At 42.5% G+C, this 144,179-nt stretch overlaps 2 protein-coding genes across 3 annotated transcripts; both read left to right on the top strand.

The window, feature by feature from the left end:
* Positions 1 to 3,427: 3,427 nt before the first annotated feature.
* LOC128741570 (Golgi resident protein GCP60) lies at positions 3,428 to 6,088 on the top strand. 2 transcript variants are annotated; one of them, XM_053837492.1, is made up of 7 exons: positions 3,428 to 3,505; positions 3,640 to 3,897; positions 3,983 to 4,029; positions 4,093 to 4,744; positions 4,802 to 4,923; positions 4,982 to 5,153; positions 5,213 to 6,088. In XM_053837492.1, exons 2-7 carry the CDS (start codon positions 3,732 to 3,734, stop codon positions 5,473 to 5,475), a joined length of 1,422 nt encoding a protein of 473 aa, XP_053693467.1. In that variant the 5' UTR covers positions 3,428 to 3,505; positions 3,640 to 3,731; the 3' UTR covers positions 5,476 to 6,088. The 2 variants fall into 2 exon arrangements, with proteins under 2 accessions (XP_053693467.1, XP_053693466.1); XM_053837491.1 differs by having other exon boundaries at positions 3,430 to 3,505; positions 3,589 to 3,897.
* A 41,601-nt stretch (positions 6,089 to 47,689) lies between these two features.
* Positions 47,690 to 109,052, top strand: LOC128744004 (uncharacterized). The gene is made up of 3 exons (XM_053840740.1): positions 47,690 to 47,825; positions 53,177 to 53,409; positions 108,669 to 109,052. Exons 1-3 carry the CDS (start codon positions 47,690 to 47,692, stop codon positions 109,050 to 109,052), a joined length of 753 nt encoding a protein of 250 aa, XP_053696715.1.
* Positions 109,053 to 144,179: the final 35,127 nt, after the last annotated feature.

The raw sequence follows: 144,179 nt of genomic DNA, 5'->3' as shown, positions 1-144,179 counted from the left end.
TTTCTGAGTCGCTTAAGGTCTCAGCTACTAGACCCAATTCACCGAATCTTGATATCGGTAGGCAGTCACGAGTAATCCACCATAGAGTGACTCAAGTACTTAGTATATGGAAAATGTTCCTCTTTTGCTTCAGTGCTCACAGATGGCGTTTAGGCCAAGCAACTAAGTATTTTCTGAGTCGCTTGAGGTCTCAGCTACTAGACCCAATTCACCGAATCTTGATATCGGTAGGCAGTCACGAGTAATCCGCCATAGTGTGACTCAAGTACTTAGTGCATGGAAAATGTTCCTCTTTAGCTTCAGTGCTCACAGATGGCGTTTAGGCCAAGCAACTAAGTATTTTCTGAGTCGCTTAAGGTCTCAGCTACTAGACCCAATTCACCGAATCTTGATATCGGTAGGCAGTCACGAGTAATCCACCATAGAGTGACTCAAGTACTTAGTATATGGAAAATGTTCCTCTTTTGCTTCAGTGCTCACAGATGGCGTTTAGGCCAAGCAACTAAGTATTTTCTGAGTCGCTTAAGGTCTCAGCTACTAGACCCAATTCACCGAATCTTGATATCGGTAGGCAGTCACGAGTAATCCACCATAGTGTGACTCAAGTACTTAGTGCATGGAAAATGTTCCTCTTTTGCTTCAGTGCTCACAGATGGCGTTTAGGCCAAGCAACTAAGTATTTTCTGAGTCGCTTAAGGTCTCAGCTACTAGACCCAATTCACCGAATCTTGATATCGGTAGGCAGTCACGAGTAATCCACCATAGAGTGACTCAAGTACTTAGTATATGGAAAATGTTCCTCTTTTGCTTCAGTGCTCACAGATGGCGTTTAGGCCAAGCAACTAAGTATTTTCTGAGTCGCTTAAGGTCTCAGCTACTAGACCCAATTCACCGAATCTTGATATCGGTAGGCAGTCACGAGTAATCCACCATAGTGTGACTCAAGTACTTAGTGCATGGAAAATGTTCCTCTTTTGCTTCAGTGCTCACAGATGGCGTTTAGGCCGAGCAACTAAGTATTTTCTGAGTCGCTTGAGGTCTCAGCTACTAGACCCAATTTACCGAATCTTGATATCGGTAGGCAGTCACGAGTAATCCACCAAAGAGTGACTCAAGTACTTAGTATATGGAAAATGTTCCTCTTTTGCTTCAGTGCTCACAGATGGCGTTTAGGCCAAGCAACTAAGTATTTTCTGAGTCGCTTGAGGTCTCAGCTACTAGACCCAATTCACCGAATTTTGATATCGGTGGGCAGTCACGAGTAATCCACCATAGAGTGACTCAAGTACTTAGTAGATTGAAAATGTTCCTCTTTAGCTTCAGTGCTTATAGATGGCGTTTAGGCCGAGCAACTAAGTATTTTCTGAGTCGCTTGAGATCTCAGCTACTAGGCCCAATTCACCGAATTTTGATATCGGTAGGCAGACACGAGTAATCCACCATAGAGTGACTCAAGTACTTAGTATATGGAAAATGTTCCTCTTTAGCTTCAGTGCTCATAGATGGCGTTTAGGCCGAGCAACTAAGTATTTTCTGAGTCGCTTGAGATCTCAGCTACTAGGCCCAATTCACCGAATTTTGATATCGGTAGGCAGACACGAGTAATCCACCATAGAGTGACTCAAGTACTTAGTAGATTGAAAATGTTCCTCTTTAGCTTCAGTGCTTATAGATGGCGTTTAGGCCAAGCAACTAAGTATTTTCTGAGTCGCTTGAGGTCTCAGCTACTAGACCCAATTCACCGAATCTTGATATCGGTAGGCAGTCACGAGTAATCCACCATAGTGTGACTCAAGTACTTAGTGCATGGAAAATGTTCCTCTTTTGCTTTAGTGCTCACAGATGGCGTTTAGGCCGAGCAACTAAGTATTTTCTGAGTTGCTTGAGGACTCAGCTACTAGGCCCAATTCACCGAATTTTGATATCGGTAGGCAGTCACGAGTAATCCACCATAGAGTGACTCAAGTACTTAGTGCATGGAAAATGTTCCTCTTTTGCTTCAGTGCTCACAGATGGCGTTTAGGCCAAGCAACTAAGTATTTTCTGAGTCGCTTGAGGTCTCAGCTACTATACCCAATTCGCCGAATCTTGATATCGGTACTCTGAAACAAAAACCATCGGGTATCGGGGTAACGCCGAAAGTAACGCATAGTAATTTTGACCAGAACACTGCTTAAGCTAAACAGAAATCTCTTCTGCAAAAATTCACTGGTGTGTCCTCTTAATTTTACCCTCTAATATGGTAACAATTACCATGATCCTTGTTTTAGTGTAGGCAGTCACGAATAATCCATCTTGTGCGACTTAAGTATCAAGAATATGGTGTCTTCAATATTTCCTCGAGTGCTTTTTTAGTTATTTAGAGCGTGTTGAGCCGAGAATCATAAAATTTTCTCATTTGTCTAGACTTTTAGGTGCTCCTAGCTAGCTATTTCAGTTTAACTTTTCTCATGGCTAGGTTTTCCGAAATATATTTGCTTTCATATTAAGCGCACGTTGGTTGAATATCCCTAAAATGATTAAAATAAGCTATTTGTACCTTACCTCATTTTAATTAGTTTTTATTTTATTGTTTATTTGATTTAGTTTATTGTCCTTTATTTTATAGTCCTTTAACATAATGCTTTGGGTCGACCAACTTAAATACTCTCTGATTTGCCTGGCTGGAGTCAAATATAGGTATCCCTAAAATTGTACTCATAATATTATACATATATAGGATAATGCTTTTGCAGCAATTTGTTTCTTACCTTATTTTTTTATTTAGTTAGTTTTTGATTTGATTTTTTTTTTTTGGTTTAGTAATCCACTGTCTGTACTGCAGTAAACATTAATATTTATTTTATTTTTAATTTTGGTGGGTGCCTTCACAACTTTAGTTCTAGTGCTAGCCATTTCAGGCGCTATCTTATATGTGTGCCGCTGTGCAAAAATTGTCAGTTTTGGTGGTTAATTCATGGTGGGTGAATTCACACTGCTATTATAAACGCGGATCTCGCCCACCATGTTTTACTGCCCAACAAAATGAAAGATTTCAAGTTTGAAATTGAAATCTTTCATTTCTTTCGGGTGAGAATCTTGGTGGGCGAGTTCACAGAAGTATACTGGCATTCTATATATATTGATTCTACTTGTGAATCACATGTATGGTTAAGTGATTTGTAAAGATAATCCTATCAAAAGATTTTGAAAATATGAATAAAAAAGTGCATTTTCGGCTCATTTATGTTCAACTGATTAAAATAGGTGACACTGCTTAACTCGTTCCTTACCCTATTTACACTGATTTGTCTGTGGTATTTATTTATAAAAGGGATTTTCATATTGAGTGATGGTGGTCACCCTATCTCCGGATTCTCAAAAAAAAAAAACATTACACGCACACATGCTTGTCAGTCGTATCAGTCCGAAGAAAACATAAGTTTGACAGCTCATCTTCTTTTTGCAAAAACCTGCTGTCTTTATTTTTCCAGAACATCATCATCAGCGCAGCCAAATTCTACGTGTAAGTTTTTTGCTTAAATTTTTTTTTCTGTAAATCCGTGCAAAAATCCGACATTAAAGGTTTCATTTTCTGCTTACATCTAGAAAGTTAGATTAGCCGAACAAGTGAGCTTAATCTGGTTCGCTTTCTTACAGTGTGAGTGCACAAATCGGTCGAAAAATACCGTAATAATCACCCAAACTGTACAAAGAGTGGGTGGGCCAACGTCAGCGCAGCAAATCGGAACATGATAAGCCCCGATAATGTGGAACTCTCGCTGCGTCAAATGTCGCTCGGAGCGGACACCGGAAGCAACGGTAGCGGCAGCGGCTCGGACAGCGAGGACAGCAAAATCCTCAAGTGGAACCTGCCGCTGAAGGAACTGTATCGCATGGCTTGCAGCTTCTACAAAGGTAAGCTCGTGGAAGAATTTTTGTTTTGATTCGGGGAATCGTTGAAAATGGTGTTTGTTTTCCGCTTTTTAATAATGCATTGCAGAAAAGTCGGGCAAAGCGGTTCACTTAAGCTATGAGGATAATCTAAAGGTAGTTTAGTCGTGCGCTGATTGGATTCTCGAGTAAATTGTGGAATTAACCTTTATGTTTTAGTTGATTGCGTTCACGCAGCAGGCGGCTCATGGCCCACTAGATCCTGCGAAGGCACCGCCGGTGGGTATGTTCGATGTGATTGGAAAAGATCGGAGGATTGCTTGGCAACATTTGGGCACAATCACGAAGCTGCAAGCGATGGAAGGGTTTATCGATTTGCTGGATCGACTGTGTCCGTTGTTTCGGCCGACCGTCGAAGCTATCAAGAAAGATCGGGAGGAAAAATTGCGCCAAGCTCAAGCGGAGGAAGCACACCGCCGGGAGCAGCTCGAACAGGAGAAAGAAAAGCTGGTCGAGCTGAAGCGAATTGAAGACGAACGGAATCGTGAGGAAATGCAACGGCGTCAGCTGCAGGACGCGCTGAACCAGCAAACGTATCATCAGTTTAAGGATTACGCGGAAAAGCAATTCCCGGGCAATCCGGAGCAGCAGGCAGTTCTGATTAGGCAGTTGCAGAACGAGCATTATCACCAGTATATGCAACAGTTGCAGGCTCAAGTGGCAAGCAACTATTCCCAGCTGAAAGCCAACGGGGATGTTGAGACGGGCTTGGATGGCAACGGGATTGGTCAGCTGGATCAGACAGTCAGTGCTAAGGAGGGAAGCCAGCTGGAATACAAGGAGCAGTGCGATAGTGATGAAGAATCCGGAGGTATTACGGTTTAACATGATACATTTATTGCGCTGTTATTGAATTGTTGTTTTGTAGAATATGCCGTCATAAATCCGGCTAACATGTGGACAAAACCGGATATAAAACTTTTCAAGCAGGAAGTAACCTCCGGCAAAGGTGACGGGGTGATTCGTGTTGGCCACGGAGACACTGTAACGGTTAGTAGGAGGTTTTAATTCATTGCCTCAAATGGTTTCTAAACTAGATCGTGTTTAGGTTCGAGTACCAACGCATGAGGGTGGTTCCTGTTTATTTTGGGAATTTGCCACCGACAACTACGACATCGGTTTCGGTGTTTACTTTGAGTGGGGCAAGCCAGCGACTACCGAAGTGTCGGTGCACATCAGCGAAAGTGACGAGGACGACGACACACTGGAAGACGACGACGGTAAGTGTTTGCATTTGCGTCCCTTGCTTCGACGCTAAAATCATTATCGAACTTCACAGTGGTCTGCGCGGACGATTTAGAATGCGGTGGCCAGGGACAGCACAAACAGTACAGCAACGGTAGTGGTGGTGCCAGTGGCACTCTAGCCAACACCAATCCCATTTCCATTATCGTGCCCATCTATCGGCGCGAATGCCAAACAGAGGTGTACGCCGGTTCGCACAGTTACCCCGGGGAGGGAACCTATCTGCTCAAATTTGACAACAGCTACAGCTTGTGGCGCTCCAAAACGTTGTACTATAAGGTTTTCTATACCCGATAATCGAATCGTTTCATTGCGCCGGATGCGGCTCGGCCGCAAAAGCACGATCCTTTGGCTCAGCCAAAGCCAAACTGATTGGTTCCCGTCGCTGAAGGAGGGAATACTTTTTCAAATTCCTCACTCCATTTCATACGTTAGGTTCAACACAAGACACTTTATTTTTGTATATCGCGGAAAGTACCTTGAAAAGTTTTGCACACTTATGACATAGCTAAAAATCAAATACTAAAACACAGAAGCGTAGGCAAATTATATTGTATCTAAGCTGTTGTTCGTTAGTTCAATGGATTTTAATTACGATTCATGTCTCTATACTGAAGTAGATATAGAATACAATTTGATTGCAACAAGTGAGATAAACATGGATGTGGAAAATGAAACAATAGTTTTCAAAGTGAAATATGATATAACTGAATGGGACAAAATAACTAAACCTATAGTGCAATAGACGGAATAATATGATATTTCATCGTCATTGGAAGCTGATTGCCGGTGACCGTTTTCTAAACCATTTGGAATGAATGTTCTATATCTACGTAAATTTGCTGTGAATGAACAAACGACACATAAACATGCATGGTGGTTAATAAATGAAAATCAACAAAAACGTTTTTTGGTGTCCGAAAGAGTTGGTTTTATTCTATCTGAACGGGACTATTTTTTTTAATGCAACTTGAGCGATTTGTGACGAAGGACTGTGTTCCGATAATTGGCCGTGTTACAAGGGAGTTTTTAACTTGATCGTCTGGTTTTTTTTGTGAAGACTGAAGAGACAATTTAGAGAGAATTGCAGCACCTTGTACATACTACGGTGAGAAATACGCTTTATTTCTTATTCTTATTCTTATTAATACCAACACAGCCACAATAAAGGATTCCTGGAAATAATTTTAATTATTTCTAATTATAGAAATATTTCAAATTATTTTCTTGTCTGTCTGTATTAACATTTGCAAAATATCAGGGATATATTACAAATGTTTAATCGGTCAGGCCAACTGTGAAGTATTGCCGCAGAGACGATTATAAGAAATAAATCTTGTGTGAATAAGTTATTCATACATAGATGCATTTCAAAGTCAACAGGGGAAGAAGAAACGAGGACGTCTCGTACCAACCGTTTCTGGTTAACTGTAAATTTGTTTCGTTGGGAGTATCTTTGCTAATAAAGGTTAAGTGATGCTCTGGACCCTCGGGGATGAACTTATGACATTTATGTTGCGACGTTTGGGAATGTGACGCTAGGTATATAACGGGTGGCAACTAAAATTTTGGAATTTTTTTTTTCAAGCTGTCAAAAAAAGACAAAGGCACATGAAGAAGATCTGATTTACCGAAATTAAAGAAACGTTATCCATTGTTGAAAAAAAATTAGTGTACATTTGAAAACGGTCCGTAATCGGCTGTTCGGCGAAGCTTTCGTTTGACGTCAAAACAGGAGCGTTGTACGGCCCTTATGTCAACTTTGCGAATGCATCTCTTGATTCTACCAATCAACTGTTTGCAATTCGTGGCTCTCCTGTTATTTTTTTACACCAAGAAACTCAAAATCCTGAAGAAATATTCGATTGGGCGCACTGAAACAGATTTTTCGGGTCGTGGATTTTGGGTAAACATGGGATCGAATGGGCATTCAGAAACGATTGTTTTTTGGCGTAATACGATGATGCTCTGTCCGGCCAAAACACGTATTGTCCATCTGCATGATGTTTTTGTAGAAACGGGATCAAAATTTTCTTCAAACATTCGTCGGGTGCATCTTAAGCGTCGATGACACTGGGTGAGTTTTTAGGTTGCTAGTAAGCGAGTTGGCGAGTAGATCGTGAACTCGCCCTGTGTCATCATACACACTAGCTGACTAGCAGATTGTTTGCTAGTAGCGAGTAAAGTTGAATGCTGCTCAACTTTACTCGCTACTCGATGGTGTGTGCGCTTGTTGGCTAGCACACTAGCTGTGTGGCATCATAGTTGCGAGTAACTTGCGACGCAGCGAGGTGGTTTTTAAATTATTGATTTTATAGCACCAGAAATGCCAAATATTTTTACTAATTTTGAAATTGTAAATGCAATGTGAATTAATTGAAGTAATCCCTCGTGATACTTCATATTTACCAATTAAACATCTATGAAGAAGTTAGAATTAAATAACATAAGATAGCTCTTATGTAAATTGTACATTGTGTACGTTAAACTTGATCGTTTATCTAGCAACGATTTGTTTGTATGTACGGCATCGCTGCGTAATACGTTTTAGATTTATCAAAACCCCTCGCATACTAGCTTACTTGCCGATTTGTGTGTCATCATGACTCGCGCATTCGCTAACTCGCCCACTCGTGAGATCGTTGACTAGCAGCTTACAAACTCGTCCAGTGTCATCGACGCTTTAATAGATAGCCAAACCAGAGGGCTTGTTGTTGAAGAAACGAGAAAGAGAACGATGTCCTTCTGCGTCCATAATTTTGGCTGATCTACTACCTTGCTTGCGAATAGTATCTTAGGGCATCTTAGGATATGGTAAACAGTCGAAGCCGCGACATATTTGCTTTTTAAATGTTGTATCGTATGCTTTTTGCCGAGATTTATGTTTCAGTTCGTAGAAGTGTACAGCGCGCTCCCGAAATGCTTCTTGTTTCGACGCCATTTTTAGCAAAACTTGGCAAGCATAAACAAAACAAAAAATATTAACAAGAAGAGGAGAGAGAGAACTAACACATACATACTCTCATTTCTCTCTGAGCTCGTTTGTTGTTGAGCATGAGGCCCGCGAAAAAATTCCAAAATTTTAGTTGCCACCCGTTACGCGAATCCACCCCTGCAGAGAAAAAGCTTTCATATACACAAGTGACATGTGACGTGTACTGATCGAACAAAGGTATTAAAAAAACCACGTTATAAGAATATTCGGTCGTGTTCATTTTTGCTCCGATAATTCCGGTAATTTATCCTGGTCTGGTTCCTCTAGTCCCTGTCCGCCCACAGGTTATGGGCCCAGGCTAGTCTAGGAAAGTGAAATTTCACGTAAAAGGCACGGAACGGTTCGTTTTTTTTCGGATTATTTGCGTCGTAGTTCTTTGGTTTGACGGTTTTCTGCAAGTGGCAAAATGGCGGATCCACAGCGTTACGCAATGCAGAAGTTAAATAACCACCAGTCGTGGAAATTTAAGATGGAGATGCTGCTGATTCGGGAAGAAATCTGGCACGTCATCTCGGATGAGGCACCGAACCCAGTAACAACTGCGTGGAATAAGGCGGATTTAAAAGCTCGTGCGACAATCGGCCTATGTACTGAAGATGAACAGACCAGCTTGGTGAGAAGCTTTGCATCAGCAAAGGCAGTCTGGGACAGTCTAAAGGCATATCACGACAAAGGATCCGAAGTGTATCTGCTGAGAAGGTTGACGCGCCTGAAATTGAAGGAAGGTGACGATATGGAACAACACCTGCAAACATTTTCCGATTTGCTGCAACAAGTTGCCATGTTGCTTTGCTCTTTGCCGGAATCGTACGATTATTTAACAACGGCGCTGGAGCAGCGGTCGCGGGAAGAGCAGCTGGTGAAATCGAACTTGTTGGCGGAATCGGAAAAGCGTTGGGTGCGCAGCGAAACGGCTGGAAACGAGCGCTACGAGTGGAACATCGTCCAAAGCGTGGAACTGGCGGTGGAAGCAAATCAGCCAGTAGTGTTAGTAAACAAATCACGGAAATACGTACCTGTTTTCTGTGTAAGCAAACCGGACATCGAAAGAAAGATTGTCCACACCTCGCAGCTGATTTGGGAGCATCGAAATCAGTAAAGAAGCAGCCGGACCAACCGAAGGCTAAGCAAGTACAGGCGGTGTCGGAGGGACCACTTGCCTGGATGGTGGCACAGGGTGATCCAGCCAGTTGGTTTGTGGATAGCGGAGTTTCGCGGCACATGACGGGCAACCGAAAGTTTTTCACGGTGCTCGAGCAGACGAGCGGAACTAGTGTGATGCTAGCGGACGGTAAACAGGCTGAAGTGGCCGGAACATGCCGCGGGAGTATTGTCGGTGTAACCGATACTGGGAATCCGGTCGACATCGAGTTAAGCGACGTGTTGTATGTCCCGAAACTGACAAGTGGGCTTATGTTTGTAAGTATCCTTGTCAAGAAAAAATTTGATGTTGTATTCAGCGGAAATAGGTGTGAAATTCGGAACCGGAATGGAGTATCGTTTATGCATACCGAAACAGGCAATAGTTAGCGTCCAATCATCGCATACGTCGAATTGCTTACATACGTGGCACAGACGTCAGGGTCATCGGGATCCGGGTGTGGTACGAGCAATCCACTCAAACACCAGGCAGAAGGAATGACGTTGGTGGATTGTGGTGTGCGTACAGTTTGCCAATGTTGCATCGAGGGAAAGATGGCACGAACACCGTTTCCGAACATCGTCGATAGAGGTTCGAAGGAGAAGCTAGGCATCGTTCATGCGGATATCAGTGGTCCGATGAAATGTACACCGAGCGCAAACCAATATTTCCTCTGTTTAGTCGACGATTACACACGAATGGCTTTCGCGTACCTTCTGAAAAAGAAAGCAGATGCAGCAGCGAAAATTAAGGATTTTGTTAGTTTCTGCAGAACGCCCAAAGTGCTGCAATCGGATGGAGGTGGAGAGTTTACCTGTAAGGATCTTCAGAATTTCCTACGAGCAGAAGGCATCGTCAGTCAGTTCAGTGCACCCTATTCACCACAGCAGAATGGTGTCATGGAAAGACGCAATCGGTACTTGAAGGGGATGGCACTCTGCATGCTGTTGGAAGCAAAGCTGGATCAGAGATACTGGGGTGAGGCTATTTTAACTGCTACCTACATCCAGAGCCGATTTCCTTCTAGGACGATTGGAATGAGTCCTTACGAGAAGTGGTACGGTAGATTACCGTCGTATGACCATTTTGGCGGCATCCATAAAGTACGTCACGCTTATAGGGGGGAGGGGGGGTTGACCTAATCGTGACGATTTGTGACGTAGGGGGGAGGGGGGGTATGAAGTTATGTGACGTCACATGAAAAGAAATCGAATGGAAAATTTATTCATGAAATTATAATTTAGCCTTCATTTTAGGATACAACTATTGAAGGCTTCTATAAAATTAACGTACTGATGGATTTTAAAACCAATAGTTAAATTCTTTGAATGAAAGCGTTTTTTTAACATATATGTGTGAACAGGACTCATTTATTTTATGTAGTATGAACTCTCCATTAAGGCTTTACAGAATATACAGTACACCGCTGAAGAGCTGCTTGAGTACCGTCCTGCCTAAAAGATTTTTGCAACCGCAAACAGCAGTCGCACAAACTCCTGAAGGGTTACGGGATGCTACCAGAGATCCATGGCAATGTTTTCCCTTGATATTCGTGCTGAACTCAATCGATGAACAAAAACTCATACCGAAGTTGCATGGCTGCTTTTAAGGTTTTTCGGTATAATTTATATTGCACCTCACTCAAAAGCTCTCTGAAGGATAGAGTTTATGCCACTTGCGGATTAAATTTCGCATCTAAGGTAGTGTTGAATGATTGCACGATTGAATGAATACACAAAATGACAAAATCCGTCAGAAAAGTTCTTCCAAGACGTGTTGCTGCAAGACGTCAGCAGTAAGTCCTGATTCTTTCAACTAGATCAGACGAATTTGAGTGGATGGATGTGAAGAGCGTGGATATGCGCGAAACATTAATCGACGACACATCAGCGTTTTCTGAAGCGGATCCGATCGCCGCAATAGGAGATTGCTTCAAAATTCGTGAATCGATGACTTATAAGCTCAAAAATTTTCCTTTTTTTATTTGCAGAAATTGATTTGATAGCTCTAAATAGAAAAAGGTTGGAATGAATATTTAATTTTTTTTTGTAGTGAAGTTATGGGGGGGGGGGGGTGCCGTGACGTGACGTACTTTCTCAGGAGGGGGTCACGAATGTGTGACGAAATGTGACAAGGGGGGGAGGGGGGTTTGATTTTGGTCAAAATTTGCGTGACGTACTAAATGGATGTCGCCTTTCGCATTTTCGGTTGCGATGCGTGGGTACAGATTCCAGCTGAAAGACGCAAGAAAATGGAGCCAAAAGCACAAAAGCTAGTGCTTGTAGGATACTCGAACGAACATAAGGCGTATAGACTTCTGAACAAGGACACCGGACGTATCACAATAAGTCGAGATGTAAAGTTTCTCGAAGATTGGAGGATGGACCGAGAATCCGATACCGATGAGAACCGAGAAGTAACGGAATCGTTTTTGAGCTGGAACCGTTATCTCCTCCAGCTGCACTACCAAATGCTTCGATCGAGACCGAGACGGACGAAAAGGATTTGGTCGGATATGAATCTGCTGAGGAGATCTATCACGGTGAAAAACAGCTGATGGAAATCGTCGTCGTATACCTCATCGATCAACTAGGGGAGTGCTATCTGAACGTCTTGGAGATTATTTTGTTGGCATGGCAATGGTCGAGCAGGATCAGCCCACATCGTACAACGAAGCGATTAACAGTGCTGACAAAGATGAATGGATTGATGCAATGGATGCTGAGTATGATTCGTTGATGTCCAATGATACGTGGGAGTTAATTGATCCACCACATGGTTGTAACATTGTCGGTAGCAAGTGGGTTTATAAAAGGAAGTTGGATGCTGATGGCGTGGCGAGGTTGAGCGAATGAAGGCTAGACTCGTGGCTCAGGGCTGTAGCCAACGATTTGAATCTTATCAGGGTATCGGCAAATGCTTGTGAAGCATTTGGATATCAAGTCAGCGTACCTCTATGGTAAGCTGGACGAGGTAGTTTACATGCGCCAGCCACCGAGGTACGTGGTGCCAGGAAGCGAGTTTGTAAATTAAATCGAAGCATTTACGGCTTGAAACAGGCCGCTAGGGTGTGGCACAAGACGCTGACCGATATACTTAAGCAGCTAGGATTCGAACAGTGTAGCTCTGACTCGTGTCTATACAGGAAGCGTTGCGGAAAGAATGAGTGGGTGTATCTATTGATAACTTCGCCTGCAAATGACGGATCTTGGTAGCAACATGTTCAATGAACCTGGAAATACTAAGAACCTGAGCAGAGGGTCCAAAGCCCCTAAGAAGGATGGTTTTAATAGCTGTTATCCATGACTATCACGTAAAAATCTAAATGGATAAACCCCTAATCCAAGGTGTCATGCGACCCGTGCCGAGGGATGAATGGTGGAGGGGGTTCTAGAAATACTCAGCCGCTAACGGAGCCTGTGGAGTACCAGGGCACCCTCCACAGTATTCTTGCCCTTACTGCATTAAGCCGGTCACTGATGCAGCGGACCATCTTTTACCGAGCTACTCGTGGGATTCATATGGAGAGTCTAAATATAAATAAAACACAGGGCTCCGGCAGCCTATCTCTGCCGGAATCGAAGGAGGAGGAGATGAGCATAGGGGAGGATCAGGAATTGAACGATGCGTTAGCAGAGGTTCCGTCTTGTTCCTCGTCTATTCTCAACACGCCGACTCGTTGTGAGTCGACGGATGATGAAAGCGACGGAATAACCGTCACAATCAGATCTGGACCTATAGCGGAAGGTTCAGCTGAGAATGAAATTCCGTGGAAACGGAACCTGACAAAAGCTCAGAAAAAGAAATTAAAGAGTTTGCTTGCCTCTGGGCTTCCTGCAAAGGAGGCACGGGAGCAAGTGTTAGCACAATCTGCTTCGGTGTCAGGTAAAAGGCAACGCGGATCGGAGCTGCCTAGCAGCGGAGAAAAGCCGATCCCCAAAAAACAGAAGCGAATTCTAAACCCTAGAGAGCGAGTGGGACAGGTCATGCGAAAGCAAACCACCCATCCCGCTCGAAGGGGAGGAACAAGAGTGAGGTCTACGAGAGAAGCCCCCAAGCTTCCCTCGGACTCCACTACTGGTGTCTCCTACAGGGAGGCCGCAAGTCAGATCAGAGTTGGGATCCTCTCTGAGGACTATCCCAGCACTGAACTGAGTACGGCACAACTGGATTCGATACAAGATGCTCTACACACAAGATGCTGACAGCCATAGAGCAACAACGTAACGAGCAGGTTAAACCTAAGTTCTTTAACTGCTCGTACAAGTCCGGGTACCTGGTTCTTTCTTGTAAAGACCAGGAGACTTCGGAGTGGTTGAAGGAAGTGGTTCCTGGCTTATCACTATGGGAAGGATCAAGACTCGTTGCTCTGGATGCAAAGAACATTCCGCGTCCAGAAATCTATCATGCTTTCTTCCCACAAAGCGCGTCATTCGATAACGAGAGAATCAGAAGACTCATAGAGGGTCAGAATGAGAATCTAGTTACTGACAAATGGCGAATTCTGCAGCGAACTAATCCCAATGGGAAACATGCGGATTGGTCGCTAACAATTGATGAAGCTTCTATGCGTCAACTCGTGAATAGGGACTTCATCATAAATTTTCGGTTCGGCGAAACCCGGCTGAGGAAAACAACTCCGAGGCAACGTCAAATCACAAGTCAGCCTATGGAGGCACAAATCTCTGAGGCCAGTACTAGCGAGGTCAAAGTGAATCAAGGGTCCGCTGGCGCTGAGTCTCAAAACTCCAAGAATCCTAACAACCAGGGGATCTATGAAGCTACTGGAACCAAACAGGAGGTTCCACAGAATGCTCAAATGGCTCCCAACAGTGATTCTGGTAAAGAGAAGACTCATCGAGGTGAGTCTCCCATGCCCATGGATCTTGACAGTATGGCGGTGCCAGGGCCGAGTGGAACCAAAACAGTGGTCTCCACAAGTGGCCCAGGAAACTCCTGTAAGATCCGTGGAAAAAGCGAAACCACTCGAAGCCAGCCCCCCCTCGATTCAAACCGAGTTCGGGTACTGGCAGTAAGAAAACTGACACCATGAGGTCTAAACCTCCAGGGAATCCGTCTCTCCCAAATGCTAGTGAGCGGAAAATTCACAAAAATGCAGAACACTAAGGTTCTGCAGATAAACCTCCATCATGCGAAAGCTGCATCGGGCGTACTTTCCAGGAGGTTTATCAAAGATGCTGTGGACCTGGCCTTGATTCAAGAGCCCTGGGTCTACAAAGGAAGAATACAAGGTATTCAAACAAGAACATGTAAGTTATACTATGATGACAAGCATGACTCTCCGAGAGCTGCTGTCCTGGTTAATGCAAATATTAATTGTTTTCCCATTACAGAGTTCATTAAACGAGACATCGTCGCGATCAGGTACCAACCGCCAGGGGAAAATCCGATATTATCATAGCATCGGCCTATTTACCTGGTGATTGTCCTGAGGCTCCCACTCAAGAGGTTGCGGCGTTTGTAAAATACTGCAGAGAAGTCAACAAAGACTTTATCATCGGCTGTGATGCCAACGCTCATCACACTCTGTGGGGAAGTACTGACATCAACAATCGAGGTGAGTGCCTTTTAGAATTTCTCTCGTCAAACAATATCAAACGACAGTCTCTGCTTATAACAGTAATTGTCCACTTAAAAGGATTACTTCAGCTAGAAATGTTCCCTGGTGGAACAGAAGGCTCGAACGGCTTCGCAAAATGGCGCGAAAACTGTTCAATAGAGCAAAGATTACTTCGGACTGGACTCAATATAGGAGAGCTCTAACCGAATATAGCAAAGAACTAAGACGATCAAAAAGGAAATCTTGGGTACACAATTGTGAAAGCATTGAAAGTACTCCAATTGTGGCAAGACTTAACAAGACTCTTGCTAAGGATCATTTGAACGGACTCGGTATTCTCAAGAAAGATGACGGTTCGTTCACAAAATCTCCGACTGAAGTACTAGACTTGATGATGGGGACTCACTTTCCGGGATCTTCCTCAGTTCATGCTGCTGCCAGCTCGGACTCTGATTGTGACATAGGATGTTCTCAAAGAAACTCTTCGGGATCTGAGAGAACGAAAGAGATTGCAACCAGAGTCGCAGAGACCAGAAAACGCAGTGAAATCCTTTCGGCAGGTGCAGATGGGATTTTCCCAGCGCAGATTCAAAATGGAGAATCAGCGCTAATTCCGTCCCTAAACGAGATTTTTAAGGCAAGTCTGATACTAAATCATATTCCGTCTACATGGAGATTGGTAAAAGTTGTATTTATACCAAAACCAGGAAAACGTGACAAATCACATCCAAAAGCCTTCAGACCAATTAGTTTATCATCAGTATTGTTGAAAATTATGGAGAAGGTATTATATGAATACATTAAGTCTGAATACATGATCAGATATCCATTATCGAAACACCAGTTTGCTTACCAAGCTGGGAAATCTACAATCACAGCACTACTCTCTCACTATGCTCGTGACAAAAATTGAAAAGTCTTTCAACGAAAGAAACAGCATTAGGCGCGTTTCTCGACATCGAAGGGACGTTTGATAATGCTTCTCATTTATCAATGGTAAATGCGATGAAGAAAAGACAGTTGGATAACTGTATAGTCCACAGTATGCTCACACATAGGCAAATCACCTCGGAGCTAGGAGGGCTCTCAACAACGGTGACTGCAACCAAAGGTTGCCCCACAAGGATGGGTTCTTTCACCCCTTCCTTGGTCATTAGTAGTTGATGATCTTCTGAGAAGCTTAGAGGCAAAAGGTTTCGAAGTTGTGGGTTTTGCTGATGATTTAGTCATCATGGTTCGTGGAAAATTCGACGACGTGATATCGGATAGAATGCAAAGGGCCTTAAACCTTACACTATCTTGGTGTAGTAAAGAAGGCCTGGGCATTAATCCTTCAAAAACAACCATTGTTCCTTTCACTTGGAAGAGAAAACTGGAGCTACAGTCTCTGCACCTTGGGAAAGAAGAAATTAAATGTAGCGTCTCAGTGAAATATCTGGGAGTAATCCTAGACGCTAAATTATCTTGAAACGCACACTTAGATTCAATAATCAACAAGGCAAACACTGCCCTAAGGGTATGTTCAAAAATGGTGGGAAAAACATGGGGCCTCAAACCAAAAATGGTGTTGTGGGTCTACACCGTCATTGTGAGACCTAGGATAGCTTATGCTTCGTTGGTATGGTGGCCAAAAACTTCAGAAGCCACTGCTATTAAAAAGTTAAACAAACTTCAACGATTAGCATGCATGGCCATAACCGGAGCAATGAAAAGCACACCTTCGAAGGCTCTAGAAGCTATTCTCTACCTGCTACCTCTGAATCAACACGTTCAGTTAGAGGCTAAGAAAAGCGCCCTTACACTTAAACGATGGAAAACAATACTCGACGGGGATAAAATCGGACACTTGAGTATCCTGAAACTTCTACCTGTTGGTCCAGTTGCGGAAATGAACAGTGATTGGATGGAAGCTAGAACCAACTACGACATCACATACACGGTGAACGAACCATCACGTTCGGTCTGGGACGAGGGGGGACCTAGCGTCCGCAGTGGTTCAATCAAGTTCTATACCGACGGATCAAAGGTGGGAGTCAAAACGGGTGCTGGAGTGTACGGACCCAGAATTAGAATATCTATAGCAATGGGAGATTGGCCAACAGTTTTCGAGGCTGAGATAGCTGCTATAATAGAATGTGCAAACGTCTGTCTCAAAAGGAAATACAGACATGCCAATATCTGCATTTTCTCTGACAGTCAAGCGGCACTAAAAGCGCTTAAAGCTTTTAAGTGTTTCTCAAAACTTGTCTGGGATTGCATGTGTCTCTTACGGCAACTGAGCCAGGTAAACTCGGTAAACCTGTACTGGGTCCCTGGTCATTGCGGAATAGATGGAAATGAAGTCGCAGACGAACTAGCCAGATGTGGTTCTAACTCTCCATTCACAGGTCCGGATCCATTCTGCGGTATCTCGGACTGTGTGATGAAGAGTGGGTTGAAACTATGGGAGAGCCGAATGATTATGGCCAATTGGATGGCTGTACAGTCGCTCAAACAATCAAAGAAATTTATAATGCCTAGTATTAAGGTTACTCAGAAGCTGCTGAGTCTCAATAAGAGAGACCTCAGCACGTTTACCGGTCTAGTGACAGGACATTGCCCGAGTAAATATCATCTTCGGAATCTCGGTTTCGTGCAAGATGATATTTGTCGCCTGTGCAATACCGAGAGCGAAACCTCGGAACACTTACTCTGCAATTGTGGAGCACTAATAGGATGCAGACTGCAGTATCTCAAAAAGGCCCTACTAGAGCCTAGGGAGATCTGGTTTGCGTCGCCGATCAGGACTATAAGGTTTATAAACCAAATGATCCCTGATTGGCACCTGTCTCGCTCCAGCTACCAGCCAACCACTTCTTCAATAAGTGATAGGTAAGCCTGAAGCGTACAGCAAAAGAAACAATGGGGCATACCACAATAGTTCAAAATAATGAACGCAGTGGTGAGAGTACCCAACAGAAGAAGAACGAAGAACGGCGGACAATGGTACCAGCCGTAAGATTCGGAGGCGTATTATCAGTGGAAGTCGTGTTTACTATGGGCTTCACAAGCAATTGCGGTCGAGCAGAATAAGCCCCCATACAAAGTGTACCCTGTGCAAGAAGCTAATTAGACCGGTTGTTCTCTACGGGCATGAAACATGGACAATGCTCGAGGAGGACCTGCGAGCGCTCTGCGAGTTTTCGAAAGACAAGTACAAAGAACGATTTTCGGGGTCGTACAGGAGAACGGGTATGGAGGCGGAGGATGAACCATGAACCTGCTCACCTCTATGGCTAAAGCTGGAGGGAGACGAGGGGCAGAGCATGTTGCAAGAATGCCAAACAACTACCCTGCAAAGATGGTGTTTGCCTCAAATCCGGTAGGAACAAGACGACCTGAAGCGCAGCGATAGTTAGATCAGGTGGAGCAAGATCTGGCGGAGAGTACTCAATGGAAGTAATTAGAGAGCGTTAGTCCACAACCGAATTAACTGGAGAAACCTCGTTCAACTGGCTTTGTCTTAGGCCGGCAAGCCACTTAAGTAAGTCGGCAGCAAAATGTCATGGTCGATAGTGTCGAATGCTTTCTTCAAATCTAGCTAGAGTACTCCTACCAGTTTCTTAGAATCAAGTTACGTATAAATCTCGTCACCTAGTTCACTGCTCTGAATCCATATTAGTCACAGGGTACAGGATCTTGTGGTCGTTTAGAAAATTCAGCAACCTAGTCGCAAGCAGTTTCTCTAATATTTTCCTCAAGACCGATTGATATAGATATTGGTCTGCGGTTGTTGATTGGTTGAAAACATCCCTCATCAATGATGAGAAAGTCTGATGATTTTGTTTGCGTCTAAATTTTCTACACCAGGGCATTTTCTTTCCAGCTTCCATAGGTTGAAATTCATCCACCGGCAGTGGCCCTTAATCCATGCCTGTACAGGCACTTACTTCGAGAAACTTTCTTTAAAGAAACAAACACTTTACATAAACGGCTCTCGGCAATAAACTGTTTTGACAATCAAAAGGGACTTTTTCCGTAACCATCGCATACTACGATGACAAACAATAGTGTTCCACGCGAATTGCAGCTAAATCTGTACCGTTTGTTGACAATTCGGAAGGTTGCAATGATGGATGGAAAATGGAAACGAAAATAGAAGCACGACCCATTTGTTGTATCCGTGTGTTGTAGTACACAATTGAACGAAAATTATGTTCTTTTTTTTTGCGAAAATTACGTAGGTATAGCCATCGCAGCTGTGACATTTCTATCGTGCGACGTGCGACACTATGTGAACGGAATCAATTCATCAATCAATCAAAGCAGGAGGGTCGTCATCTTTCAGGGTAAACCGAACGGTTCGCTTTCCGCCGATCCGCCAGCCTTCGGGTCTATTATTGGATGCTGTACCGCGCGTATCGAGATAATCTTAATTAATGCAAAAACCATGGTTGATCATAAATTCGAACTAGGTACGAATCGATTAGGATCCTTACGCTGGATATAAAATTTGTCGAGCTTCTGAGTTGACTGCCATTGAAATCACTTGCTGGCGGAATTAAGATGGTGGAGCTGTGAATCTATGTTAACAGCCAGTGGCATGTTTGCCTTATGTATTCACGAACATGCGCACTTCAAAATTTTGCGTTATCGCTCTCTGTGGACGAATGGCCTTTTCAACATCAGCCATATTAGCATCGTATAATTGCTGCTGATTAATTACAACCGTTTTGTTAGATACATGCCCGCTGGATGGTCACTAAAGCTCCGTGTTATATCAATTTATGGTTAAATACGTAATAGTCGCGTGCAGAATTTATCGTCACATCACGTCATTTTCATGATAAGTCCGGCAGTAATGCAATCATATCATTCGTAGCAAAATAAAACCTCAATTAGCACATTATAGCGAAATGGTTACGTCACATTTTGAAAAATTGATACCTTCGGATCCCTCAATTTTGACCTTCTACTCGAATGCATAGCAACTATGTAGCAACGGGATGGCAGGCCATGCTATTTTTCCTCTCGCTAAACTGTCAATCATCGCGTCGCGCAGTCATCGCTTATCAACTGAATTTAATCGGTCAACCAATAGACCCTAACCTATTTGAATTTGAAATCGCACCTTGGAGAGTTGAAACCTCGCCGTCATCCATCGCCTAGCGTCATCATGATCATCACCAAGCACCCAAGCGTCGTCATGATTATCATCATTGTAACAAGAATTTGCATCTCTTTGCTTGATTTGATTAGGCAAAATGTCATCATGTTTGTTCTACGCTTTCGTAATTGAATCACACCGGTGAATCTCCACGTACGTACACATGGAAGGCATATAGGACCCTATATATCAACGCGACCGTAGATAGATGGTGACTTCGAATGAAACGTGTGATAATTTATATTGTAAACATTTGATAAGAAAAGAAGAGCATCAGTAAACCCCGCTGTGCGGGTCTCGGTGCGTAGAGCAGCAATTTTGGACTAGAAAATCAAAATCTAGATCAACATCTAGATTGGCAAAGCAATGCTTGAAGTGACAATGTTGATGTGTGGCTCATTGCTTGAAAAACTTTATCTTCTTTCACTGAAAAATACAAAACACACAAAAAAATGAGTCAACTAATCCCTAATTGAGCCCACCGAGGGTAGTTACTAAGTGGCAATACGTTACGCGAGCTACCCCGAAGCCTATATAATAATTTAAATCTACAATCTGTCAACCGCGGAGGCTAAAACGCCGAGATGAGCAAGATGAGACGACATAATTTACCTTACGTGTGGAAAAGTAGAGCAAAGCACGAGCACCGAGCGGATTAGGAGGATTTAGTGGTATGTATTCGGTTGTAATTATACACGGGCTCTGGTACGGCTGCTGCTGCAAAACAATCTGGGAATCCGTTTGGACGTCTTCGCAAACGCACGAGCGCCCGCGCGAGAACGCCTTGCATAACACTGCGAGCGAGAAGATTTACGGCCCCGTCCGGTGTCGGCCGGATTTCACTCATTCCGGCGGGCGCTGGCTGGGAAGTACACTATACAGCAGGTATAGTACTCTCGACGGTCGACGAGCTTTCGTGGCAGGCAGCTCCCCTTACAAATGCCCTGCGAAATGGCCTGAAACGGGTGCTGTGTATTTTGCTCCGTTCGTTATCGTACTTATTGTGATTATTTGTGTATTCCATTGTAAATGTGGCAGCAAAAATATTTTTCACCCCAGAGCTGCTAATATGTTTGAATTTATGAGGCATGATTCACTGACAAATTTATTAATTTTTGTTTCAGTTTTTGCCTTTTTAAAAAGTATGATTCAGAAGTTAAAATTAACGCACCTCGCAAATAGAACCTCTTGCTACACCAAGCTTACAGAATCATAATTTAATCAGCAGTACTGTAAGATAAATGCCGTGTATGTTGGGATATTTATGGCATTAACCATGCTGATTTAAAAATACTGTGGAAAGTGTAAGGTGTATGACATGCGACACTTTTGTAATCACTGTTAGCACCATTATAACCATAGCAACACCATTTGTTTATCAGGAACACTATCGCAAAACATCGTCTTTCCTCAAGAGTTGACAACCATCAAAGTGTGCATTTGTAGGTATAAACACAAACATAAGTATATAGTGTTTTCGTTTTTGACATTTCTTGGGCCATAAGAAGTGTTTATAATTAATTAGTTTCAAGCCTAGTTTGACCAGCCCATACCTAGGGATAGGCTGATGACGATAAGGACGCTTTTTTCGCGCAGCTTGAGCATGAATACGACAACTGCATGCCAATACATGAAGCACTCGGTTCCGGCGTAGCCTCCTATCGTGGCGCAAACGTTGATTTAGACCACTACCTTTTGGTGGTTGAAGTGCCCCACAGACTTCCCGTTGTTTGTTACCAACATTCGGTACCGCTGCGACGCGTCACCCCCCGATATAAGCTGAAACAATGTTGGAGCAACGTGAAACGACAGGAAGTCATAGAATGCAATGAAATGGAACAGCTGTATCGTTCTGAGGAAAATCGCAAAGGCTTTCGAAACTGTCGGAATAAAGATGGAGGAATCTTGTCGGATGAATCTACGGTGATTGAAAGGAAGCAGCACTACCGTGAACACCCTAGTGGTGCTGAGGTGGAATCAGGGGGAATGACTCACCAGTACGGCGGATGATGAAGATGACTCCCATAATAGGTGAGGTGATCGAAGCCATCAAGCAATTTAATAGCAGCAGGGCAGCTGACAAGATTCAAGGTCAACTCACATAAATTGGCACTGGCTGAAAATTAAGATTTAGGAAACAAAACAGCAACCGGAGGATAGTAACAGGAAGGCCAACAAGTTGGAAAGTAGGAACTACCGAGCGACGACTATTCTGAGCGTCATTTTAAAAGCGCTTTCTCAGATCATCTAACTCAGATCATCTGGTTGGTTGTTGGTCATGGAGCTGAATCTCCTGATCGGTCTTGAAATTTGCCCATTGAGCGATGTTCGACACTAATGGAAGCACATCTTTGTAAATATGTTCTACTGGCTGAAATTAAACAGAAATATCAATAGTCACCGGAGCGCCTAGACGGAAATGTCGCCCACATCTAAAAGTATATATAAAAGTTCCGCCATAACTCTAGAACGCGTTAACCGTTCTTTACCAAATCTGGCGCCAGGGTTGCCACATGCACAGATTATTCTGTGTTTAACAGATATTTGAAAGAAATCGCCTGTACAGAATCTGTATGCATATAGACTACAGATTTTCGCCAAATTACACAGATTAAACAGATTTTTGAGCTTTTACATGAGAGTGAAAGAGACGTAAATAGTTAGCAAAATGACTCTCTATCACTTTCACTCTCATTGTTTTGCATTGGACAGATTTTTGCACAGATATTTTTCCTCGCCGTACAGATTGTCAGATTTTTCCAACAAAAAACATAGAATTACATGTGGCATCCCTTTCTGGTGCACATATTCCTAGAAATAAGAGTATCAGCACTGGGAGGTTGATAGAAGGGATAGTGATCCCTAACAATGGAGGGGAGGCCGAAATAAGTAAAAGGGGTTGCGTTTCTCTGGCATTAAGATCGATTGCAGTTGCAAAAGAGACTTGCTGGCAAGAAGGGTGGAAAGGCTGTGGAGGGGAGGGGGGATTTATATAGGGGGGGTGTATGATCGTGGTATAGAGATTTTAAGAGAGAAAACAAATGCAAAATTGGTTGTGTGACAGAAGGGGGAGCTAACTGGGTGGGTATCAGATATAATAGGTAAAGGGGTGCGTTTCTTTTGCATTTGGTATGATAGCAGTACAAGTGGCTGGACGACAAGAGAGGATTTATAAAAGGGGTAATAGGAAGGTCCCCATTAACAAGGGGGAGGTTCAAAAACGTAAAAGGGAGTAGACACAATTAAATGAAGAAAAAGGGATTTGTATCTTGCATTCTGAATTTTCTTTACAATAACAGATGTACAAGTAGCTGAGAGACAAAGGGACCCCGAGTTAGATCGGGCAATCTATAAAACCTAATGGAACACAAAATAATTTCTGAGCCAATTTAATTTGCAATCCAATTTCAAGTAAAATATCAAGTCCAAATCCAAAGTAAAACTTTAAGCCGAAATTATTCCAAATTCAAATCCAATTTCACATCCAATATCAAGTCCTATTTTCAGCTCAATTCGAAGTAAGGCTTCAAGTCCAAATTGGTTTAGTTTCATGTCTAATTTCAAACCATTTTAAAGTAAAACTTTAAGTGATATTTCCAAGTGCTGTCCGAAACTCAGCTGTCAAATCTCAGCGATTCTTTCACTAACCTGACTATTGATGATTCTATGATCAAGCAGGCCGCTTTGAAGTTAAAAAGCTCAACTACCAGTAGACCGGATGGCGTACCATCAATATTTTTAAAGAACTGCATTGATGCCTTGGCTGCTCCAATCCGACGTATATTTAACTCCTCGATTAGCTCAGGCATATTTCCTTCTGCTTGGAAATCCGCTTACATGTTTCCAGTCCATAAGAAGGGGAACAAAAGAAACATAGACAAATACAGAAGGATTTCTGCCTTATGTGCATTATCGAAACTCTTCGAGCTCGTTGTGATCGTGCCAATTTCCTCGTTCGTCCAGAAATACATCGCTGGCGAGCAACACGAATTCATGCCCAAGCGCTCAACGTCTACCAATCCACTAACACTCACTACGCACGTAACGGATTGCTTTGACGACCGATCCCAGACAGACGCTATCTACACTGACCTCTCCGCCGCCTTCGACAAGCTAAATCATCAAATCGCCGTGGTTTAAATCGTATCTGTCGAGCCGTCCCATTAACGTGTCTATCAATGGCTTCACTTCACCGACTTTCACCGCTTACTCTGAAGTCGCACAAGGTAGCCATCTCGGATCGTTGGCCTTTCTTATTTATTTCAATGACGTCAACTTAATGCTTAAAGGTCCTCGGCCTATGTTCGCCGACGACCTGAACCTGTTTTCGAAAGTTAACGATTCATCGGACACTATCGCACTCCAGGAGCAACTGTTGATATTCGCTGGATGGTGCAAATACAATCGCTTGGTACTAAACCCTGACAAGTGTGAAGTGATAACGTTCTCGAGAAAGCTGAACCCTATAATATTCGATTACCGATTATCAAGCGTACCATTACACCGTGTAGATTGCGTCAAGGAGCTTGGGGTACTGCTGGACTCTAAATTGACTTTCAAACAGCATGTTTCATTCGTTGTCGACAAGGCCTGCAGAAACCTTGGATTCATTATGCGTATCGCCAAAAACTTCAATGATATTTATTGTTTGAAATCATTCTTCTGTGCGTTGGTTCGGTCCAACCTCGAGTATTGCGCATCCGTATGGAGCTCGTATCACCAAAACGGTGTCAGTCGAATAGAGTCGGTGCAACGGAGGTTCATCCGCTTTGCCCTCCGTAGGTTACCATGAAATGATCCGTTCCGGCTACCAAGCTACGAACAGCGCTGCAGATTAATTAACTTGGACACCCTGCAAACACGTCGGGACGTAACTAGAGCCGTCTTCGTATCAGATTTTCTGACATCCCGGATTGACTGCCCCTGGATTCTAGAAAGATTCGACATCTTAACTCGGCCTCGCTTAACGCGGAACAATTCCTTCTTGCATATACTGCACCGGCGAACTAATTACAGTACTATCGGTACTATAACCGACTTACAACGGAACTTCAACCGTTTTGTGTCCTACTTTGACGTCAGCCGCAACGTGGTGTAAAATAGTTTTAGAACTCTTGCTTTTAGTTTTTAAGTAGTCAGTAGGATAGAAAAATCTGTTAATAAACAAAATAAATAAACAAGTCCAATTCCAATTCGAATTTAAATTTCGAGTCTAGTTTCAAACGCAATTTTAAGTCTGATCTAAACTTTGATTTTTAGTCCAATTTCAAGTCGAATTTTAAGTCCGATACAATTTCAATATATGTAACCTTTGAGAAATTAGCTCTGCCAATTTAGTATGCTTATTTCAATCATTTCAATCTTAGTCGATCAAGGTTCAGTTTTCCTTCCAACAAGGAGCGTATCTGGCGGTACCAGCAAACAAACCCTAAGCGAAAATTTACAAAGTGGAGGCTCACAACGTGTGTAACTTAAAAGCGACACCAAGCTTCGGTTTGTCTGACCAGCCTCGAACGAGGACTGACGACTGCCTTTACGAGTCCGACTAACGACCAAACGAAGCTAGGGAAATACTATGGAATGTGGGTTGTGATTGTGTGAGGAAACTTTTAAGTACGTTTCATCTTGAAGGGTTTATTCTGCCCCCAAATACAAAGTAACTTTTTAACCTAAATTTTCTGTCTTTCGTGCGGTTTTCTTTGAAGTGGGGTGTCACGGGGTACCGGGATAACATTCCCTTCGTCGCGATGACAATTTCAATTTGCCCTGGTCCCAGCGGGCAATCCTCGTTGACGATCATCTCCGCAACCACCGGCCGTACGAGATGATGACGATTCTCCGCCAGCACCGATTCCTACCGGCAATAGCGGCTCGTACAAATCTTCAGCTCACACCGGTTCCCACCGGCAATGGCGACTGTTGACGATTATCCGTATGCCGGCTTCTACCGACAATAGCGGCTGATGACGACTTCTGCAGTCGTCGGATCCTACCGACAATGGCGCTTGAAGCAGATCCACGAAATATCAGCGGTGACCGTTGATGACGATTTTCGGCCCACAGGTGGATGATTCCAGCTCGTACCGGTCAATACCGGCAATGAGTGATGCTGACGATTTCAGAGAGTACCGGATGGTAACGGTTCGACACTCGGAGATAGTGCTCGTCCTGACCAACCTCCACCAAGGAATAGTCTTTCTCAACGACGACGGTAAAAGAAAAAGAAACAATTTCTGTGAACGGGAAATTCCCGGAATTTATTCCGGAGGAAGAAAAAAAGGTCCACTGGACCTTTCCTTCCTTTATCGATTTACAACACGTACTAACTATTCTATACAAACTTGACGCGAATTTTAGCTGTCATATTTTAGTGAAACAGACAATTTTAATGCTCTTCTTTAGAGTTACTTGGACGTCTCCACTAGTCTTTAGTTTTTGTCCATTCGCTTTTAACCTGGCACCATACTTTTTAATCGGTCCCTTTTAGCTTTAGTTTTTAACTTGTACTTAGTCTTTTTACTTTTAAACTGACACCATACTTTTTAATGTCCTTTTAGCTTTAGATTGTCTTATATTCCCGACTTTTCTGACACAACACAATGCCACTATTATAGTCTTCCACTGTTTATAACAATTATCAAGTTACTTAACCGTCGCGCACTACTTATTTTGAAACTGGACGAGACTAAAGTTAGCTTGATGTAGGCGCTGAGCCCTATTTATAGATTATGGTTGTGAACAAGGTACAATATAAATTGTAAAATAACAAAGGTGTCATTCTTTTGCCCACACCTCTTTGTTGTTTATTTTTGCTGTGTGTTCCTTGTTGCTAACCATTTGGTGATACTGCTCACACTCATTATTGGGTCAACTTTATGCTTAATCGACTGTGGGTTCTCAGATTGGAGGAAGCTTTCACTGTAACTTTATGGGATCACGGCGCGTTTAGCAACTGTTTTTGTTTAAAATCGCCCTTGGCGGAGCCAAGGCTTAAATAAAAGGTACCAACGGTAACAGATGGGCGGACGGGTCACTCACCCGGGAAAGCTCTCTCTGGTAATCTGGCATAGCTAAACAGGTTTGAGCCAGCTGTCCTTCCAAGTCTGTCGTATTGCGACTGGGACGGACCGCTCACGACGGAAAGCTTTCTCAATAATCTGCAGAAAAAACGGTGGTGCGATCGACTGGGTGAGTTATCTCTCCACGTCTGGGACGGAGGGGGCCTTTTCTAATACAATCAGAAGATTCCTCTGCAAGTGTGATAACCCTCCACGTCCATTAGACGGAGGGGTCCCCCCCTAAAGGGTTGCTCACAGATACCATTAGGAATACAACCAAGGTATTCAAAGCCATATGGTATTATTTAGTAAATAATTTTTACCAGAACAAAAGATTGTTAAAAATTGGAATTCTTTAAAAGATTACTATAAAAGAGCTCAGGCGCGATTAACTACATATCTTTTGTTGTTTGGAAAACTCAACGATCAGTGCGCGAGGATCGAACTATTTGTTAAAATTTATAAACCATTTATATTGTGATTTATAATTTATGTCGTGTGTTGTGTGTAGTTGAAAGAATAATATTAGTCTATTGAAAAACTTACATTCTAGTGCCAAAATTAGACAACAAAAATTGTTAAAATTGTTCACGAACACGTAACAAAGAAACAGAGGTGAATAAAAAGATTTTAAAATTTACAGTGCTGATGTACAAGAAAACAAAAGTCGGAATTAGCATGGACACCCGTTCCCAACCTGGCACACCTTCATGTGAACGTGCTTCATGAAGTTCAGCAGAAGCCAGGGGCGGACTGGGAGCCAAAGGGCCCACCGGGCCTTTGAGATTAGGGGCCCCGTGCAACTTGGCTCGACTCAGTCACTGTCGAGTGTCGAGTATCGGGAGAACGGGCAGCATAGCGGCTCGATGCTCGAAATAAAACAAACTCAGTCGTTATTAGGACCGAGTTACCAGCTTTTAGCATGTGCGGCATATTAGCGGTTCACGGTACTTTAGTTCGGACGCATTATTCTTCAACCCAATATTCGCTACTTTGAGTTTTAGTTTTTTCAGCCACCACCATAGATGTTGTTCTATCGACAATATCCATTTCATTGGCAAAGCAGACGAACTAACTAGATTTGCTGAAGATTGTGCCTGTGTGTTGCTCCTTTAATAACATCCTGTAACGGCATGTTGAACAGCCCATATGAGGGACCATCACGTTGATAAAGTCCACTGCGAGGTTAGAATGGCCATGATTTTACGGTCGATGGAATCATGCGCAACTTTGAAATCAATGAAATAATGGTGCGTAGAATTCTGCATTCATGAACTTTTTGGAGGATCTGCCGCAGCGTGAATATTTGATTCTTTATTGACCGTGCTTCAGCGAACCCGGAAGAGAACTTTTCACATTCTGATAAGTGCCACTGTGCATCTTTGCCAGCAATGCAACGTTTTCCTCATCTATCACCCATTTATATTTCTGCAGATTTTAAGTTATAGGGTTAATGACATGCAAAATTGCAAGTATCAAATAAGCTGAATTGCTGAAGTATCAAAAAAGCTGAAGAACAAAACAGTCCATAGTGCAGGCGATTCCCGTGCCGAGTTATAGCTATCCCTGGGATTGAAATCTTGGATTTTCCTATAAGAATTCTGCTTCTATAAGCAAGGTATTCTGTGCGAATCCTCTTCAGAATTTCTTCACACGATTCCGATGTGAGGAAGGCCCGAAACTCTGCGCGAATCTTTTTGGTTCGTCCTGGTAGAGCTGCGGAAGAAAGAACCCACCGTCTAAAAATGTCAGTACGAAGAGCACGTGCTCGCCAGTCCAGAGGAGAGGTTCGCCAGCAACGACACACGGAGTTTCTACAAAACGGTCAGGTGCAAGAATTTTGCCATGCCTGTGATGTGCAATGATAGTGCTGGCAACTGTTAACTTCAAAATTGGTAACTTGTCCAGAGCTGCTCAGTGGTGGGGAGGTGAGGAGGGAAAGACAGTGAAGGTGCGGGTGGCAACCCCGGCTAAACTGCAACTCACCACGGACTCACGGTACGCTAATAGAGAACAACTGAAAGCGAAATTTCATGCGATGCAACAACCTAGGACAGAATTATTACGGGCCAGTCCACGCAGTTTGCTCAAAATCTCTATGCAGAGGTGAATTTTATAACACAGTTATCAAACTAACAGACTAAGAACTCCTTTCGAGTTAATTGAACGAGATCGCGAAATGGTGCAAAAGGGGCTGTCGCTGCTTTGAGGAACAAGATCTGAACTACAATTCTTAGCTTTTATTCCCCCCTTTTACAATGTGTGGCTCTTGGCTGTTTCGTCTTACTTGCTACTATTCATCTTAATCTAAGGTTTACTTATCGTGCTGGTGTTGGGCTATCTTTGAACAGGACGTTTCACGGCCGCGAAGCGAGGTGTCTCAGCAGATGCCGATCCCTGGTCGGCCTACGCTCGCCGGCGTAGCAATGATTATAGATTGGTTTTCAGCAAATGCTGGCTTCTAGTTCTAACCAGCTTACCACCGCCTACGCTGGCCTTGCGTAGCAATGGCTTCGACGACCTTTGTCCCCACCGGTATCGATGGCTGACGAATTGTTGGCCGCAACAACAATGGGCGTATTGTTGGCCAAGATAAGAGCTGTCCTCAAACGAGGTAATGGCTGACGTGTTGGTCGGAATAAAGGCTGACCAGGACAAAAGCGGCCCGATGGCAAAGGCTGTTGATCTATGAGTTTGCACCAAAAGCTGCCCTCAAACGTCGCCTTCGGCTGGATAACTAGAACCAAGATAAAAAAGGTCCCTCTGGGACCTGCCGAGGGATATTAGCCACTTTCTAATTTAATTTTACGCCCACTTTACACCAGCACCCCAGCACTACAAAGTTTATACATATTTATACATTGTACATATAATTTACCTTTTTGTTTTATCTTTTTATCACTATTAATTGTAGTTTCTATTGTGCCGTTTTTTTTACAATTCTTGACACTATAATATAAACGTTTAGCCATTAGTTGTATACACAGTAGTCCATAGCATAACAATAAGTTTCAACTAACTATATAATTTTTACACAACTGACTATTCAATTTTTACACAAATGACACAATAATTTTATTCTATTTTTAACTATACCTTTTAGAACACTACTTCTTTTAGACACAAGACTTTTCTTCTTTATGAACCGACAATACAATTTGCACCACTTTTGATATGTACAATATCTTAATCTTCGCCACGATCTGCTGTTGTTTGATGTTTCAACAGAATAAAATTCCCTAAACATAAGAGTTGAGCTTTTTAAAGGATCTGTCAGATGAGATTCGGAGACGAAGTTTCTCCGAACCTCAACAATGCCCTATTGTAATGGCAACCCTTCTTATGGTTTTTGAACCGTGGCTTTGAATGCCGGAATCGTCTTTTCCCTTTGTATCTGTGAGCATACAAATATTGGTGACCACTCCGCCAAGACGCAAACCGCGCCCGGCTTGGCGTGATATCACCCCTATTGCTGTGAGTGTCCGTGGTGAATTCAGTGAACGCTTCTTTGTTAGAATGACCACTCCGCCCGGATGCTTTTGCAATAGATCTACTTTTGAGAAAACTTTGCTCCGTGAGTGGCCTCTCCGCCTAGAAGCGGCTTGGAGAGCTATCCCTCATTCTGTCAAAGTTTGCTCAGAGGTGGACTTAGGATGTGGGAATAAACTGCGCAACTCTGAACAACATTATAATTTTGGTGAAGCTGAAATCTCAACTGTAACCAACGGTTACACAACCTGCTTACTGACAAAACGACGGTAGCAGCCAGGTGGAAGAGTATTTCCAGACGCTGTTGAATAGAGAAGTAAACACGAAGATCAGCAGGTACAGGATAAGAATTTTGAGCGACGGCAAAACTGTGGAGCCATCAACACAGGAGGAGGTCAAAAGAGCAATCAGTGAGCTGAAAAACGGTAAAGATGCTGTGAAGGATGCTATCCTGGCTGAACTTCTAAAAGCGAGGAGCGAGCAACTGTACGAAACAATTCGCCACCTCATTGTCAGGAACAGAATATGGGAGAAAACAAATCTCGGAGGAGTGGTTGATTGGCCTCATTTCCCATAATTTAAAAAACAGACAACGACTTGAGAGTAAAAACTATCGAGACATTACGTTGCTCAATTTTGCCTATAAGGTGCTCTCCCTATCGTGTGTGGATGATTCCGTTAGCTGAGTTCTTCGTCGGCGAGTATCAAGCTGGTTTTCATGAGGGTCGCTTCACGATGGATCAGATATTTACCCTGCGTCTAGTAACTGACGAGTTCCGGGAGTACAACTTGCAGATTCATCATGTTTTTTTGGATTTCAAGGCGGCATACGATTCAGTAAAACGAAATTAGCTGTGTCAGTTAACGCTAGGACATGGTTTTCCCACAAAACTAGTTACGTTGATTCGTGTGACGCTGGATGAGTAAAAATTATGAGTCAGAATAGCAAATGAGACCTCACGTGCTTTTTGATTTTGCGGATGACGTCGATATCACCGAAATCAAAAGAAGAGCAGCGAAAGAAGCCTTTAGGTCATTTATTGAGAAATTGGGACTTACCATTAACACCGCCAAAACGAAGTACATGGCGCGGAAATCCAAATGGTGTTGGTGTCGAAGAGGAACTGAATATATTTTGGTATGCTCGTGATATGTGACAACGATGTAAGTCGCAAAATAAAACGACTAATTGCAGCTGCGAATTGGCCTTTACGCAGGCATTACATTTTGTAGCTGAAGTCCCGTAGCTTGCAAATTCGCATAAACTGACGCTCTAGAGAACACTAATCCTCTCGGTGGCCCTTTACGGACATGAATCATGGACGCTAAAAGAAGCTGATCGACGAATGCTTCGGGTTTTAGCGTAAAATTTTGCAAAATCTAAAATGGCGTGTAGCGCAGACGCATGAACCACGAGCTGTATTAAGAATGTAAATATGCTGTTATAGTGAAGATAGTACAGTGTGACAGTCTGCGCTGGGCTGGTCACGTGTCTAGAATGCCCGACGAAAGAGTAACCAAAATTATTTTAAGCATAGAATCAAGAAGAGGCCGTAGACTTCGGAGTAGACATCGCACTGATAGATGTGCGCTATCGAGGATGATGCACGTTCAGCTGGTGTTCGAGGGGTTTGAAGAAAGGTAGCCCAGGATTGAGTACTGAAGGACCATAATTCATTCGGCGCAGGATCGATAACGGACCGTCACCACTGAAGTAAACTAAGTATGGAGCTTAAGCCGACAGTTCGATATTTATAAGTAGTCAAATAACTGCGGATGAAATACTAATTCTACTTTTAATTACTCAGCATCGAAGCTGGTAATATTTTCTGAGCTTGCACCCCAACAGCTCAACTTAAATGGTTTCATGAATCATGGGACCTCAGCAATCGAATATTCGTGAGTCATAGAAAAAGTTTAATTGAAAGAGAAATGTTGGTTTAAAGTTCGGAGCCCCAATAATTCCATTTGAAGCTGAATTTCAAATCATCAAATCGGTTCATTTCATGAATCATGGGACCCCAGCACTCGAGCATTCGTGAGTCATAGAAAAAGTTTAACTGAAAGAAAAATTTTGGAAAATCTCATTTTGTGTAACGACGAAATTTTTACTGGGGCCCACCAGGCATTTGCCCGGTTGCCCGGTGGGCCAGTCCGCCCCTGGCAGAAGCTTCTTCGCGAAAAGCTTTGGCACTATTTTTCAGTTCTTGTTTCCTAAAATGTGCTTTCGTCAATGTCCAGCATTCGTCAATTGAACTTCAATTGGCGGGAAATTAGAGGAATTCTTGTCCTTTAGATATCCGCTACCTACGGGGTGCGGATATCGACTCGGACCGTTACGACGGTTTATACCTCGCGACAAAGCCACCCTCCTCGGTTAAACATTCGACAGCTAAACAATCCGCCAGTTGCCGAATACTACGCGCGCGTACTGGGTGAAGCTCTGCCTTCCTCTGTGGACCTAGATGCTTGGCTGGAAAAAGCGCCAGAAGGAGGACAGAGATCGTGAGGAGCTGAAACAACTATTCCGGGCCAATGACACGCGCAAGTTTTACGAGAAAGTGAACCAAACTCGTAAGGGCTTCACACCTGACACAACGCGAGGTGGTCGATAGGTGGAAGCGGTATGTCGATGAGCAACTCAACGGCAATATAGCAGCAGGAGACGCAATGGAAGTTAACCTCGGAGTGCCTTCAAATGACAACAGCGTGCCGGCTCCCGGTCTCGAAGCGATCCGGCGAGAAGTTCGTCAGCTGAAGAATAATAGAGCCGCCGGAAAGAACCGACTCCCGGCAGAACTCTACAAAAATGGCCAAGAACCGCTAGCAACGGCACTTCAGCAGAAGAAACTACCGAAGGAGTGGATGGAAGGTGTAATCTGTCCCATCTACGAAAAGGGCGACCGGCTAGATTGCAGTAATTACCGCGGCATCACGTTGGTTAACGCAGCCTATAAGGTGCTCTCACAGATTTTGTTGCGTCGTCTATCCCCAATAGCAAGAGAATTTGTAGGGCAGTTTCAGGCGGACTTTTAGGGGGCCTGTGCTACCACGAAACAAATTTTTACTCTCCGACATATCCTCCAGAAATGTCGAGAGAACAACGTGCCCGCGCATCATATTTTCGTGGATTTCAGGGCAGCGTACAATACAGTTGAACGAGAACTGCTGGCATATAATGCACGAGTACGGTTTTCCGGACAAACTGACGCGGCTGATCAACGCTACTCTGGAACGAGTGATGTGCTATGTGCGCGTTTCGGGGACACTCTCAAGTCCTTTCGAATCGCGCAGGGGGTTACGGCAAGGGGATGGACTGTCCTGTATGTTATTCAATATCGCTATTGAAGGTGTGATGCGGCGAGCGGGCATCGAAACGAGAGGAACGATCTTCAGCAAGAGTAACCAAGGATAGGGTTACAAATCAATGCGTCGAAAACCAAATAAATGGTAGGAAGAGGCTCCAGAGAAAGCACCGTTTGCTTTCCACGGACAGTGACTATCGACGGCGATGAACTGAAAGTGGTTGATGAGTTCGTATATTTAGGATCTCTGATCACCGCCGACAATAATACGAGTAAGGAGATCCAACGACGCATTTAAGCTGGAAATGAAGCCTACCTTGCCCTCTGCAAGACGCTTCGATCTAGGAGCATATGCCGCCGCACAAAGCTGACGATGTACAAAACGCTAATCAGATGAATCACGAGCTACAGGCACTACTTGAAGAGATTCCCATCGTACACCTGGCGAAAGTAGCCCAGGACCGAGTACAATGGAGAGGAATTCTTGATACGGTAAGAGCCACGCTGGCTCTCGGCTGCTAAATGAAAGATGTCCTTCAGAATCCCACAAGGCTATCAGCTGGGATCCCTCATATTTTTGATCGAAATCGAGTTTGAAATAGAAATGGATGAAATAGATCCAAAGTAAAGTGGGACAACAATACGTACATACCTGTATATCTAACACATTTTTCCACATTAAATAGAATTTATCATAGCAGTTAAACCAGATAAAAGTATGTCACTTTATCATGAATTTGTAGAACAAACAGTTTTATAAAGATCAAATAAACAAAGCGAAAACATTGCATTGCGTTACGTAATATATCAATACGCTCTTGTTAAAGCACCTTTTAACACAGCGACCATTTATGTGCATTACAGGATATGTAATTTTGAAATATTGAACCACCTTTTGAATGATCAAAGTATAATCGAGAACACCAAACTCAGAGCCCTTTTTGCGTGGTTTCTCTCTCGGCCAATAATAAGCACAGCAGCCAGAGAAGTAAACAACCATGGTGAAAACAGGAATAACCACTTGGCAAAAGGGTTGCCCCCAATCGGCGAAGGACTTCCGAATCGAACCGCGAGCGATCGTTGCGCGATGGTGATAATTTATTTTTTTACGACCGATAAGATCAATCGGTACCTATAGGAAGGTGATCTCATTTCGTTGGCCCTACGCAGGCAACACCGAGACCATAGCCTGCTGAGAGGTTACATTAAAAACATACTACACTTAAAAGGTCAACATCGTAAAAGGGAAACCCAAGTCCGTCAGAGTTGGAGTCGCACGGGCCGATGTATGGTAGCAACAATCAAGGAGGCACATCTTGTCTCTTTTGTAACCAGGTTACCGTTGGGGCAGGTTTCATTTTTATTGAGTCGCACAACGGCAGCGAACCTGATATTACATCAGCCACACGGATCCGAGAGGACAAAAGGAACAACAACAAAATAAACGCGATCAACAATGTCGAAGCCTGATGAAGGCAAAACATACCGAGGGGCTGAATAAATGGAACTTGATTGTGCGTTATGTTGGTTGGAACTCGAAATATAGGTCAGCAAAACATTAATGAATGGAAGGATTGATGGCTGGACGGGACGAATGAGGACAGGAGAACAACGCCGTCAGTGCTTGCTTTGATCCTTCTCCGGACGCACCGGTCAGTCGGTTCAAAGGGCTGCTGATCGGCCACCCGTCGTTGTTGTTTACACACTTGCGCTGTTTTGACGTTCGTTGGTTGGTTGGTCGATTAGTTAGCGGCTCGGCGGGAAGGTCTTAACCTATTGGGCCAGCGCGTACCTACATGCAAGCGTCAATGAGGATACCATACGAGTTCCGGTTCGAACCGGTTAGTTATCTTGCACGATTGGTAGCTTGTTAATAATTTACCTCGCGGTGACTTTCATACTGACACCGCAGCGGTCATGAACGAGAGTGCGCCCAGCTGGGATATAGAATTTCTGGAATTCAGTTATGAGGTTTGAGTTTCGCAGTTTGCGATTCTTTGTTCGATAGTCGTGAGTTGAGATGAAAGGTGGGTTCTAGAATTTGATCAATATCTGATTTCGAGTAAGGCGCTGCAACCTTCCTGCATGGGACAAGCAGCCACCAGCATATACAAATCATTATTCTATCAAAGCTGGGAAATTAACTTTTGAGAAAGAAGTGCTTGTTCACTCACCGCGCACGCCGTCCGTAGCATGTAAAGTGGTAGGTATTTGCAGGTTGTGACACACTCGCTAAAATTGATTTATGATAGGTATTTCACAAAAAATAATCAAGTTGCTGGTGGCGACTTAATTGGAAATGAGCAACCTGCTAAAATCGAAGCCTACTACATAGGTACGCACCGAGCTATTCGAGTCCTGATGAGAGTAGTCAATGTGTCAAACCTTGCTGTCAGGCATCAAAACAGATCGGACACACGATCTAAGTAAACAAGAAGCACGGTCGAAATTTTATGGTAGTTTAGGACCTTCCATTTCTCAGAAACAGGTAATTTACAGGTCCTTTTTTAGTCTCATTCAATACAATTTATTAGAACCTAAGTGCAAAACGGAAATAAACCGTGTGACAGTTTGCTCTTTGCTGAACTACAATATGATGAAGAAAACAAATTTTTAGCTGGTTTGTTCGCACTTCGCACTTGAGCTCTATTGATAAGATACTTTGGAATTGTTTATTTGTATTCATACAATGTCTAATCATACTACGCTACAATGTCACACACTGATTGTCGGATACAGATTTGCACTATTCCATTCATTTCTACGCCTACTATTCAGCACTCAGCCGAGAACTAAAAGTTGCAAAAGTGACATATGTGACCCTTTACTATGCGATCTATGGAAGAAGCTATGCTAATGATTGGATGTCGTGCTAGACAGTTTATATTGCCGGTCCGGTACGGGGCATACTACTGCGTAGATATTCCCATTGCGATAACGGTTGACAACTTCCTTGGGATGCGCTATTCTATTATTCCCCCCCCCCTCGCCTCCATAGAGGGGTGGGAAAGTGAGAAACCGGATGGTAACTTACAAAGTCTAGTTTTTTTACTTTCCTTAGCTGTGACTGTGATAGAAACCGAGAGAGATTGTGGATGATTCAACGGCCGGTTGTATGCGATTTACTGCATCCGAACGACGGACGCCTATCAGTTTACACACCTTGGTAACGAAATTACATAACCTCACAATAGATTTAGAGCTGCGTCAGATGAGAGTATAGCTACTTAGTAAGCTTCTTGAAGACACGTTTTATTCTATTCCGGAACAGATGTACTGTCTAAGTTAAGAAATTTTGCTATCGTGGAGACACCGTTTGGGTAAAAGATCGGGGGTCCACTCCATTAAAAACATAAATTGAAATATTAAAGTCAAAAAGTACATTGATTCTATTAAAAACGTTTTACATTGCCCGGACGAGTTTGTTCTGATCGTATTCAGTGCACTGTAATTCAAGCCTCACAAAATCCCATGACCTCAAGTTTCTAGTGGGGGCATTAATATTGAAATGTTCAAGAAGATGAGGATTTCCATTTAAAACGGTTTTAGAAATATCACGCCTTTGCGCAAGTGCTTCCATATTAAGTTGCCGACAACGCTGCACGTGTGGAGGTAATTGTATCGCATCACATCTAAGAGCACTTCGCAAAAATCTGGACTGTACAGCCTCAATTATGCTTATCTAAACATCTGCATAGGGGTTCCAAACTACTGCTGAAGTTTTCAAAACAGAGCGAACAAGGGAGTAATACAGTGCCCTCAAACATCATGGGTCAGTGAACTCCCCAAGCAGCCCACTTTTCGCACTTATGGTTGCAGAAACTTATTTGGGACTGAAACAAGTCATAAATCGGTTGCCACGACTGGTTTGTAATAACTGTGCTAGTAGGGTCTTTGCCAATTCTGGTGATGAAACCAAGGTTCCTATTTGCCTGTGCAATGATAGATGAGTAGTGATCTCTGAAGGACATGCAAGAGTCTAAGAGATCTCCGAGATCCTTAAAAGTTGACACTCTTGCAAGCACTCTTGACCTGAAATAGTAAATAGAAATAGTCCCATTGAACGAATGTTTTTCTGCGTATGAAAGAGATACCAGCACCATGCAAACTATGGATCGTATCGCAAGAAACAACTTGAGGTCGTCGGCATATAGTAGCCTGCGTACTGCTAGGATAACAAAACAGACATCGTTGAAAAATATAGTGAATAGCAGTGGTTCTAGATTGCTTTCTTGAGGTACACCTGATGAACTGACGAAGCTATACGATTGATTATTTCCGATCTGCACAGTGAGTGAACGGTTAATCAGGTATGATTTAAGCCATTCAGCGAAGCTAAACGAAGCGCCCGGTCTAGCAATTTTCGCCACCAGAATGGAAGGATCGACTCGGTCAAATGCAGCCTTAATATTTGTATAGATGGTATCTACTTGAGCCCGTCTTCCATATGTTTGATGCAGTGTGAGGTAAACTACGCCAAATTAGTAGTTGTCGATCTACCAGACAAGAAGCCATGTTGATCAATGAATATATAGGATTTAGCTTCATGTAACATTATTTTTTCCAATTAATATTTCGAAAGGCTTGGAGGTAAATCGTGTAACTCGGCCCGAATAACTAAGGGGATAATATTTGGTCGACGACGAGCCACGTTACAGTTAAAACTATTACATCAAACTCTGAATCGGAGACAGCAACAAATTGTTCGTCTATCTTCGTACGTAATTCCTTCACGTTTTGGTAGTAGATCCTGAGCTAATGATCGGCTGCCGCTGCGTCGATTTTCGGAGCAGTGCTGTCATCAACGATGATGTAGTCAGGCATGTTGCGATTATCAGCAAGCTGTAAGTGGGGGCCGACATGAGGGTGCGCAGTATCTTGTGTAGCTTCGGAAGGACGTACACTTTTCTTGGCAACTTTCGAAAACTTGTTGTTTTAACAAAAGAAAAATATTCAGTTAGCTAGGGTAGATGTACCAAATATGGTGGAGATATGTCATCTATTACGACAAATTTGCGTATAAATATCCAATTATGACACAAAATGTATAATACCTATAAGTTTTATATTAATCTGAGCTCAGTAGAAAAGCAATCAGGCTTCAGTTTTAAAGATTTTTCACCTAAAAGTCTCTAAAATCTGATTTGAAAATATCATTGCAATGTACCAATCATAGTAGTAGTGTTTCTGGCATTTCGTTATATGTGTACCAATTATAGATGTATACTGGAACACCAAAGACTAATTTGTAAAAATCAAATCATAATTTAAAATATTTTCAAAATGAGCAACGAAAGATACATCACGACGTATATTTATTTGCATTTTATTGTTGAAAATAATTAGAAACGGTTAGTATATTGCATATTGCGTCTAAGAAGGAAGTAAAGGTAACCTATTAACATTGCGGCATGAGAAAATCTCCCGGGGGTAGCATTTCCAAGGACAGGAAGAAGTCAGAGATATTAAAATTGTATTTTTTTATTTATTTAATTATGGTCAACAAATAAGACTTAATCCTAATGACAACTGAACTAAAACAAATATCTTTTAAAAGAACGCTTATTATTTTCACGAGACACATTAAAATCAAACACGTTATGGTAGCTATTAAAAACCAGGCACATATGGGATTCCAATATGGCCTCTGGTGTGATAGAAAATCCGGGATTGCGAAGCATAAAACCATGAAACGTCCTGAAAATGAATAACATACTTAATATGCCCGGAATTGTTTGGGATCAGAAGAATGATCATGAAAGAATATTGATTAATCAGAAGTACGACCGCAACTTTGCAACGTGTTCTTTCGTGATCCCTGCTAGTCCCAAATAAAATGTGTTACTTACAAGTGTATTTACCTGACTGACTATTCCAGAACGGAATCATTTGATGTCAGGTACTGACTAACTTTAAGTAGAAATGCATATCGGGAAACAGGAAAACCCAGATACTGCATACCTTTCAACCAGTCGACAATTTGCTGCTCCTCTTTTTAGATAGCCCGATTGTAGTCCGGATTACATTTTATCTCCAACTTTTCCTGTAGACAATAGTGAATATAGAAATCCGGTACTGTTTACAGCTTGCCCAAAACCGTTGCCCCGGTATTGATGGCCTCGGTACAACGTGAAATATCTCCTTTGTAGCAATATTTACGGGAAATTTGCTTTCGCTGTGTAGCCATTCTGTAGAACATAAATAAAATATTGTAATTATGTGTAAGTAATATGCGACTAATTTTTGTACATACCTGATAGTTTAGTAACAGCAAAAGCTAATAAAATTAAATTAATTTTCGATCATACCCGGAAAACAACGCGCTATGACCAAAACTGACAGCGATGAGAAATGGCACTTTCGTGTGCTACGATGATAGGGCATCGGCTACTACGATGTTTGGCGCACCGTTGTGAAATTTTACCAATTTTGATTATACAGAATAGCAATCATTCTTGATACAAGTCGTGTTTTTTATTAATTTACAATGTTAAGAAGGTTGTGCCTAATTTCCCCATGTGGTTTTCTTTTCGGAAAATGTAGTTTATACATCAAAAATTTCTTAATTACGATGACGTATACCTTAGCAAATTGCTAAGAAACAAGTCTCACAGTGACACGAAATTTTCAAATTATATTTTTTCACAAAAAGAGCAAGTTAATTCTATAATTAATTCAACAAGTCGGCATAGGAGACTTAGTTCTTCTTTAAATATATACTTTTGAATTAGAAATAGCATGTCATACATGCTAAAAGATTAAAAAACCCTCTAGTATTACCATGATTGGTGCTATAACGATGTTTGGCACTTCTACCCTATTCCCAATTTCTAGCAAAATCGCTTTAGTTGCTTCCTCTGACGGGAACACCGATTGATAATAACTTTCTTTCTGCAAAACACTTTGCTTTGATGAATTTTTGTATGCGAGCTAAAACAAAATACTGGAATATGGCAATATGGCTTCGCATAAAAAATGGTTTTGGTGTTGAACTTTAGTATTCTTCATTAATAGCAGCAAAAAACTGTTTGGTCAGGATGTTACCGTTTTAATAGCTCTAAAAAAACTAACAGATTTATTGCGGTTTGACAAGCAACCGTGATCAGATCAATTTTAATTGGTGCGCCATTTTGTATTGCTACGCCACACTTATGGTAAGTTTATAGAGCTTTCCAGTTATGTATGTGTTGGTGCTTGAAAATGAGGCAAACAACAACAGTTAACAAAAGAGATGCATTCTTTTGTCATCAAGGTACAGAATGGTTTTCGTCTTCCGCTGGCTTAAATGCCAGCAAATTTTCAAAATGTGTGCTTGAATTGGAAACAGGATGATAAATTTGGCCAAAATATGTACTCTGCAGTGTAGCAAATGGAGCAACACAACTAATAATCGCTATTTTTCGGGCTGTTCCTCCAGCATCAGCTGTTCCCCAACATGAGGCAAACAACATGTATACACGCGTATTTCGGTGTTCACTAGTGTACCCACACTAGCTGTCGGAAAGCTCTATAGGAGACACAGCCACCAAGTTTTAACGTGGTAATATAAGCAACCACAATAAGTTTGGTTCAATAACAGTTTTGTTATGGTTTTCTAGCTAGCTATCCAGCTTTTTACGAGCCATAATGGCGGAGGTGTTCGTAATATTTGAACAGGACTTTTGACACTTCCCTAATACATCGCACGTTTACTTTCCGCGCGTTCACGGTAAAACTAAAGGAATGTGCGGAAAGAAAACGTGCGATGTATTGGGGAAATATCAAAACTGCCGTTCAAATATTACGAACACGTCCGCCATTATGGCTCGTAAAAAGCTGGATAACATGGAATTTTCTTCTTCTTCGCTGCTGCCGCTGCGCTCGTCTCGCACGAAACACGCAGAATGGAAGGCGGTGAAAAAAAGGTGTGGCTCATTTAGCAGCGGTGACTCGATGTCTTGCTGCGGTTATTGCTGTTGGTAATTCACACTCGAGCGTGGACAGGGGGAAGACTCCGAAATGTTTGGACGGTTCTTCCTTAAGTGACGGTGGGACAAAAGAGGGAGCTGATGACAAGAGGTTGCTGACAGGAAGGGGGGAGTAACGCCCACATGACTGTAACAATTTATCCGTACAACAGAAAAAATCAAAATACGAAACACTAAACGGCAATGCTCGCAGCTGTAGATTTGTCAAATGTAATTATGCGCCGAATCAAAGTGACCCGAATAAAAAGGGTTCGACCCTTAGTTCTAAGTGTTGCTGGCCGACTCTATTTGAGTCACAGACGTAATTATTCAAAGAGTGTGGAGTTGATCTGAGAACACCATGTTTTTCCCATGGTCAACTTTATGTGGCATGTTCCAGAGTGGGCTCGGCCAATAATTTGTGCATACTTGCTCCTGGTGGTAAACCTGAATACATTGTTTACAAACAAGTTTTGTCTTGAAGTGAGATGAAAGGAATGACAGGGTTTTGTATCCATGGAAGAAACACTGTTGCACCTTCTGCTTTTTTGAAAAGTACAATAACAACACTATTCATTACCTATGGGTAGGACTATTTGTTTCTCTTTCTTTATAGGGTTTTATAGGGATTTCCGTAAAGAAAACAGATGTGTAAGTGGCCAGGTAGACAAATGAGGGGAGCTGACAAATGGGGAGGAACTTCCAAAAGAGGAACAAGCATTATATTTTTGCATTATAAGCATTTCGGTTACAATAACTGATGTACAAGTGGCTGGGAGACAAAGGCGCCCCGAGTAAGATCGGGCACTCAGCTAGCACCACAATAAAACCAGAGGTAATGATTAATAACGCAATAAAACCTTAAATAAAATTCAAGTAAAATTAAGTGGCTTTAGAATTGTTACTTGGGTAGTCATCGGAATGACAAAGCATCGGTTTCTATGACAACTGCTGAAGTATTACCGGTTCGATTGGTTTATTTTTGGACACGGATAAGCTTTTGTTCGATATTTGCGGGCAGATTGTTTTGCGTTTTTGTGATGTCAATTACGTCAGTTTCCGAGAAATCGTCACCGATAACAATTTTAATTCTTGGCTTTAACGGGTTTTAGAAAACAGACTTTTAGCATCACGAACCATTTTTAATGCTATAGGTTAACTGAGCCATATACCGTGGACCCCCGTTTGTTTGACCATTTTTAATCTAAACACTTTTAAATTTGAACCCCGTTGGTTTGCACGACGTGCAAATTAAAAATGGTTCAAATGTCATTCTCGACATGACATCATTTGTTTATGCAGACAATGCACATAAACACGATTCATTTGTACTGACCTAGCGTGTTTAATCGGTTTCACATTTCGTTTTCCTAACGATTAAGAGAGAAATCCGATCGGAAAATGCAATATTCGCGCTTGCAACTGCCAACTAAAACAAACCACCAAAACAATAACAAAGAGCAGGGCGGCCAATTCACACAGGTTTCAGCATAATTCGGGTTACCAGTTGTTCAAATTAAAAAGTAACCCCGTTAGTTTGCATGAGGAATCGTTCAAACGAACGGGGGTCCACTGTATTACAAAAACTTCTCCGTTCTCGCGATAATGCAGTTTATCTCGAATATCCTTCTTGGTGGTTACGGAAGATTGAACATGGTATGGAAATTATGTGATTTACATGTAGGCGACCTAGTCATGGGCGAAGCGAGCTGCGAGTCACTCATCTCAAACAAATTACCGTTAGTCTTAGGCGGGTTGATGGAATTACCCATTTTCCGCCGCTTAGCAGACCGTAGGACGTCACAGCGATGATCATCTTCATCGATTTGAATGCAACAAGGCGCGAAGGGGTTACTTTGCGCTTGGCCTTAGTACCACGAGAAACACTTGCATAGGTGGTAGCGTGTGCGATATTACCACCATATTTAATGCCGTTATCACCGAGTCCACCCGTATTCTCATTAGAAGCATCACGGCCTACCGTATTGAGCAGAGTCAATTCAGCAGATACAACATCTTTCACTGCATATTTTATTCGCGGCATAAACTGTTCCTCAAACAATTCACTCTGCCCAGAAACAATTTTCTACACTTTCGATTCACATTTACTAATTACATCGGTCAGTTCATCAATCTTTTGCAAAAGAACATTGCACATTTTGTGAACGTCATTAAGGAAGCGTCATGGCTGTCGTCTTGTATATCGACTTGTTTCGCTAGATTATGTTGGTAACTCGATCGAGTTGTTGGATGATGCACCTTCCCTTGCGGAACTCCAACTGTTCCTCCAGGAAGACACCACTCTCATCAGCGAACGCAAGAATCCGGCTATGGATTGACTTCTCAAACAGGCATTGAGCAAAGAGCAAGCTAATGTGTCGATAGCTCTTGAAAACAGCAGGATCTTTCTCCGGTCCCACATCGAATTAAAGTAGCCAAACTCCGAGCAGCTGTTGAACTGGTTTGCTACAAGAGTCAATGAACCATAGCTCAAGTGCTTGAGCTCGGCGTTTAATGTGCTATCGAATTCGAAGGTCTTCAGGTTTTTAGATCCCTTTGCAAGGGCCATCAGCTCGTCAGCGGTAATTTGCTCTTCCTCAGGTATCAACCTATCTGATCTATTAACCTCGGTGACTCCCTCGGCAGCAGAGTACTCGTACTGGCTGACAATATTCTGTCCCAGATTGTGAGTCATTGAAAACCGCATTTTCATTTGGAGTGATCAATAAAATTCCATCGCCTGAGCCGCTAGACGAAACAAGAGCCTCTTTTTTAAGGACCTTAGTCATGGACCAGGATGGTTTTAATTACGGTGGAATTTTTTGGAGCTTCTGTTGGAGTTTCGCCGGTCACCAGTACACTGATATTGGCGCTATTATACATTGCGTAACCTCATCAGATGTCTGGTGGTGGAATCTATTTGAAGAGAGGTGCTCACCTGGAGTTGTTGAACTGGAACCGCACTTGCCCGGGTAACGGAAATCGCTCGTTGGAGGGATTCCAGTGCCTTATTGATCAGCTCCGGTGTATGCAGAGGTTATTCGGAATCGATGTTGTCGTCGACGATACGTATCGGTAGAGGCAGCTAGCTTCAGCTAGCTCAGGTTGGTAAACGGCCGGATAATGCGGAATATAAACCCCATAGTGGTCGTTAGCCTCTTATCCAGCAACTTCGATCCCGACCTCCTCGTGGTACCAGCCGGAATACGAGCAACCTTAGCGGAGATCGGGTAACCAACCCCGGTGGAAACTAAGGTCGTATACTAACCGGGAAGGAGATAGTGAGTCTCGGCACTATAAGATGGCAGCCCCATCACGAGACTCGGTAGTGTTGCCCCAGTACGGCTACACACCTAAACAACACAAACTAACAACATTCAAGCATATTCGGAGCGGAATATTCGGCATCGACCTAGGCGACGGAATAAGGACGACGAATGGAGACTCGGGACTTGGAACTGCAGATCGCTAAATTTCGCAGGTTGCGAGCGGGTGCTGATTGAACAGCTGGAATCCCGCAAACTCGGCATCGTAGCTCTGCAGGAAATCTGTCGCAAAGGAGAGAAGGTATGGAAGATACGTGGCGGAAAGGCCCAGTTTTACCAGAGCGGTGGCGCTACCAACGAACTGGGATCGGGCTTTGTAGTGCTGGGCGGAATGCAGGATCGCGTGATAGATTGGAAGGCGATCAACGAGAGAATGTGCGTATTGAGGACAGGGCTTCGACCGATCCTTTTTTTCTACCGCAGTCACACCAACGCGCATTCAAGTTCACACCGTCCGTTTAGAGGTGGAATACGAACGCTATGCATAACACAACTGGTAGTTTGCTCAGTCAAACGCCGATGGCACGCAGCAGAACGACTTTGTTCTAGAGCTTTTTGACATTTTCGTTTCGATCAAGTTGCCTTTACCGTTTGGAGCAGCGAATGACTGCAAAACAGTCAAATGACTGGCAATCACCACGCTAACGAAAAGCAACCGCACAATCGTATGATTCAATACTACAAAAAAAACAACCACTACATGTGTATGGAAGAAGTCGGTCGGATTCCGTCCAACACAAACGAATATTTTGCTTGCGTCGGACCGACGTCCGGGTGACAAACTATTACTGTGAGCAGCCGATTTGGAGGCAAAAGAGAAACGAAAAAATACGTCACCGTATGCTTCCAGTCAGTTTGCAGTTTATATTCTCAAAGCGCAAAGCAAAACGGGAGATCGACTGTTTGCTTTTGCTGAGATGCCGCATGAATTGTAAGACGGCAGCAGCGCAAGCGGCAGATTGACTGGACTGGAAAAAACAGTCAAATGATCGTTCAAAAAGCGGAGTTTGAATGCGGAAAGTTCGCATTCACGGCAGTCACATTCAACTTGCGATCCCTTTTCAAGCCCTGATTGAGGATAAAGGGTCGTTTCTTCAATTATAGCATCATTAACGTGCACTGCCCGCACGAAGGTAGACCCGACGATGAGAAAGAAGCGTTCTACGCGAGGCTGGAGGCAACGTACGACAGCTGCTCGTCACGGGACATCAAGATCGTCATCGGGGATATGAACGCCCAGGTCGGTAGGGAAGAAATGTATAGACCGGTGGTAGGACCCCATAGCCTGCACACCGACACAAACGATAACGGCCAACGATGTATAAACTTCGCAGCTTCCCGAGGCCTGGTGATCCGAATCACCTTTTTCCCGCGCAAGGATATCCACAAAGCCACCTGGAGATCACCTGACCAACGTACAATGAACCAAATTGACCACGTTCTCATAGAGGGCCGGTTCTTCTCTAACATCACGAACGTACGCTCCCGTCGGGGTGCGGATATCGATTCTGACCATTACCTAGTAGCAGTACATGTGCGCTCAAAGCGGTCCACCGTATACCGGACACGTCAAAGGCGCCCTCCTCGGCTGAACATCAGGCAGCTAGATAACCCACAAGCTGCCGAGAACTACGCGCGAGTACTGAATGAGGCACTGCCTTCTTCCGAGGAGTTAGGTGCTTCAAACCTCGAAGACGGTTGGGGCAGAATACGCTCGGCCATCGGAGAGGCCGCTACCGCGGCACTAGGTATTAAGCCTCGGAGTACACAAAATGATTGGTTTGACGGGGAATGCCAACAAGCGGTGGAGGAGAAAAAAAAATGCTTGGAAAAATTATCTAAGTTGTTACTTTTTAAATTTGTAACTTGTCCAGAGCTGCTCAGCTGTGGGGAGATGAGGGAGGATAGACAGTGAAGGTGCGGGTGGCAATCCCGGCTAAACTGCAAATCACCACGGATTCACGGTACGCAAATAAGGAACAAAGGAAAGCGAATCTTCATGCAGTGCAACAAACTAAGACAGAATTATTACGGACCAGTCCACGCAGTTAGCTCAAAATTCCTATGCAGAGGTGAATTTTATACCACAGTAGGCAAACTAACAGACTAAGAACTCCTTTCGAGTTAATCAAACGAAATCACGAAATGGTGCAAAAAGGAACTGTCTCTGATTTGAGGAATAAGATGTGAATTACAATTTTAGCTTTTATTCCCTCCCTTTTACAAAACCGTTGATTTTTCTTCGTACTGGCTAGTGTTCTCTTAAATCTATGGGTACTTATCGTGCTGGTGTTGTGGCTAATTTTGTATCAGGCCGTATCACGGCCGCGATGCGATGTATCTCCGCAAATGCCGATCCCTGATCGGCCTACGTTCGCCGGCGTAGTACTGGTTCCAAATTCGTTGGGTTCCGCAAAGGCCGGTTCCTAACCGGCTTACCAGTACCACCGCCTACGCTGACCTCACGTATGGCTTGCTGACGAATTGTGGGCAGCAATTGGTAAGAGCTGTCCACAATGAAATAATGGCCGGAACAAAGGCTGGTCGGGACAAAAGCTGTCCGATGGCAATGGCTGATACTTGTCGGGCCAAAGACTTCCCTCACCAGAACGCCGTTACAAAGCCGCCGATACAACCTTCCGGTTTAAACGTTGCCTTCGGTTGGATAACTAGAACCAAGATAAAAAGGCCCCACTAGGACCTGCCGAGGGATATTAGCCACTTTCCATTTTAAATCTAAGCCTATTTAACACCAGCACCCCAGCACTACAAAGTTTATACGTATACATATATTGTACATAAAATTTACCTTTTTGTTTTATCTTTTAATCACTTCTAACTGTAGTTTCTATTGTATCGTCTTTTTTAACAATTTTTGACACTATAATATAAACGTTTTTTTTAGCCATTAGTTGTATACACATTAGTCCATAGTATAACAATAAGTTTCAACTGACTATACAATTTTTACACAACAGACTATTCAATTTTTACACAACTGACAATCATTTTATTATACTTTTAACTATACCTTTTAGAACACTACTTTATTCACATACAATACTTTTCTTCTCTCTTCAGAGTTAATACAATTTGCACCACTTTTAACCAATGTACAAACTTTTATTTTCGGACACGACCTGCTGTCGTTTGCTGTTTTCACAGAATAAAATTCCCTAAACATAGGAGCTGAGCTTTTTAAAGGACTGACAGTTGAGCTTCGGGGACGAAGTATCCCGAACATCAACAATGCCCTATTGTAATGGCAACCCTTCTCATGTTTTTTTGAACCGTGGCTTTGAATGCCTGTATCGTCTTTTCCCTTTGTATCTATGTGCATACAAATAGTGGTGACCACTCCGCCAGGACGCAAACCGCCCCAGGCTTGGCGTGATATCACCCATATTGCTGTGAGTGGCCGTGGTGAATTCAGTGAAAGCTTCCTTGCTAGAATGACCACTCCACCTAAGACGCAAACCGCGCCAGGTTTGGCGTGCTATCACCCCTACAGCCATCTGCATACTACCTCTCGGTAAAGCTGTCCAAGGTAAATCATCCATCCGCCCGCAGGCTTGGACGGTTATCACCCACCTCGTTGACAGCTCTCCCGGAGAGGGATGCTTTTGCTATAGACATCTACTTTTGAGAAAACTTTCCGCCATGAGTGACCTGTCCGCCTACAAGCGACTTGGAGAGCTATCACTCCTTCTGTCAAAGTTTGCTCAGAGGTGGACTTAGGATGTAGGAATAAACTGCGCAACTCGGGACAACATTCTAATTTTGGCGAAGCTGAAATCTCAACTGTAACCAACGGTTACAAAGTATTGCCACTAGAGAGAACCTGGCCAAGTACCGACGAGCTAGGAACAAGTTGACCACGATCCTGAGGAGAAAAAAGCGCCAAAACGAGGACAGGGATCGTGAAGAATTGGAGCAACTATTCCGAGCTAATGACACGCGCAAGTTTTATGAGAAGGTAAACCAAACTCGGAAGGGCTACACACCGAAACCTGACATGTGTAGGGACGAGGGAGGGAATCTAATTACAAACGAGCGCGAGGTGGTCGACAGGTGGAAGCAGTTCTTCGATGAACACCTCAATGGCGAAGTCGCAGAAGGAGGCGGAACGGAAATTAACCTAGGAGCGCCCATGGAAGATAGTGATGTCCTAGCACCTGATCTCCAAGAAGTCAAACGAGAAATCAGGTTGCTGAAGACCAATAAAGCCGCGGGGAAGGACCGCCTACCGGCAGAGCTTTATGGCGGAGAAACGCTAGCAAAGGCTCTACACTGGGTTATTTCGAGGATTTGGGAGAAGGAAAAGCTACCGGAGGAATGGATGGAAGGAGTGGTTTGTCCCATCTACAAAAAGGGTGATCGGCTAGACTGCTGCAACTATCGCGGTATTACGCTGATAAATGCCGCCTACAAGGTAATCTCCCAGATCCTGTTACGCCGGCTGTCACCGATAGCACAAAGTTTCGTAGGGAATTATCAGGCGGGTTTCATGGGGGCTCGCGCAACTACGGACCAAATTTTTACTATCCGACAGATCTTGCAGAAATGTCGGGAGTACAACGTGCCCACGCATCACATCTTTATTGATTTCAAAGCAGTATACGATACAGTCGATCGAGACAAGCTATGGCAGATAATGCACGAATATGGTTTTCCGGACAAACTGACGCGACTGATCAGAGCTACATTGGATCGAGTGATGTGTTTCGTACGCATCTCTGGGACACTCTCGAGTCCCTTCGAGACGCGACGAGGGTTGTGACAAGGTGACGGTCTATCCTGCATGCTGTTCAACATCGCTCTTGAGGGGGTGATCCGACAAGCGGGCATCGAAACGAGAGGCACGATTTTTACCAAGAGTAGCCAACTTCTAGGCTTTGCAGATGACTTCGATATCATTGCCAGGAACTTTGCGACGGCGGAGGCAATCTACGCCAGACTGAAAGCGGAGTCTAGGAGAATTGGGCTAAAAATAAATGCGTCGAAGACCAAATACATGAAAGGAAGAGGCTCAAAGGAAACAAATGTGCGCCTCCCACGGACGGTAACCGTTGACGGCGACGAACTAGAAGTGGTAGAAGAGTTCGTGTATTTGGGATCGCTGGTGACCGCGGACAACAACACTAGTAAGGAGATCCAGCGGCGCATCCAAGCGGGAAATCGGGCCTACTTTGCCCTTCGTAAAACGCTACGATTAGGAAGCATACGCCGCCGCACGAAGCTAACAATGTACAAAACCATTATTAGACCGGTAGTTCTTTATGGACTTGAAGCCGTGACGCTGCTTACGGAGGACATACGCGCCCTTGCCGTGTTTGAGCGGAAAGTGCTGCGGACGATATTTGGCGGAGTACAAACTGAAAGCGGAGAGTGGCGGAGGCGTATGAATCGCGAGCTACAGGCACTGCTTGGGGAGACTCTCATCGTACATCTAGCGAAAGTTAGCAGGCTACGGTGGGCCGGACACGTCGTAAGGATGCCGGACGACTGTGCGACGAAAATAGTCCTCTTCAACAACCCCACCGGCACCAGGAACAGGGGGGCCCAACGTGCACGATGGCTCGACCAGGTCGAGAGCGATTTGCGACTTCTGAGACGACTAGGAAATTGGCGACGAGTGGCCCAAGACCGAGTAGAATGGAGACGAGTGCTTGAAACAGCACGAGCCACCCCGGCTCTATGCTGCTGAAGAAGAAGAAGAAGCTAGCTTCAGCATCACAGGGTAGTGATCGCAGGATAGTTCTTCGAAGACCTCTGGTACTGCGGAGATGACCACGTTCGCTATAAAGATATCCAAAATGAAGTGCACCCCCGATCTAAAGACTCTAGTCGGACAGTCCGTTGCCAAGTTTATGGTGATTGCTTGCGAGCTCTTCTGTCGTGAGAAAGGCACCGGCGGGCGCACCGGAGGCGACAAACGGCATACGACAAACCAGGCGCGGTAGTAGAACCTAGATCTGGTAGGGTCGCTGCAGAAGCGAGGAGGTGTTGGGCAATACGGGAGGCCGTTTGATGAGCTGTTTCGGTGATTCGTTGGTTATTGAGAGGGAGCGGAGACAGGTTTGGGACCTGACGACAATCCTGAAGAGCAGGATACTAAGTATCCGTGATGAACGGAGGTCAGTGATCGGTGCGCTTGCCCCCAGGTCTCGAACTATTTTAGGCTGGAGCACTTGATTTTTATACGCACAGGTCGCAAGCATGCTTTTTGGTGACACCGAAAATTGATTGCAGCCGGTCTGTTGCTGCGTCTGTGGTGGCAGTGGACTGCGTACGGAGCTTCTTCGAGGGCCGCCCTGAAAGTGGCGGATTGGATCGATCACGACCCATGGCTTGCTACTTGGAGAGCGCCAAAAGAGGCTCCAATGCTTCTAATTTCGTTAAACACACTCCTAATTGACTCAACTATTTTGACTCTCACTATCATCGAGCTCGATTGACTGATCCTGATCACTTAATTCATTTGTGGCTCACGACACATTGCTCTAATTTATAGTAGTTCAGCGGAATTTAGGTCATTTTAGAATACATAGTCTAAAGACATTGCTAAGAACATTTTCCCATCAACGAAAGTGGCTTTCTAAGGATGACCTTAACGAAATTATAATCACCGAGTGTCGTCGTTGTCGTACCTGCTGCTAATGATACCGACCAGAGGGAAAAGCTATAAATTCTACGAAACACTGATGGATGACAGACGACAAGGGTATATCGCTGCCAACGCGTACAGGTGAGATAAGCGTCGGTTTGGTTGGTCTTCTCATCAGCAGTTTCGCTCTGACGTACATTTTCACATGCTTTCTTACGCCGGTACGAGCGTATCGCGTGCTAACTGCGTGCATCAATTGTATCGCTGCTGCCATAAGCGTCTTATTGTGTGATACAGATGTATGTACCATATTATGATGGCATTTAAGCCGAACGATGGACGTTTAGTGGCCCGCAGCCATCGCTGACAAGATAACAGCGCACTGATAACAGCAGCACAGCGAACTGCTGCAAACAATACGTCAATAATCACGTTCCAAAAGGAAATGCACACTTTGATTGGGTTTTTCGATTGAACGACATACATAACTACTTGTTTTTGCTGCCCACTCGATCAACACACACAATTGGTTGCTAGGTTTTGCGTTAAGGTTATTTTTTTTCTCTTTAGATAAATAAACAAAGTTTAGTCTCATTTTTTCTACGTCGCTGTCGCGTGACATTGGCCGGTAATACTTTCCCGCGGGCTTTGCCGTCGGCTATTTTTGCGTATTACTTGTATACTGAACTGCCATCACAGCCATCTATGATCGAAACTTTTGCTACAGCAAAAAAAAGTATCAAACACTGTACACTCAAGCCACACTATTTTGTATTCTCTGCAGCCGTACAGTAATTATAGCAATAAATTGACAATGTCCGGTCCTGATGAGTGCTCAATTTTGACGACGTATATTGTTAGATCAAATAGTTTAAATCTACCCAGTAGAATGACTCAGCCTTTTTGTCAGTGATTTTGTGACCTTTGACAAACCGAACGGTTCCTTTTAGAACTGAGTGCCATTGTTGGTTTCAAAGAAAATAAAGCTGTGATTACCACAGTTAATATTTTGATTACTCTAATTGTAAAGTTCTACTTAACTTAGTTTAGAACAATAAAATAAACTCATGAGTAAAAGTTTCGCAACTGTGAATCGATCGCCAACAAAGAGCTTAATTTATAAGCAACGAACCCGATCGTGTGCGGACACAAACCACACGCGGCCCCTCGGTCTAATCATGAAAGCAACGCTTACTTGGACCTGACGCTATTGTTTCCATGCCACCAGCATACAGCAGTCCCTCTAGTTAGATTACCAAAAGAAATGTTAACCACAACCGTCTGCGTACCTGCATTATATTGTAATTCAATGACAGTCAGCTGTGAAATGACAGACTACGCGGTCCGATCACTAACAATCGGATAATTATCAATTTGGTACTATACACATATGAACCGGAGCAGACTCACCGGCAACGGTGACGGCTCGGCTGTCGCACACTTTGTCAAACTTGAACTTGAAAAGGTCACCTCCGATCGGCAACGGGTTGTCTAGGTGTTTGCAAAAGGAAAGGGCAAGCGGGGGCAAACGTTCACAAAGCCATTCTACTCGTGATCGTGGAGTCTTTAGAAACTTTAGATCTAGCGATCAACCGAACGATCAACCGAACGATCAAGCCAACGAGCCAAGTGCAGTGGTGTGCTGCCTGGAATCAGGTTCCGTCCGGAGGCTGTGTTGATCGTATAGAGGTGCGAATCGAAACAGAAATTCACCATCTCACGATTGACTGGCCATTTACTGCGGGTCCTCCGTCCATTCGTCCGTCCGTCCGTCCCCGGGTTCGGCTCCGTGCGCTGTCGGATTTCTATTTGCAGTATAGATTGTTCAGGTTTCGCTTCTTTACCGGTTATTCGGGTGCGTTTTGACACAGTGACACACATTTGCGTTCTTTCGCGGATCTATCGGAAGGTCTGCACGTGTCGGGTCGATTAACGATCAGATTTTCTTAATTGATTTTCTGTTATAAGGTTTATTATTTGACATATTTTATGAACCTAAAGTGTAGGGTAATCAAGCATAATTGAAACTTACATTAAATAACCTCAATCACGCTATACAGCTCCCGTGTCAAACTGTCGATCACCCTTTCGGTCCAGGCAGGCAGGTCCCCTGCGGGGAATCAAGGGAATCCCATACGACGGAGGGGTCCGGCCGGTGTCTGGCGAGGCGAATATGCGTCACTACTTATCATCTCGCTCTCTGCGACTTGCGGGGTCCACTCTGGTCCTACTCTCGCTTTTCGCCCCGATGCCTACTGCGATCGATTGAATGGATAACAGTCGGTCGCGTGTATGCGCGCGTTACCAAGGGTAATTCCCAAGAACGACCGATCAAACTTGTTTTCGTAGTGACCGCGTCTGCGGGAGTCTGTGAAAGGGGCGAAGGGGTATTACCAATGGCGAGGGCCATTATATAGCCCCAACTGCCGGTCGGTAGATCTGGCTGGATGCAAGGTGCAAGCGGTCGGTGCGTTTATTTTTCTTGGCGAACGATCGTCCAAGCCGAGGAACGGGATTTGAAGAATTGCGTGCGCTGCATGCTAAATTGATAACATGAGCATCTCGGACTAAAAAACGTGCCGAGTAGGTACAACAGGTTATGACTTTTTTCGATTCTGTGCAGTTTTCGGGCGGCCTGAAGCATACTAATGCGGGTAGCGTTTCTGCCATTAACAAGGTTATAAAATTTACGTCAACATGCGAAAATTTAGGCCAATGGCCAATGGAAAATTACACTGAATCGAACAATTATTTGTATTTTTTTTTCAAAGCTTATACTCATTAGCATCGTAATTATGGAACTCTGTTGGTGTTAATTCTAGGGAAGCAGTTGACTCACGTTTCTAATTGAAACATTTCGTATAATAACAGGTTTGAAGAATAAAACACTGTTTATGAGGAGATTTTTTCTCACTTGTGATTCACTGCAAAAAAATTACTAGTAAGCATTTATTTTACTTATGGTGACATGACGGGGAGCAACGCTAGTTTTTTCTTTAAATACTGTAAGTACCATATAAATTTGAAGATCGATTTAAGTTATTATACTATAAAATCAATTTCTCTTAGAAGACAATTAAGTTTTAAAATAGATTTATGTATCTAATATAATGAATCCTAATATGACGAGACGGAGCTAAGTGTGTAATGAAATGTAGCGTATAATGTTCTATCTTCTATTGCCCCTTTTATGACTATTTATACTACTGTGATAATCATTTAATGCAACGTACCGCATTTTGCACTGTTAATCTGACACTAGAGTGGCTTTTAGTTTGATCTACTAATGAGTTTGACTTCTTTTTCCTTCTTCCCCTTTCTTTTTCACTTCATTTTTTTTGAGTGAAATCGTGTGCGAGATTCGACTGTGTAATGTGATAATCGTGTAAATCGGGGTAGTCTAAATAGGGGCAAATGTCGCAATATCTATCTTCTGTTCTTCTATTCTTCTTTATATATAAGAGGCTTATCTGTGGCCAAAACCAGGTCTCTGACAGGACGTCATGCTTTCATAGCAATAAGTTCTATTCTCAGTTACCTCATTGGTCGACTGTTGGACTGCTCGATTACTCAACTGGTCGACTAGACTGCTCGATTTGATTGCTCAACTGGACTGCTCAACTGAGCTGCTCGACTGAATAGTCCGGCTTTACTCAATTATTCGATTGGACAGATTGACTTGACTCATTGACTGAACCGTTCGATTTTAGTGCTCGACGTGACTACTAGACTGGACTACTTTACTGAACAGCTGGATTCAGCTGCTCGACTTAACCACTCGACCCGACTGCTCGACTAGACTGCTTGACCAAACTGTTTAATTCGACTGCTCGGCTGGACTGCTCGATTTATTTGCTCGACTAGACTACTCGTTTCAATTGCTCGACTGGACTACTCGTGACACGACTCAACTGCTCGATTCGACTATTCGAATCGGCTGCCTTTTTGCCCACCTACAGAATCAGCACAGTGGAGATGTTTTTATTCAGTTAAATGAAAACCAATGCGAGCATAAAAACTACTTGTTTCAGTTTCAGGCTATGACTTTTTAATGTACAATATCTTAGAGCTATATTATTGTAATCGTATGATCTTCGCACTAATACACTAATTATGCCATAACGAAATGGCTACTGGAAAATAGCTAGACTTGTCTTGTCACTGAAGTGAAAATTTAGTTGACAGCTCGACTAATACATAAAAAGACTACTCTTTCTCTACCCAATTTACAGTCAGTCCACAATCATGGGTCACACACAATTGTGGGTCATTTTAGCTCTAGTAGCTACTTTCCGTTAAAATATTATCTAATGATTGATGAAACTATTATCTACGCATGAGTAACAATTTTATCAATATATCTATTTATATAAGAGGCTTGTCTGCAGGCTTGTTATTTCCTCACTCATTGTGTAAAAAGTGCAACTTTTTTTGTTCAACACAGTGAGCAGAACTGCTTTCAGAAATGAGAAATAAATCTACACAATGAGAAACAGACTAAACATAATGAGAAAAACTTCTTAATGCGCTCTTTAAATGAGCAACTTTCGGTTTTGCTCCCGGTCCTCTCGGTTGCTACAGCAGTAAACGTGAAAACAAAACAACCGGTGCGCGTACAGCAACTAGAGACTCAGAGGCGTCAAGACAATCAAAAGTCGTTAAATTTTGAATCTTAGCGGAGAATTACCTTTGTTTATAATGGGACTTTCCTGTTGGTGCGCGTCAAGAAGCAAATGCATGGGAATTCCAATGTTGTCATATCTAAATAACATTTTTCGCACTGTTGCCGTTGTGACATGCCTAACCATATGATGCAGTTGCGTTCACGGGCAGCCAAACTCAACTGAATATACTAAATGTAAGAATCATGATTCAACTGCTTTAATGGATTAATATTTTTCTGATGGCAATGACCGCTACTGACAATCGTCGTTGGTTTTTTCAACGCACTACCCATGTTAAAACTACCCGTAGTTGTCATACGTCAGCGCATCGCATCAACGCATTCCAAGTGTATTAACATTCTCCTCAATGAGTAGCACAGTGTGTGGTTGCTCATACAACTGCGTTCAGCAAGAAAGAGGAAAAGTTAAAATGAAACGGAGCAGAATAAATCGCGTTGAAGACTGAGCACAGTTTGAATTTTTCTCTTCTCTTTTTTTCTTCTGAGGAGGAACCATCCCTGTTTGTCTGTACCGAAAACCAGGTCTCTGACATAATGTCATAAGAGGCTTATCGGTAACTAGCAATGGATTGTATTCTCAGTCACCTCACTGGTCGACTGCTGGACTGCTCGACTGTTCAACTAGTTGACTAGACTACTCAACTGGACTGTTCGATTCGACTGCTCAACTGGACTGCTTTACTGAACTGCTCGTTTGAACTGTTCGACTAGACTGCTCGACACTTGATTTAACTGTTCGATTCAACGCTCGACTCAACTGCTCGATTCAACCGTTTGATTCCACTGCTCGACTAGACTACTCGATTGTTCAATTAAACTGTTCGACTGGACTGCTCGACTTAATTGCACGATTGAACTGCTCGACTGGATCATTCGATTCGACTGCTTGACTGAACAGCTTGATTCTTTTGCTCTACTAGACTGCTCGACTCTTGACTTAACTGTTCGATTCGACGCTCGACTCAACTGCTCGATTCAACCGTTTGATTCCACTGCTCGTCTGGGCTACTCGATTTAACTGCTCGACTGGACTACTCGATTGCTCAATTGAACTGTTCGACTGAACTGCTCGACTTAATTGCACGATTGAACTGCTCGACTGGATCATTCGATTCGACTGCTTGACTGAACAGCTTGATTCTTTTGCTCTACTAGGCTGCTCGACTTAACTGTTCGATTCGACCCTCGACTCAACTGATCGATTCAACTGCTTGATTCCACTGCTTGACTGGACTGCTTGACTCAACTGCTTGACTGGATTACTCGACTCAGCTGTTCGACTGGACTACTCGACTGAACTGCTCTATTGAACTGTTCGACTGGACTGTACGATTCGACTGCTCGACTGGACTGCTTGACTAAAGAGCTTGATTCATCTGCTCGACTCAACTGTTCGACTAGACTAGACTCTACTCAAATGCTGTACTCAACTGCTCGACTGGACTACTAGACTCAACTGATCGATTAAACTGTTCTACTACACTGCTCGACTCAACTGTTCGACTGAACCACTTGGCCCGACTGCAGGACTAGACTGCTTGACTAAACTGTTCGATTCGAGTGTTCGACTCAACTGCTCGACTAGACTACTCGATTCAACTGCTCGACTGGATTGCTCGATTCAACTGCCTGACTTGACTGCTCGACTCGACTGCTTTATTCAGCTGCTCGACTAAACTGCTTGACCTAACTGCACGACCCAACTGCTTGGCCCGATTACTTGATTCGACTGCTCGACTCACCTGCTCAACTCGTTTGCTTGTCGCGATATCATATGGTCGGTGTTAAATCAGACCGAACCAAGTCGCAAAATTTTACAAAATGAGTTCATGACACTCTATTTCACTTACTCATGACACACATTTTACTCTAATCAGACTACATGAATGTTGCGAACAGCCTGAGTTAGAAGATGATTTCGAAGTCAGAATTTTGTCACTCGGTTCTGTCTGACTTAACAATGACCATATGTTCGCAGCAGTCAATGGACACAAAAGTGCCATTTTGCCCACCTATAGAATCAGCATAGTAGAGATAATGGTTTTATTCAGTTAATTAAAATCCAATGCGAGTATAAAAACTATTTGTTTCAGTTTCCGGCTATGACTCTTATGTACGACATCTTTGAGCTATATTATGCAATCTAGAAACTCAAAGAACTGATACGAAGATTATACATCTTCGCAAACACTGGCCAATGAAATGTATCCGCAGTTTTCTGAATTCTGAACAGACATTTATATTTGCCGGATCGTAAGATTCGGGCTCAACTCACGCATTAATCGGTAGATAAAGCTAAAATGACCCATAATTGTGTGTGACCCATGATTGTGGACTGACTGTATCCAGCTTTCCACGAGCGATAATGGCGAATATTGAGCACAAGTGGGCACAATCTTTTGACATTCATTGGAGAAGAGTCGAGTTCGCCCTGACGGAGTTACTATGGATACATTCATGATTGTTTGTTGTTCGAGTGTAAAAATATAAACATTGTTTAATTTTGCAGATCAGCTGAAGTGGAACATAACTAAGCGGATTCAAACTTTTATAGTGGTTTGCGGCCATAATTTGCTGAAGGCACTGGCTCAGAATACTTTTTCACAATCGTGCGAATTAAACATTCGAAACATTACACATTAACGCAAACATCAACTTCATGTTGGTCGAGCCGTTGTCAAGTTTGCTCTCGAACAGCGTCTCGACTTGATAAGAAACTTTCCGTTGCGTATTTGGACATTCTGCCTGAAATTTGCGAAAACTGCAAAGCCACAATCCATTAAACTTGTTGTCCGTTCACTCCTATTAAACGCTCCTCCAATGAATGTGAAAATATTGTGCCCACTTGTGCTCAATATCCGCCATTATCGCTCGAGGAAAGCTGGATATGTTTGACAATAGAAAAAATTCAGCGTGTTAGATAATATGAGAGCTAGGGTTGCCAAGTGGCCGGTTTTTGGCCAGCCCGACCGGTTTTTCGCTTGCAAAGCCGGCGGCCGGTCAATCCTGCAAAAAGGCCGGTTTTTCGACATATGAAGCCGGATCTGTATTTTTTACCTGATTTGTTAAATTTTCGGATAAATTTATTAGCAATCCAGTGCAGTAGATCATTGAAGACAGCCAGTTTTGCAGTGACATTACTTTGCTTCTTGCGGTAATATACATTAAATTGTCCACTAATGCCAGAAGCAAGTAGTTGTAACTCTATCTAGCTATTTTCAATAATCCACTCAATGTTCGTTATGGTTGCGACTGCCACAACTGACTTCTCATCCCATTTACATGGGAAACTGTCAAGCGACTTTCGACAAATACGAATACTCAAATAATATGTCATTAACGCACATTACACATTCCAGGCAAAACGACTAATATGCTACCACCCCCCCCCCCCCCCCCTTGCATTTTGAAGGCAGGACCGACCGGCCGGTTTTTGTAATTTTCAGACTTGGCAACCCTAATGAGAGCGGGTGCATAAATATTTTATTTTGTCCTGTACTGGAGCATGAAAGACAGATAACACGAGAGAGAGAGAGAGAGAGAGAGAGAGAGAGGTCCGAGAGAAAGAAAAAGATCCGAGAGACAGAAAGAACCGAGAGAGAAAGATAGAGAGGAAAATATAGAGAGAAAGAGATAGATTTATGTAACGTGAAATCTAAATATTAACTGTTTTGACCAGACTAAAAGTTAATGTTTATTTCGTGGTAACAAAGTACACACTACTAATGAAGTAATTAGCGGTTTCGTCACTAATGAGAATGACATTTGCTGAGGCTCGCTTATGTAGGCGTGGGAGGGGAGCAAAGAGTGGAGGAGAGGATCTGGGAGTTTGGAATTTGATGTTGTTGATATTATTCCTACTGCAAACAGCTTCAGCGAGGGCCCCAGCTACTGTCAAAAAATCTTTATACGTGTGCGTGGTGGAATACTTCATTGCCGCCTACTGCATATGAATAGTTTTTTCGACATCAAACTGCAGTAAAGCGTCAAAACAAGACAATAATTGTCTTAAACAATTATTGTTTATTGTTGATTTGACATTAGTAGTGGGCGTTTTTTTCAGATAAAGATGAGAAAATAGCAAATTTATGAAGATATTCTAAAACTTATCATTGAGAACCGTGAGGAAGGTTTCTCGAATACAGAAATTGTTCGAAGATATGAATTTAGTGAGGCGGGACACGCTATGTCTAAAGGCACTTATTATTTAACTTACATGCACCTCAGATTTCTCTTCACAGGATGTTAGTATTAATCAAAACAATTAATTTAGAGCAGGTCTTGAAATATTCTATCTTGGGTTTTTTGAAAAATTCAATTTTCAAGGTTATTTAGGGGTAATTCCCTCTCAAGTGATCATATCCGTTGTAGTTGACCACATCCGATTTCAACCAAATTTGGTATAATTGCTCATTCCGACCCCACCTTCATTTTCCCAAAGTTTTGTACGGGTTGATCAATCCCCCTTGCAGTGACGCTTCTCCATTTTTCCCAGATTTTCGAAAATGCTCATTTTTCACTGCATGTCACTGCAAGGGGGATTGTTCAATCCATACAAAACTTAGAGAAATTAAATGTGGGGTCGGAATAGGCAATTATACCGAATTTGGTTGAAATCGGTGGTGGTCGATTACAACGAATATGATCTCTTGAGAGGGGATGACCCCTAAATAACCTTGAAAATTGAATTTTTCTAAAAAACCCAAGATAGAATATTTTAAGACCTTCTCTAAATTAATTGTTTTGATTAATACTAACATCCTGTGAAGAAAAATCTGAGGTGCATTTGAGTTAACTAATAAGTACCTTCGGACATAGCGTGCGGGAGTATGAAAAATATGCAAAGAGAATAAAGGACCTGGAAGCGTGAAAGACCGGACTGACAAAGAAAGAAAGTAGAAAAGTACAACCAGTAATGCACGCGAAATTAGTCAAGAAGTGACTAAAATCCGTCCTCCACTAGCAGCTCTGGAAAATAAACATTTCTGAACGAACTGTCCATAGAGGGCTGCAAGATATGAATTTTAAAAATGGATTTGCCCAACGAAGACCATTTATTCGAAATTTTAATAGGTTTGTGTACTTCACGTCTCATATACGTATATATGATCATCGTGACGCAAACAGAGAAAGAGTTTGGCGTAATTCTCAAGAGATGTAAAGCCCATGTTGGGAGATGTTCATCATTTTTTTGGCATAGAGATAGAAAGATGTGCGTCCGGAAACAGGATCAACTGGGCCACGTACACCCGAAAATTGGCACAATGCGTCGGACAAAGCGAAACCGTCGAAAATTCCCCTCGACATCAGCGATTTTGGCGCAAAAGTCTCCCTACTTTATGGCACTACAACAACAACCGTAGGATTAGAAATGTTCATAGATGCCGATTAGGCCGAAGATTCCTGTATCAGGAACTCTCATCTCATGCTCGGAGGTGGACCATTTGCGTGGGACTTGCACGAGCAGAGCAGACAAAACCTGAAAATCTCGTACTATCCGGTAAATCTATCACTGCCTTTTCAAAGACTGTACAGTACAGTCGATACGATTAAAACGATCATCGACAACCAACTCAACATGAAACGTCGCTAGTTCAATAGGAGAAATTTCTATCGGTTCTTCGTCAGGCATTAGGTATGCTGTTATGATGAAGGAATTCTGAACCTCTGAGCCAATTTTGCATACAACCGAAATTTGAAGGTTTCGTAGTGAAAACTTTCATTTCGCCTACTTAGATCAAATAAATTCCTTTGCCTAGCAAACCCGTTATACTAGTGCCAGCACGGGTACGTTTACATTTTACGAACATAAAATGAGGTCCTCGCATAAACAAGCTTTAAAAAATGGACTTGTAATTAGTCAGCACAACATTCAAAAACTTATTTACTGGTTCAATTTATTAAAATCTCAAGTTTTTGATGGATAAAATGACAAACTGTGCCTTATGAAATTACCACCGACTTTTATTTTGGGAAGTGTCAGGAAACGGATTCAACTTCTCCGAAAAATTATATCAATACTGTCTGCTCGGATGGTTGTAAAGGATGGACATAATACAGAGCAAATCCATTGTTTTAGATAATTGCTGATTGTGTGTTTTGTTAACAAACGAATGTTATATCTAGAGTATAACCCTCGACTCAACCCTTTTTTACGACCACACCAAGTTCACATACGATTACTCCATTGGAGCAGGCTTCGGATACGGGTAGCAGCGTTCTATTTCTAATGATTGTGAATTAACTACCAGCCGTATTCCATCGCATGACAAATTGGTACGACGATAAAAGGTTTTCATTATACATACTATTGAATTCTGTTCTTCACATTACCCATCAGCTGCTAATTGATTGGTAAATTACACCCTGCATAAAAGCCAGACGGCCGGGGCACGTATAACCATGCACGACAATGACAGAAATGGAGGCGCAGGGTTTAATGCGAATTGGCAGACTACTGCGCCGCGATTATGCATGCCTGCTTTGCCACGTCACGTCATCCCACGAACGAGGAAGGTATAGGCTCAAAACGAAACACTTGCACACGAAAATGGTCATCAAAAGGGAAATTTGCTCTCTAAACCGGTCGTTACCGGTCATCATACCGGCCCAAAAGCGGCGCTCGTTGGTTATATCCAATTCATGTGTCGAATACCTCACTTACTGAGCCCGTAGTTTCACTATTGTTACGCCGGGTTTCCACGTCGCAAAGTTTAGCCTTGATGGCGCCGCAGTCGGTCGCTTTTAAAACTGTCATAAATGTTGAAAAAAAACCTGCACACATACGCGTTCACATTTGCTCTCTAATATCTAACCGCAATTTAATCTATTCATTCAATTTTTCGTTCGAAAAAAAAAGAAAAACACAATCGTGAGTTGAGCACTGACCTTTCCTTTCATCAACTTTACACTTCCAAACAACTTCCAACCCAACTTCACGTGCAGTCAAATCGACGAACGTCGATCAGCTCGACTCGTACGCGCGAACTTGGATCGAATTGATTTGTTTATATTACTAGCTGACCCGACAAACTTCGTATTGCCACAAATTAACCTGTGTTGTACATAAATCATGAATCTCGGATGATCTTTGTCACAATCTCGAATTTGGCAAGCCCCCCAGTGGGCGGCGCTTCCGACGGCGGGTCACCGGCAACACTCGCGACCGGCTCGTCCTGAATGATCTAGTGTTACTATAGATAGTTTTTGTGGTCTTGTTATTGATTAATGTTTTATGGAAGAGTCTCGAATTTCTCGAGTTGGATTAGTTTTTGAAATTTCTGTTTTATTTGTATGAGAGTCCATATCCCCCTACCACAGGGGTGAGAGGTCTCTAACTATCATAAAATAAATTCAAGACTCAAAAATCTCCTACATGCTAAATTTGGTTCCATTTGCTTGATTAGTACTCAAATTATAAGGAAATTTGTATTTCATTTGTATGGGAGCCCCCCCCCCTCCTAAAAAGGTAAGAAGTCCTAATTCATAATGGGAAAAATGGTTGCCTCCAAAAACACCCACATGCCAAATATGGTTCCATTTGCTTGATTAGTTCTCGAATTATGAGGAAATTTGTATTTCATTTGTGTAGAAGCCCCCCTCTTGAAGTGTGGAAGGATCCTAATTCACCGTAGAAAATATTTTTGCCTCCAAAAACCTCCACATGCCGAATTTGGTTCTATTTGCTTGATTAGTTCTCGAGTTATGGGGAAATTTGTATTTCATTTGTATTGGAGCCCCCCCTCCTAATGTAGGAAGAGGTCCTAATTCATCACAGAAAAAATTCTTGCCTCCAAAAACACCTACACGCCAAATTTGGTTCCATTTGCTGGATTAGTTCTCGAGTTATGAGGAAATTTGTATTTCGTTTGTATAGGACCCCCCCTCCTAAAGTGGGGAGGGGTCCCAATTCATCATTGAAAAAAAAAATTGTCTCCAAAAACACACATATGCCAAATTTGGTTCAATTCGCTTGATTAGTTCTCGAGTTATGAGGAAATTTGTATGGAAGCCCCCCCTCTTAAAGGGGAGAGGAGTTATAATTCCTCTTATAAAGAGGGGAGGGGTCTCAATTCACCATAGAATAAATTCTTGTCACCAAAAAAAACACCCACATGCCAAATGTTGTTCTATTTGCTTGATTAGTTCTCGAGTTAGGAGGAAATTTGTATTTCATTTGTACAGGAGCCCCCCCTCTTAGAGTGGGGAGAGGTCCTAATTTACCGTAGAAAATTTTCCTGCCCTCGAAAACCTTCACATGCCAAATTTGGTTCCATTTGCTTGATTAGTTCTCGAGTTATGAGGAAATTTGTATGGAAGCCCCCCCTCTTAAAGGGGAGAGGAGTTACAATTCCCCTTATAAAGAGGGAGGGGTCTAAATTTACCATAGAATAAATTCTTGTCACCGAAAACACCCACATGCCAAATTTGGTTCTATTTGCTTGATTAGTTCTCGAGTTATGAGGAAATTTGTATTTCATTTGTATAGGAGCCCCCCCTCCTAAAGTGGGGAGAGGTTCTTATTCATCATAGAAAAAATTCTTGCCTCCAAAAACACCTACATGCCAAATTTGGTTCCATTTGCTGGATTAGCTCTCGAGTTATAAGGAAATTTGTATTTCGTTTGTATAGGAGCCCCCCCCCACTTAAAGTGGGGAGGGGTCCCAATTCATCATAGAAAAAATTTTGTCTCCAAAAACACACACATGCCAAATTTGGTTCCATTTGCTTGATTAGTTCTCGAGTTATGAGGAAATTTGTATGGAAACCCCCCCTCTTAAAGGGGAGAGGAGTTATAATTCCCCTTATAAAGAGGGGAGAGGTCTCAAATTACCCTAGAATAAATTCTTGTCACCGAAAACACCCACATGCCAAATTTGGTTCTATTTGCTTGATTAGTTCTCGAGTTATGCAGAAATTTGTGTTTCATTTGTATGGGAGCCCCCCCTCTTAGTGGGGGGAGGGGTCTCTAACCATCACTAAAACCTTTCCTGGCCCCAAAAACCTCTACATGCAAATTTTCACGCCGATTGGTTCAGTAGTTTTTGATTCTATAAGGAACACAGGACAGACAGACAGACAGACAGACAGACAGACAGACAGACAGACAGACAGACAGACAGACAGACAGACAGACAGACAGACAGACAGACAGACAGACAGACAGACAGACAGACAGACAGACAGACAGACAGACAGACAGACAGACAGACAGACAGACAGACAGACAGACAGACAGACAGACAGACAGACAGACAGACAGACAGACAGACAGACAGACAGACAGACAGACAGACAGACAGACAGACAGACAGACAGACAGACAGACAGACAGACAGACAGACAGACAGACAGACAGACAGACAGACAGACAGACAGACAGACAGACAGACAGACAGACAGACAGACAGACAGACAGACAGACAGACAGACAGACAGACAGACAGACAGACAGACAGACAGACAGACAGACAGACAGACAGACAGACAGACAGACAGACAGACAGACAGACAGACAGACAGACAGACAGACAGACAGACAGACAGACAGACAGACAGACAGACAGACAGACAGACAGACAGACAGACAGACAGACAGACAGACAGACAGACAGACAGACAGACAGACAGACAGACAGACAGACAGACAGACAGACAGACAGACAGACAGACAGACAGACAGACAGACAGACAGACAGACAGACAGACAGACAGACAGACAGACAGACAGACAGACAGACAGACAGACAGACAGACAGACAGACAGACAGACAGACAGACAGACAGACAGACAGACAGACAGACAGACAGACAGACAGACAGACAGACAGACAGACAGACAGACAGACAGACAGACAGACAGACAGACAGACAGACAGACAGACAGACAGACAGACAGACAGACAGACAGACAGACAGACAGACAGACAGACAGACAGACAGACAGACAGACAGACAGACAGACAGACAGACAGACAGACAGACAGACAGACAGACAGACAGACAGACAGACAGACAGACAGACAGACAGACAGACAGACAGACAGACAGACAGACAGACAGACAGACAGACAGACAGACAGACAGACAGACAGACAGACAGACAGACAGACAGACAGACAGACAGACAGACAGACAGACAGACAGACAGACAGACAGACAGACAGACAGACAGACAGACAGACAGACAGACAGACAGACAGACAGACAGACAGACAGACAGACAGACAGACAGACAGACAGACAGACAGACAGACAGACAGACAGACAGACAGACAGACAGACAGACAGACAGACAGACAGACAGACAGACAGACAGACAGACAGACAGACAGACAGACAGACAGACAGACAGACAGACAGACAGACAGACAGACAGACAGACAGACAGACAGACAGACAGACAGACAGACAGACAGACAGACAGACAGACAGACAGACAGACAGACAGACAGACAGACAGACAGACAGACAGACAGACAGACAGACAGACAGACAGACAGACAGACAGACAGACAGACAGACAGACAGACAGACAGACAGACAGACAGACAGACAGACAGACAGACAGACAGACAGACAGACAGACAGACAGACAGACAGACAGACAGACAGACAGACAGACAGACAGACAGACAGACAGACAGACAGACAGACAGACAGACAGACAGACAGACAGACAGACAGACAGACAGACAGACAGACAGACAGACAGACAGACAGACAGACAGACAGACAGACAGACAGACAGACAGACAGACAGACAGACAGACAGACAGACAGACAGACAGACAGACAGACAGACAGACAGACAGACAGACAGACAGAAATCCTTCTTTATAGGTATAGATTATTGTTCAATGTCTATGTTCTACAGCATAGCCTACTATTTCACTGCTGTGCAGTCGCAGAATCGACTACCCCAGCCAGCGGTGATTTAGTATTCAAGAAGCGAAACCCCTCGACACGCGACTTTGGATATGTCAGGGCGAATCACACAAAAAAATAAACCGGCGGTGGTAGGTATAATCGAGCCATTCGTTCGATGCCGGTTCCATCGTCTATCGATCGACGGGCCGAAGGGAACTACCATGCGTCATCACTGGATGGATGAAACTACGGTACGAACGACTGTACGACCGCCATCCTCGTGAGCTGCGTGAGATTCCCCGTGGCTTCGATCAAAGTTCGCTTGCTGAGCGAGGGCCAAAGTCTGGAGACGTAGAGTAGCAATATCCTGTATGAGAATTTGACGAACTTTGTACGATGAAATTCTTCACACGTTAACGTCATTTTTCGGCAATCAAAGTCCAATTGCTAATGCACCGCTCGTGAATGATGTTTGGAGTCAAAACAAAAAATTACGACTGGTTTCTCCCGTTGGACTTTGGCCACTAATTATGTCTCATTGAAATAGGGATCCTTCAATCATTAAAGTTTCTAATTTTGTTATGCATTGTCGTTGATACTACAAAAGTTCAACATAATTATCTTGTCCCGCGTTTATATTTCCTTGTACCTATTTAGCATAAACTAATGTCTTCCTCAAAGCGACCTCCTGGGCGATTTTATCTCACATCACAGTGGTTGTGTCTCGCAAGAGTGACAATCCACTGTCACTGGCGCGCCGATTAATGTGAAAATTATTACCGCCAAGTGCCAACCGAAAAATAATAATTGATCCATCCACATAAACGGTTCCGGTGCGGTGTCGCAACGCACTTCGCGTGTGTGGTTTCGGCTTGTTAGCGGTTTGTGCTTAGAGTGTGTGTATGTGTGCACGTTGGTATGTGCGATGCGTACCCACCGGCGACAATGAACCGATAATAACTGGATTTTACGACCGGACAAATAATTTAAAGTGCGAGGACACCCGAGTTCCGATCGCTCCGAACGAGAATGTTACTACTAGGGTAAGTGGTTTGGAGGTCTTATTGGTCTGAGGGATAATTTTTTCGGTTTTATTTCTTCGAATTTTGATGGCTCAAGCATCAAGGATAGTCGTGAATTATGATTATGAGCGAAAAATATTTCACGTTCGAAATTAAATCGAAACTTTTGAGCAACCCTAAGCCCGTTTCGTTTGTGACTTTTAATCGAAGTAGCGCGTAGCGTACCTTCGTTATTGTTGCTGTTTTTGCCGTCGCCAAGGGAAACGAACGTGACTAATGATTTTGATTGCCGAATGGTTAACGTTGCTAATAAATATTGCCAGCATAACAATTCGCCTACTGTGAGTGAGTACCCCAGTAGGTAACTGGTGCCGACAAAATCCGCAGATTTGCAAACGGAGTTAGTGTTTTGTTTACGAGCTAATCTCCGACAACATTTGATTGCTTTTTGTGGTCAAACGTAGACTGCCGTTTTGCCTGAATGGCCTCAGAATATTTCGTTGTATATTTTGATTCATGAATACCTACAACTGTTATTATGTAGAATGGCGGGAAGTGCTCGTTACGTTGTATTTCTTATTTTTAACAAATTAATTTATTTATCGACATGTAATCTTATCTATTTATCTATTTCTATTTATTTATTTATGTTTCTATCAAGAAGTTTGTAATATTGATTTAATTTTCTCTCGTTATTCTTCCTTTCTCGTTTATTTTCTCTTATTTCCTGTTCCGTTTTTCCTTTTTGTCGCGTTTTTTCACTGTTCCTTTCTTGTTTTTTCTTTTTATTCTCGTTTTCCCTCCTTTTCTCTCTTTCTCTTGTTTTCCCTTTTCTGCCCGTTTTCTCCTTTTGACGTAGGACTACGTCTTACGGCAAGTTTTGAGAAAGGGTGTCATTCCAAAAAATTGAAAAATGCGAGCGTCACGAAAATTGAAAGGTTTTGAGCGCTAATAGCTCAGCGGTTTTCCGATCGATTTTCAATATTCTTATACCAATCGATCGGAAAACCTTTTAAGAATTGACCCAAATGAAGAAAAGTATGGATTCTTGATGTTGTACTATTGAAAAATTGAAAATAATGAACCTATGTTTTACCAGAATTCTCGCTTCGTGATTGGTTGGAAGATTCTTTACGATGATCTAAACCTATACCAATTTGATATCTGTGCTTGGGAAGTAAGCCAAAACAAGTGACCAAGTTTCCTCATTTCAACAAGATCACCGCGGTTAAACCATTTTGATGTCCTTGCTTGGGAAGTATGCCAGAAAGAGTGACAGAAAGAGTGACATTTAAAATAGTCCAATTTGATGTCTGTGTTAGAGAAGTATGCCAGAAAAAATGACACAAGCTCGTTGGCCCAACAGATTGCAAATTCTTTACTGCGAGACGATTAAACCTAGGCGAATTTGATATCTGTATTGGAAAAATGTTCTACAGCTGTAGTGTTCGGTTATAATACGACTCTGTATGAATACGCATGCTTGCCGTTTCATTAGCAGTGTAGTGAAAAGATGTGCTGTTGATAAAATAGGATTGAATTGGTAAAATCCCTTCAACGTGGGGAACCATGGGTAATAAAAACAATCTTTAATTTCAGTAACGTAGCAGGAAAGCAATAGTTTGTGTTCTTGATTTTGTCAAGTGGTTTTCAAATGCACAATCTTTTGAGAATTGAACGTATGCAATGTTACTACTTTGATAAATGTTACATACAACGCATGTAGCATGTTTATATGTTGCATATAGCATGTATACATGAAGAATCGAATAATTACAAGCATGAATACATGCTACACACATAAAACGTTCAGTAAAATTTTGCCGAACTTTGAACAGCCGAATGTTTGGTAAAAATTTCGATGGTGCCAATTGACGTTTACGGGCCGTTAGTAATGTTTGGCATCATAAAAAAATTTTACCCAACGTTCGGCTGTTCTAAGCAGGGCTTCGACCGATCCTTTTTTTCTACCGCAGTCACACCAACGCGCATTCAAGTTCACACCGTCCGTTTAGAGGTGGAATACGAACGCTATGCATAACACAACTGGCAGTTTGCTCAGTCAAACGCCGATCGCACGCAGCAGAATGAACGCGCTCTAAAATTTGTTGACATTTTTGTTTCGATCAAGTTGCCTTTACCGTTTGGAGCAGCGAATGACTGCAAAACAGTCAAATGATTGGCAATCACCACGCTAACGAAAAACAACCGCACAATCGTATGATTCAATACTACAAAAAAACAACCACTACATGTGCATGGAAGAAGTCGGTCGGACTCCGTCCAATACAAACGAATATTTTGCTTGCGTCGGACCGACGTCCGGGTGTCAAACTATTACTGTGAGCAGCCGATTTGGAGACAAAAAGAGAAACGAAAAAATACGTCACCGTATGCTTCCAGTCAGTTTGCAGTTTATATTCTCAAAGCGCAAAGCAAAACGGGAGATCGACTGGTTGCTTTTGCTGAGATGCCGCATAAATTGTAAGACGGCAGCAGCGCAAGCGGGAGATTGACTGGATTCAAAAAACAATCAAATGATCGTTCAAAAAGCGGAGTTTGAATGCGGAAAGTTCGCATTCACGGCAGTCACATTCAACTTCCGTTTTCAAGCCCTGGTTCTAAGTTCGGCAAATTTTACCGAACTCGGTACTGTTTTTTAAGTGTGTACTATCACTACAAAGAGACTTACGTAGTCCTGCGTCACCTATACATGCGGTCGTGTCTTGTACACAACCCCTCTGATTTTTTTTCTGTTTCGTTTTTCGCCCTTATCTGTCCTAATTTTCCTCTTGTTTTTCTCTTTTCTGTCCCGGTTTCCCTCTATCCCAGTCATGTTTTCTTTGTGTTCTGCCCCGTTCACTCATTTTCTTTCATTTTTCTTCTTCTATTAATCTTATTCCTGCTGTTCTTCCTTTTCTGTCACGTTCGGTTTTTGGTACGATCCCATTTATCTCTCATTTCAGGCTAAATTGAGAGGCATTTTGTTTATTTGAGAAGAATTAGATTTTGCTCCTTTTCTGTTCTTGTTTCTCAATACTCCAGCTCTCATATTTTCTCCTTTTGTTTCGTATTTTTTTCCTTTTTTGTAGTTATTTTCTTCGTCCAGTTGGTCCTGATTTTCTTTTTATTCGTTTCTTTATCATTTTTCCTTCTTTTCTCGCTTCGTTATTCCTCTTTTTCTGGCCAGTATTATCATTTTTTGCCTCGTTTTTCCGTTTTCTTTTTTTTCTCTTTTTACATCCCATTGTTTCACGATTTTTCTTTCGTTTTTATATTTTCCCGGCCAGTTTTTCTTTATTTTCTATCTCGTTTATCCAGTTTTTGTCATGTTTTCCCACTTGCTCTTTTCCGTTTTTTACGTGCAGCAGTAGCAAGAGACGGACTGCCTTTAGATCCATCGTTAATTTATCTATGAATATGCTAAGAAAAAATCGCTAACCTTTTCGTAAGAAACTGCTTGCTCGTACGTACGGTTTGGTTAATGAAATATGAATTCTTGAATTAATCAAATCCGGAGTGATTCGCGATAAGGGCGCAACTAACAAAGTATAAACAATGAGGAATATCACTGTGATAGTTTGCCAGTACATTTTCAAGTCTTAATTTAAATAAAAGTTACAAAAATCAAGTTAATAGACATAAATTGGTGTAGAATAAATCAATCTTATAATTTCAAGACAATACTGCATAAAATTGCATAAAAGTGCATTCAAGCTCAAAATCTAAGTTTGATAGTTGAACCCCTTGGAATGAGCCTCAAAGCATTTTGACAATGAGATTCGCCCAGCCCTGTTTCGCCTCGTTTTTTTATTTAGTTTCGCCTGTTTACAATGCGCCTGTGTTTTGAAAACAACGCAGTTTCGCTCTTTACTATCGCCTGTTTACAAAACGATTTGCAAATAAGCCTGTCACTTCATAACAATGCAAGGGGCTAAACTGCAAATTGTCTTTTGTTTTGATTAAACACTTCTATCGCCTATCACAAAAAACTTGTTTTAAATAATTCTAACGCTTAAAACAGAAGAACGGATTCTTGCCAAGAATATTATCAATCTTTTTAAGGCTGATGGTGTAATAAAACGATTTGTTTACAATTTGCTAGTTGATCCCCAATCGCGAATCACTCCGGAAATATTCAAATCACAATTTTCTCACTTTTCTACCATTTGGAAATACTCGGGAACCCCTTTGTCTCTCAGTCACTTGTACATCTGTTATTGTACCGAAAATGTTCATAATGCAAGAACTAAAATCCTTTTTCTTCATTTGAATGTGCCTACCTTGGTCAGCGGACAGGACACTACTCCGGATATCCTCATGCCCCATTAGGGTGGGTCGGGATACATAAACCCCATTCCCTGAGTTGTCTTCTCGAAAATGGTGTTGGCGTATGAATCATGACCTGCAGGCATTACTTGGAGAGTTTCTCATGTCGACATCTGGCGAAAGTCAAGAGACTATAATGGATCGGTCATGCCGTAAGAATGCCGGACGACTGTGCATCGAAATCCATTCAAGAGCACCACCGGCACTAGGAATAGAGGGACCTGACGCGGTAGATGGATTGACCAGGTTAACGCTGACTTGCGTATGCCGAGACGGTCAACGAATTGGCGGTGAGTAGCCCAGGAATGAGTACAGTGGAGAGTAACTCTAGATCCAGCTCGAGCCATCCCGGCACTATGCTGCTAAAGGAAGAAATTTTGATATTAATCACTTATTTATTTAATACTCCAAAGCAAAGCTGGACGGATACGGCGGGCAGGGCATGTTGCAAGAATGCCGAACTACTTCCCTGCAAAGATGATGTTCGTCTCAAATCCGGTAGGGACAAGACAACCAGGAGCGCAGCGATCAAGTTGGTTAGATCAGGTGGAGCGAGATCTGGCGGAGAGTACTCGGTGTCCGAGGAATTGGAGAGCGGTAGCCCTCGACCGAGTTACATGGAGAAACTTTATTCAACAGGCTTTGTCTTAGGACGGCAAGCCACCTAAGTAAGTAAGTATGGTAGTGAATTCTGTTCAAGCGTTAAAGTCAAATCGCAACGCCTTGAGTCGCTTCGTAGCGCGAAAAGCTGTTATAATCTCCCAAAGTCACCGAGAATCATCCTCCCGTAGAGTGGCGATCCGGTGCTACGCTAGATTGCTCCCGCCTCCGAGGATCATCCTTCGTGGATCCGCCGCAGTGGAATCAAGTCGGGCGTAGGCTCACTAGAGTGAATAAAGTACTACGTTCCACTTGAGGAACTTAACCTACTGTTTTTGCAGCTGGTTGTTGGACTACCGGACAATTGCGAGCTGCCCAACAAACAATATTGTTGAATATTCGCTTATTCAACCATTGTATTACTAATTACCTGGTAACAGGCGCTTAATAAACTGTTATAGTATTAGCATTAGCATATGAGGTTGCACACATCGTAGATGGCTATTTAATCGCATTATATACCTGGCTACGTCCGAACAACCGCAGGCGAAGTGGGTAGGAATGTTAGTGATAGCATCTACTTTTGAAAGTGCAGGAAATCCATACTACTTCCATAGATGTTATAGGAAAACAAAGGATGCCGAGCTAGTAGGGCAAGGTAAACAATAAGGATCATGAGGATTTAATAATAAAGCACGTATATATAGTATATAATGAGTATAAATGGGCAAAAATAGAACAATCTCACCAGTAATCCATCAAGTGAAATATAATTGCGTCATTTGAGTTTCCATCAGTGTATCTAATATCCAATAATTTAATTTTTCGTTCTGATATCCATGTGCATTATTTAAACTTGTTATGACCAAAGTTTCCATTGTACAGTAGGAGGTACTTGATGAGCTAAAACGAAACAAATAATAAAAATAACATATTAGGCTTACCTGCTACCAAGTCCTTGTGGTTCAGCCGTCTGTTGAAAATCTCAATTTTGATATCAGGCATCTGGGAACCACGCGGCATCACACCTCCTAGCTTAGAAACTCAATAGAGTATTACCGAGTATGGCCGCGTAGAGGCGCTAGGTAGGAGCTTGGGCTATGCAAAAGCTATGTTGGTCGCTTTCTCGTTTGCCTTCCTCATTTCATACCCGGTAACAGGCGCTTAATAAGCTCTTATACAACAAAAATGTTTGTTGGGTGATGTTACGACCCTATTGAAGCTGTCACTTCTTCCTGTCGAGATTCGAACATGCGATGCTTGGTTTGCTAGACCAGTGTTGTACTTTGAGACCAACTAAGTAGGAGGCTCCAGTGAACAACGTCTGAGAAAGTGGTTGATCTATGCAAACAAGAAGCAATATAACAACTTTATTGAGCTGAAATTGGCAATGTAGGAAGCATGGGAATATCTTCGTATGGAGATTTCAAAGAACTTGGTTAAAAATATCGTCAGTAGAGTCAGTAGGACCATTGTACTAGCCCCGTAAGAGTCCTGTACTCTAACAGCCGGCTGCGAAATCTGTCGATAGCGGTTCCCCTATATATTTGGTTTGCGAGGCATTGATTTTTTACCCAATCCTCTTAACCTCCGTTTTCCGTCGTCTACAAAGACAAGGAGTTGGCTACTTTTTCTGAAGTTCGTCTCATTCGTTCCGATGCTCGCTCGTCGGATCACACCTTCAATAACGATGCTAAACAAACAGTCTAAACGACAATTCGAAAGGAGTCAACCGCGTTAGGTCTGGATAACCGTACTTGTGCACTAACTGCTATAGTTCTTCACGTTTAACTGTATCGTATGCGGCCTTGGAATCCACGTCAATATTAACCGTGGGCATGTTGTACTCCCGATAACTCGGTGTCGGGAGGAATTGTCTGAGTGAGAAAATTTGACCCGTAGTACCACGGCCTCTCGTAAAGCTCGCCTGATACTGTCCTACAAGTTTTCTACGAGGCCGTAACAAAATCTGGGAGCACTTTGTATTCCGTCGGTAGGTTTGAGCGCACAGTTAGTGGTACTAGGGTGCATCCGTATCCCGTAGTGAACACATATTGATAATATTTGAGAAAAATTAGCCATCGATGAGAATTGGACAGATTAGGCGTAGTGGTTAGCATTCACGCCGAGGACCCGGGTTCAAATCCCAGCCCCGCAGAAGTCACGAATGACTAAAAACTGGACTAACACTAGAGGCCTAAATACAGTGCACGATGGATTTGGATACGTTGCGGAGTTTTTCTATGGGTTTTCTGGCTATTTCCACAGAATTGTCGACTTTAGCCGTGTTCGCGTAAGAAAAATTGTCCTCCAGACAAACGCAGTGCTGCTGGCTATCGCTTATCAAACCGAACAAACTTCTGCTAACTTTTTATGCAAATGTTTAACTTCCAAATTGGTCACTCAGGGATCACTGTATCAGGTATCAGCATCTGTGGCTCGAGTAGCACGTTCCTCACAATCATGTTAAGGGATCACTGACTTCAATTTCTACAATTTCCTATTGAAATACGCGTCCGATTGCAATATGAATTTTCAAAATATTTTGGTCAAATCGAAAGGTAAATCCAGCGATCAAATACACTAACAATCAGTTAATTAACATACTGTAGCTAAACTTCTGAGCCAGTTGACAGAATTTCGGAGTGACTCGGATATTTTATTCTGTACAAATAAATTTTTTTTTTAAATTGCTTTCTATGAAAACTCCTACCTCAAGAGAGTAATTTCGAAACCAAATAAGAATTTGCAAAAAATATGCAAATTCTGCTATTCCTAGAAGAGATAACATGCAGAATTAATATTAGACATCGCCTTTGTTTTTAGCAACCTCCCAGCAGCCCACAACATAACTCGTTCACCTCGAAACGGATCAAACTGTGATTTATCTTCACGAATAGATCATGTCTTCGTCGCTTCACCTTGGTTTAAAGCTGCCCCGCTCCTATTAAAAACCGCGTGTCGCCATCGCCACACAGGAGAGTGACAAAACAATCCTGCCTGGTGATAAAAGCCGGGCACTTATCGGACGGACGGACGGACGGTGTTGTTTGCGTTCGGCTTAAGTTATGTATAATTGCAAATGTAAACATAGCTCACACTAATCGATGGGTCGGAGCGGCGCGACGCGGCGTGGCGCGGCGCAGCGCGCCTGAAAACGGACATATCGATTAGAATGAACACCCTCAAGCTTCAAGTGAAGTTCACTAAACTACTGCGGAGTCCGGACGAGATGTGGTCACTCGGATACGAAATGAATGTTCCACCCAGCAGCAGAGCCTACTGCGGTGTACTCTATGTATCATGTAACAGACAATTTTATTAGCATACTATCTGAATGGTGTGAATGATTTTTTGTGTCTGCGAATGTGTGTGTGTGCGTGTATGTGTGCACGGAATAGAGTTGAGTTGAGCTTGAGAGCGAGAGTAAGACAGAGAGAAAGAGAAGCGCCGCCGGCGGGCGGCCTCCGCCTAATCACTCGCGCCGTCTGCTGCTGCTGCCTGCTGCGGTTGCGAGCTGACGCGCCGTCAAATTGCTGCTGTTGTTGATTCTGACGGGCTGGCTGGCTGGACTGGAAATGCGCCGACAGCTCAACCCTAGTCAGTTATCGTATCGCCTCTGTCAGTAGTAAGACATCCGTCGCGCGGTAAACATCGTTCGGGATTTTGGGCTCCTCACAAAACGAGAAATAAGAGAAGGAAAATATTAAAAGTATCCTGAACCGTGTGTTAGTTTTCGTTTGTTAAGGTTACCTTTCTGTCGTTGTTGTTAGTTAGTGTTAATTAGTTTGGTTAGTGGTTAAGGAGCTGTCGTTATTGAACTAGGACTGTCCGGCATTCGTTTATGGGACTTCAGTCGAACTGCACGTTTTAGTGAGCGTAGTTTAATCGAAACGGATAGTTTAAAAACCAACAACGATCGGATATTTACAAGTGAAACGAGCCCGCAGCTGACTACACTCTACATCTGGCAGCACCAGTTTTTATGGCAAAAATACTCTCGACCACTGCTGTGCACTGCCTACTGCTGCTGCTGCTGCTGCTGTCATTCTGACCTTGTTTGTTTTGAGCCAGAATTCGCGAATCGCACAACACAACGCGCGGTGAATGAATGTGCGTTCGATTTCGGGGGGAATACCAAGAGAGTGAGCATTTTCCGGAGTAAATCGGAGCGGATCTGACACGACTCACCAGCAGGAGTACGACGGAGGGAGAACGTGTCCCGTACGCACCAGCAAGGATAGTACTTTGAAAGGAGCAAAGCGGAAAGAAAGAAAGAAAAAAAAACGCAAAGAAGTGTTTCACTGCACATAAACGGAGCTCAAGTGTTATTTAGTGTTTATATAGTAAAAATCAGCAATTTATAGTGAGACAATAGTTTTTCGTTGGATCCGGGTGCACATCCAACGTAATTCAAGATGAATAAGCTAGACTACGATGTAGATTGCTTAGAAATAAGGTAATTAAACCGCCCAGCATAAGATTATTGATTGCATGAGAGTAGTCCCTTTAATTTTTCGCTTTTATCTGGTGTTTAGTTTTTCCTCGCACGCTCGAGCCAGAACGGCCCTCTGTTCCGCCTACTGACTTAGTGGCTGGCAAGCAGTACCGCCTGCTGCGATGCGTTGCATCGTCATCATTTCGCACTACCAAAAGGTAGTTCATTTTGAGGCACTGCCTGAAAGTCTAATCATTCGCTAGATATTCGATTGTCTTTTCGTCTAGTGCTATAAAAGTGCTGGGGTAAGAAAAGTCATTATACACATTGGGACGAGAGAAATTGACATTTCTCTTGTCTGTGTGTACTTTTTTTTGCCTTCACACTGCTGTCATCTGAAAGCAGATCTGGTTCAAGTGCAAAACATACCACCCAACAGCAAAATCGTGAAATTAAAACGCAAAAAACCGAATATTTGCAGTTTTTTCTGATCTCTGTTTTTCTCTCTCCGCTTCGCAATTCACAGTGACGACCTGATAAGCATGGCCGAGGACAATACACTAGGTAAGCAGCCGGATTTATTTTCTTCCTGTTTCGGAACCAAATGGATTAGCCATGTTGGTTAGAAGAAGGAAAATTTTGTCACCCTCTCTTACACCACCCACTTTTGTTCGTTTGTTTTTGCTTCTTCGCAGGTGACTTCTCACATATCGACGACGAGCTGCAGTTTGTGAAAAATGATGGTAATATAAATTTCTGCCTTTCATCTCTTCGACAATGCGTGTGTGCAACAGTAGTCTCTTGTTATTTTTAAAAAATAGTCTCAAAAGAAGATCGGAACAAACGAATAGAAAAAATGCCAAGAAAGTGAGAGTGTCCCCCACCGGATGCGCATAAATCATTGAAGAAGAAAAAATAAATCGACCAAGCTGTTGTGTGAAACAAAAAACAACGAGATAACGCACTATCAACGCACCAAACCGTTTGAACGAAAAAAAATTTGTGTGCCCAGTTGAGGAGAATGAAAAACAAGTGAAAAATACACGAAAACTATCAGTGTGTCTCGTCAAGTGTGCCGTGACCGAACTGCAACTGCAAGAAGAAAATAATCTTGATAGAAGTCGTCAAAGCGTGCCGTGGCTGGCTGCGGTGTGACACGATATATACGGCACACAGCGTCCTCCCCCTGCGCCCGTAGGACCGCATGTGTGCCCCCGTTGACTGTCGACTGTTTGCACAATGAAGTAAAAGTGCATGTTCTGTTTCGAAAATAGATTATGTACCTCTTTGTCTCGCTCAGTGTGATTACTGTTGCCACTCGCTTGCGATTGCTTGAAAAGAGACACGCTGCTACCTGCAGGGAGCGCCGCGGCGGCGGCGGCGCTGGGATAAGTGTGCGTCATGGTTGACCGGTTCGGTTTGGATTCGGCTAGAACAATAATATCTTGCTGGCTTTCTCCTTCTTCAGGACGCGGTTGTTCGAAGGGTTAAATTTAAAACTGCACAAAAAACGTTGGTTAAATTTGTGACTGAACTAGGTTTTTCCGCAACCCACTTATCCTGCCTGCAGCTAGTATGCTGGGTCTCGCACACCGGCACTGAATGTATTTGATTTTAATTTTATTTTCTTTAATTTCTTTTTTCTCTTTCTCTACTACTTTCCACCCAACTGTAACAACAACATCAACAACAACAACAACCACAATCAACCAACCAACCAACAACTTCTACTACTACAAACCCCGTTTTCACATAGGAATGCTAGCACTAAGATTAATTCAAGTGGCAGATAGTTTAGACTCACCCAATTTTATCACAGGATCACCAGCTAATTCCTACCCAACGTTAACCAACTCCAACAGCGATCCTAATCAATGTAATTGTTTTTCTCCTTAATTTTGCAACTCTCGGCCGGTCCTACTTGATGATGCATTAAAAACCTACAAATCGTGGAGAAACCAATTTCACTGTCAAGTGCGCCTCAAGTTGTCATGCCAACAGGTCGATTGTTTTCTCCACAGAACCAATCCAAGCACCGTCATCAAGTAGTCCGGTGATTCGGAGCGCAAAAAAAACAATCATACTAACTAATCTTATCGTTTTTCTTCCCTACCCCGCCTCTTGTTCGTCCCACCACCCCCGTACAGGCTCATTCTTTGTGATTAAGAAAAACAACGACAACGTGAAGCAGAGCAGACCTACCGTCAACATCAGCAGAACGGGCCCAAGGCCCGTGGACTGCCCCAGTGACACAAACCTGAATAGAAAGGTACGTTTATCTCGCATTAATTCTTGCCTACTTTAGGTTTCCCTTCCCTCGATCCCCAACCTAACCACCCCAAGTTAGGCGCAAACATTAACTATTACATAAGCGAACTGCACAGGTTAGGTGATAAGATGCACAGCAAGAAGCACGATTTATTATGAAATCTCAAACTGTGGCTGATCTGGACCATTATTCCAACCAAGCCATCACACACCGCGAGATTCCTTGAACAGAATTCTCGTTTGACACTTCGGCGAACGAACGAACGAACGAACAGTCCAGGGACGTCACCGTTTAGCGGCTGCATGCACGAGCAGGTTGGAGCCGCTTTTAATAGTTTTCCAATGCAAACCGAACCGCCGGGCCGGACTAACCGCCGTGGCGAGGACGAGATGTTTTGACCGTCGTCCATTAGCGATCATTATGACGACGACAAGCAATTCGATTAATTTTCGCAAACACACAAGCAAGCAATTCCGAATGCTCGAGTGTATTTTTTTTTCTTCTCTGATACGCGGCGCCCCATATGTGAATGACGCGAGTTTATTCTAGCAGAAAATGCTATCAGCTGTAGCGGATAATTAGTCACGAGCGGAAAATTCTCACTAATTTCCAGCTTCCGCTGTACCGAAGCAACTCCACACTGCCTCAAGGGTTGGTGGTTGGAGCGGGGATCTCAGACACGGCCACATTTCGGGGCCAAACCTTGACTTAACAACACATTCGCTCGTTTTCTCTCTGCCAGCCAGTTAGTGGTGGATTCCCATCCCAGCAGCCCATTGATTTGTTCCCATACAACACAATTAAACGGGTTGCTGCGTCGTGCACTTTTGCGTTTTATGATGGTTCTACTAACTAACGTGTTTGCGCGCCGCCATTCACGCGACTGGCTGATCTGTCAGTGCCTCGCCGCCGCCGGTTGGCGGTTGGAGGCGCATCAAAGCCAACTTGATTCGCCCGTCTTAAACGATCAATTGAACATATGGGTGAGGCCTCAACCAGCTTGAGACGTTCGCCGACTGACTGCTACGAATCCCTTGTGAAGGGTTGTTCCCCGCGTTCGCTCGCTGAGGTCAAGTTTGTAGAGAAAAATTTAATACAAATTTACTACGGGTAATTCTCGTGTCGTTGCGCCGCGGCGTTGTAGTGGAGGCGTTTCAGTTTACGATTGCGGCTTTAGCCGCCCCGCTAGTAGATGCTTCCGATCTCCCGAACAAAGCGTGAACGTATTGGAGAATTTTGTTCCGATCCACGAACGCCGATAATACAGGCTGTCGACGAACGCCAACTGCCAACATTCATTGCATTGCATGTGCATGTGCCCCTCGAGTTGAGGAAAGTTATCTCATATGGGTGCGGTGAAGCACGGCAAGCCGTTTGATAATGGATTGTTGCATCGTGCATACGGTGCACCAGCCAGCAGCACGGTAGGAAGGTAGATAAAGCACAGACTTTTAAACGGTTCTACTGGTTTTATGACGAGAATCGTTCGTTAACTTTCAATTATTACAACCAGCAAGCTAAGGCTCGTAATTGTCTAATATTCACCAGCACTAGAATACACTTTAAAAGTATTTAAAAGTATATTGAACGAATCATGTAGCTTTTGGCTTCTGTTTGACGTAGAACGCTTGCTTGCTATATCGGGATGCACTTCAATAGTACGAGAAATGAACATGTACAATAAGAAGAACGACAAAATGTAAGTACAATTTTGCTTCTCAGATCCGGTACGAGAATCTTATAAACCTGCAACTTCGTTTGACAAAATCTTTCCTTTTCAACAGGTCAGAAACATTATTTTTCCATCGAACCTGGCTGAAGTTGATGTTCTAATAGTAAAATATGCTGCGAAGCCTACCAGAGTCCATCGTATTACATGATATGGATGAATTTATTCATAAGCACAAATTAGTATTATACATGGGATGCAAGGAACGCCGTATCATTCAAGATAAGTTGTTAAAAACAACACCTCGCATGTTTAGCCAAGAAGTCCGTAATCTAAGACAAAAATACGTGAATAAAATGGATTTAGGTTGCCGCGTGTCTGATAGTACGGCAAAGCAAATCGCATCAGAAGCCAATTTCAAGCTTGAAGATGATAAAGATCCGTCTGTTTTGAACCTTCAAAGGTCTTTTAATGTCGTGCTGCGAAAACTAACTGCACGAGAGGGATTTAGAGATCTGAATTTAAACACTACTGGCACACAATGGACACGTGTAGTCAAAGAAACTATTCTGTTTTATAGTTTCATTGCAATTGAGAAAGTAACTAGTTCTGAAAATATCAAGAAACCATTTCTAATGGCGTGTCTTTTCACACTGATAATCATCATGCTTCGAATTTGAAAGCACTGATAAGGTTCATTGTACAATATTACATTAAACAAACATCGAGGTCAATTCTATTAATGATTCGCACTATCACTATTAATCATTCTTTCCAGAAAGGACTAAAGTTATCCAGTCATTTATTGCAATGAGTTTTATCTGATTCAATGTCATCAGTGGATTTCGAATCTATAGCAAGGCAAACCAGCACTGTCATCCTAAAAGATGAAGATTTTGGGTACATTTTTCAAAAATAAAAATCAAATATTTACATCTGTCAAATGTCAAATATTTACATCCTTGCTCAACAGATGTGAGATGTGAATGGATTCAGATAAAACTGCACAAATGCAATATATAACGGTTTATGAATCCAGTCCATTCTACAAGAGACGACTAAAGGAATACTTTAATTTACTAAAAGCAGTTAACAACGCTGACGACAGTGAAACGGGTTTTGTGGATTCGTTTATTGAGCTTCTAGCAAATCTCTGTTCAGTTCTTCACTATGCTAAAAACTATAAAATGAAAAGATGATACTTATATCGCACAAGTCCACAAGAAGAGTATGTTATGAACACAATTGATCAATTAATCACAACCAAATTACGTCAAATCACAATGCTAAACAGAATCGAGGATTTTTAACGTACCTTAGAAAAGCAAACTGGCCATTCAATCCCAAAATTCTGCTGAAGAAACTCTGATTTGCGGAAAGCTAATAGCGAATGAAACCGGTTTAATCATTTAAGCATTGAACCTAGATCAACTTGATGTCCTGAGCGTAAGCCGTTAAACAAAATATTGCAACTATACCTACCCTTCAACTGAGTACATCGAAATACTGTGCGAATTTATTCGAATCAGATGTCTTGTATGAAAACGTTGCGGACGGAATTTTCGGATATTTTCAGATCAAACAGTCGCTAATATTTACTCATTTCGAAATTTGCCATACAATTACTCTAAAAAAACGTGATGGTAATTTGTACTTTTAAGTGAATAGAACTAATAGCGGTAATCATTAATCATAAATTGAACTGCATTTGTTTCGTTAAAATCAGCGCAAAAGTACGACCGGATCAATTTACTACTCCCCCTCCCCCTTCTATCTGGTGTAGGATCCAAAACCGTGATCGCTCTCTGTCTGTCTGTCTCTCTCTCCCTCCAATCCCAATCCAATAAACATAAATAAAACCTTACCTTAAAGTGCCGCTCGGCACCTGCGAACAACACCTGTGCGTATACCGGAGCACCCGGAGCACGGTGCAGATCCGTGACATGCCCTCAATCTACGGTCGTCACACATACACACACACGCACGCACACTTACGAGCAGCAAGCAAGCGAGAGGGGGAGAGGGAGTTGACCTTTGACCGCACTTTTGCGCGTTCTGTTTTCTGATTTTCTGTTACCGCGCACAAAGTGACACTGCAGTTTACTCTCTCTCCCCGTGTTTGTCTCTGTGTCTCTGTCTCGATCGATCGATCGGTAATAATTTAACTTAAACGGTTGGGGGCGGGTTGTTGAGCGGTTGTTGTAGGTACAAGACCGCTGCAACCCCGAGTCGAACGCGACGCAACGAGCGAGGCTTATGTCCTCTGTCCGTCCGGTGCGTGTACGAAACGAACCCCTACAATATCGGTACCGATTGGAGCGCTTATCGCTGGCTAGACCTAGTGACCGATCGGGCAGAGCGTGGAGTTCAGTCGGTAATTAATTATGTCGAAATGCACCTATTCTGCGCGCTGAGGTGCCGGTGCAGAATGAGATTGCAATTGCGCGCTTAACTTGATACACTCACTTTATTGCGGCTGCTCTGCTGCCGAGGAAGGAGCAAGCGAGAGCAAAAGTAGTGGCTCAGCGTTTTCGGGTTTACTTACTTACTGCTGGTCGAACATTTTTAGTACCAGAACGACCAGAGGACGAGGGACGAGGAGTAATTTTTCACGTATAGACACTGATCAGACAGTCGGCGAGTCTCCACCACTCTGGTGTGCTGCAGTATCAAGTTGTGCCTGCATAGCGGTGTACTATTCGATGGCCATGTCTGTCTGTCTGTCTGTCCGTCGGTCTGTCTGTCTGTTTCGCACTGCAAACTTCGAGATGAAGCTGAGTCAGTGAGTGAATCGGTCAGGAGTGTGCTCTGCTTACCCGCCCCGCGCTCGGTTTGATCCGATCGATCGTGGGAGGAGGGGGGGGGACCGAGCCGGTCGGCTCAGTGGTCTTGTGTACATTTTCCGCCGCTGCTGCAGTGAATTGTGACCGGTTATAATCGCTGTACCTAAGTAGATAGGTGCCTCTATAGACTGCAAACAGGTTGTGTGAACTTGACGAATTTAACTTCTCCGTGGACCGTCCCCTTCCTTACCGTTCCTCTTGATCCATCTTTGTTTGCCATCATTGGTTGAGTTGGAAGTTCAATTTTTTATCGTTGGTTTTCCCTCTGTTTTGCTACTTCGGTCCACATGTTGGAAACGATTGGTCGCAAGGAAGCGGATAAATAAATCGATTGAAGTGAAACCGAGTAGAAGTAAATGGACTATTAATTCATAGACTTGGGGTTTCGACTGGCGTTTGGTCTCGTTTGCAGCTTTCAATTCTTTAGTTGGTATTGGTATTTGTGAGAAAAATAAAAACAATGACATCCAAGAACGTACCAAATACATTCACAAAAGTAATCAGTGTTTCGCTTCAATTAAAACAATTAAAACAACCAATAAATCAGTAATATATTGAAGAACCCGATTCTCCTGGCTGATGGGAATAAAAAAAAAGAGACTGGCTTGGGAACATAAAAAGCGTCTGCACCAATAGTCTGGTTAAAATTGTCAATTTACAACTGTGTTTAATGATCGGGGGAGCAATTTATGCCGATTCGATGCAACACCCGGTCAAGATAGCTGCGATAACAGGTTTATTACAATACCTGATTGTACTTCAGGAACGACGAGGGAGGCATTCTTTAATGTCTGTCATGACATAACAGAAGTATGTACAATATGGGGAACTACATTTGTAAGAAACTCATGTTGCTCTTATTTCAATAGTTTACACAGTCCTGGAACTTCATTGAAATTTCATTCAGTGTAACTGTTTGACATTTCCCTTATTTCGATTCGCAAATCGCAGCAAGCTGCGACGACGCAGTGAACAAACATGTTTCACCAATTTTATTGGAAGTATAAGTGTTTGTTTTCTGATACGATCTTAATTTAGTGATTCGACATTTTATGGAGAAGAAATTCGCAATTAGTCATACGCGGGAAAGGTGTGTGCTGAATCGAGTCGTGAAACTTGTTTGCATACAAACGAAGGCAGTAAAAAAACAAAAACGGGAACGGGGCGTTCGAATGCACTTTGTTCGCATCCACTCCGAAGGCGCTATCTCCCCGAAATTGTCGGGCAGTTTAATATCGTCTCCCCCCGTCAGTCGATTATGACTCATTGCTGTGTTATTAATCATCAATGTTAATTGTTTGTTTCTGTGCGTAGTATCGTAGAACGCTAGTATAAACACATACAAAAAGTGCGCGTTTCAGGCCGTCTCCGACGGTTTATTTACATGCTTTCAAGCTAGACCAAACAGGTTTTCCAAGTGTAATTCGTTCGTAATTTTATCGAAATCAATGTTAACTGGATTGTTGTCAGAGTCAGCGCTTTAGTTAGCTCGCGCCCCATAAATCAATTCAAAATCTGTCCCAATTTTTTCGATCAGACCAAACAAATATCGATATTCATAATAACACTCGGGTACGGCACACTGGACTGTAGTAAATCACCTAATTTGAAAGTCAGCGATTTGCCGGTCGAAGTGTGCCGATCGTCGTTGGCGAATTGGTCGTCAATGACGACAAGAGCAGATGCCAAGCGCGGAGTAAAAGCCGGACTGACTCCTACGCATCCTGTCCACCGCACCGCATCGAAAGCGAAAGTGAAAGACAGATCTTGGATCTTGGCTGACTGTTGATGTGGAGTTTAGCAAATTGATTTCTCTTGTGTTTTTGCCAGTAATTTGAAATTTAATTCAGCTGCATCTTTAATTTATTTAGGTTAGATGCTTCTTAATATTTTGACGTAGGACTGAGTCTTACTGAAAGGTAACGAAGATAGGGGGTCATACCAACAAATCTAAAAAGTCCGGCGTCACGAAAAAGTGATTGGTTTTTGTGTATTCTTTAATTTAACTGTCTATTAAGACCACCCAATTAAGACCGATGATTGAATATGACTTACCTCGTCGAGAGTCCAATAATGAAAGCGGACGATTCTCCTCATGTCTTGCTTACCACGTGTGAAATCAACAAACGTGTTTACTATGGCTGCAACATATTCGTTGTGTTACTTAGCAACATATAAACGATTCAGCTCATGTTACCCAAATATATTTATATGCCACACAGTTTTGGGCGCCAAGAACTCAACCAGTTCAAAACATAATTATAACAGTCGGCCAGAAATTTTTTAGGAAATTATCGATATACAGTGAAAACATTTTTTTTAGAATTCATTATTGATAAATGCCTAAACGTCAAGCATTGTCATAATTCATGAATCAACCAAGCAAATCAACCAACGTGTAAGCACATTTTTATTTCGCAGGTCTGGGACGACAATACAACAGTTCCATTCGTTTCTATTTTTGAAAAATACTTACCAGGTCTTCCCATTCCCAGCCCAACATGTCATCAATTATATTTCTTCTGTCAACCAACGGTTTTGATGTTCTGCTCGTAAAATGTGTATTTAGTAGTAGTAGTAGTAGTAGGGGAAATCCACCATCATTTCAAGGACTTGCCAAAGTATGTGGGTAGAATTACAGTAGATCCAAATTGATTATCAAATGAATTTCACACTAATGCTGTTACAGAAGGGCCAAAAGGGATTGGGCAGACCCACAAGCAGAGGCACTTGTGCCCATTCCGGGGTTATAAGAGTCGCCTTCTAGCATTAGGATCCTTGCATGTAATAATCAATTTCGCTGTACCAACTTTAACCCACGTGATGATTTGTTTGTTTTGAATTGAGAAGTGCCATATTTGCTTCAGACCTTAAGGATTCAGGTTGGCAATCCACTCCATCATCCAGCCTTCCACATTTATGATATCAATATTAATGCTGTTAATAATATGATAGTAAGATGAAATGTGGTATATATTGGTAAAAATAGAACAATCTCACCAGCAGTCCTTCGTATGGAATAGAGTAGCGTCCTTTGAGGTTCCATAAGTGCTTCTAATAGTTAATTTAATTTTTCATTCTGGTATCCATGTGCAGTATTATGACTCGTTTTGGCCAAAGTTTTTACTATATAGCAGGTGATGCTTCATAAGCTAAAACGAAAAAAATAATAAAAATAACTTATTAGGCTTACCTATCAGCTAGGCCATGTGGCTCCGTCGTCTGCCCAAAACCGTGGTTTTGAGGCCAGGCAGCCGGGAACCACCTAGTATCGCACCTCTTAGCTTGGCTACTCAATAGAACATTACCAGGTATGGCCACGTGGAGGCGCTAGGTAGGAGCTTGGGATGGCTAGAGCTTTATTTCACGCTCCTCATTTGATTTCCCCATTTCACACCCTCCTGCTTGTAAAATGTGTATGTGTTCATCAAATGTGCAATCAATGGTCAACAGTTTGTATCGATATTTTATTAAGACGTAATCAAAATTGAAGACTGAAGACACTTAAGCGACGGAGTATAATTTTCAAAATAACAATTTACAATTACTCTATTGGAGCAGGCGTCTCTCTCTTTCTCTATATCTCGTTTTTCCTTGTTTGCATGTTTTCCTTCTTTCCTTTGTTTTTACTTCCTTTTTACCCTTTGCTCTATTTTTCTTCTTTCTCTGATTTCTCTCACGTTTTTTTCTCTTTTTATTGTTTTCTTTGTCTCTTGATTTTCCTATATATTTTTTCCTGGTATGTTCGCTCTCTCTGTCATTTTTCCTCTTTCTCTTGTTTTTCTGCGGTCTCTTGTATTTTAACTTGTTTTTCCACTGTTTGTTGAATTTCCGTTTTCTCTAGTTTTTACTGTTTCCCCCTTCTTCATTCTTGTTTTTTGTTTGCCTTGCTTTTTTCCATTGCTTTTCTCATTTTCCTTGTTTTTGTTTTTCAATTGTTTTTTTCGTTTTTCTGTTTATCCTCATGTTTACCCTCTTAATTCTTTTTTTGTTTATTCTCTTGTTTTTTCTCTATCTCAAGATAGAGAACCTCTTTCTCTTCTTTTCCCTTGGTTTTCGTTCCTCTTGTTTTTCCTCTTTCTCTTACTTTTCCTCTTTGTCTTGTGGTTTCGTTTCCACTTTTGTTTTCTCTGATTTCTCATATTTCTCCTCTTTGTTTTGCCTCTGACTGTTGATTTTCTTATTTCTCACTTTCTCTCTTGTTTACCACTTTATCTTGTTTTTCCTCATTTTCTTGTTTTCTCCCTTCTCTTGTGTCTCTTTCTTTCCTTTTCCTTTACTTTTTCTCTTTCTTTTATTTTTTCATTTATTTTTGTTTTTCCATTTTCCATTGTTGTCTCTCTTTCTTTCTGTCTCTCGCGTTTCGTTTCGTTATTTCTCTTGGTTTGTTTTTGCTCTTCTCATGTTTATCCTTCGTCTCCTAATTTGGCTGGTTTCTTTTCATTTCGGCGTTCTTTTAATTTTCCTCCTTCCTTATTTTTCCGTTTTATATTTTGCCTCTTTCAATTTTCTTCTCTCATTTATTTGACTCTTTCTCATCTTTCTGTTGTTTTCCTCTTTCTTTCTCTTGTTTTTGCTGTTGCTCTTCATTCTTTCGCTTGTTTTTCTGTTTTCTATAGTTGTTTCTCTTTCTTCTTTTCTTCCGTTTCGTTTCATTATCTCTCTTGTTTGTTTTTGCTCTTCTTTTGTTTTTCCTTCGTCTCTTGATTTGCCTAATTCTTTTGTCTTTCCTCGTTCTTTTAATTTTCCTCTTGTTTTTCCGTTTTATATTTTGCCTCTTTCTCTTGATTTCCTTCTTTCATTTGTAACATACAAATTTTCCTCACACTAAAGTAGAAAACAATTCCCCCCATTGCTTTTTTTCATGTATGGACTCATCACTGAGACCAGTATAGTTGATCTATTGTAATATCGCCCGGGTGTTTGCTGTATGACCTGCACTGCATTTCTTTTTGCTATAATCGCTATTGAGTGAGCGATATGCTTATTAAATTTTATGCGTGCTTGTGTGTATTGGGGTACACCCTTCAAAGCTTGATCTACTTTACACACTTATTCCTCGCTGCCAGTGCTATCCCATATTATAGCCGTCCCTGGTGAGGACTCATTCGTACCTCTGACCAGTACACTTAACTATAGGAGGGACATTTGCACTGTCAAGAGGCTTCAGAGGGTAAATATAGAATTCAGCACGAAGGAAGGGTAAATGGAGGGGCCTGAGAATAAACCCATGCTAAAGTCACTTGACATCGAATGGCTTGATTCTACTAAGATTCGAACCCACGACCACTCGCATGTCAAAGCAGACTCGGTAACCTTGCGGCAACGGAGCCCCCCGCCCATTGCTAAGTCTGATAAAATAAAGCGGATAGCATTTAAATATTCGCCATGATTATATAATCATAATACCATTTTGCGGAGCACCAGATCTCGGTTGACCATAACGCGGAATATAGAGTTTCGTGGATTACTATTTCGCTCCTTATTTGCTGTCGCTCGTTCGGACCCAACTGAAAGAAAGTAATAGGGGTCAGTAGACCTAGGAAAATAAATAAACCTAGAAAAACCTTGAAGAGTCTAAAATTTCTCGAGCTCGATTAGTTTTTAAATTACGCAAAAATGTTTGTTTTATTTGTTTGAAATACAAATCCCCCCTATCACAGGGGTGAGGGGACTAAAACCAACATAAAAAAAATCCTGCTTCCAAAACCCCCCACATGCCAAATTTGGTTCCATTTGGTTGGTTAGTTCTCGAGTTTCCAGAAATTTGTCTTTCATTTGTATGGGAGCCCCCCCTCTTAGTGCGGGAGAGGTTTCTAACCATCATAAGAACCTTCCCCGGCCCCAAGAACCCCTACATGCAAATTTTAACGCCGATTGGTTCAGTAGTTTTCGCTTCTATAAGGAACATACGGACAAACAGACAGACAGACAGAATTCCATTTTTATAGGTATAGATTGTTTTTCCTCTGTTTCTTGATTTCCCTCCTTCTTTTTTGTCTTATTGCTCTTATTAATACTTTCTTCTTCTATTATTTTTCTTGTTCGTCCTCCTTTTGTGTATCTTTTTTTCTTGTTTTCCCTCTTTCCCTTACTTTTCCTCTTTCTATTGTTTTTCCTCTTTCTTTAGTTTTTCTCAGTCTTTTGTTTTTCTTCTTTCTCTTGGTTTTCATCTTTTCCTTGTATCTCAGTTTCGTCTTATTTTTCTTCTTTCTTTTGTTCCTCTGTTTTTGCTGTCTCTTTTTTCTTCCTTATTTTGTTTTTCGTCTGTTGTTTTCCTTCTTTCTTTTGTTTTTTCGCTTTTCCGTTATTTTTGTTTGATTTGTTTTGATTTTCCTTTCTCTTGCTTAACTCTTTCTCTTACTTTTTCTCTTTCTCTTGTTGTTTCGTTTTCTCTTGCTGTTCTTCTTACCATTATTTTTATTGTTTTCTTTTTTCTCTTATTATCCTTGATTACACTCTTTCTCTTGTTTTCTTTTTTTTCTATTCCACTTTCTTTAAGTTGTTCTATTTCTCTTATTTTTCCTTTTGATCTGTTTTTCTCTCTTGTTTTGCTTCTTCTATTGATTTTTTTCTCTTACTCTTGTTTTTATTTTTTCTCTTATTTTTCCTCTTCGTTTTGCGTGCTTTCATTTATTTGTCATCTTTCTCATGTTTTTCGCCTTTCTCTTATTTTTCTTCTTCCTTTTTTTCACTTTCTATTGTTTTTCCTTTATATATTTTTTTCTCTATCCCTATTTTTCTTTTTTTCCTCTTTTCCTTGTTTTTACAGTTCGTCTTATTTTTTCTCTTGTTTCACTGTTTTTACTCTGGTATTTGCACTCTCACCCCACTTTTCCTTGTTTTTCTCTGTCTCTTGTTTTTTCTCTTTTCTATGTTTTTCCGTTTCGTCGCATTTTTCTTCTTTATTTTGTTTTTCGTCTATTGTTTTTCCTCTTTCCGCTGTTTTTCTTATTTCTGTTGTTTTTCCTCTTTTTGTTGTTTTTAATTTTTCTTTGGTTTTCTTCTTTCTCTGGTTTGTCCTCTTTCTCTTGTTCCCCCAGCTCTCTCTCTCCTCTCATTCCCTCTCTTTCCTGCACTCTTCTGGTTATTTCTCTTTCCGAAAGATTCCATTCAACTTCCAGAAATCACAGGAAAGTGAGTGATGCTCTAGGTGGCAATGGAACTTAATGCGTTGAGACCAAAAGACCGGCCACTGCAGGGCAATATTATAGCGGTAGTTTTTACACTCGACGTAGTAGACGGTCGAAGAAAGTAATGATGGGGATGGGTGGGGGGAGGGCAGAAAATTGGTTTAGGGATGTACCGTTCCTCTTTACCCAAGCTGGGGGATTCGCTGATCAAACTAAGCTATAATAGTTCTAATTGTTTCCCAGATTCTGGGATTGGGACCGAATTCTGATCGAATACTAGGAAGAAGGCCTCCCGGTTGGCTTCGAGGTATGACGCTGGCCTAATAAGCCAGTCGTCGTATGTTCGAATCTCGACTGGGAGAGGCTGTTAGAGTCAATAGGATCGTAGAAACTGGCCCTGCAATTGTCCTGCACTTTAACAGCTGGCTGCGAAGTCTGTCGTATGAAAACAGAAGGTCAAGTTTCAAAAACCGAATGTGGCACCTAGGCTTTGCTTTGCTTTACTAGAAAGAAAAATGAGTTGAAATTCATAAGTCAATTATGTTGCCCTCACAAGCAAATGGTGGCGTGGACAGCTAGAACGACAGGCATTATAAAGGCACTCGTCGGTGCTAAGCCCCAAGGTTTAAAAAGTGAAAAGAAGCACAATTAGGGATGCTATACCGGTTTTACCGAAACCGGTTTTACCGGTATTACCGGACTATTTTCCAATACCGAATTACCGTTTTTTCCACGATCAAAAACCGGAATTTTCGGTATTTTTTTAGCATGATCAAATAATAATCATGCATGATCAATTATGTAGTTCTTCCAAAGGGAACATCCCGAAATACCTCACCTCTGCCAGCATAGAACCAGAGTGCCTCGTGTTTTTCAAGCAGTCGTCTCCATTCAACTCGTTCCACGCCAAATAATTAAGAATATTGCGTAATAGAAGAAATGTGCGATATCAGTGAAGCTGTTCAGAAAATCTTCAGTGAAAATACTCTTGTTAACTCTAGAGAAATGTCAGAGCACAACACGCTAAAGAAATTCTTTCGGTTGCTAGGACAAACTGGAATAGAAATAACTTTATATTTAGTTAGAATAACCTGTTGGCAGGGCTGAGACAATTCTGTGAGCTTCAATCATCGCTTCGATCGTTTCTGTTCGATTTGAGAAGCAACGATATGCTTCACTTATGCGATGAGGAATTCATGAAGAAAGAAGATTTTGTCGCAGTGCTAGAACCAGTCTGCTGCTGTCGAATTCCTGTACCGGAAAAATTGCAAACTTTACGAACTACGAACTCTAAAACTACTCTCGGAACACCTTTCAGGTACCGCACAATTGCTGTTCGAGTTACTATGTCGATAGAATTTCAGAGAGAGCTCGTATATTTAAAGTTATTCGTTTTATAATTAACCGCACTATTCGGGATGACTTTGTAATATTCTTCAAGGCTTCAAGGATGTTTTGAAAACAAAATTCTGCAAGGTTTTCCTAGACACATTTCTAATTTACCATTAGGAATCTTTCTTTCTCTGCGAACACCGAATGAGGATTCTCTGCCTCCGGAAGATTTTCATTAAAATTTGTTCTCGTTTAAAAGATGACACGGTAAATGCTCTTCGCATTGTTAAATGTTATTATTTTAATGAACTAGCTCAATCAAAAAAATTGAGTACCATTGATTATGGAAAAATTCTCTTCAAATCATATAATTTTTAAATGCAGTTTTCAAATGTTAACTTTTACCGGTTTTTTACCGGTTTTACCGGTATTGCATTTATCAATACCGAAAAACCGGTTTTCAAAATACCCCCCGGTATTGGCATCTCTAAGCACAATATACTGAAGCCTCAATCACGGCTCGGAGTGATCAGTCCTTTACAGCTCCTCGTCGTAGGTTAAAAAATGGAAGTTCACCTGCCTATGGCTTCTAATTTCTCAAACCAGCCGATTCTTTGCTTTCTGGGTATTCGATAGTGAAACTTCAACCATTTTCGCCACGTCTTTCGTTGACGACTTCGAGCTTCATTTCGACCGATCGTCAATCGGCAAATCGTTTCAAAACACCGCACACCGTGAAGCTGCGATAATTTCGGTAGCGTCATTATATAAACAAATGAACATATCCTGACAGTGACGATCTATGCCTACTGTGATGTTATATGTATATACTCTTAATGTAGGAGGGGTAATGTTTTAACGCAAAATGTAGAATATTGCTTTTTAAAAATTGTAGTTTTTCCGTATTTTCTTTGGAGTTTACTAAAGAAAGTTATGTGAGAAACTTCTACCAGATAACCAGATAATATTTTTTCACGAATGCTGAGAAAAACCTCTCACAATTTCATACAAAAAATATTTGTTCGTACGATGTTTGCGATTTAAAACGAAGTCAATTGCCTTGTTCCATGGCTTGCTGTTTTAAGCTGAATGCTTCCTTCAACTTTTTCACACTCAACGCGATATATTTATCGAGCTCAAACTTTTCAATCAAACCAAATTCCGAAGGTCAAATCAGTTTGATCCCTAAAAATATCTCAATCGTGGAAATCGCTCGAAAAAATATTTAAATTTCATACCTGCATGACAAAACGTTGGCCGTACCAATTGGCACCTCGCTAACATGAACCAACCGAAACCAGAACCAGACAAGTAAGGGGTGAAGCGCAGTGGCCGAATCATAGCAAAAGGGCCTACTTAGACCGTGGCTTCCACCACCGCCACCGGCGCAAGTAGGCTGCACTGGATACGATGATAATAGACGATAATTTCAGGCTGGAGTCAGTCGCACATGCTAGCGGCTAGCGGGGCCGGGGATTAGATGGTCCAAAGTGCTACCGCCACTAATGCGATGTCGGTGCGGTGCGGTGTGAAGTGCGATTTTGGAATTACACACACACACGCACACGCAGACAAGCCCGCAAACACACAAATTAGGTGGCTCGAGGCAACTGCAATCGGATGACGGTACAATTTTGTGTCGGTCGGCCCAGTTATTAAACTAGAACGCATTTTCCTCGATTTGCTGGCTTATCATCTGAAGGAGACATTTAATTAAGTTCTCCTCGGGCTAGGCGCCAATCGGCAATTATGGTACCTTAGCACTTTACTACCTGTGGCCGTACGGGGTTTTGATTGGCCCTTTGTTCTTTTCGATACCAGGCTAATGAAAGTGTGTGCAAAACTGCGTTCGGTATTTAGGGGCCATGCCGTCGAAATGACAGCAGAGAAAATCAATCAAAACCGTGAAAGCTACCCGCCTAACGGCGGCCGTGCTGTTTATGCATTTTTTTGCAATATTATTCTAATGAATTCCGAGCGAGCCCAGGCCTGGTGTGTATCGGGATGTCGTCATTGAAACCGCTCCAGTCACCTAATACAGTTCGGATTTCTGCACTGCCAACTGCGACGCGGATCCGTGCGCGCATGGCCAACTAATGGCTGCGCGTGAACAATAAATTATGTAATTGGCTTAATAAAATTATGATAACCTTGCAGTAATTTGTGTTGTAAATTAGCGCGAAATGACGCCTTTTTGCTGCTGCCGCGGACGTTTGCTGCTTAGAGTGATACGGGGACGGACAGACAGACAGACAGACGGACGGACAGACACAGTCTGTCACAGTCTTGCATTGCGGCACATTCATCATATTATACCAGTCCTGAAGTCACTGACTCATGCACCCTTGCTGCAGCAATGTATGGCAACCGTGGAGGTTGGATGGGAAAACTGCAGCGCAGCGCAGCACAGAAGGGGCGTTTGGGTGCGTGGGAAACGGTCATCAGACCACAAGGAATACCATTAATTACTAATCGATTTTGTTTTGCTGTGATTAGAAAATTGATCACAGTGCGGTTGCGGAATACCTCTAGCTGACACCTGCACTGCATTGGCACAGTCGTTGGGTCTAAACAGACGCAAAATGAGGTTAGGTGTAACAAATCGCGCGCACAGCTAACGTGATTAACGATTTCGGTACGCGCGGCTAGCATTGAAAGCTACTCTACCTCTCGACGCAATTCGATACGGTTTATGCTCTTTTTGTTTGTTTGTTTGCTTGCTTGCCACCTGCACTTCAGCAAGGGTATGTCCCGTGTCCGTTAAAAGCTTTCTTAAGTGTCTCTTGGTTATCAGACTGACCCGAATTCCATTGAGAATTGCAATCTGAAGGTTATGTACGTCCCTTGTCAATGGATTTGACCTGTTATCTGGCGAAGTTTGCTCGATATCTTTCGTCATATTTATGGTGCGAGCGTGTGACCACTGTGAGGCGCACTGATAAGAATGTGCCACTACCTAAGTCGATGGGATCGGGCTTCTAAGGAAGCCGTTACAGCTGGTAAGCGCCTCGGTATCGGATCGGATGTGTACTTTTCGGTTTTATCCACGCGCACTGGGCGATATCTTCGTGCGCACATTGCCGTCCGTCATCGGTAAAACCGGTAAAACCAGCCTGCTTGGTGAGATGGTTTCGGGTTGGGCGCCATGACAACCAATCAATAACATAGAAAAAGTACAAAAGTCAAAGCTTCAGCTTGGGAGTGCGTTCATAGAACCGCATGACCTAACCTGGATTTGAACTTGAAAGTCGAACACTTCCAACCGAACCGGACACAGAAGTCTTGCAGCTCTCTACCCTGAACTTATTCTACTCTAGCTGAGCATTTCGCGCCTAATTAAAGTTCTCGATCGAACAGCTAAGGCGAGCCGATACGGTGCAGTTTGGAATGTACGCATGAACGCGATCTTTTGCTGCTTTTTTGCGATCTCCACAACAGCAGCATACTGCCGCAGGCCAGGTGGTGCCTTTTGCACCCAGCAATCGGCGATCAGAGCGACCGCAGCTTTAGGAATGTTTCGACTCAATTAACCACAGAATGGTACCTTAGTAGAACTTTTCGGACTATCAGCTGACAAAATCGCAGTTTATCACTCGGACCAACCTTTTAAAATGAAATTATAATGAGAAAAAAAATCCGTCACAGGTACAAAGCCATCAGAGGGTTAAAAATCCGTCACAATCCATCAATAATCTCCGACCCGGTTGAACGCAGGTGGAGTGTACAAAAATTCTGAAAAGCTCGTCTAATTGATCAACATTCGCGCGCACTATTTCTATTCGTTCATTTACTGACACTCGAACCTTGACACCGTTTAAGGTAACAGTGCCTCTCTAGAGCTGCTATAGGTTAGAGAGTAGCAACAACTCGAATCGGCAAATATAACAAAAAAACCGGCACTACTTGAATGGGAAAGAACTGGGGGAAATCAACGAAGACGAAGAAGAAGGGCGGCCAGTTGAACCAGTGAGAGTCGGCGTAAATTAACTCCTTCGCGGTAATGCACCACATGCAATGCAGCCAGCCGCCGCGATTCGTGGGTTCACGCAGAGAGAGTGCACGCAGCCGGTGAGGTTAATTAAGTTGTTCACTTCACTTCTTACCGGGCAGCGGGCAGAGGGGCATCTTTTCCCATGTTATTCGGATTTACCGGCTTCGACTTCGGCTTCGACAGGTTGCCGGTACATTACCTTGGGTCGTTTGTTTTGGTCACATTCTCACTCACCTCTCACCACACTCGGTTGGTTTTCACGTTCTTCTAACCGGCCAACTATGATGATTGATTAACTGACGGCACCGAGTGGTCTGAATTTATGCACTTCATTATACAGTTCTAAATCGGTTATGTGAGCAGATAAATTGTTGAAGAGCAACACCTGTTTCCGAGTGTTTTCCCCCAAGGCTGTCGGTTAGCTGCCCTAGGTTGGGTGTTTCCGAATAACTTGGTCTTGGTGAATGAAACGAATCACAACTTTTCTGTGATTTCGTTTAGTGGTTTTCTTAAATAAAAATCGATATCACGGTGACAGGTCCATCCTGAAAATGTCAGGAAAAATCGTTTCAATCAATCAATATAATGTATATCCAGCCAGTTTGATCCTGGTGTTTGTTTGTGTTTGTTATCAAGACCAAACGTTATTTGATCAATAATACATTTCCGAATCTACAGGGAAAGAAGAAACGGGGACAATAGTACCATCCGTTCCTGTATTTTTATACAATTAGTAGTTGAGCTCGAATCTTACGATCCGGAAACTATAAATGTCTGTTCAGAATTCCGAAGACTGTGGATACATTCCATTGGCCAGTGCTTGCGAAGATGTTTAATCTTTGTATTAGTTCTTTGAGTTCTTATATTAAGCATAATATAGCTCTAAGAAGTTGTACCTAAAAGAGTCATAGCCGGAAACTGAAACAAATAGTTTTTATGGTCGTATTGGATTGTATTTAACTGAAAAAAAAACTTCTGGCTGTTTGCAACATTTAAGTAATCTGATTAGAGTAAAATGCTGTTTAGAAAATTCTTGATCGTTTGCTATCATTGACCCATTTTTTTAAAATTTTACGACTTGGTTCGGTCTGATTTAACACCGACCATATGCTATCGCGACAAGCAATCGAGTTGAGCAGGCGAGTCTAGCAGTCGAATCAAGCAATCGAGTCAAGCAGTTGGGCCGAGCAGTCGAGTTGAACAGTCAAGTCGAGCAGTCAAATCGAGCAGTCTATTCGAGCAGTTCAGTGTTCAGCAGTGTTCAGTCAAACAGTCCGGACGAGCAGTTGAGTCGAGCAGTCAAATCAAGCTGTTCAGTCAAGCAGTTCAGCCGAGCAGTTGAGTCGACCAGTCGAGATGGCCAGTTGAAACGAGTAGTCGAGTCGAGCAGTCCAGTCAAGCAGTTTAATCGAGTAGTCCCGTCGAGCAGTTGAATCGAGTAGTCTAGTCGAGCAGTTGAGTCGAGCAGTCAAGTCGAGCAGTCGAGTCGAGCAGTCGAGTCGAGCAGTCGAGTCGAGCAGTCGAGTCGAGCAGTCGAGTCGAGTAGTCCAGTCGAGCAGTTGAAACGAGTAGTCTAGTCGAGCAGCCGAATCGAATGGTTTAGTCAAACAGTCGGGTCAAGCGGTTAAATGGAACAGTTGAGTCGAGCAGTTCATTCGAGCAGTTCAATCAAGTAGTCGAGTCGAGCAGTTCATTCGAGTAGTCGAATCGAGCAGTTCATACGAGTAGTCGAGTCGAGCAGTCGAGTCGAACGGTTTATTCGAGCAGTTGAGTCGAGTAATCCAGTTGAGCTGCTGAGTCGAGCAGTCGAGTCGAGTAGTCCAATCGAGTAGTCCAGTCGAGCAGTTGTATCGAGCATTTGAATCGAGCAATTGAATCGAGCAGTTAAGTCGAGCTGTCGAATCAAACAGAAGTCAAGCAGTTGAGTCGAGCAGTCAAATCAAGCTGCTCAGTCAAGCAGTTCAGCCGAGCAGTTGAGTCGACCAGTCGAGATGGCCAGTTGAATCGAGTAGTCGAGTCGAGCAGTCCAGTCAAGCAGTTTAATCGAGTAGTCCTGTCGAGCAGTTGAGTCGAGTAGTTTCGTCGAGCAGTTGAATCGAGTAGTCTAGTCGAGCAGTTGAGTTGAGCAGTCTAGTCGAGCAGTTTTGTCGAGCAGTTGGGTCAAGCGGTTAAGTCGAACAGTTGAGTCGAGCAGTTCAGTTGAATCGAGTAGTTAAGTCGAGCTGCCGAATCAAACAGTTAAGTCAAGCAGTCGGGTGGAGTGGCAAAGTCGAGGAATCTAGTCGAGCTGTAGAATCAAGCTGTCAGTTGAGTCGAGCAATCAAATCGTGTAGTCTAGTCGAGCAGTTGAATCGAGCAATCAGGTTGAGCAGTTGAGTCGAGCAGCCGATTCGAATAGTCCATTGAGAGCAAATTGGAGGTACGCTCTGTAACGCTAACGCTATGTAACTTTATGAGGTGCAACTACATTACTTTTGCTCGTCTTGAATGTAATCTGGTATGATTGGTTTGAGTCTTTGCTTACTGTGGACGATTATTACCACGAAAATACATATCGCGCCCCTCGTTTTGGCGACAGACATAAGCCTCTGATATAAATAGATGAAGATAATAATTGTAAATGGTGGGAGTATCAATGTTAATTAAAGTTAAGTGATACTCCGGACCCTCGGGGATGAACTTATGGCATTAATCACAAGCCAAGTTGCAATAGGCCAAGGTTATAGCGCCTTATTTCGCTCTCTGTAAATAGACAAAACTCACCCACTACCAACATTGTTCTAGAATAATCTTAACAATGAAGCCAAAAAGTGCAAAAATTATGAAATAAATGAATAAGGAAAAAGCAGATACTTAAAATTGTCAATACTTAAAAAGTTAAGCAAGGCAAAACATTTCCTTACATGACATTCTTCTTCTTTTCTAGCCATAGAATTTCAAATTAGAGAGAGTTTATATATGATTCTTTTAAAACTATTAGAAAATAGGGGTGAATGGGGCAAAATGGGCTACTTTCCGCGGAAATTCGCGCGTTGAGACCATCATCAATCGGTTTTTCGTGATAGTTTGCATGAGAAAAGTTACTTTTTACCCTTTAAAAACAGCGGCAACAATGAGTTCCGTTTTTTCGGTCGATTCTGCCCCACTGTGCATTGAGTTGCCTTCCCCGTTCACAATCACTTTCACAATTTACATTTACACTATACAAAATAATTTTCGAAGTCGGAAACTTTTCTATTTAAGGCGAATACTATTTTTCCCGAAAAATAAACTAGAAAAAATTGTACGTGAAAATTTTGGACGTCCATTCACGGGCACGGATTGCTTTGATCTTCAATGTCAGGAAAAATCGTTTCAACCTGGAAAAAGTCAGCGAATGTCAGGGAATTTCATTTAAAGTTAGGGATTTTTGATATGGCGGAAAATGTACCGGAAAAGCTATGGCTTCGCAAGGATAACATTTATTTCAAGTATCTGGCACCTTTTTATTCAATGCTTCCAAATGTAATAGAATATTACATGTAATTTGTACTCGTATTTTTCAACAACGGTTGGATCGATTTGATCGATTTGATGCATATTTTTAGTCTGTACAGCACTAATGTTGGAACAATACTTGCGACCAATTTAGCAAGATTCTTAAAACACTCTTCTATGGTTCGAGAATAAGTATTGAATCCATGGGAGCTGACATTGAGGAAAAACCCAACAAAACAGGTAAACCGAACGAAATAGAGCTGTTACCGGAACGAGAACGAATCAAACTGAACCAAGATTGAAAAATTCGTTACCTGAACGGGCTGGAACTCGGACATTGATTTTTATTCTCATATCGATCACTAGTGAAAATCTAATTCGTTTTCGAAGGAGAGACCGTTTTAGCTTCAAAATCCTGATTTAGTCTAACAAATCAGTCATATCTTTGAAACTACTGGGGACAGCAAACCAGAAGTTGCCCTGAATATTAAAAGCTGGTTCCCTATCATTCCCTCTCAAGTGATCTTACCCGTTGTAATCGACCACCTCCGAATTCAACCAAATTGGGTATAATTGCTCATTCCAATCCCATATTCAATTTTTCAAAGTTTTATATGGATTAATCAATCCCCCTTGCAGTGCTATGCAGTGGAAAATGAGTTTTTTCGAAAATCTGAGAAAAATGGCGAAGCGGCACCGCAAGGGGGATTGATTAATCCGCACAAAACTTTGAGAAATTGAATGTGGGGTCGGAATCAGCAATTATACCAAATTTTGGTTGAAATCGGAAGCGGTCGATTACAACGGGTATCATCACTTGAGAGGAAATGAATTTTTCGAAAAACCCAAGATAGAATATTTTAAGACCATTTTTAAATTAAGCGTTTTGACCAATACTAACATCCTGTGAAGACAAATCTGAGGTGCATGAAAGATAAATAATAAGTGCCTTCGGACATAACGTGTGCTAGTCTTCTTGACGAGAAATTGGCCGATTTTGCTGCACGTTACGTAAATAAAAAATATTTTGCTTATTGGAGACTTTGACATCGATTTATCCCAGCCAAGTCGGAGACAGGCGCAATTCCAAGTAATGCTAGTAAGCTTTGCATTGTCCTCTATTGGTGAAGAGCCAACGTATTTTTTTCATAGAGATGGTTGCTCGCAGCTGGATTTGTTTGTTACAAGTTGTAGCGAGAGAGTTTTGCGTTTCCACCAAATAGGTTTCCCTGGACTATCGCAGCATGATCTTACCTTTGGTTCTCTCGATTTTGACGCAAGACCTGTTCGAAGGATCGACACGTATCGTGACTACGTCAATTTCAACGCACCAATACTGCAGAACGCTATTCTTTCCGTCCGTCCCTTGGAATGCTTTCTATGCGATCCACGATCCAAACGAGCTGGTTAATTTCTTCAGCTCTCATGTAAAGCAGATTTTGATGATTGTATGCCGCTTCGCCTATGACTGACCCGCAAATCATTCAATTTGTGGTACAACAGTGACCGAGAATAACCAAGGATCAAGTGCGTCGAAGTGAATCGTACGTTCTTGTCGAGCTTAATTCAAAACGACGAAAACAGGAAGCGAAACCAGACGCCAGACCTGCTTTGCAGCCCAGTTTAACTTTGCCGCATGTGTTGTTAACCTAGTAGAGTCGTATTTGACGAAACGGGCCCAAACTGTGTTCTCTGGAGATCAACAGTCCGAAGTGGCGTTTTCCACATCTGAAGTTCCTCAAGGATCAGTATTCGGACCTCTGCTTTTTTGTTGTTATGTCAACGATTCAGCCTCCATGGAGAGGCTAAGACCTAAGAGTCGCGCTGAATTTATGTGTACGTTTTGTTTACGTGTTAAACCGGTACGTGCATGTAACTCAATTACAGAAAAACCTGATCGGATGCCCACTGGAGAATTTCTACGAGCTCCGCTCAAGTGTGTTTCTACGCCAGCTGATCAGAACGCAATCTCCCTTGTGATTTTTTTAAGTGACGAACAGCTGGATGCGATGCATAGCATACTAATGATGATGTACATCACGCGGCACGGTATAAGACTCTAATTCACTAAAAACCTCACTGCTCGTGGCCCGAAATCCCCCCTGGACCGTTATAAGACGACTACTTCGGAGAGACTGCACCAATAAAGACACTCTTGTTATGCATCGAGATGTGTACCCCGTCACGGTTACCCTCGCTTTGTTTTCCTTCGAGACGTGTACTGGTTGGGAAGTGGCCTCTACCCCAAGTAACAATTTTAGTTTTATTGTACCCTTATAATGATATTTATGACCAATTATCACACCATCATAATGGTGTAATAAAACCTGCAACGTTACTTGGGACGGCAACGCGCAGTCCGTCACAGAGCCACCCTCGCAGGGTTCTCCGCCAGTTATGAGCTTTGTCCAATATGGGTACACGGGATTATTTAGGGTACAAAACCCTTCCCCTTACATATGAGTCCGGTCAAGCGTTTTACTGCGCCCAGAATCGCGTTGCCTTCGACCAAGATGTGGTATGCGACTCAAGGACGATTGTTCAATTGGCTACAACGCCATCGTTATCCACCTCAACTGGAAGTTCGCACTGTTGAGTATCTGACGCTAAGTGGTGCCACTGGCATCATCCTGTGCGTCCATTTTTCATTCGTGGCAGTGTTCCACTTGACTATCGACTCTGCTCTCGTCCGTTTGCAAATTGCTCTAGTACCTGTCTACCTATAACATTCACTGTCTTCAGCCGATAACAGAAGCTCCTTCCGACGAGATGGTTCGTTAGACAGTAGCAACTCGTATGGCTATCAGCCGAAAGGTGCGGTTCAACTTTGTCCTATTCCGGTAAGTTTCCAATGCGGCATTCCTGGTCGAACCGTCTATTCCAGTATCAAGCAACATACACTAACCAGAAGACCTTTTCCACCTCTTACTGCTGCTTGGACTAGCACTACTCCGCATGATTCTGGAGATCGTGTTGAAGGCCTTGGTCGGCTTGTTGCAGCCATATTCGACGTGGCATTGAGCCTATCGTCGGCCATTATACCCAAGTATTTGAGCACCAGCTTAGAGGGGCTATAGTATGCTCACCAACGTTTGGTTCCAACCGTTGCACCGCTCTACGGTTGCTAACTTATAGCACTTCTGTTTGTGGTGGGCTATTTGTAACTCCACTCCTTTCATCCAGATTTCGATCGCGTTTATTGTCCGGGTTGACAGCATTTCGACCTACTAAAAAGTCTCGCCTATTACCGTCGTTACGATATCGGCTGACGATTTCTGGACAGTTTCAGTGTTAATATGCCGTTGAACATTGCATTCCAGAGCGATGGGCCGCGCAGTGAGCCTTGCGCATCTTCCGCGGTAACCCTAATCGACTTCTGGCCGATGCAAAAACCAATTCTGGGAATAGCTATCGAGGATCCTATAGGACAGATAGACAGGGAACCTCATTGTGTGCAGCGCTATAGCGCTGACTTGTCAACTGGTGCCATTAAAGGCAAACAGATGGGTCTGTAAGTTGCTGGAAGTCCCGGGGCCTTTTCTGGTTTTGGTAGGAGTACTAATGCCTACTGTATCTTCCATAGCTCTGGAAAGTAGCATTCCTCAAGACATTTTTATCGGACCGCTCTAAACATGTCTGGAAATACCTGTAATGCCGCTTTTAGCGCTACAATGGGGATTTCATTCGGGTCAGGCGCTTTCTTAGCTTTGATATTTTTCGTGGCAGCTACGAGTTCCTCGTTGGAGACTCGTCTTTCATCGGCATCAACTCCTTCAACTTCGCCGTATGGACAAGGCGGACAGATCGTTATGTTGTGCTCCAGCAAAAGTCCTTCAATGATGGCCTTTAGCCTCTCTGAACTCGATATGCGTCACCCCAGAGGTTGGCATTGGCGTTCTGACATGGATCCTTAAAGCAGTTGAATTTGCTTAACATTATTGCCCGTTTAAGTGTAGCCTTGGCCACCCGGTGCACTATTTTCCGTGCTTCTCTCTCAGAGGGCTAGGGCTAGGGCTAGGGCTAGGGCTAGGGCTAGGGCTAGGGCTAGGGCTAGGGCTAGGGCTAGGGCTAGGGCTAGGGCTAGGGCTAGGGCTAGGGCTAGGGCTAGGGCTAGGGCTAGGGCTAGGGCTAGGGCTAGGGCTAGGGCTAGGGCTAGGGCTAGGGCTAGGGCTAGGGCTAGGGCTAGGGCTAGGGCTAGGGCTAGGGCTAGGGCTAGGGCTAGGGCTAGGGCTAGGGCTAGGGCTAGGGCTAGGGCTAGGGCTAGGGCTAGGGCTAGGGCTAGGGCTAGGGCTAGGGCTAGGGCTAGGGCTAGGGCTAGGGCTAGGGCTAGGGCTAGGGCTAGGGCTAGGGCTAGGGCTAGGGCTAGGGCTAGGGCTAGGGCTAGGGCTAGGGCTAGGGCTAGGGCTAGGGCTAGGGCTAGGGCTAGGGCTAGGGCTAGGGCTAGGGCTAGGGCTAGGGCTAGGGCTAGGGCTAGGGCTAGGGCTAGGGCTAGGGCTAGGGCTAGGGCTAGGGCTAGGGCTAGGGCTAGGGCTAGGGCTAGGGCTAGGGCTAGGGCTAGGGCTAGGGCTAGGGCTAGGGCTAGGGCTAGGGCTAGGGCTAGGGCTAGGGCTAGGGCTAGGGCTAGGGCTAGGGCTAGGGCTAGGGCTAGGGCTAGGGCTAGGGCTAGGGCTAGGGCTAGGGCTAGGGCTAGGGCTAGGGCTAGGGCTAGGGCTAGGGCTAGGGCTAGGGCTAGGGCTAGGGCTAGGGCTAGGGCTAGGGCTAGGGCTAGGGCTAGGGCTAGGGCTAGGGCTAGGGCTAGGGCTAGGGCTAGGGCTAGGGCTAGGGCTAGGGCTAGGGCTAGGGCTAGGGCTAGGGCTAGGGCTAGGGCTAGGGCTAGGGCTAGGGCTAGGGCTAGGGCTAGGGCTAGGGCTAGGGCTAGGGCTAGGGCTAGGGCTAGGGCTAGGGCTAGGGCTAGGGCTAGGGCTAGGGCTAGGGCTAGGGCTAGGGCTAGGGCTAGGGCTAGGGCTAGGGCTAGGGCTAGGGCTAGGGCTAGGGCTAGGGCTAGGGCTAGGGCTAGGGCTAGGGCTAGGGCTAGGGCTAGGGCTAGGGCTAGGGCTAGGGCTAGGGCTAGGGCTAGGGCTAGGGCTAGGGCTAGGGCTAGGGCTAGGGCTAGGGCTAGGGCTAGGGCTAGGGCTAGGGCTAGGGCTAGGGCTAGGGCTAGGGCTAGGGCTAGGGCTAGGGCTAGGGCTATGACTAGAGTAATGGTAACTAGAGTAATGGTAACTGGCTGAAACTGACCAGCACTGCGTTGTACTGCGTGTCGCTTGAGGAAAGGCAGTAGACGCTTTTTAAGACAATCCTCTCGATATTGAAATTTGATTTTTAGCTACCGCTTCAGATATACAGGCCGTGGCTTTTCAGCTAGCTGCAGCGTAAAATTTCTGTTCCGCAAAATATTTAAATATTTAAAATATTTTACGCAAGGCGTAAGGCGTTGGCTGAATGACTTTGAGCTTTAAATGATTTTAAATCAGCCTGAACTTTTTGTACAAAACCTGTTGATAATTGAACTTGTTTTTTTCAACTGCTCTTTTTGATATATTTGGATTTAATCCAAAAGCTACGAAAACCATTTTCGTCTTCTTTAAATTATTCTGTCTATGTTGTCCACCACTTCCAGCCTTTCTTCACACATTAAAACACTCTTTAGAACTACAAAAACGTTTTTATGCACCATAATAACCAATAACTCAATATTTAGTGAACGGGACACAACACTAATAGTTCTTACAAAACGGATAGTATACCTTTAAACCGACCGGTTTCGGGAAATATGTTTCCCATCAACGCACAGTGGTCCAAACAGCGAAATACGTGATCGTGTGATATTGCGCCAAAACGTGAAGTTTTTCGCATATAGTTTCTTTAGGAACATTTCTTGGTATAATAAGGCCCTTCTTGTGACAGAAATCTTTGGGTGATTAATTCCCTTAAAAGTGAGATACGAAATTTATTTTCTCGTACATTCGAGATACAGGTTTGGTACTTTCGGCAAAGTTGTAGTATATATTAATGCAAACAACTTTGTCAAAGACACCATACTTGTATCTCTTCATGGAAATTATCTATGAAGCGTTATTCGTGGACAAACCCTTCAAAACAGTTTCTAAACCCTGACTTATTCTGGTCAAATTTTACGTGTTCATAGTGTTCTAGAAAGTTGTTTATCTTGCTAAAATCAATGTTTTTGTAGAATATTGTTATACGTGATTTTCTGAAGTTTCGGAGATTTTGAGCTTTTTTGATGAAAAATAGTACTTTTTTGAGCTTAAATATTTTCCAAGGTGGCAAATGGTGGCAGATCAAACAACTCCTACTTAAAAGTACAACAAAAAGATGTGTTGCTTATTTTATTTTTGGTTTGAGTAAAGTTAATTGTTAACTGCTTGTTAATTCGTGTTTTCTAATTAAATAGTTATTTAGTCATTCCGAGAAAATTCGGCCTTCTGTGACTGTTGTTGAAATTCGGCCATTTGGATTTCAGCCATTCGTGATTCGACCATTTGTGTTTCGGCCATTCGGTACCAGCCCATTATGAGTGTGATCTTTTGAAAAGACACCAATCGAAGGTATTGAACAAAATAGACTTAAGTTAGTTATTTGGAAGTCTTGCTCTTATTAATTGCGGCAAATAATTTTAAGTCTACATTCATTTTCGACTCGAAAATAGGCGAAAAAATTGCTGGTAACTCAACTTGTTAGAAAGAGATTGTCAACGTAAACAAAATGGCGTTCATTGCATCCGAAGTACATTTTAATTGTTCTATAAACATGACTGAGATGGATTTTTAAAACAACTATAACTTTTGAGGATACAAACGGATACAGACAATTGACACTTGCTTTTAAAGGTTTTTTGTTGTACTTTTAAGTAGGAGTTGTTTGGTCTGCCACCATTTGCCACCTTGGGAAATATTGAGGCTCAAATTAGTACTATTTTTCATCAATAATGCTCAAAATCTCCGAAACTGCAGAAAATCGCGTATAATAATGTTCTACAAAAACGTTGATTTTAGCAAGATAAACAACTTTCTAGAACACTATGAACACATAAAAGTTGACCAGAATAAACCAGGGTTTAAAAACTGTTTTGAAGGGTTTGTCCACGAATAACGCTTCATAGACAATTTCCATGAAAAGATACAAGTATGGTGTCTTTGACAAAGTTGTTTGTATTGATATTTACTACAACTTTGCTGAAAGTACTAAACCTGTATCTCGAATGTACGAGAAAATAAATTTCGTATCTCACTTTTAAGGGAATTAATCACCCAAAGGTTTCTCTCACAAGAAGGGGCTTATTATACCAAGAAATGTTCCTAAAGACATTATATGCGAAAAACTTCACGTTTCGGCGCTATATCAAACGATCACGTATTTCGCTGTTTGGACCACTGTGCAACGGGGTGATGTCCAACCGTTTATCTTGGAGAGATAGAGCATCTACATCCTTAACTTGGTCAAACGGAAGAGCGGCGATATTATTGAAGCATCGTCCTCATTCATTAGCGGTTGCTCAGGCGTTTAAATGTGATGACTTTCGCACGCTTTTCAACATTTTTGGACTGTCCCAGTCTATTTGATGCTTAAGACTGATGGCATGCATCGCCACACTGCACTGGAGTCGTTTACGTGTTTATTCTCTGTTGCATTCCAATGTTCCTTAATCCTGGCTTGGATTTTACGGCGAGTTTGGCTAATGTATATTGACGGGGAGTCTTTACAGTTAATTTGATAGATCCTATCTTTGACAGGAATCTTATCCTTCGCGTTGCAAAGCTGCAAAATTGAGACAAAGCGATCGAATCGTCGTCCCTGCCTGCTCCTGAATATAACTCCGTATATCAATGCCTTCCCTATTATTACTCACAAATGTTGGACAATTCCAGCTTCACCATTGCTCTCATCCGAATCAGAAGCGAAAGTGTTAGTTTTTAACGCTGTCCTGACAACTTAGCAAAATGTCATCGCTATTTATCTTCCAAAGCACTCGACTTTCTACGGTTTACAAACTAATTAGCACAGCAAAAACAAAACATTGACGTCTGACTGCTGACTGGCGAGGGCAGCGCATGCTTCGATCTGCAAGCTAGCGTGTTTAATGTCTTTAAATGAGACCTTTTTTCGAAATCAGTGTGCAAAAGACTTCTAAAGTTTTATGAAAACTAATGGGTTGCTTTTCTTCTCTCTCTGCTTTCCAGCAACGCGATGACCGGCGGCGGGCGAACCACAACGAAATCGAGCGGAGGCGGCGGGACAAAATCAACAACTGGATCCACGAGCTGAACAAGATCATCCCTGCGGAGCACATGAACAGCCCGTCGCAGGACCCGCAGGCGAACAAGCAGAACGGCGGCACCGGTGATAACCTGTCGAAGGGCGGCATCCTGGCGAAGGCGTGCGAGTACATTACCCGGCTGAAAGACACCAGCGACAAGCTGACCGAGTGCCTTGCCGAGAAGGATCAGATCCTGCTGGAGAACCTGCAGCTGAAGGAAAGCATCAACCAGCTGCTGGCGGAGAACAAACGGTTACAGTCGGAGCTGCAGTTTGCCCTCGCCACCAACGTCAAAATCGAGTCGTAGCCATCGTCTAAAAGTCATTATCACGTTATCATAGTTTAGACAACTAGAAACAAAGGTACTACTGAGTAGGTATTAGCCATTTGAACGAAAGTGAGAGAGTGAGACAACTAGAAGCTGTGCGAAGTGCTGTGTCGGAACGCTGTGCGATCGAAGGAAACACACACACACACGCACGTACGCACGCACACACATACCGGCGTGCAAAACAAAACAAAAAAATAACAAAAACAAAACAAACAGAACACAGAGAATCAGTAATGTAAGTATTCGTCATTATTAATTAATCGATCAATTTACCATATAGCGTTATTTGTTGAACTATTATTGCACTGAGAAAAAAGCAAGAAAAACGAAAAAGTGTACATATTTAAAGAAGAACGAGACAAACAATAGGCCACGCAAGAACGAGGCGAATGAAAAGCCCCTATGCGAAAGGAAAGTGAATTAGAAAAACGGAATAGTCACGGTCGTGTCTAGACCTAGAGTCTAGCCCGTATTTCGGCAAAAAAAAAAACAGTAATAACCTACCCACAGAGAACGAATCAAATCGCTCAAAGAAGGAGGAAAAAATCCTCTCCCATTCGGAACAATGTACCACCACGCATTGCCCACAATTATACAATTGTACATAATCAATTTCCCTATCGTCCTATGCTTTTCGTTCGTTCTGCAGTTCTTTCGTACAAATACTGTATTGTTTCGTTGCGGAAACTCCTGCCTAAGTTTAATATAGGTCCTGTTAGTGCTGCATGTTGTCTAGTACCTAAAGTCGTTGATTTATTCATCGAATCCTATTTGCTGTAGTAGTTTTAAATTATCCATTCGAAGCGTCAAACTAGTCAAACTTTCGCACATGCTGCTCCCGTTCGTTCAACAACAACAGCGACGAAGAGGGTTCCGCGGTTGGTGAAATAGTTCCACTGGCTCGGCTCGGACCGAAGTTTAACCTTGTCCAACCGGCGAGGGTTCAGAACACCGAACTGAATAGACGTTTTGTTGAAAAGTTAATCCAGTTCCAGTATTGGTAGGCACATATTCATCGTCAATTAGCGCGATGATGATCGCACAAAAGCACGCTCTCGGTTTCGGCAAACAAGCAGTTTAACCCTCTAAATCCGCCATCCGCCACTCCGCTCAGCTCGACTCGACTGGATTCCGCGGTCCGTCGTCAACCGGCGAACAAAAAAGCCAGAGGTGCTAATCTGCAGTTGGTTGGGCCCACAATTGCCGTCCGTTTGGGTAGACTTATTTTGACGACTGCAGTGCAGTGTGATCGATTTCACTACGGAGCATCATCATCATCCGCGCTCTTGTCTGGTATCTAGTCTAGTGCGAAGCCCTCCGGCCGGCCGCTTTCTGTGTGGGGTGATAATTGATTTATCCTCAAGATCTGTCGATCGGTGATTGTAAACATCGACTGGAAGCTCCGCTTCGGGAAATTTTCCACTCGCGACAACGCGGAGACACCGACAGAATCGCGGCCATTTGTGTTTCGCAACGTTCGGGTAGCAGGCCTGCTGCGATGGCCCCGGTTGCCAACGGCCCGCTACTAATCGGACGATGATAAGCAAGCACACTTCTTTAGTTTTTTTTGTTGGGGTTTTATTAACCAATTTTTTTTGCTGCATTGACATTATGTCAGAAATTCTATCAGCTAGAGAAAGAAGAGTGTGCCATGCTTATCAGAATTGTGCTGTTAACTAAGTTATGGCAGTTGAGTCATCATCGGCGTCATTAACCTCTAAATAATGAACAAATTTTGTATGATTCATAAATTTCAATGCCGTCTATTGAGTAGGAAAGCTTTACCAAAACGTCAGGTGCGCTGCGCTGCTGTGCAGCACCGCACGCACTCGATGATTCGTCAATCCACCAAATTGCTAGGTTGTGATGACCTCTCAATCACGATGCAGGTCCCAACTACAGACGGTCGATAATCTACAGACGCGCAAAGAGCGTGGCATAAAACACCAATCGAACCGTCAAATCGAGACACCAAATGAGCAAAGTAAACAAACTTATGTTTCCTATAGGCAGGGAAGACTAAGTTTTGTAATCTACCTGAAATATTAAAACTTGAACTATTGATCTACTAACAACATATGGATTAGTTACACTCGATATATCATATAATGCTTTGAAAAATTCAATTGGCTTGTTCAATTTGCAAAATATGCGTCGCAATTCGCGAAGTTCCATGGAACATACCTCGCGATTCACGCAACTTACTGCTGATTATAGGGAGATTGATCCAATTCTGACTGGTTGCCAAAACTGTTTAAATAAAATAAACAAAAAAAAGTGTTGCCGAATTGGTAATTTTTCTCTTTGCGCGTCTGTAGATTATCTACCGTCTGTAGTCCCAACTAGGGAACGAGGCAAACAACCGAACCGATAAATGCGGGTAGCCCTTGCCGAGCAAAGACCTCAATAAACTCCAATCAATCGGATTAGGTCTATAATCAATTGTTACAATTTGCAAGCAATTAACAGTTATGACGGAGATGTTTAGTCTCCGAGTCACAGCCATCACACACATTCGCGCACGCAGCGTTCACACACATATTGAAACACCCCTCGTTCGGGCTTTCGTTCGCTCGCTCGTACATAGTGGGCGTCAGCGTCATCAGGGGGAAGACAGTTCCCCAGAATCGCATGCCCAGCAGCGTCCAAATTACGGGGAAATACTTACGGGAAGGAAAACGTGACGCCAGTCGGCCTGCCGCTCGATGAAGTGATTAAGATGCGGTGTGGTGCGCTATTGGAAGAAAATAATCTACAATTCAACTTGAAAGGCAGTCAGCTAGTGTGCGCGGTGTTGTTTTGCACTTTGCAAGCGCCCCAGCGGCTGTTTGTTCGGACATATTTGCACAGGTTGACATTTGGAACGGAATTTTATTGCAAAAGTTTCCACACTACTGACTGGGGCTGTGTGGCTTTGCCTGCTGGGATTATTCTTTTGAAAGCACCGCCCAACCGCTCCCGGCAACAACAAACAACAACAGTTCCGGTTAGTGGGCAAAATGATGGGTTTAAAATTTTTGTTAAAACCATGGCTAGCTTATTTTCAATTAAACTGTACCTTTGGCGGTTGATAAGATAAAAATGTCGTCTCTAAAAATATTCCTTGACTGATAAGACGCGTGATGTGGAATCCGTTGTATCTGTCGAGAGGCTTTAGCCGAGTCGGATTTCGAACGCCGGAAAAAAATGGTTAGAAAATATTTCCGTTGGTCACGGTTTAATCTCAATATCCGATACGCAGCAGTTGCCAACAAGAACGCACACCTTCTGTCTACTGTCAAGTACTTCGGTGCAAGTCGTGGAAACAATCTTTCTCCGAGATATCGGAGCACGGTGATAAGACAACCGACGACCAACAACGTGTCGTCACGCCGCAAGTCATATGAATGAAACGTAACGACCGGACCGGCGGTCCGATAAAAACCGAACCGCCTGATTTTCGAACAATATTTGGCGATAAAATTTGAGCTTTAGTTCGAAAAAGTAGGCCTTGCAACACAGGCACCTGTGCTGGTGGAAATTTTCGCGCTAGTAAACAAAAACAATCCTTGCTTAGCAACGCGCGGCGTAATGCATTCCCGGCCGTGACGTGCGTGAAGGTGGCGCTGCGCGCTTCTTAACCAGAATAATGTCCCGTATTCTTGCTTAACACTGACTTGCGGGGGTTGGTGATGGGGAGGATGGCGAACAGTGAGTGCAGCAACGAATTTGTACTGTACTGTAACAGGCTAAATGATGAAAGATGATGGGGCACACACGCTGCGTACCAGCCACAGATAAGTGTCCGGCCCAGGGGTATTGTTGACGGTTGATTGTAAATTAGGCCGCTGAAGAATAGGATCTGCGTTATCAAATCAACGATGCTATGACGGATGAGGTCGCAGCAGGCGAGATTGCTTTTTTTTTGGTTGCTCTCGGCCTTGCTGGCCACGCCACGCCGGTTTGGGATGTATCTAATTTTTGAAAACTGTTTTTTTACAATTCACAGTTTGATATTGGTGAAAGATATTTAAACCTCATTTTGTTTTGTTTCCCGAACAGTTTACTCAATTGACTCTTAACTATAACTAGATCGTAATTAAGTATCTGTTGACGACTGTTATTGTTTCTATCGGATGTTTGAGTACGCCATCGTAAAATAATGAAGCATTCAACTTTAGCTTATCTTGATATTGATGACAAACTGCGTTTATCAGTAGCACGTTTTATGGTCTGTGGACTTCAAAACAATTTCATTTCACGTACATTTTTGAAGTGTTGTTCAAAAGAACTTGGCTTGCTTCCAATTTAAGATGCTGTAACATTACTTGTGGGAACATAAATAACCTTATCCCAAGTGAGAGTGGTTTTATTTGAATTTGATTAAGGTTTTACTGCGGTGTTAATTGTTTTTTTCCTTTGTTGGGGACCTTGGACCACTGCGACCAGTTCTTTGATCTATTGTGGTGTGTCTGTTTTCGCTGTATGCCTTTACTTATGAACAGCTACTATGTCGTTTAGTAATTGTTATAGTATTTTAAACTACTTTCTGAGGAGAACTAGCCCATATTTCCGAAGGCTCCAACAATCCTTTATCAAGAAGCTTGCGCCTTTTATTGAATAACACCGTGCATTCGCACAGTATATGTAAGCACTTTCACCTTCTAGATTGCAGAAACGACATCTATCATCATTAGTAGCTTTCCTTCTACCTTCAAATGATATTTGCTTGGACAATGACCAGTAACCACTCCGCTAAAAGTACTCAAATCTTTCATTAAAAGATTCAATAGATTTTGCGTGATTGAGGCATTTGGCTTAACAAGCCGTTTTGCATGACGGGCTGATAGAGTATTATTCCAGTTCAATGTGACCTGATTCTCTTCCCATTTTTTCAGTTTCATCTTTTGCTCGTACTATTGGATACCCCACAGAAAGCTTCGGGACCTATAAATTCTATAGCAGATCCAGATCTGGCTAACTCGTCTGCTTTTCCACTACCTTCTATACCACGGTGCCCGGGAACCCCAAAAGAGGTTTACCCTGTTGTGTTTCGATAGTTGTTGAAGCAGTTGTACAGTCAAGCAACAGATTTTTACTTCTTTTTGGTACAATTGTGGTCTTACTAGGATTTATATTCCGTCAATCTTTTTTGTACCATGAAAGGGTGAAATTTAATGTTGTTTGCATTCGTTCTGAGACTGTTGTATCAAATTTGCCACGGACTATAATGGCGACGTCGTCCGCAAAACCAATCACTTCAAAGCCTAGCAATTCCAGGTTTTTCAAAAGGTCATCTACACCAACGACCAAAGCAGTGGAGATAAAACTCCCCCTTGTGGACAACCTTTAAGAACAAGGTCGTCAGAGTCCATTTATGGCAGTCAGTATGGCACCGAATATCACACCCTTCCCTTCCCTTCTTCAGTGTAACAACATGCTCCCATAGACTCGGAAAACCATCACAAAAAAATAAAATTAGTTTAACTAACCTGCTAGCCGTAATCAGATCATGCAACTCGAAGCACTAAGCATTGCATTCTATAGGTTCTATTACTTTTTGGGGCATAACCTACACTAAATACTGAGATTTCTGCCCAATTAAAATTCATCACTATATTTTCACTTTTTCGCCGTCGATTTTTCTTTAATTTTTTGCGGCCGTTCCATTTATTACATCACTCGCAGAACTTAACTTGAAACACAGAAAACTTGAATTTAGCACCCGAACAGTTAGCTGGTAAGATATTATAATGGTTTTGCCCAAACTGTTCACTTGAATTGATATGAAAAACTTCACTTCGTTTCGATTGCAATTCTGAATCCGCGACCGTCGTTGTTGATACGTTACCAAGGAAACGGGAGTGATGCCATATTTACGTTGAGCGTGAAATTGGCCAATAATTTTCGCTATTAAATTAACGGTCGTAAAGTGTCGAAAATATATTTATAAAATTTTCTGATAATAAAATTCACCGTAAACAACATTTTGATGTGATAGAATTACTGTCGGATCTAGTTCAACAGCAAAAATGGATACGCGATTCTACGTTTCATAATTGTTCATAACAGATTATTACCTATTACTAGCAACTCAGCATAAACTTAGTATAAACAAAACGATAGTGGAAACAAGTACTGAAATCAGCAAAAAAGCAGCTGGCCTCTGACGACCTTTACCTTAACAGCTATAACTTTTAATGAAGATTCCTCAAGATTGGACACAGTCTCTTGTTTCGACAGCATTTCAGCAACAATCCACTCAACCAAGCGGTTTGCAAAACCATGCCTTTTCATTGCATTTTCCATTGAGATATAGTTAGCACTATCAAATGCTCCTTCTATATCCAGAAATGCTGCTAGCAAGACTTCTTTGGTTTCTAGAGTTTTTTCCTTAGAGGATTTTTACTTAGAGGTTTTTTACAGAGTACTTTCAGGAATATGGGTGACAAGCAATGTGGTCTAAATGATTTTGGTGAAGATTTGTCTTTTTTGTTTGCTTTCTTTTGGTATAAACACTACTTTGGTCTGTCGCCATACTGTAGGAATATTTTTCAGCAAAAGACTTGCTCTGTATAGCTTTGTTAAAGCAGGAACTAATACGGTCATGCTTTTTTGAGGAAATATTGGCAAAATTTCATCAACTCCTGGAGATTTGAATGGGGTAAATGAATCAATTGCCCGTTCTACTCTTGGGTGTGTGAAAATTTTATTGACCAGACTTTCAACCTCCATACCGGATCTTTCTGATCTATCCGGCAAGTCGTTTGGTCTAGTCTCAGCACACTTGTCCATTGTTTCAGAGTTTGGGTCTGAAATGTCTAACATTTGATTGGGAACTGCTAGAGAATCGTGGGAAAATGAGTTTTCATTAGCACATCTAGCGTTTTCTTTGTATTTGAAGTGAAAGAACCATCGCTATTTTTGAGAAATCCTAAACCATTAGAATGAGATTTTGAGAGAATTTTCTGAAGCCTACTAACAATCGGGACACTTTCAATGTTTTCACAATCGAACCTCCAATCCCTACGTTTAGATCTTCTGGTCTCTTTATTGTATTCTTTATTTATTGTTGTTAGTTAATAGAATTGCTGCTCTTGAGAACTGATTACTGTCGTAAATCAGCTTACATTTTAGTGCAGCCAATCCCAAAACCCTTCTATGACTCCTGGAGGAAAGCTACATCCAGTTTGCTTTGAAAAAATGTTTTACTGAGACTGCTTGAATTAATTATTAGCTCTTCTAGGTTATGGTACTACGCAATTCCAATTTGGTAGGAATCAAATACTTAATGCAGCTGTAAAACCGTAATATATCTGTTAGTTTTATACTGCTATTAATGTGGTAACACCTTGACCAAACTAATTTATTGCTACTGTTATGAGGAATATTAGAATTCAACACCGAAAACGTTTTTTATACGAGTTACCTGAGTTTCTTTTAGCCCGCAAAAAAAGCTTCATCAAAGCAAAGTATGAGATGCAGAATGAAAGTTATTATCAATCAATTTTTATATATATTTATGTTGTTAAAAGTACTAGTTTTTTTTAATTACAACATTGGTACATTGATTTTATACTTCTATCATACCAATCACGATAAAATTTAATGCGCATATGTTGCACAACTATGGAAACTGCTGAAAAATAGAAAAAAAAACTTTTGAAAAGTGTACCACTTGGTTGAAACGGAAGGTAGTTGTATAGCGGTCATCAGAAAATTCTAGTTGGTCTCATAGTTCTATTGGCAGCTTGGGAGCCTTTCAAATATATTTACCGTGATATTGGACGTCGTTTGGTAGCTTCCAAATCTAAGTGTGCCCAAATTTTGCCGAGGGGGGTTTATTTATGAAAAATTTATGAAACAAATAATCAAATTTTACGGCAAACGGTATAAAACTTAAATTTAAATTCACCAAATTTGAGATCCCAGGTAACGATTCGGATTTTTTTACACTCTTATGATGGCATTTAAGCCCGAAATTGGTCATGAAAAGCGCCGTAAGAGCACAATAAAATCCACATTGTTGCTTGCAATTACAGATTAATTATGTAGTTTTAAATCAGATAATATTGCTCTAGAATAGTGCTCAGTATTATATAATAATCACTTTTTTAAAAGTTTCTGTGAGCTAGTCTTACACAAAAATGATTTTCTAAATTGTTGTTTTTTCATAATGACATCCTTAATATTTAATCCGTCGGATCGTCTCTTCGACCAACTAACAGTTTAAGTTTTATTCTACGCTTATGATGGTTTTTATGACCAAAATTGGTCATTAAAACAGCGGGAAGACTACAATAAAACTTATATTGTTACTTGGAATCAGTTCAAATGGATCTATGACTGGATTCAATTGGATTAAGAATTGGAACACTGACAATCCAACGGATTTAATATGAAGGATGGGATCGGGGGATGAGTTTTTCCCCCTAAGCCTATTGAATGTGCCATTTAATTTATTGATTAAAGTGCGAAAACAGCAGAGAAAATAATATTGAATTCTATCGATGCCATAAACGAAAGTTAAAATTCAGTTAGTTTATTCTTCCTATTAGGATTGGGCAAAATTCCCGAAAGTATCGATAATTGAATATCAATATCAAATCCGCCGCTTTTTCGATACCGTCGATATATCGCTCGTGAAGCATCGATATTATATTTATCGATACTATTTAAGGCGGCATTCTGGGATTAGGAAATGCTACTCAAAAAAAGGGATTCATAAAAATTAATCAATAAAAACAAGTTGAGCAAAGAGAGTGCCCCCAAAACACGCACGCAACACATCACTCGCTCCAGTACATCTCTATTTCGGACACGTCGCTTTGTACGGAAAACCGCATCACAGCTGTTCACGCCCGACTGAATCGTATGCTGTCCTGGAATCCACAAAAATATGATGGGTTGTACTCCCGACACATCTAGATGACATGCCGAAGAGTAAAAATTTGATCCATAGTAGCACGGGCCTTCAAAAGCCCACCTGGTACTACCCTACGAACTCTCCAGCCACCGGGGACGTAACAAAATCTGTTGGTGGCTTTGACCAGCGTTATGCTGCGGTAATTGCAGCAATCTATCCGATCCTCCTTTCTGTAGATGGGACAAACCACACCCTCAATCCACTCATCCGGCAGCTTTCTCCCAAACCCCTGAAACCATCCAGTGATGTGTCGTTGCTGGCGGTTCTTGGCCATTCCTGCAGAGTTCCGCCGGGAGTTGCTCCTTTCCGGTTCTAGCTCTGCTCACCTCTGTCCCACCTCTGCCACTTTCACCGCTATTATGGCGCGTAAAAAGCTTGAAAATCTTTATGCCTTCAACGCCCAATACTACTCTATGTGCTCTCTGGTCAGTTTTGAATTGCTGAAAATCGCATATCGTACGCACTTACTGTTCAATAAGCGTTAAACATGTAAGTGACATTGTTCAAGGTGTTGCATACGAGTCAATTCCAAGGGGTCGGACACTCAGCACATTGTGCCGTGGCACTTCAAAGATATCAAGCGGCACATCTCCGGTTCAATTTTACATATGAAATGGGAGCACTGCCAGGTGTCAAAATCATCTCGCACGGTTGCCAGATCGTTAAGATTATAACAAATTTAACAAATCTTGCAGTTCGGCACTTGTACCGAAATCGGCCCAGTTCGGCTCGTTTCAAGTCGTCTAGCATAAAAACGGCTGTGTCGAGGTCATTTCTAATGAAGTAAATTTGAGAATTAAGCTTAGTAGCTACCTGAAAAGAAAACAGTGCGAGAAAAAATCCTAAAAATTTTGTTTTTTTGAGCATTTTCTGACCTAGTTTTAGTCTATATTTTTTCAGCTGCATATCCCGCTTTATCAGAACAGTATCGGGATGAAATTATCGATTTAGCATAATATCGACGTCGTAAGTATCGATGAAATATATCGAAATATTGGCCTTCGAGTATCGATATCGCGGGTATCGATACGGTATCGCCCAATCCTACTTCCTATTGCATGAATCTCACAGCACGGGAAAACGAAGGCAACTTTCATTTTGATCCTACTCGGTGGAACGGCGCAAAGCGCCAAGAAATCACGTAATTTTAAATTTATGGAAAGCACATTGATTTTTGAGCGAATATTTGGATCAACTTTCCCACCAAAAACGGCTTTAAAAACACTTCGTCTCTTTGCCAGTATGTCGATTCGTCAACTACAGTTACAGTTACAGTGACGGTTTTTAGCCTAAAATCAGTTATATCTTATTAATTAATGCATATAAAGCAAAACAGTCTTCAGCAAAAATATTCCTCTTTTATGTGCAAAATGTTGTCCAGAACATCACTTTGAGTTGTCTGTTGAAATAAACATGTTACAAGAAGAAATGTGATTTGAGGGGTCGTTTATAAACAAAGGTCTATTGCTGAAAATGGGTAAAAGGTAGAAGTCTGATATCTTCAGAAAAAATACTTGAAACTGGTTTATCTTTAATATTTTGAAACCGAAAAGGCGAAAAAAAATTTTACTCAAAAAGTTACTACTTAAATTGTTGTTTATGTAACGCTTAAATATTGGACGACCCCTTCAAAATATGCATCAATTTTTTATTCAAAAAGTTGCCAGAGACCACATTGAGCTGAGACATGCCATTTAACTGCAAATATTTTTGTCCCGAAATTTTAATTTCTGGTCCATAGTGCAATGGAAGCCAAAAGGATGGAGTGATCGACTCGATCAAACGCAGCTTTCAAGTCAGTACAAATAGTGCCCATTTGCACCCCCCCCTTTGCAATGTTCTCTCAGCACGGGAAAACAAAGGCGCGAAAAGTAAGGCACTCTCGAGTTTAGCGAAGCACTGGATGAAGAGAGTTGTACGAATCATGTATGACAGTCTAACTGTAGAAAACAATAAACTTCGAAAGAACACTGATTTAAGAAACGAGAGTGCGCCAAATCGTGTCTTCCCTAGGGCTCCAACAATGTCACGCTACGGCTCTGGAACCGGCCTAAAATTTGGATTAAAATCTGATGAAAAAGAGTGATCCAAAACATGATCCACATTCTAGTACAAATCAGTTCCTAATTCTGGAACACAATTTGATAGAAAATGTGGTCCACGATATAGTGCAGGTCCAAAATATGATCCAAAATATCCATAACCTGGTCCAAATTTGATGAAAACGTGGTTTAAAATCTAGTTCAGAATCTGGCTCAAATCTGTTCTGAAATTTGATACAAAATGTGGAACAAAACTTAATAAAAAATGTGGTTTAAAGTTTTATCCAAAGGCGTATCCTAATCTGAAAAAAATGTCGCCCAAAATCTGGTCTAGAATCTGATGCAGGTGCGGAATGTGGTCCAGATCAGGTATAGAATATGGGTGCAAAACCTAATTTGATCAAACATGTGGTTCAAAATTTGCTCCAGAATCTAGTCCAAATCTGTGCCAAAATCTGAAATAAAAGTTGATGAAAAAAATATGGTCCACGATGTAGTCCAGGTCCGGCATTTGGTTCAAAACCTGATCCAAAATCTGGTTGATGGTTTAACAACTGTGGCTCAAAATCTGCTCCAGGTTTAAAATCTGGCCCAAAAAAATATGATCAAAAATGTAGCCCAAAATCTGGTTTATAACCTGGTCCCGTTGCAGAATCTGGTCCAAAATTTGATCCAAAGTCTGATCTGAAATCAAATAAAAAAATACGGATCAAAATGTGATCAGGTTCAGACTTTGGAGTAGGTCCAAAATCAATGTGACCCAATATCTGGTCCAAAACCTGATCAAAAATGTGGCTCAAAATCTGCTCCAGGATCTAGCCCAAAAGTGTTCCAAAATTTGAAACAAAATCCCATAAAAATGTGATTTAGAATTTTGTCCAGGTTCAGAATCTTGTTGATGGTTTAAAATCTTGTCAAAAATAATACACTTGAAAGGAGCACTGATTTAAGAAACGACCTTGCTTCAATCCGATTGCTCTTAACTTCCAAATAGAGACTCCATTTGACGGCTGAGGTCTCTAAATTAAGGCTGGTCGGACAAGTGAAACGTATAACGAATGCAAGCTTTGGAAATTCTCATAATATATAAGCCCATAATCTTAGATCCTAGCTCCTAGATCTTTGATTATGGAGATTCTTTGAAGCTTTTTGTCCAGAGTCTGCAGTCACCCAATATTATGGGCTTCTCTTACGTGAGAACGAAATCACAAAACATTTAGACACACTAATTAGTTAGTAAATCGTATCACCAGTTAGAGAAAGGTTGCTGTAACTTTTTTTTACGGCAAGAAATAGTTTCAGATCATCGGCAACAAATGTGTTTGATGCCAGGCGGGCAATGAAGTGAAACCAGTAGCGGTCCTAGGTTGCTCCCTTGAGGAACACCTGATAAGCTAGCGACAAGCTGTTTGATTTAATGTTACCTAATTTGACACAGAGCTAACGGTCAATAAGCGAAGACTTCGCCACTCAGTAAAATGGGTTGAAGCACCAAGACGTTCAGCTTTAGCCAAAAGGAGAGAGTGATTGACTCGTTCAAACGCAGTTTTCAAGTCAGTATAAATAGTGTCCCTTTGCACCCCCTTTTTCAATTTTTATGAATGCAATGAGATGTAAACTGAAGCAAATTTGTGGTTGTAAATCTACCAGGGTAGAAGCTGTGCTGTTCAACTCGCTTTGTAGGACACTCTCAACTAGAATGTTAAACAATTTTGACTCAGCGAAGAGAAAAGTTATGCCGTTAAACAGTCAATTATGCTTCACAGTATGCATACCATTTTTCCCTGTTCTTGCAATGCTCGTTCTTCACAAAAAACACATTTACCATCAGGTGTATTCGAACTTTCTGTTCCTATAGGAACATACTGGTAGGAAGACCGCTTTTTTACGCTTACAGTTGACCAAACCCGTTTCAGATTTTGACTGACTTCTGACTGTATAAGTGAAGTAAAGAACATGGTTGTAGTTTGTAGTTACTAGCGTTAGAAAACGTAAGTCTTCTCGTTGGATTTCATCGCCTGGTATATTTCTGAAGCGCGGCTACCGTAAGGCGCTTCAACTTCCGAAGTCGAACGAAGTCTTGGACCAAAGGCTGGACCATGGAGGCATCGTTCGGGGACTATGGTGATGGAACATAGCTACTAAAGAGCTGTTTCCCAGTCCCAATTGTGAGCAGAGAACTCTGGAACCCAGCAAAGTTCCTTAATTTCCGACAAACTTTTCAAAGCGGACTTGTTGGGTGCATTGTTGAGCTCCTGGCAGGATCGCTTTAAGGCACAATCTCTTCCACACGATTGTGAGGAACGTGCTGCTCGAGCCAAAGATGGGTGCATATTAATGTAATTAGGAGCGGAGTGCGGTTTGGATCTATGACCAAAGTTACAGGGTTCCCCCCGACTAGGTCCGGTTAGTTATAGACTCCGAACTGGAACCATGCACATACATTCGATACCTTCGAAAAGTTGAGGTCAAAATTCGTGTTGTATAACAAGCCAGTAGTGGAGCTTTTATTTGTCAAATTGCGACATGTTGATTTTTATAATCTCAACAATATTTTTAAAGTGCTCTCCTTGTACTATTGTGAAGCATAGATTTTTTGGAAAACCCGTCGTCGTGATTTATCGATTTTGCCTTTAAATGCCTTTGTCTACCACCGGTGAAGATGATTACCGCTAATATTGGTGGAAACCATTAGCTTTAACGGTCTAATTTGTTCTCCTAGAATTTAACAAATTCCAACGCGGTAGCCGCTAATTGAGCTCGATAATTGAATTTTGGCAAACGTGCGTAGAATTCGAGCCGAAATGAATAACGACGGAGGTCGTTTTGTGTTTTGTTCCACGCAGGAGCTAAAATCGTTTTTGTGTGATGAAGAGAAGCTCCTTTTCAGCCTTAATTTTGTTCAGAATCTGGGCTTGAAACCGGGCTTAAGAAATTGAAGATTGCAAGAATATGGGAGTTTATGGTTCGAGTACCCGAGTATTTTATAACTAGTTAGTTACAAAATTTATAAAGAGCGGGTGGAAATACATTTCCCTGTGCTCTATTAGCTTTGCAGCTGCAAAAGATTAAATTCTTCTTGTCAGTTATTAGCTGCCAATAAGTATTGTTAGCACTATAAAAGGTTTCGCAGTAAACAAGCCGCAGTAGCGCAGCATATTTTGTCAAAGTAGCTTTTAAGTAGCATTTAAGGTGACTTAAATTGAGTTGAATGTAACTTAAATGCTTATTGATTTGCATTTGAATTCTACTGGTGATGCTTATTGGTTACCTGGGAACATTCAACGGAGATATTTACAATGGTAAGCGCTAAAACAGGCCATTTTTGACTTGAATCTGAAACTAATAAGATGAAGCTGTGGTACATCGTACATCTTATCAATTTGTTAGTCTAGAAGGAGGACCACCCATTAAGTCATTTGACATAATGCTATTTGGTATAATTCATCAAACATCATTTTTGGTCGCTTTCCTAAATGATTCAGGGCGAGATGGTGGCAGATCACGAGAGTTTTCCGGTGAACCGCCGTCGGAAGCGGCACCTCAGAAGACCGTTATACCAAAGGGCGTTATGACCCATGCTTCTGAAAAAAAAACTCGAAGATCTTTGAGATAAGAAGCAAAAAACGTGCTTTAATTCAAGATTTTTCCAGCAACTCAAATCGTTGAACGAAGCGGATATAGCTCTTAATTACTTGATTTTTAGTTTTTTTTAATCGGCTAAAATCACCTGTGTGCCTAAAAAGCCTAATCTACAGCTCTATGTTTGTCACTGTGCTTCGATAATAAGTTAATCACTTCCGTATAAATATTAAATTCAATGTTTCTTTCATGTTGACATGGGTGTTTAATATTTCTATTATCACTCACCTTTTGATTGATTGTATTTGGCATGTTGCTATCTTAGTATGCCATGCTTCCGGTTTCTCTGACGTTAATGTAAATAATTGTCTCCGGCTGCGGCGGAACGTAGTGAAAAACAACTTTTGTTTTCTAGTTAAACCGGGTGGAACTGCCTGAAAAAGCTTCGTCAAAGCTCGCGAGCGTTAGCTCTATTTAGTGGTCTTGTGTTTTTTTCAATTTCATTGTCAAAACTGCTTATGCAGAAAAGTATTTTAATAAGAAGGACTGCTCATTTTATAATGTGGACACCTAACTTCAGTAGGAAACTGTTTATTTTCGAACAAATTCATAAGTTTGACCGAGAACAAATCGGAGATGAATTCCTTTTAGTTCTACCACGTTCTACTATCTCTTTAGCTACTGTCACGAATACGCGTATTTCAGCTGTGACTTGTAGCCTAACTGAATCCCCAAATTTTTTCTGGTTTGACCAATATTAACCATTGTGAACATTCAATTTTAGATATCCCAGCTTTGTTCAATTTATCAATCGGGTCTTTAGTGGATGCCAGCTTAGTTTTGATTTGGTTATTTCTACTCGTGCAGACAATATCCATTCCAAACTTTTTCAATTTCCCAGTTGACCTGTTGTAACATCGTTTTCAACTGCTACTCTTTTCAGACCCTCTATTATTAGGCTTCATCCCTTTCCTCCCTGCCGGGGACAGGTCCGTGACCTCCCATATTTCTATGTCATCCAAGGATTTGATTTCCGCTGGCATGGGCTCCCACGTCTCGGTTTACAATAACTTTCTTCTTTTGTGAGTTGTAGACATGGCTTGAAACCCCATTTCTTCCTTCTCACTATTGGAATATAGACCATAACTATAAATGCGATAGATTTGGTCTCTTTGCAGTGAACTTCTCTTCTGGTGATAACTGCAGGCCCTTTAGTTGCCAATCGGCTGGTTAGATATATCACCGTTTCAACTACTTCAGGCTAAAAAGTTGTTTCCAGACCAGCATCGAATAGAAAACATTGTGCCCTTTCTTTTCGTCTGCAGAAAGTACATGAAGCATTTCTTACTGCAATCATCAATAAACGTAAGAAAATACTTGCTTCCGGACAACGGCCGCTCAAATCGCAATCGGTTCAGGGTCAGTATTTCGTCCACTCGAACACCCTTGCATGGGAAGGGTTGACGTTGATGCTTCCAAAGTAACCATGGAACACATGATGAAAGTTCCACCTTACTGAATTGTACTCCCAGACCATTCCCAGGCCTATGCCACAGCTTCAGATTATCCGGTGACTTCGCCACACACGACACATTCTTTTCCTTTCTGACGCAGTTTGTACCAGACCGCCTTGTTGCTCTCCAATCGCAATCCCGTCAGATTAACCACTTCGCACCAGTCCTTCATGAAGAATAAAGACAATTCGACGTCTAAATCCAGAAACCTTCCACGTTGACATCCGGTTCTTAGGAAGCTCATTTTTTGTGATTTTGTTCAACTCCTACTTCGATGCTGTTTTGATCTCCACAATCGTGGCTTAGCATCGTCCTTTCATGGGCCTCTTCAAGCAACAGGGGGTCAGGTCTGGGCAATACTGTGGGTAAGGCAATTTTTGTCACATCTTCTCGGCCCTCCGAGAACATTTTATACCACCGATAAACGTTGCTTCTGTCCAAAGTAATTTCGCCGTATGCAACAGTCAACATTTGGAATACGTTCGCGCACTGCAAGTTGTTTTTTACACAAAATTTTATACAAATTATTTGATCCATTTTTGCAATAGACAAAATCGGAGACAAGCTAAAATACGACCACGCATAAGAGCTGTCAAAAACGGACTGTACAGTCATTATGGCCGAAATTGTCAACATCAGTGAGGGTAATGAGTACCAACATAACGCCACAAAAAGGTTGAAAATCAAACCTACGTTGCCCGCAAAAATTCAAAATTCGCGATACTTTTTTAACAAACCTCGTATTTCCAGGTCATCCTTAGCCACCGTCACGCTGTCGATCACGTTTCCGACGGTTCTCTAGCTTGTCAAGATCATGACACATCTTTCTTGATCAATTTTCCTCCGTTTAGCTTCGTTGAAACTTTCGACTCCTTCTTGCATTCGGACGCGTAAAGTCCAATCTACTTACACCGGTAACATTTCACCGTAGACCTATTGTTCTGGCCATAGAACACCCCTTCAGTATCGCATCCTGCCGACTGGTCACATTCTGGAGAATCCTTGCTCGTTGTCAGCTTGATCCCGGACGTTTCAAGGCCCATGGTCATGGGAAAGTACGCCTTCGGTAGTCCCATTCGGTAGGACCCCGGACATCTAACGCTCAACGGTGACTCCGAATTCGACTGCAGTCCACTTATGCCGAGTGGTCATTAGAAGATTGTAGTTATCTTGACCACGTGATCAAGTCTTTCAATGGTAACGTACGGTCTCCCCTTGCTGGTGATACCTTCGGGAACTTCCCCGTCGAAACCTACTTTTTCTTCATATCTTCCTCAGGTCTGCTTGATAATTGCCTAGTATTTTTCGATGGGCCTTAGTTCCGGTGCGTTGAGGGGGGTTCATGTCCTTGGGTACGAAAGTGACCCCGTTTGCTTCGTACCACTCAGAGACATCTTTTGAACAGTGGCACGAAGTTAGATCCGGCCAGAAATTAGAGCCATAGGGCCCTCGTGTTGCATCAACAGAGGAAGCAGACGCTTCTTTGGACACTCCTTGAGGTAGATCTCCCCGTTTACAGTCCCGGTAGTAACGAACGGTGCACTCCGTTTGGCACATGAGCAGATCTTTTTTTAAATCATATATTTCTTGGCAAACTTTGAAAGTTTCTGCATCCTTACTTCCTCCGGAACATCAAACTTGTGCTAGGCGGTGCAGTACAGTAGCCCCGGAGGCTGGCGGAAGTCCGCCTTGACGTAAGTCTCATCATCTGTGATTAGAGAGTTGAAAATTTTCCAGGTGCTTGCGCAAAATAAATTCGCGACGTAGCTTTTCGCGGGTAACGCCATTTTTTTCCAATTTTCGAAAAACAAATGGTGGCAAAATGGTTTATCCAGACCAGCATCGAATAGAAGACATTGTGCCCGCTCAACAATGAAACGGCTCATACGGTCAGCCAAACCATTCTGTTCCGGATTATATTGAACGCAGGGCTCATGATGAATGCTACATTTTCGAAGACATTTCTTTCTAGGTTGATATAGCTCTTCATTATTTTACACGGTGATCTGAGTCTGATTGAAAATCGTTGAAGCAATCCAGTATTTCTGTTTTCGTTAGCAGAAAGTACATGAAGCATTTCCTACTTACTTATTTTACTTTACTTTAGTGGCAACGGTCCGTTACCGATCCTGCGCCGAACGAATTATGGTCCTCCAGTACCGTCGGTCCTGGGCTGCCGTTCTCCAATCCCCACGAACACCAACTGAACGTGCATCGTCTACGACAGTACAAACCCACCGGTTCCGGGGTTCCTCCACTACTTCATATCGTTCCCCATCTAACTCCACCTCGGCACCAACACCACTTGGGCTTCCACGTTCCCTACCAGCAACCATGTACTTCGTTTTGGCGGTGTTAATGGTAAAACCCAATCCCACCGCTTCCCTTTTAAAAGGCCTGAAGGCCTCTTCCACTGCTCTACGGTTGATTCCGATGATATCGACGTCATCCGCAAAACCAAGAAGCATGTGAGATTTCGTGATGATAGTTCCATTCCTTTCCACGTTTGTCCTTCGTAATACACCTTCCAAGGCAATGTTGAATAGCAGGTTAGAGAGTGCATCCCCTTGCTTCAGTCCATCCAACGTCACGAAAGCAGCTGGGGTCTCACCCGCTAGTCTAACGCATGATTTGGATCCGTCCAGCGTCGCACGAATCAGCGTGACTAGTTTAACTGAATCGTACGCCGCTTTGAATGTCCACAAACAGATGGTGTGTCTGCAAGTTGTACTCCCGGAACTTGTCTCTAGCAACTGACGCAGGGTAAACATCTGATCCGTCGTGGAGCGACCCTCATGAAAACCAGCTTCTTACTCGCCGACGAAGGACTCCGCTAACGGTCTCAGTCTGCAGAACAGCATACGGGAAAGCACCTTGTAGGCAGAATTGAGCGATGTAATTCCTCGATAGTTTTTACACTCCAGTCGATGTCCCTTTTTGAAAATTGGGCAAATGAGGTCATTCAACCACTCCTCCGACATTTGTTCTTCCTCCCAGATCCCGACAATGATCCGGTGAATTGTTTCGTATAGCCGCTCGCTCCCCGCTTTTAGAAGATTAGCCGGAATACCGTCCTTCCCAGCAGCGCGAATGTTACTCACTACGAGATAGTGGTCAGAGTCGATATTTGGTCCCTGAAATCGATAACATCCGAAAAGTGTCGACCGTCAATCAAGACATGATCGATCTGAGAGCTGGAGTCTCCATTTGGATGCCTCCAGGTGTGTTTCCGAATATTCAAACGTGGAAAGTAGGTGCCTCCGATGGCCGTTCCTCTGGCCGCGGCAAAAGTTATAAGCCTCCGACCGTTATCATTGGTCGACAGATGAAGGCTATGTCTTCCAATGACTGGACGGAAGAATTCCTCCCTCCCGTTCTGCGCATTTGCATCTCCGATAATGATTTTCACGTCGTGTTTTGGGCACTCTCCGTAGGTCCTCTCAAGCCTGTCGTAAAACTCGTCCTTAGCATCATCGGATTTATTATTTGTCGGTGCGTATAAGTTGATTAGGCTGTAGTTGAAGAATTTGCCCTTAATCCTCAACACACAACTTTTGTTTTCCCAACACTACGAAACTGACTCCATGTTCTGCTTTTTTGCCGCCACTGTAGTAAATGTGGTACTTGAAAGACGTGAAACCACTCAAATATCAAGAGACGGGACTTTGTGCTTTCCTTGATACCGAAGGAGCTTTCGATTACACGTCTTTCGTTTCAGTTAATACGGCTCTTTTTCAAAACGGAATCGACCACACTACAATAAGCTAGATTCATGCAATGCTTTCGAGCAGAGAAATCACTGCATCATTGGGAAATACATGGGTCACTATGTCGGTGATCAAAGGATGTCCACAAGAAGTTTTCCCTCTTGCTTTGGACACTGGTGGCCGATGCACTCCTTCCGTACTGTCAAGTTGTTTATTAGGAGCTCTGAAGACCACCGAGTTATTGTGCTTACAAGACAAGCTAAATATAAGTCCCACAAAAACAGGCGTTAGCAAACACTACAGCCTAGATTATGCTGTTAAGAAAGCATCTCGTTGGAATCAAATACTGGAGTGTAGACCAAACATTTAAACAGTTTATCTACCCAAATTCTACAGTAGCTAAAAAACTACTCAACTTAACTCGTGGTGAACTACGCACAATCACGGGGCTGCTAACTGGACTCTGTCCCGCTTTTGTTATTTAAAGAATATCGAATGATACCGAAACCCGCAGCTTTTGTAGCTTCTGAACTTGAAAGTTTAGCGCATCTGCTCTTCAATTACGTGGCTCTTGCTTTATCTAGGCATAACTTCTCCGGAAGTTTCCTTCCTAGAGCTCAAATCCCAAATGGTCATTGATGTTATTAACCATGTATAATACCGAATCGGAGTACAAGATTATAGCTATCTAGCTCTACTCGGAGCCTGCCCCAAAAGATGATCACTCGCGCGTTGTAACGCCGGCTCTGCATCACACGGTCATGCTTCCAATGGTTCTCCCAGAGGCTCTTCCATATCATGACACGTGTGGCATGAAGATCCAGAACTGTAAGTCCAATCTTTCTTGATCAATTTTCCTTCGTTCAATTTCGACTGCTTCTTATCCTTCTGTGCTTGACATCCTGGAGAATCCTGGAGAATTTAACAGTATCCGACGTCAGCTTAATGCCAGATACTTCAAGGCCCACGAACATGCGATCCTACGGTACATCTACGATAATCTCATCAACAAGGTTCTGGACATCCAACGGTTAACGGTAGCTCTAAAATCGATTGTAACCGAGTGGTCATCAAAAGACTTACGTACGTTTCGACCGATTTACACTTCACAAGCTTAACCCCGATCAACTGCCGGAGCAGCCCGAGTTCCCTGTCGCGGAAAGGCGCCTTTAGGCTATTCCATGTCATTGGGTCAATACCCAAACATATCCTTGCAAGAGCTCGTTCCGCCGTGATGGCTTTTCAGCTCCCTTCGCGAATAAGTTTCCTACGGCTCCAGATGCTTCCACTCCAACTTCAGGATTTGAATTCGATCCGATTCCGCTTCTGGCAGCATTCGGAACAAGTTGCATTTTTGTTTAATTCGTTACTATGGAATCTACCCTGTAGAGTGTAGATGATGACTCAGTCGGAGCCCATTTTCTGCCAGCCTATCAGTCCCCTGCGCTTAATCAAGGCCAACTGTTCGGTTTTATGAACTCGCTTGAATCAATTTTTGTGTTCTGCGATGACACTTGAAAGAGTGCCTATTATAGGGTACCTACACATATCACCGCGAGGTCGTTTTACTTTTGCTGTCGCGCTTCCAAACACCGGTCGGTCCGGTACGGTGGTTCAATTACACTTATTAAATGTAGATTACTCACTGATAGCCGTACTTTCGTGTGATGATAATGACGCCAGTATAACAACAGGGCACCGTAAAAATGATTTTAAACGATTCTTCGCGTCGTTGCAGGTTGTGCGATCGTTGCTGCTTTTTTCTCCTCCATTTTTCTCGTTTATCTGCTGGTGCACAGTAAACGCTCAGTGCAGCTCAGAGCAGCAGCATTATCACAGGGCTGTCGCAGCCTGAAAAGAATAGGCCGACTCAATTAGCGTCTATCCCACATGGTGGAGGTCCGTCCGTCGTCACCGTCGTTGCAAAACGGAAACGGGCTGCGGGCTCATCATCCACCGATTGTCGTCTCTCGGTCGGTTTGTCTGTTTAGAATTTTCGCCGCCCGTCGCCCGGCGCACGACAATAATGGTCGACAGTCGAGTGCTCGAGTGGTGCAGCGCAGTTAGAGTTTTTCACGTGTATCACACGCCTGCCTGCCTGTTGCCCTTTTGCTGCGAAACGGCAGCATCAGCCGAACGAACGGAGGAGACGAACTGCCTGCGGGATGTATGATTGATTTGTTCGAGCAGAAAAGCCAGTGCCGAAGGGGAGGGGAAAATTGCTCCTAACTGCCGGCCGCGCCGGCACACAGCGCACACGGCAGTTATGCTTGATTATCGATGAAAAATGAGCGACATGCGAGTCATGCTTAGCATGTGCTGGTACTGCGCCGAGAGTGGAAAACGCGGAAAAACACCCGTCCCGTCGTCGTCGTTGATGGACGGCTGGAGGCCGGTTCGGTACGGTACCGTGATGAGCTCTCGCAATAATTGAACAATACTCGGAAATTTAGATTCCCGCAGCAAATCTATCGTTTGACATTTGATTTGATACCGTGCGATAATCCAAGTCATCGTTGACTTTTTTCACTGCCTCTGACGGCAAACAAAGGAAGAACAACAACAACCTAATGTTTGTCGGTTATTGAGAACTGTTTCACAGAACTATTTACCCCCTTCGGAGTGTTTTGTCGGTGCAGTAGGCGGCGGCGGCGCTAGTTTGATTGAAAAACAAATCCTAAATTAGTCAGTAATAATAATAATGATAATAGCAGCATTAAAAAAACGAGAAGTAAACAAACAATGACATATCTGCCGACTCACAACTAGATTGATTGTCGGTGGTGGCGGAAAAGTGCAAGTGAACGTTACACGTGAATGGGAAAATTAGGCCCCAAAGTCTTCTAGAAGAAGGGCAAGAACGGAGTTTCGGTTTTTGGATGTTAGAATTGGTAAGAATTGATAAGTTCGCTGGAAATTGTTTAGTTTATTCGATGTTTGTTGCGATAGAATAAATCAAAGACAACCCGTGCTCAGATTGTTGATTTTTTGTGTTACTTTATTTTTTTTTTCGCTAGAGAAGACAAATTCTCTACTAAGACTAATCGTTTTTCGTTACCATTTAAACAGTATGGTTTTATACTAAATCGTGTTGTTGAATATATACCGTATAATATAGAGAAGAAACGATACTTAGGGTAAGTTCAAGGAGAAAAACAGAAAAGATTTTAGCAAAGACTAAAGAGAAAAATACCTAAATATATATATGAATGCGGATAAATGCAATAATAGTGTTATTATTTTATTGAATAATTACCTACTAATCGTAAGTATTTTACTGATATATCAATATTATATATAAAGTATTGGTTTATGTACAAAAGTTGTGAACAAAACATGCGAAGCAAAAGGAGAGCAAGTTACTATTGCAATAATATTTAAAACAAATTAAAAACATGCAAGGCAAGGCGTGTAGGAAGCGAATGGTCATACTTAAAAAGAAAAGTAAATAATACTGAAAGCCAACTGCTACTAAACATATTATTACGGAAATCTAAAATAACGAAATCAGATACAATAATTAAATTATAGTTATCATTGAACTTTTCCAAAAGTTATTAAATTATTGCTATTACATTAAAATATACTTAAAAGAAAAAAAGACAAAATATATTAATATTTATCAAACAAACAAACAATTGAAGCAGAAATTTTACAGAAAAAAGCAAACAATATACACTAGTTGATGCGGACAAAGAAAAAAAAAACACTACTCTGAAGTAAGCAAACAAAGTTATATCTTGAATGTTGTTCATTAAAAACCGAGAATCCCAAATAAGAAAAGACAAACAAAACCCAAAATATTCGCAAGTAGATATCACAACACATTTTGATATTGAGTTACTTATGATACGTCGTCGTAATTAATGTGTTTCTCTTCAAAAGTAAGGAAAAAAAACGACAAACAAACAACAGGATCGACCGAGAAAAAAAACCAAAAGGACAGTAAAAATATCCACATACCCTGCAATGCTGCAATGGGTTTGCAACAACAAAGCCGTGCTAACTTGATTGAAATAATCATCATCACAGTAATCAAAGCAAACAAAACAAAAAACAAAAAATCGTATTTATAACAATTATGATTCAAATCCCAAATTGAGTGAATCGGGAGAGAACACACACTGACACACTCACACAAAGACACACACAAATCAACATAAGAAAACAAGAAAACCAATAGGTTGCGAACTTTACGATTGTAGAACAGTAGGCGAGCTGCGAATCAAATCAAATCAAATCCATAAACTATATTGTGAACACAACAACAAAAATAAAGAAAACAAATTATAACGATGAGAAAAACTGTGCTGTGAATTTTTCCTTCCCGTTTTCGTCCTTGACGACTACTGGTACTGAGATCCACTGCACACGAGCGTGACGAACCAACGGACGAAGCTGGCTGAGTTCCTTCGCGCACGGGGTGAGTTGAAGTTGAATTCTTTCGTTTTTTTTTTCTTTTATTTCAGTTAGTGCTAATTCCATCACCACCGGCACTGCCGTGCCGGTGTCTTATCTAAACCTCTGCTCTGCTGTGCGGTACCTTTAGGCAGAGGTAGTCGATTTATCACAATTTGCTGTCGGTCGGCCGCCTGTGACGAGTTATCCGAAATGTTACGCACAATTCGTGCGCGGCGCCGCCGCGCCGCCAGCCTGCGGAAGTTGGCTGATCGTGTGTGATAAGACGAATAAAAACTTCTATTTTTTGTTTTTCCACTTTTATTTATAAACTGTTTGCTTTTCTTTTTGGTCGTCGTAGCCTATTGTAGTAGGGTATTGTCTATCGTCTATTTCGAAAAGACGACGCATTGCAAGGCCGGAATGCTGTGGGCCACTCAGCCACCTTATCAGGTTGGCTGGCTGGAAAAGTACTATGCATCGAACTCGACTAATCATTTGGACAAAGAATCGGAATGGGTAAGAGCATGAATTCTCCAACCACGATTTCAATCGAGCGTTATCGACCGAAGCCATTCCCTGATAGGCGTCTAATTGGAGGTGCTCCGTTTGATTGATTGTCCAATTGTACGTCAATGTAGGCTATAGCGCGCGCGTTTATTTATGAGGTCGGAATTAAGTTATTCCGTCAAACCTGTCAGCCAGCGCGAGCGTATCTTTCAGCTGCAGAGGTCAAACGCGGATTCTCGGCCCCAATATAGCAGTGGAACTCGCTGCTGCTGAGATCCGGCCGGCTATCTGCCTGCCAAGGTGATAGAATCGTTACGGTAGGTTTACAGTGATTATTTACAGTGAGAGATATCTCTTTTAGAATTCTCCTGGCTGTCGTATGAGAAAGATTGCCTGATTACTGGTTTTTTTATGAATGATTATTGTTGGTTTGTCTATGTAGAATGTACGAGTATTTCACTCATAAAACAATTTCGGCCTTGTTAATTCCTTTCCTCTTAAAAAATCTTAACAATTACCTAGTTAACTATACAATTCTCGGCTACTTTTGCCAAAAAATGCATGAACTGCTAACGGAAACAAATTAAGTGAGAGTTATTTCCTGCTTAAAATATTATTTACAGAAGTATATTCAGAATTGCATCGAGGCACCCCTCTTTGATTCAAAACATCGACAACCACGGTGCTTCGACAGTCTTTGGAAACCATGGCAACAGATAAATAAACCCTATTTGTGTAGCATTTTATTCTGGTGTTCAACAGTTTTTTTTTGGTCAAATTTATTCACATCTAAAAAAGTTCTCCGCAGTAAACTACAGTGGCACGACGATCGTGACCAGAAATGGTGCTTTCAATCAAATGGTGTAGTGCAAAACAAAATCAAAAATAAAAATAATAACCTAACCTAACCTAACCTCATACAGGACCAATAATGTAGCAAAAATTACGTCTTAGTTCTGGATCTCTCAGCTCAGGCAGTTCGTGCTATACGGGAATCGTACTGCGATAAACCGAATATAGTGAAAAAACCGCCTGGCATATATTCAAACCGCTTTTTTCTTACCATCTTGTCCACAAGGTAAGTTGCTCCTGGTAAGTATTGTTCGGCCTAGTATCCCTCAGCAAGCTAAGATTGATAATCATATTTTACTTTCTGTGCATGAGAAAATTGAAATTCCAAATCCAAACCGGGACCGGACCCGAATCGAAAACTCGAGTCGAACTCGACTTGGCGCTGAATACAGTAATCCCCGCAATCAAGAACGCCAATAGGGACCGCGTTAATGGAAACCGTGTTAATGGAATCTACGTAGCATATGGGAATTGACTTAATTGGTTCCAACATTGAATAACTCGTGATCTTGACCGTATAGAACGTTGGTGTCTTCGACAAAGTTGTTCAGCAGATCGAGGGCTTTTCGTTGGATTGTAATATTTCGAAATTGCCTCACTACGTGGCGCTAGTGTCTATGTAATATGCTTAGACAGGCTGCATCTTACGCTGCTGACTTTCTAGAAAGTTGTGGTGTTCGGGAAGGTTGCTCAAATGACTGTTACCTTCGAGATGGTATGGAAAATAATGCAGGATTGACTCAACGGACGGCGCTAGTGAATTTTCCCACAATTCATGATTTTGGTAATGTACAACAAGTTTCTTTCTTCGAAAAGGTTGTTTAAGGACAAGGTCGTCAGAGTTCATTTATGGCAGCCAGTATGGCACCAAATATCACCCTTCCCTTCCCTTCTTCCGTGCATCAACATGCTCCCATAGACTCGGGAAACCATCACAAAAAAAATAAAATTAGTTCAACTAACTATCCGTAATCAGATCTTGCAACTCGAAGCACTAAATATTGCATTCTATAGGTTCTATTACTTTTTGGGGCATAACTTACACTAAATACTGAGATTTCTGTCCAATTAAAATTCATCACTATATATTCACTTTTTCGCCGTCGATTTTTCTTTAATTTTTTTCGGCCGTTCCATTCATCACATCACACGCGAAACTTAACTTGAAACACAGAAAACTTGAATTTGCCACCCAAACAGTTATCTGGTAATGATTTTGCCCAAACTGTTCACTTGAATTGATATGAAAAACTTTATTTCGTTTCGATTGCAATGCTGAATCCGCGACCGTCGTTGTTGTACGTTACCAAGGCAACGGGTGTATATGTGGAGTGATGCCATATTTACGTTGAGCATAAAATTGACCAATAATTTTCACTATTAAATTAAAACATGATACGCGATACACTACTGTAGGTACTATAGTATCTATTTTTCAAAACGAAAGTGATCTCTCCATTTAAAACACGGAGATATATTAAAAAACTTAAAGTGGTTCTCAAACGATGAAAAACTACCAAATAAGCTTTTACAATCGTTTAAACATTTTAATCAATTATGCGAACACTGCAACATGATGTATACATTATACCTCACATTTCAGCTTCGTTAAAGTTTTGATTTTATACTGTAATTAGTGTAAAAACTTGTTTTTACTTTAACTAATTGACTAGGGGCGAGATGAGCGCCCTTGACTAGGGTCTAGGTAGGGTGAAACGAGCACACTATGTCGAATAAACTAATCTCAAATTCATCTTAGTAGGCTTGTCAATTTTCTTGTTTATCTCATCAGTGCTTGTTTATAGTGATGGTGCGTACATATAAAAGGAATTCCGGAAGACAGAATTGGTCAAAAACGGCCCTTCAAGCGGCCTTGACCACTGTAAGGCGAGACGGAACATCCACGAAACAAGCCGCCAAGTACCACGGGATTCCACGGCAGACGCTAGCTCGGTATGTGAAGAGATATGAAGCAGCATTATCGGGGCCTGAAGTGTTCCAAATCGGTTCTTTTAAGACCGTTTTCACTCCTGCTGAAGAACAAGAGCTAGTGAATCATATTTTGGAAATGGAAGTTCGATGCTACGGTATTACTACCCGTAAAATCAGAAGCCTCGCATATCAGCTGGCGGAGAAAAACGGAAAAGCACATGTGTTCAATACCAAAAAACAGTTAGCTGGCAGGGATTGCCTGCGTGGCTTCCGAAAGCATCATCCGGAACTTTCGTTGCGTGCTCCAGAGGCAACCTCAGCGGTTCGGTTGCAAGCCTTCAATCGGGTAGCGGTCAGTAATTTTTTTGATGTTTTGTTCCAGACGATGGCGGAAGGCAACTTTGCTGCAAGCAGAATATTCAACATCGACGAAGCATCCGTGCTTACCGTAATTTGAGCAATATTGTCCTAAGTTAAAATCCGGTTAAATTAGGTTTCATGTTGTTTTTAGGTGCAAACGAAAAGATCTAAGGTGCTTGCTTTGAAGGATCGGCGACAAGTCGGATCGGTAACATCTGCTAAGAGAGGGCCTACGGCATGCATTTGCATGTCTGCTTCCGGATACTTCATTCCGCCGATGATGATATTCCCTAGAGCTCGACCGAGGCCCTAAAAAAAGGTGCCCCTAAGGATACGCTTTTTGTTTGCAACTCGTCTGGGTGGATGACAATGGCCGAATTTAATTCTTGGTTCGAGCATTTCCTGCACCACACACGTCCAACAGCTGGTTCTCCGGTGCTCCTTTTGCTTGATGGACACAACTTACACACTAAGAATCTGTCCTTTCTTGAGCGAGCACAAACACTAAAGAATCTGATCTGAATCTGAAACATGTCCAAGAATCTGATCCAATCTCAGACAACGCGCCCTCAAGCAGTAAAGACGATGCAACTGCCGAGTTCAACGCTCTGGATTGTAAGCCAGGATCTTCTCAAAACATGAACAGTTCGATTGGCAGTATTGCAAATAAAACCATTCCGACGCCTGTATCGTTGCGAGCGAGCTTGCCCACGGTTTCTCCTTCTGACATCATGTCTCTACCGAAAACAAGCACCAGAAAAATCGTTTGTGGTAGAAAGAGGGAAAAGGCATGCAATATTACAGGAAGCCCTTATCGGAATAAGCGGAAGTCCTTGCAGGCTTTGAAGGATATAGGCAACCTGAAGAAAGCCAAGAAGGTGGATCAGAAATCCATTTCTAGCAATGTTTTCGAAACCGCTAAGCGCAAAGGAGGTCGACCAAAAGGAGCCAAAAACCAAGCGAAGACTGGTTTGCAGTCATGCAAGACTCGCTTTGTGAACATTGCGGCAGCTGCTTCAGTTTGTCAAAAGACGGCCAAGACTGGTCTAAGTGTTCGAAGTGCTTCTTGTGGTTCCATGAATGCCAGGAGGATTCCCGATGCACATCATGTGACTTCGCATAAGTGCAATATCTTGCTGTGTTTTGCCTTTTATTATTCTATCACTTAATTATGCCTTATTTTATTAATTTCTTATACCTAATCAACTTGATTTGTTGAATTTGTTGAATTAATTTTTAATTTTTGAATTTGTTAGAGCTAATAGAACATGTTTTTGTCATATATTTGCTGCAGTACCAAAATATAACAAAAAGGTTTCTAGCAATTTTTACAGCTTTTTACTTCATAATACTAAAAGAAATGTGTGTGTGTGTGTGTGTGTGTGTGTGTGTGTGTGTGTGTGTGTGTGTGTGTGTGTGTGTGTGTGTGTGTGTGTGTGTGTGTGTGTGTGTGTGTGTGTGTGTGTGTGTGTGTGTGTGTGTGTGTGTGTGTGTGTGTGTGTGTGTGTGTGTGTGTGTGTGTGTGTGTGTGTGTGTGTGTGTGTGTGTGTGTGTGTGTGTGTGTGTATGCGTGTGTATGTGTGATATGTGTGATGTGCTTGTTGTACTTGTATACGCCTCTCAAGCAAGTGTTTATAAGGGTGCTCATTATGCCCCACACACTGACTGATTTGTATTTGTGAAGCATGACTTTAACTCACAATTTTCATGATTATGCAGTTATTTTATAACTTGCAAACAGTATGCCTTTAGTAATCGATACTAAGTTCATGTTTTGCATTGATGACACTTTAAAAATTTAGTCATTTTGGATGCTTAAATCAGCTATCAAGTTGAGGTGCCCATTATGCCCCTATCACCCCTACTGTTGGATCTCGTTCAACAGCAAAAATGGATACGCGATTCTACGTTTTAGAAAAGTTTTCTCTGCTACCGATAGCTCGCGAAGACTTAAGGCCCAGACACAATGCATACGGATTTTACTACGTTGCGTAAATTTGACAGAAAACCCATGGAAAAACTGTCAAATTGCCGCAACGTAAAAAATCCGTATGCATTGTGTTTGGGGCTTTACACTCCCACCCGCGTGTAGGAAAGATAAAGAAAAGAAAAAAATAATGCAAAATCTGTATCCCAGTGTGCTGCTGGCCCTCATAGGTACGAGTTGTTTGCTCTCGAGTGGGCTGTGTAGAAATACCTTACGGGGCTGTGCGGTCACGAGTGTGTAGGCAGCACTATGTTTGCACACAGTAATGGCGGCTGTTTGTCGTACGCTTGCGTCAACGGCATAAGCGTTGGATGCTATGCTTCTCATGCTGGTGTGAGAGTAGGTATCGCCTGCTTTTCACTCGATTTACACTTTATTGATTTCATCATGACGATCGGTGTATGCTATCAAGTATTCAGTAGAAGGCTAGTAACTTTGAAGCAAATGAATTAAATTTGAGTAATATTTTCTACAGCGAGAGAAAGAAGAGATGGCGAGAAAAAAAAGATGATGAGGATAAAAAGATAGAATGAGATGAAGAGAAAGTAGATATGGAGAGAGAGAGAAGAGATGGCAAGGAAAAAAAGATGAAGAGTGGAAAAAAGTTGGAAGAGAGAGAGAGAAAGCGTAAAGATGGAGATAGTGAAGAGATGAAGAGAAAGAAGAGAGAGTTAAGATGGAGAGAGTGAAGAGGTGAAGAGGTAGGAGATAGAGACAGATATAGAGAGACAGCAAGGATGGAGAGTGACAGAGAAGAGTTATAGGTAGAGAAGAGTTATAGGTAGAGAAGAGTTATAGGTAGAGAAGAGTTATAGGTAGAGAAGAGTTATAGGTAGAGAAGAGTTATAGGTAGAGAAGAGTTATAGGTAGAGAAGAGTTATAGGTAGAGAAGAGTTATAGGTAGAGAAGAGTGTGTGATAGATAGATAGATAGATAGATAGATAGATAGATAGATAGATAGATAGATAGATAGATAGATAGATAGATAGATAGATAGATAGATAGAGGAGAGGAGAGGAGAGGAGAGGAGAGGAGAGGAGAGGAGAGGAGAGGAGAGGAGAGGAGAGGAGAGGAGAGGAGAGGAGAGGAGAGGAGAGGAGAGGAGAGGAGAGGAGAGGAGAGGAGAGGAGAGGAGAGGAGAGGAGAGGAGAGGAGAGGAGAGGAGAGGAGAGGAGAGGAGAGGAGAGGAGAGGAGAGGAGAGGAGAGGAGAGGAGAGGAGAGGAGAGGAGAGGAGAGGAGAGGAGAGGAGAGGAGAGGAGAGGAGAGGAGAGGAGAGGAGAGGAGAGGAGAGGAGAGGAGAGGAGAGGAGAGGAGAGGAGAGGAGAGGAGAGGAGAGGAGAGGAGAGGAGAGGAGAGGAGAGGAGAGGAGAGGAGAGGAGAGGAGAGGAGAGGAGAGGAGAGGAGAGGAGAGGAGAGGAGAGGAGAGGAGAGGAGAGGAGAGGAGAGGAGAGGAGAGGAGAGGAGAGGAGAGGAGAGGAGAGGAGAGGAGAGGAGAGGAGAGGAGAGGAGAGGAGAGGAGAGGAGAGGAGAGGAGAGAGAGAAAGCGTCGAAGACCAAATATATGTAAGAAAGAGGTTTACACGGACGATAACTTCTGACGGCACCGAAATAGAAGTGGTAGATGAGTTCGTTTATTGGGGATCACTGATGACCGCGGACAACAACACTAGTCGAGGGTTGTAGTGGGCCGCTCAGAATATCACAAAGGCCTAATCTCACGATCTATTTCAGACTCAATTTATTTCGCTCACTTGTGGCCCTATCCGGGTGCCATGTGTGTAGTGCACTATTGAAATTTAGCACAACTTGATGACTTTTGAAATTTAGCACAACTAGCATGATTCAACGGCCCTTCGACGAAATTATCTAACGATTTAACACCTCGCAGCTTGATACTGCGATACGTAATTGAATAAAGCTGGTGGTCCGTTACAACTCCCGTCACTTCACTGTTTCCTTGTTCGTTTAGAGCTTGGGGAGATCGAGCGTCTCACTCCGTTGATGCTTAAAGTCAAAGAGTGCGACAGTCTAAAGTTTTATCATTTTCAGCTTCAGCATTCCAGTGCTTTTTCAACGTAAAACTACGTTTTTATTTACTAGGGTGTATTACTAGGGTTAGGAGTACAAAAAATGAGCATGTAACGAATCTCTGATCAAACTGTTGACAGTAGGATGAATAGCTCTCCAAGTCTTCGGACGATGAGGTCACTCACAGGGGTTAGTTTTCTCCAACGTGGATTGCAAGTATCCATGTCCGGGCGAGCTGTCAACTGTGTGAGTGATGCTCCAATTCCAAGTTTTCGGCCAGAGGAGTCACGCATGCAGGATGGTTTTACCAAAATGGCAAATAATCTACGTCTGCGGACGTAGAGGTTACTCGTACGGGACAGGTTTTTGAATAAAACTACGAAGGCTCGCAACTGTACGGGAATGAAATGGAGAAGGTAACTAGAAAAAAGTGCCCAACATAGCTTAAGCCATCCCAAGCCCATATCTAGCGCCTACACATGGCCATACCTGGAAATATTCTAATTTTAATAATTGAGTAGCCAAGCTAGGAGGTTCAGTTTCTAACCTTACAACTGTAGTTTTAGGCAACCACTGAACCACACGACTATTTTCAAGTGTTTTATTGTTTAAACTAATATTTTTGATAGACTAATCTATTTTCAGATAGCGAAAAAAGGCGCTATATCCTTGGCCAATTGCAGCCTGGCTTCTGGTCTAAATGCCATTAGTTCATCCCCAAGGGTCAGGAGTAACCTTTATTAATTTTCTTTTCTTTTTTGAACCATTTTTGCTCTCTTTTTCTTTTGGCTCTTCTTCTGTTTATCCTTTTATTTTCTTTCTTGTTTTCTGCGTTTTCGTTTTGCTTTTTGCTTCGTTTCTCGTTTTCCTTCTTTTTCCTTTTTGTCTGTCCCATGTTTGCTGTTTCATTATTTCATCTTCTTCGTTTCCTGCTCTATTTATTCTTATTTTCAGTTCTGTTTTTCCACACTCTTTTCTCTTGTTTTTTTTTTGTTGTTCTTTCTTTTCCTTTTTCTGTTTCCGTATTTTTCCAATTTTCCATTTTCCATTCCACCATAGAGGTTTCAAACCTCCTCTTAATTGCGATAGATTTTCTGCAGAGTTACGATGCCGAGTACGAGCAGCACCACCAGTCGCTACTTGCGAAATTTAGCGATCAGCAGTTCCAGGTACCAAGCCTCGGTTCCTCGGTCTAATTTTGCTGCCTTTTTCCATACCGAAAGGTCCGAATCAAATTTTCTTGATTTTTCGTAGTAGTTTAAGGTTTAGATAGGTTGCCTCAGTAGAGCCTCGCTACCGAGTCTCGTGATGGGGCACAGTGCCTCTTTCTTTGTCAGTATACAACCTTGGTTTCCACCGGATAAGAGGCTAGGGACCACATTGGGGTCTATCCAGTCGTTCACTAACCACAGATAAATGTGTGGAAGCTTGTTAAAGTTTAGAGAGAGAGGAGGGGAGAAAACAAGAGAACGAAAAGCAGTGTAATTGGCAGTTCTTGCGTCTCAAAGAAAAGCTTGTCCGAAAAGAGAGTGACTGATATAAATTTTGCCTGATTTTTACTGATGAGAAAACCAGCCTTTTGAATATTTTCGGAGAAATTTGCACTCAGTAGGCCTGCATAGCTTTAGTAAAATATTTTCGTATTGTGCATTTCAAACTGTTCAGATATTTACAATAAACATTTTTCAATCACAGCAAACAGCGCTAAGCGTTTGAAAAGCCATTCCGTTGCCAAACAACCACAACCATCATCTCACACAGGTACGTTACGATATACTTACATAGTAACATAGTACGACATATTAGACAAATTAGCGTAAGCTACCTAGGATAGGGGAACCTACTTGCAGCCCTCCGGGTACGGTCGAGACTTGACTAGTTTGCTCGAGGCTCGCTGTAAGAACGACAATACGACCGCACACTCCACCACTTTGCGCTGCTGCGCTGCCGGTGCGGCGGGCGGCGTAGATAACGAACACGCGAGAGTGTATAGCGAACAACCGCTTCGAAGGTTGCTAATATGATTTACAACTCCTGAACGGTAAATGAACCGGGTGACAGAAATTGATAAGTTTAACTTTTTTTTTTCCTTTTCCATGTAACACAATGTCGGATCTTCACGTTAAAAGATGTCCGATGGGTAGGATTAGCAATATCTTTCAGATCGAATCAGTCACTTTTAGATCGCACTTCGCTGTTTTCCTTTCGTAATCAGAAGGGTTTTGGACGAACATCAGCGTGGAATCGACGAACGTCAGGTTCTGCGTCATTTCGTAAACAAAGAGCTGTCAAATGTCTTGTGATTGCCCTATACGTGAACAATGATTGATCAATTTGTACCCAATTGAGTTTTGTAGTTTCCCTTACTGCCTTCTACTCGAAATTCAAGGTGCTCAAGGTAGTGAATGAATCGGATCCTCTCGAACGTGCAATTAGAAATTCTCCATGTTTTCTAAATAGCACGTGTTTACACCGTTTACATTATCATTTGGATTTATACAAGCACGTTTTTCCCCGTACTTATCACACATCTCGAGTACGACAAATGTGGGTAGAATGCAAGTTCAATGATACGAATATATTTGATAGTTAAAGTTTTAGTATTACCATCCAATTGACAACAAAAGTGGCCATCCTCAAACCCTCCGCGCGAAATCAAGTTGGCTGTGGTACGTAAATTCTCTCGAAGCGTAAAAGCGTTGGATACAAACAAGTCAAGTGTCAAACAATGCGAAAGTTAGTAGTGCGAACAGCTATTTCGCCGTTAACGAGGTAAGATTACAACATCGTAAAACAAACACAATCGAATCGGATCATCGGCGGCTCGTAAGTTGGTACTAAATTTCGGCCGGCCAGCCCAAAATCGTGAGGTATTCACTGATTGGCGATTCCTGGCACGTACCCTAACAGAAGCTTTCGGAGTTGCATGTTAAGAGATCGATCGAACGTGCCCCGGCCATTTGTCCCCGATGGTTACCAGCGAACAGCGGTAAAGGTTACAACTAATAAAATAAATATTTGGCATAAGCGAACGGCTCTACAAGGATCGTACGAAATTGGGGCTCATCGGGGACGATTCCGTCCTATTAATAGTTCCGTGCGTGCCACGCCTCGTAAGAAACAGAAGGCCATGAAGGTACGTACAATGACTGCTGGGATCAAAACTTGGATTATCATCGGTATTATCTTGTCCGACTATAAATCTATAGCTGTAAGCCCGCTTGGATAGCGAGCGATAGCGGCTTAAGCGTAGATCGTCATTGCTCAAGCGCGGCCTGGATCAAC

The sequence above is a fragment of the Sabethes cyaneus genome, chromosome 3 (genome assembly GCF_943734655.1).
Source record: "Sabethes cyaneus chromosome 3, idSabCyanKW18_F2, whole genome shotgun sequence".
NCBI classification, from domain to species: Eukaryota; Metazoa; Arthropoda; class Insecta; order Diptera; family Culicidae; genus Sabethes; species Sabethes cyaneus.
This window is presented reverse-complemented; position numbering and strand designations above follow the sequence as displayed.

Excerpts from the sequence above, each read along its gene's own strand:
- LOC128744004 (XM_053840740.1), top strand. The coding sequence starts at position 47,690 with ATGGCCGGAACAAAGGCTGGTCGGGACAAAAGCTGTCCGATGGCAATG. Across the intron at positions 47,826-53,176 it reads CGGTTTAAACGTTGCCTTCG|ACTCACCGGCAACGGTGACG; the intron begins GTTGGATAACTA and ends GAACCGGAGCAG. Across the intron at positions 53,410-108,668 it reads CCAACGAGCCAAGTGCAGTG|CAACGCGATGACCGGCGGCG; the intron begins GTGTGCTGCCTG and ends TCTGCTTTCCAG.
- LOC128741570 (XM_053837492.1), top strand. The coding sequence starts at position 3,732 with ATGATAAGCCCCGATAATGTGGAACTCTCGCTGCGTCAAATGTCGCTC. Across the intron at positions 4,745-4,801 it reads TAGTGATGAAGAATCCGGAG|AATATGCCGTCATAAATCCG; the intron begins GTATTACGGTTT and ends GTTGTTTTGTAG. Across the intron at positions 5,154-5,212 it reads CACACTGGAAGACGACGACG|TGGTCTGCGCGGACGATTTA; the intron begins GTAAGTGTTTGC and ends CGAACTTCACAG.